The 108,679-nt window shown below is 43.3% G+C and overlaps 3 protein-coding genes across 5 annotated transcripts; 2 read left to right on the forward strand and 1 right to left on the reverse strand.

Moving 5' to 3' along the window:
• Positions 1 to 15,215: 15,215 nt before the first annotated feature.
• On the forward strand, positions 15,216 to 27,248 carry LOC106611090 (nuclear factor 7, brain). The gene is made up of 2 exons (XM_014210953.2): positions 15,216 to 15,578; positions 21,620 to 27,248. The coding sequence occupies exons 1-2, from the start codon at positions 15,448 to 15,450 to the stop codon at positions 23,091 to 23,093; spliced, it is 1,605 nt and encodes a 534-aa protein (XP_014066428.2). The 5' UTR covers positions 15,216 to 15,447; the 3' UTR covers positions 23,094 to 27,248.
• A 25,026-nt stretch (positions 27,249 to 52,274) lies between these two features.
• LOC106611011 (uncharacterized) lies at positions 52,275 to 84,091 on the forward strand. 3 transcript variants are annotated; one of them, XM_014210806.2, is made up of 10 exons: positions 52,275 to 54,935; positions 55,314 to 55,427; positions 55,721 to 55,751; positions 71,983 to 72,069; positions 73,795 to 73,921; positions 78,143 to 78,282; positions 80,010 to 80,185; positions 80,287 to 80,413; positions 81,619 to 81,645; positions 82,185 to 84,091. In XM_014210806.2, exons 1-10 carry the CDS (start codon positions 54,783 to 54,785, stop codon positions 82,388 to 82,390), a joined length of 1,188 nt encoding a protein of 395 aa, XP_014066281.1. In that variant the 5' UTR covers positions 52,275 to 54,782; the 3' UTR covers positions 82,391 to 84,091. The 3 variants fall into 3 exon arrangements, with proteins under 3 accessions (XP_014066281.1, XP_014066283.1, XP_014066282.1); XM_014210808.2 differs by lacking the exon at positions 55,314 to 55,427 and having other exon boundaries at positions 53,652 to 54,935; XM_014210807.2 differs by lacking the exon at positions 81,619 to 81,645 and having other exon boundaries at positions 53,674 to 54,935.
• Positions 84,092 to 84,399: 308 nt separating this feature from the next.
• LOC106611012 (transmembrane protein 179) lies at positions 84,400 to 87,587 on the reverse strand. Its single transcript, XM_014210810.2, has 4 exons — positions 87,162 to 87,587; positions 86,265 to 86,402; positions 86,105 to 86,183; positions 84,400 to 85,930 (listed from the first exon to the last, which is right to left on the reverse strand). Exons 1-4 carry the CDS (start codon positions 87,461 to 87,463, stop codon positions 85,748 to 85,750), a joined length of 702 nt encoding a protein of 233 aa, XP_014066285.1. The 5' UTR covers positions 87,464 to 87,587; the 3' UTR covers positions 84,400 to 85,747.
• Between the last annotated feature and the right edge of the window lie 21,092 nt (positions 87,588 to 108,679).

Below are 108,679 nucleotides of genomic sequence, written 5' to 3' on the forward strand. Positions count from 1 at the left end.
TATTGGATTCCATACATTTTTCTCCCAATAATTTTCTTTCTCACCATCTCCCACACGTGAGATATCCAGTATGGAACCACTGGTTGGAACAAAATGATGTACCTCTGTCTGCTTTCCTGTTAACTCTGACATGAATATTCCAGAGATGCAAATATTTAGTTGGACCAATACATACATGTAGTTGTGGTTATGGAAACAAATCTAATTTTATTGGTCACATGAGCCGAATACTTTACAGTGAAATGCTTACTTATGAGCCCATTCCCAGCAGCGCAGAGTTAAAAAGTAAGATAAATATTTTCTAAATTAAAAAAAGAAATACTAACACAATAAAAACAATAATGAGGCTATATACAAGGGGAACTACTACCGAGTCATTGAGGTAATACAGTATGTAAATGTGGGTAGGGTAAAAGGGACTAGCCAACCAGCATATATAATCAATAGAGTAGCAGCAGCATATGTGAAAGTGTGTGTATGTGTGTGTGTGTGTGTGTGTGTGTGTGTGTGTGTGTGTGTGTGTGTGTGTGTGTGTGTGTGTGTGTGTGTGTGTGTGTGTGTGTGTGTGTGTGTGTGTGTGTGTGTGTGTGTGTGTGTGTGTGTGTGTGTGTGTGTGTGTGTGTGTGGCGTCAATATGTGTGTGTGTTTCGTGTGTGAGAGCATGTGTGTTGGAGTGTCAGTGTAGTATGTGTGAGTATGTGGGTAGAGTCTAGTGAATGTGCATAGAGCCAGTGCAAGGGAGGCAGTGCAAAACAATTAAAATAAATAAATAAATAACAAATGGTCCGGGTAGCCATTTCATTAATTGTTCAGCAGTCTTATGGCTTAGGGTAGAAGCTGTTCAGGTGCCTTTTGGTCACAGACTTCGGTACCTCTTGCTGTGCAGTAGCGGAGAGAACAGTCTATGACTTGGGTGGCTGGAGTCCTTTACAGTTTTTGTGCCTTCCTCTGACACCACCTGGTATAGAGCTCCTGGATGGCAGGGAGTTCAGCCCCAGTGATCTACTGGGCCATATTGAGAGCCTCTTGCCAGTCAAGAGGCTCTAAATTGTGCAACTGTAGAACTTGAGGATCTGAGGGCCTATGCCATATCTTTTCAGCCTCCTGATGGGGAAGAGGCATTGTCGTGCCCTCTTTATGACTGTGTTGGTGTGTTTGGACCATGATGGGTCACCGAGGAACTTGAAGCTTTCGACCCACACCACTATAGCCCTGTCGGTGTGAAATGGCCACCCATTTCCCGTAGTCAACGATAAGCTCCTTTGTCTTGCCCACGTTGAGGGAGAGGTTGTTGTCCTGGCACCACACTGCCAAGTCTCTGACCTCCTCCCTATAGGCTGTCTCATCGTTGTCGGTGATCAGCCCTACCACCGCCGTGTCGTCTGAAAACTTAATGATGGTGTTGGAGTTGTGCGCAGCCATGCAGTCATAGGTGAACAGGTAGTTCAGGAGGGGACTGAGTACACACCCCTGAGGGGCTCCCGTGTTGTTGATCAGCATGGCAGATGTGTTGTTGCCTACCCTCATCACCTAGGGGCAGCCTATCAGGAAGTCCATAATCCATTTGCAGAGGGAGGTGTTCAGTCCCAGGGTCCTCAACTTAGTGCTGTGCTTGGAGGGTACTATCATGTTGAAGACTGAGCTGTAGTCAATGAACATCATTCTCACATAGCTGTTCCTTTTGTTCAGGTGGGAAAGGGCAGTGTGGAGTAGGGCTGTTACGGTGACCATATTACCACCACACCGGTGGTCATGAGTCATGATGGCAGTCAAATTCCAGGTGACCGTTTAGTCACGGTAATTAGGATTCTCCAAGCTCTGATGCTGCTGATGGTCATTAGTAGCCTACCAAACGTGTTAGCTGCCTGGTACTCATCACTCTATTGTCCCATTAATCACTCTGACATCAATGCAAATGTAATCAAAAATCTAATCAAACACTTCATGAGAGCCCATGAGCTCATGTTGGGCAACATTTCTATAGGCTATGCAATTGCGGGAGAAAACAGAGTGATGGCCTCTATTAACCTGTTAGGGCTAGGGGGCAGTATTGACACGGCCGGATAAAAAACGTACCCGATTTAATCTGGTTACTACTCCTGCCCAGTAACTAGAATATGCATATAATTATTGGCTTTGGATAGAAAACACCCTAAAGTTTCTAAAACTGTTTGAATGGTGTCTGTGAGTATAACAGAACTCATATGGCAGGCAAAAACCTGAGAGGATTCTATATGGGAAGTGGCCTGTCTGACAAGTTGTTGTTCATCTGGGCTCTTTTTATTGAAGACTGAGGATCTTTGCTCTCACGTGACACTTCCTACGGCTCCCATAGGCTCTCAGAGCCCGGGAAAAAGCTGAACGATATCGAGGCAGCCTCTGGCTGAAACACATTATCGCTTTTGGCAAGTGGCCGATCAGAGTACTATGGGCTTAGGCGTGTGCACGAGTCGACCCCGTGCTTTATTTTCTTTCGTCTGTTTACCTAAATGCAGATTCCCGGTCGTATATATTATCGCTTTTTTACGAGAAAAATGGCATAAAAATAGATTTTAAACAGCGGTTGGATTATTTTGAACCAAACCAACATTTGTTATTGAAGTAGAAGTCCTGGGAGTGCATTCTGACGAAGAACACCAAAGGTAATAACATTTTTCTTATAGTAAATCTGACTTTGGTGAGTGCTAAACTTGCTGGGTGTCTAAATAGCTAGCCCTGTGATGCTGGGCTATCTACTGAGAATATTGCAAAATGTGCTTTCACCGAAAAGCTATTTTAAAATCGGACATATCGAGTGCATAGAGGAGTTCTGTATCTATAATTCTTAAAATAATTGTTATGCTTTTTGTGAACGTTTATCGTGAGTAATTTAGTAAATTCACCGGACGTTTGCGGGGGGTATGCTAGTTCTGAACGTCACATGCTAATGTAAAAAGCTGGTTTTTGATATAAATATGAACTTGATTGAACAAAATACGCATGTATTGTATAACATAATGTCCTAGGTGTGTCATCTGATGAAGATCATCAAAGGTTAGTGCTGCATTTAGCTGTCTTCTGGGTTTTTGTGACATTATATGCTAGCTTGAAAAGTGGGTGTCTGATTATTTCTGGCTGGGTACTCTGCTGACATAATCTAATGTTTTGCTTTCGTTGTAAAGCCTTTTTGAAATCGGACAGTGTGGTTAGATTAACGAGAGTCTTGTCTTTAAAATGGTGTAAAATAGTCATATGTTTGAGAAATTGAAGTAATAGCATTTCTAAGGTATTTGAATAACGCGCCACAGGATTCCACTGGCTGTTACGTAGGTGGGACGATTTCGTCCCGCCGGCCCTAGAGAAGTTAAAAAGAGGAGGATCCCATCAGCTTTCTATAGGCTAGGCCGAATATATTTATTTCTCAACTTTCCTAATATTAACCTCTCTAGGGTCGGCGGGACGAAATCGTCCCACCTACGTAACAGTTTTTTTGATGCTAGTGGTTGTATTAATTTGGGATCTATCGCATCCCACAACTGTCCCGGACTATTTTTGGAAAATGTATTTCTTGCACAGAACAGAATAGGTCAACTTTTGTACTATGGGGGATATTAATTGACATAGGCTAGTGTGTTTGTTGTTCGTTAGGCCTACACATCTTGGGCACAGGGACTATGGTGGTTTGCTTGAAACATGTTGGTTTTACAGAACGGGTCAGAGTGAGGTTGAACATTTCAGTGAAGACACTTGCCAGCTGCTCAGCGCATGCTCTCAGTCCACGTCCTGGTAATCCGTCTGGCCCTGCGGCCTTGTGAATGTTAACCTGTTTAAAGGTCTTACTCATATCAGCTACTAGAGCGTGATCATACAGTTGTCTGGAACTCATCTGGTAGGCTCACGTCCCTGGGCATCTCTCGGCTGCGTTTCCCTTTGTAATCCTTGATAGTTTGCAAGCCCTGCCACATCCAACAAGCTTTAGAGCCGGTGTAGTAAGATTCAATCTTAGTCCTGTATTGACGCTTTGCCTATTTGATGGTTCGTTGGTGCGCAAAGCAGGATTTCTTATAAGCGTCTGGATTTGTGTCCTGCTCCTTGAAGGCAGCTCTAGCCTTTAGCTCAGTACGGATGTTGCCTGTAATCCATGGCTTCTGGTTGGGATATGTACCAGTTGAGGCTCCTCAAAGGAGGAAGGGGAGGGACCGTCCTCCTCAGTGAATTTCATACAAATAAAAATAGTGAAACATTAATAAAGTATAATTTTTAGATAAAACTATACTAAATATATTCACATCACCAAATAATTGATTAAAACACTGTTTTGTAATGAAGTTCTATAATAGCCTCAACAGCGTTCTGTAGGGTAGCACCATGGTGTACCCGGGGGACAGCTAGTGTCCGTTCTCCTCTGGGTCATTGACTTCAATCCAAAACCTAGAAGCCTCGTGGTTCTCACCCCCTTTCCATAGACTTACACAGTAATGATGATAACTTCTGGAGGACGTCCTCCCAACTATCAGAGCTCTTGCAGCATGAACTGACATGTTGTCCACACAATAAATGGATCAGAGAATGAATCTAGTACTGAAAGCATAAGCTACAGCTAACTAGTACTGCTTGCATACAATGTGGTGAGTAGTCTCTCTAAGAGAGAGAAATACAATAGTTCAAATTAGAACAAACAATAGAACAAATTAATTTCTTCAAAAATGAAGGAGAAGCAAGAGAGAGAGTGAGAGAGCTATATTTCATATATCTTTTCACTTTCACTTACTTAGCTAGCAAATGCAGCTAGCTAGTTTAGCCTACTCAAACACCCGGCTCAAACAGAGAGGGATGCTATGTTACCTAGCTTGCTATGGCTAGCTATCCAACACTAGAACTCTTCCAAGTCACTGTATTTTTGTTTTAGGAATGTATTGCCACGGGGCCCGCAGGTGTAGCTACTAAACTGCTTGCTAACTGCACACTGCACCTATGGTAGTAGTGGGTTTGCTAACGCTTTGACTTGACATTAGATAATATGGTGACAACGATCTAGGCTGTGTGTAGCGATTAGCATTTATAATATGATTTTTTTTTAGCTTAGTCACAGACAGCTGATGTGTTGTGCACTGAAGTCCACCAGCAAAGGGAAAAGGTAAGAGGAAGAGTGAGCGTATATGCGAAAAGGAATTATACAACAATCTGGCTGCTATGAAAGTGAACTGTGTTTGCATTCATTCCACCAATTCTGTTGAAAAATATTTCTTAAATGGAAGCAAACTGGACGATACTGGGGTAAACGTACCTGAACTGTTGGTATTGAACCTGTCAATGTCTGTCAACTTTATTACTTAAATTTCTCTCGACCTGTGCACCATCGCTGTAAACTTTCATTTATAGGCTAAATTGTAGCAACCTCATGATGGGTATGGGGAAAACAAGAGTATCATGTAATAGCCTAAACCTATGCTGTTACATTGAACCGGCTGAATGGAATATGAATGACAGTCATCCAATATGCTGTAATAGAAGTATTCCCAAATCATAAATGGCACACCCCAGCCCCTCTGCTGCACCCTACACCTGTATAACAACCCAGCCCCTCTGCTGCACTCTACACCTGTATAACAACCCAGCCCCTCTGTGTCTCTCTACACCTGTATAACAACCCAGCCCCTCTGCTGCACTCTACACCTGTATAACAACCCAGCCCCTCTGTGTCGCTCTACACCTGTATAACAACCCAGCCCCACTGTGTCTCTCTACACCTGTATAACAACCCAGCCCCTCTGTGTCTCTCTACACCTGTATAACAACCCAGACCCTCTGTGTCGCTCTACACCTATATAACAACCCATCCCCACTGTGTCTCTCTACACCTATATAACAACCCAGCCCCTCTGTTGCACTCTACACCTGTATAACAACCCAGACCCTCTGTGTCTCTCTACACCTATATAACAACCCAGCCCCTCTGTGTCTCTCTACACCTGTATAACAACCCAGCCCCTCTGCTGCACTCTAAACCTGTATAACAACCCAGCCCCTCTGTGTCTCTCTACACCTGTATAACAACCCAGCCCCTCTGTGTCTCTCTACACCTATATAACAACCCAGCCCCTCTGTGTCTCTCTACACCTATATAACAACCCAGACCCTCTGTGTCTCTCTACACCTATATAACAACCCAGCCCCTCTGTGTCTCTCTACACATGTATAACAACCCAGCCCCTCTGTGTCTCTCTATACCTATATAACAACCCAGCCCCTCTGCTGCACTCTAAACCTGTATAACAAACTAGCCCCTCTGTGACTCTCTACACCTATATAACAACCCAGCCCCTCTGTGTCTCTCTACACCTATATAACAACCCAGCCCCTCTGTTGCACTCTACACCTGTATAACAACCCAGCCCCTCTGTGTCTCTCTACACCTATATAACAACCCAGCCCCTCTGTGTCTCTCTACACCTGTATAACAACCCAGCCCCTCTGTGTCTCTCTACACCTATATAACAACCCAGCCCCTCTGTGTCTCTCTGCACCTGTATAACAACCCAGCCCCTCTGTGTCTCTCTACACCTATATAACAACCCAGCCCCTCTGTGTCTCTCTGCACCTGTATAACAACCCAGCCCCTCTGTGTCTCTCTACACCTATATAACAACCCAGCCCCTCTGTGTCTCTCTGCACCTGTATAACAACCCAGCCCCTCTGTGTCTCTCTACACCTATATAACAACCCAGCCCCTCTGTGTCTCTCTACACCTGTATAACAACCCAGACCCTCTGTGTCTCTCTACACCTATATAACAACCCAGCCCCTCTGTGTCTCTCTACACCTGTATAACAACCCAGCCCCTCTGTGTTTCTCTACACCTATATAACAACCCAGCCCCTCTGCTGCACTCTACACCTGTATAACAACCCAGCTCCTCTGCTGCACTCTACACCTGTATAACAACCCAGCCCCTCTGCTGCACTCTAAACCTGTATAACAACCCAGCCCCTCTGCTGCACTCTATACCTATATAACAACCCAGTCCCTCAGTGTCTCTCTACACCTATATAACAACCCAGCCCCTCTGTGTCTCTCTACACCTGTTTAACAACCCAGCCCCTCTGTGTCTCTCTATACCTATATAACAACCCATCCCCTCTGTGTCTCTCTAAACCTGTTTAACAACACAGCCCCTCTGTGTCTCTCTATACCCATATAACAACCCAGCCCCTCTGTGTCTCTCTACACCTATATAACAACCCAGCCCCTCTGTGTCTCTCTACACCTGTATAACAACCCAGCCCCTCTGTGTCTCTCTACACCTATATAACAACCCAGCCCCTCTGTGTCTCTCTACACCTATATAACAACCCAGCCCCTCTGTGTCTCTCTACACCTGTATAACAACCCAGCCCCTCTGTGTCTCTCTACACCTGTTTAACAACCCAGCCCCTCTGTGTCTCTCTACACCTATATAACAACCCAGCCCCTCTGTGTCGCTCTACACCTATATAACAAACCATCCCCTCTGTGTCTCTCTACACCTGTATAACAACCCAGCAGCTCTGTGTCTCTCTATACCTATATAACAACCCAGCCCCTCTGTGTCTCTCTAAACCTGTATAACAACCCAGCCCCTCTGTGTCTCTCTATACCCATATAACAACCCAGCCCCTCTGTGTCTCTCTATACCTATATAACAACCCAGCCCCTCTGTGTCTCTCTACACCTGTATAACAACCCAGCCCCTCTGTGTCTCTCTACACCTATATAACAACCCAGCCCCTCTGTGTCTCTCTACACCTATATAACAACCCAGCCCCTCTGTGTCTCTCTATACATATATAACAACCCAGCCCCTCTGTGTCTCTCTATACCTATATAACAACCCAGCCCCTCTGTGTCTCTCTACACCTATATAACAACCCAGTCCCTCTGACACTCTCTATACCTATATAACAACCCAGCCCCTCTGCTGCACTCTAAACCTGTATAACAACCGAGCTCCTCTGCTGCACTCTACACCTATATAACAACCCAGTCCCTCTGTGTCTCTCTATACCTATATAACAACCCAGCCCCTCTGCTGCACTCTAAACCTGTATAACAACCCAGCCCCTCTGCTGCACTCTAAACCTGTATAACAACCCAGCTCCTCTGCTGCACTCTAAACCTGTATAACAACCCAGCTCCTCTGTGTCTCTCTACACCTATATAACAACCCAGCCCCTCTGCTGCACTCTACCAGTGGCCTTAAGGTGCAGGAGATTAATATACTTTAACAATGACTTGTGGCTTGTTTGAAATGCTTTCAGTGTTGTGTCAAGATGAGCAGTTCTGTAGAATTAACAAAGAATGATAATATCCATTGGTACTTGTATGCTTGTGTTGGTTAATGAAGAAGAGAAGCACCAAAAAGAATAGCTAAACCACAGCCATGTGCAATTGAAATGGCACCGAATAGCAGTGTTCACACACACACGCAAACACACACGGTCTCAGAGTGTACAGGCTGTGTTCATCCTGGCGCAAATTCTGGTGATTGGGGAAGCATGTTACCATGAATTAAACAAAAATTGCATCAGACTAACAACCTGTTCCTCTCAACTGGTGGTGCCCCCTGGTTCAACTGATTAAGAGAGCTCAACTTCAAAAAGTCTAACAGTAACCAAGCTGTGAGTTTCCCAGATCCACTGTGTGTACTGTCGTTGCTACTCCCTTTATTCTTGTTTGGTTGACGTCTTAGAAACCAAATGTGCATGCAGTAGATTCAAAACATTTTGCTTTCCTGTTTAGATGACATATCACATGTAAATCAACTCTTTGGAAACTGTGAGGATTGCCATTGATCTAAACACAGTACCGTACCAGACTATTAAGATGAGTCTGGCCGTCTGACACATTTGTATGGATTTGAAACAGATGCTAAATTTGATCTGAGTACCTGTCATTTCCTATAACATAGCAAGTCTCTAACTTAATCCCTTTTTAAATCTTGAAACTTGAAGCATGGCAAGTTGATTAGATATGAGCTTTACCTAGATGTTTTGAAGGAGAAAAATCTACCCCTCAAATACCTAGCTCCTACGGTATGATAGGTTCTTTAAAGATCTATGAATACTAATGGGAGCTTAAGACAGATTGTCATGCAGTTCCGTACTGAAACTATATGCAGCAAATGCAGTATATCTTTATGTGGTTCTGTATTGCAAGGTTTATACAGCTACTGTTGATTTCATAACTCTTCAGTGTTCCAGTAACTACTGAAAGTGAAGTGATTGGCCAGAGACACCTCACTCATGAGGCAAGGCTTAAATCCCCTGCTGATTGAAATGTAACAATGAAAAGCAGTAGCAGAGACTACGGCTCTCAAGGACTGCAGCAGCTGAGCATCCCTGCAACATAACAATCTCTCAGGCGGATTTATAGAGCTGGTAGAATTAGCGGTATGTCTCTGCAGGTTTACAGTATTTCAATCTCCTTCCATGACATTTAGAGAGCAACAGAGATCCTGTGTGGCAAAGCATATATCCTGGCTCTCCTCAATGACTCCCCTGAAGAACCCCATAAAGTCCCTGCTCCAGGGAGGGGGAGTGAAATGCCACTGGACATTTGGGAAATTGAAGGGAATTTGATTGTTCATGGTCCATAGCAGATCTAGGGGGGTAATTGGTAATAGTGTAAGCTATGATATTCTTACCTCATCTGTTGGTGGTGTGTAAAGACAAGTCCATGCTACTTCCTCCATCCCCAGGACTGGATCAATACTGAATTAGCCTCGCTCAATTATTCAGAGTTGACTTATGATGGGCTCTCATTAGTGTTACACTGCTGACTAACAGCAGGTGGCCATTTGAGCCTGAGGAAGGTCCCGTTTCACTAAACAGGTTCTGTAATTCACACTGTGGAGTCCAACATCATGCCTAAAACTACCTCACTGACTGTCTGCATGAATCAATTTTATATTCTACTGTATGCTATATATTGCAGCAGGCCTTTGTATTTGTCCTTCTCACCCACCACAGTGTTACCAACCTGTCTTTCCCAAACCAGCAGCACTCTGGGCCAGGCATAGTGTGAGAGGACACCAGATGTGGTGGTGGTACTGGCGGCCGCTTGGAGGAAATTATGTCACTCACCCAGCAGACAACCTAGTTCTCCTCTTGATCACTGTGTTGAATATTTCAGAAGGTGTGTGCTGCGTTCCCCTGAGCTATCTGCCATCCCACTGATGATACCAGGTCATTATCATTAGTCTGAATTTGTGCAGGTTCAGTCAGAGATTATAAATAATATTTTAAGGAAACTGCTAAATGGAACGTCGGAGACATTGTTATCTGAAATTGAACTAGGAAGTCTGGATTCTAGGGTGGAATTCGGTCACGGAATGTGTATAATGTCATCAGGTGGAGATTGGGTTGGTTGCCAAGCGGAGATAATTATGTGTATAATTATGTGTCTTTTATCAGGCTGAGGCAGCCAGGCTCTGGTACACAACAGCACTGCTCTGTCACGGCTCCTGAATGGCAGCTTTGGCCAGGAAGTGCCATGCCAGCATGGAGGGACCAATGGCACAGAGAGAGACAAGGTGCCTTTCAGGGAACTTACACTCTTTATGCAGCACAAAACCAGCCAGACTAGCACGGCTATTGGAAAATACTGGAAGTTACTATTTTCTACTGTTACCTTTCCTCCTCATTTGTTGTTGTGAGATTTTCATGTAAGGCTGATATGAAAATGTTCCAGAGGCCTTTGCTGCAACCATCATATTTTTCTGTGACTGTGGTCATTCACTATTATGTTACGTGTGGCTTGGTAGACATGGGTAGGGTCATAAGCTATGTTTCTGTGCTACATGTATATTGTGATGTACACTGCCTCCTGTATTCCATATAAAAACATGCTGGAAGTGCTGGAAGGCTAAAGCAGGAAACTTTCATAGGACATCTTACTACCCTGCTCAGCATTCTTAATACAGCCTCCATCTGCCCTGACTGGGGATTTCAGATGGGTTTTAGCCCCCCTGCCCCACCTACTGTAGAGACACACACACATACATCACACCTGGTGCGTCTGATGTGAGTTGACACTGGAACACTTACTGTATGCTGGAATATTCAGGCCAATGAGCCATTACCAGTAGATCAGCAGAGCCTGGGCCAAGTGACAAAAGGAGGCTCCTTACACGCTGCGTTAGAGCACTGTCCCGGAAAGGGAAGACAAGACATGTGTCTGCTCCCAAGGTGACATTATTGAGTTCCTCACACACACACACACACACACACACACACACACACACACACACACACACACACACACACACACACACACACACACACACACACACACACACACACACACACACACACACACACAAGATGAGTAATAGATAGGAGAACAAGATGTACAGGAAGCTACCATGGCCCTATCACTAATCCAAAAAGTAACAACTATAGCAAATGAACAGTTATGGGATAGCCTTCTCTTATCCTCCTCTCTTATTTTGGTCGGTCTGTTTTGTCCATATCCCAATGTTGGACACAGGTCTCCCTCTCACTGTCGGCCATTTTGGCCTTATCTTCCACTGACTCAAGGAAACAGTTGATTTTTCTTTCAGCTGAGGCCATTTAGAAGATGAAATAGGAGTTCAGCTTCAATAATGTGCTCTGTTTTATGATGAGTAACATTATCAGGGAACAAAGAAAGTATTAGGATGAAAACAGACTCCCATTTACTTATTCATTTGGTTTCCTCAAGCCACACTTGATGTAATCTCCAGCCCAATAACACTCTTCAAATTACCAATATTTTGGTGAAACACTCCCATCTTCCCAGATGCATTACCACTGTAATAACCAAGCTTTATCCCCCAGTATCAATTCACAGAGAAGGCACCGGTGAGATCAGCATAAACCTGATTACAGTATGACCCGTCGGTGATAAAGTAATTTCCGTAAGCTGTTTGGAGGCCATATTACATGTCACACGTCTTTGAGATAATGCACTATTTAATTAGAAAAGGGATATCTCACATTGTTTTTTTACGAGGGACACTTTCAAAAAGCTAGAAGAGGCATCAGAGAATCAGACAGAGGATAGGAGGGATAATTGTTGCTCATTCAACAGGGATGTATTTCTACTCAAGAGCTCTATTCAAAAATCTTTTCCTTCTGATTCACTCCCAAATTGACAGAATTCATTCTGATGGATGTCATTTCATATGGAGGATGACGTTTTCTGATTTGCATGATCCTAGGAAGTTTCCGTTTTTCTTCGTCTTTTATTTATTTTCTTATAGTATGCTCATTTGAATACATTCTACCACGTAGTTAACACTTTACCTGACACCCAGCGTCATATGACACGGTCATAACCATGTTGTGATATGTCATAACAACTGACATAACTTGTCAGAACCTGTCATAATATGGTCATAACATTGTCATACCCATATAGTTACACCTGTTGTGACATATATTGCATGATTTTATGGATGGTTATGACACCTACATAAGAGTGTCAAACCCACATTTATTCAAAAGTGCTTTTTTCCCTGCCAAGAGGTTTCCTTTAGTTTGAAAGTTTGTTTCTTAAGTTATTTGTGTTTGTTTTAGTGAATTCTTTAAAGTCATTTTTTTCCTCCATCATATTTTGAATAACTTGTAGAAAATACACTTTATGACACTGTCATAAAGCATTATGACCATCCTATGTCACTTTACTTGGATTAAGAAAATACACTTTATGACACTGTCATGAAGCATTATGACCATCATAATCATGTAAGCCAGATAGGCCTATCACGTACATGCCCTGATGTCAGTCATCAGTAACAAAGAGAGTATCTTGTCCTGATCCTGAAATCTGCTCCTGCGTTCATCCCAGTCATCAGCAGCAGAGCACTGGGGTAGGTTTATGTCTGTCATCAATGTGTGCACTATTACAATGATCATTTAATAATGTCAATATCAGAAAATGCTAAAATAACATGAACATACTGTTGACAAGTAGTCTATGGTGTAATGGAATGGTTTGCCTTGTGTGGTAGTTTTTTAGGGTTTTGACACTCTTATGTAGGTGTCATAACCAGCCATAAAATAACACAATATATGTAACAACAGGTCTAAATATATGTGCCATGACAGAATATGACAAGTTATGTCAAGTTATGACATGGTTATGACCGTGTCACAATGTGTTATGATGCTGGGTGTTAAGTAAAGTGTTACACACTCTGTGTGTACAGCAGGTCCCATATGTGCAGTGTCAATTACATGCTAATGTATTTGTTTGCTTGGGCAGCGTGACGGACGTGTCGGAGCATGAAAGCTTGGTGGTTGGTGCAGTGGTTGGTGCAGTGTTTCAGCAAGGAGTTCATTCCTCAGCCAGCAGGACACGGCAGGAGGGACACCCAGGGGCTTTGACCTTGTACCATGTCACTATCCTGGGGTGAGAGGGTGCCAAAATACTGGCCCTACTCAGACTGTGGGCCACTGATAACGCTACTTAAAAATCCCCCAATATTTAATGCTTCTTATGTGTCCAGTCCCAATTGAGACTTTCTGAAAAATATATTTTAAGGAAGAAGAGACATTGCTAGGTAGAAAGGTTGAGGCAGAAATTAACTTATGGTGAATCCACCTCCAACCTCTAATGCATCTGATCTAACTTAACTAGCATACGTAATGACTTGTCAGCTGTGCAAAGGTTAATGTATGATGTGTCAGCTGTTCATGTATAATGTATACATCTTTTGGAGAAAAAAGATGCACATTTAGATGTTATATTCGATTAGCAGCAGCAGCCAACCGTAACCGGTGTGATTTGAATGTAAGCTCAGTATTCCCCTCACAGTGGAGATGTACTCTGGGTAATCACAATCCAACCTACAGAAGCACACCCACAGTAAGCTCTCCCTATAATATATTCTTCTCATGTTATATGAGGCTTTGGCACCTAATTTGTACTGGGAGGTGGAGAGTATTGATGGTATAGAAGGTCTGATAGGAACACTGTGAGGAGATCAACATGCTGCTAATAGGATGTGTGCTATCATGGTTTTAGCCTCCCACAGGCCCTGAATCCTGGGTGACAGCTTTGTGACACACCAAATGTCTATAACAAATGTCCTGTGAGGAGAGCAGAGTTTGAACCATCAAACTGTGATCACTTGTGGTCCACGGCAGAGAATAAACTAGGATGGCAGGACCTCCTGACAGGGCTGTGACATGCACCTCCTCTCCACTCCGCACTACACTGGGAGGCACCGCTCTGATTTGTGACCTCACGCCTCAGTGTCATGCGGACGTGAGGGAATAAATAAAAACTGGACACCTGTCACCTAGAAAAGTATAAACAATTTGTTTTAAATTAGATGCCCACTCAACACTCACCCACTTTCTCAACTAAGGCTCTATTTTCTCTCTTTCTCTCTCATTTAACTGTCATGAAAAGGAATCAGCTGTTCCCTATCAGTCAGTCAAAGCAGTCCCCAGCATGTTACAACCGCTGTCCTGACCGCTACTCGATCCGCCTGTAACATCCAGAGCGTTGTCCCCCATTGCCCCATCTCCCCAAAGCATGACGTCTCCTGCTACTGGCTGAGTCTGCCAGGTCTGTTAAAATGAGATTAGAATTTATGAAGATTGCCTCACCTGGCTCACTGGCGTAATATATGCTGTTGTAGTAATTCACGTTCGGCCGTTCATTTCCTAAGCAGCCAAGGGCCCCAATATTTCACCGTGACAATGTAATCACAGGTCCACATTAAAAATAACTTATTGTTTAGAATTGGGGCCGAAAAAAAACACTGACTATAAAACTATAGCCGTCTTGTCATTCACGTGGATGTTTACCTAAGAACCGAGGTCAAAGTGATTTAAACACACAGCTTACAACCTTATTGATTACGGGGGGGCTTTCACAGACACAGACATAGACAGACATGCAGAACAGAGGATTCACAAGGCCTTTGTGTACTGATTAGCAGGAAATCTCAGTAATGACTTGTGATCCAGGGGTTAAGTAAATGGATAAGTAAACTAAATGTTTTGATTAATGCCTTAAAGCAGGTCTAATCTGTCTTGGCTGTATTGCTATCTGGTCTTCGATGCTTGATATCTTTGCATGCATTGAGCAACACATAATGTCTTCTGTCACTACTCACTTCTGCTTGTCTACCTGATTTTAGTAGTTGCCCTTTGGGCATTTTGTCACTCATACCACTGTATAACATTACAGATTTCAATAGCCTGTGAATTAGGACAATTGTTTGGTATTAAAACAGTTTTCTGCAGTCAAATTACCAAATCGCCCTCTACATTTACCACTCTCACTCAATGTCGCCCTCGTTTCCTTCCTGACAATGTTTTTCTGCTGCAGAAAAAACATTGGCAGGGAACGAAGGAAATGAGTGAGCAACAGGGGGGCTCAGGGTAGCATAGAATCAGAGAGTATATAAAAGGTAACTTATTCAGTGGTTCTGAGATGATGACATATGGTCTGAAATTTTGTCTTTGGGCTGTCTATTGTCAGAAGGATTTAGCCTTGGCCAATGAGAGAGGAGTAGGAGTGTGGAAATCACAGAACCCTATAGAAGGCAGTGAAGACACATCAAGGTATGGTTTAAAAATCTCTTCTGTACTTTGTGTTACTGCTGATGGGTTTCCTTTAGTGCATTAATGTAACCTTTTCTCAGTGCTGTTTCTGTTCACGGGGGCCATTTCAGAGCCATTATCGAGCTTGTCTATTCCCCTTTCCCTCCCTGTTTTAATGAACATGTTTTCTAAGCAGCTCAATACTTTATTTTTCATGTCTCACGCTTTTCGCAAATATTCTTTCGCAAATCAATACAGTCCTTGATGCGCTGCATCACCTCCTCCCCCACATGCATTTCCTGCCCCACCTTCCAAACACACAAGGTCGTCACTGCATGGTAAGACGTGTAGTGGCGCTCAGCTTTTATTCCATTAATCTTATGGGCATTGCTGCAACCTTTTCTGCCTGATCAAGGCTTTCACTAAATATTGATATTTATTTAATATAAGCTTACAGTGAGTATGTTGTTGACCCAGGGCAAATGTAAGATGTACAATCAGGAATATATCACAGATTGTATGTAAAAACAGAGCAGTACAGCACAAAAGGTTTGCTGAAAAGGAGCAAGTATGATGTCATCGCTAGCCTCTCAGCTCTCTTCTAGCCGATGGAATCGATTTAAACATTAAACTGACTCAGGACATTAGAGATGTATTATTTCAACATGGGAGGTGGTTGTCATGAAACACATATCCATTCTCAGATCAGATAGTTGCAGGGTATGTGTTAGAGTGGGGACTTTGTTTTACTGGAGATGGGGGGTTGGGTTGGCAGGGGCTTGTGTGATTACCGCTTACACTGATTTATAACTCACTTTTAATTATCTGAGGGGGACTAGAGCCTGTGCCAACAGCTACATCCTCTGATATTAGGACAGGAAGGGGAGAGGGAGCCCTCTTTGGTTACCACCCCAGCCCCTGCCCCTATTGTCTGAGACTGAGACGGGGATTCGCTCTGCCTCCTGGAGTTTCAGCAAGCCTCAGTGGACCAGGCCAGACGGATGTGTCTGAAATATATACCCGGTATGGGATCTGAGGATTTCTAATGGAAATATGAAGCCATGTTCTACTGGACATGGAAGTCTATCTAACATTCCCTGGTGACCAATAAATTAGACTGTTGGTGAGGGCCACACAAATCACTGCCTCAGCCTATCTTCTCTAGGTTATCTCTCCTCTATTGTAGAAAGACACTGGCAGCTCCTGAGTTATAATGACTTTGTAACTGTCTATACATGGTACAATTTGACAAACATCCCCACAAAATCCTAGTTGAATATGAATTTTCCCTAATTGGATTCAGTTCGCAGTTCAATAAGTGGCCAGCTTTATCATATCTGTGACTTATAGTAATCATCATGTCATTTCCATTGAAGGGTTAGTTTATTTCTGCTGAGAACCTCGAAGGCCATTAAATCTTGGTAATGAGATTTTCATTATAAAAAGAGCAGGAGACGATTCATGGACCCTCAGAGGCTGCGACATTACTCCCACTTCCTTCACATCCTCTCGCCTTCACATAATCAATGGAGATAACCAAAGTCAAAGGATCAGGACTCTTCTGTAAATATTGTTGTTTTTAAACTCACATGGGAAAGAACTAACAGTGAGTCAGATGTGTGTGTGGTTGTATTTCTGATGTAGCCATTCCTTATCTCTCTGATTGGCTGTTTACATTCACAAACACTAAGTAAACAATATGCTCTGTCTGAAACCATCCCTGAGGAATCTTTCAGCATAGCCTGTCTGCATGGCATCTGTAACAATGCTCTCCCTCGCCTCTCTCTCTCTCTCTCATCTCTTTTTCGTGCAAGAATAGCATGGCGGCTTATGTAAGGACTAACCCCTGTAATTTCGAGGCAAATTGAGCCGTAGAAACTCATTGGTGTAATTTGGATAATGAATTCCAAAGATATCCCCACTGCTTTGGTAAGCCTGGTATGATCGATGCTCATGTTAATTCTACAGCCTTGTTCTTTAAATCAATATTAAGCCTTAATTCCTGATTCTGATTCATTTGTCAACCTGTGAGTTGAATTTAGTGAGGGTAGCCAGGAATGGGTTACATGACTTCCATGACGAATGAATTTGATAATGGAAATGAATAAAGGAATTATTCCATGGTATGAACATACGTCTCATGTGGAGTCTTGAAGTCTGAAGGGTGGTGTGTAACATCAACATATGTCAGGGACATAACAAGGGTTGTTGCTCACAGCAAACACACCAGAACGAAAAAACAAACATTGTGGCCCCACTGACAGTAATAGTGTTTGAAGTAACATGTTCATTACCATCATGATTATCATAAATTAGGAGTTTTGGGAGCCTGTAGAGCAGTGGTATTCAAACTTTTACAGCGGGGACCCCATTTCTTTTTGCCAGAATTTCTCGCGACCCCACCTCACCCCAAATATAATGAACAACTAAAACATTGTTGCATTTACATTTTGAACTCTTATCAAAATGAAAACATTGTTGCATTTATTCAATAAAATGTTATTTTCCAATTCTCTTTCTCAAAAACGTTTGTTGTCCCATTCAATAATCTGTACTCTTAAATAATGAATGATTCTATTTTTTTGTAAATAAATAAAATGGTGAAACACTGCAGTTCCTGGAGTTTGACTACCACAACTGTAGAGGGAGGGGAATAGGGGGAGAAGGGTTATTTTGGAGCAGGACTGTTTTTGTCTCTCATAATGATTTTTTATGCCAGTCATTAAACGGTCCCTTGGGGGAGTGTTGCAGCAGCAGTCATCTCTGTTTGGGCCTTAGATTATCATCAGTGCTGCTTTTCCATTAACCTTCCTCTGTTCCCTTATGCCTTATCCCTCAGGATGCAGTCACTGAGGCAGTTTCTGCTAATCCAAACAGTTATATAAAAATGTACCCTCCCCTACGTATCAATTCAGACAGTGAGGCTTAAATATGTCAACATTTGGCTCTATACTCCAGCATTTTGGATTTGAGATCAAATGTTTCATTTGAGGCGACAGTACAATGTCACCTTTTAGTTTGAAGTTTTTTATATGTTTTTGGACAAATCAACATAGTGTATTAAAGGTGTCATTAGTTTAGTATTTGGTGCCATATACCTAGCAAGCAATGACTACATCAAGCTTGTGGCTCTATGTATTTTCAGTTTGTTATGGTTGTGTTTCGGATTATGTTTTGCCCAATAGAAACTGAATGATTAATAATTCAGTGACATTTTGAAGTGACTTTTATTGTAAATAAGAAAATAAGATGTTTCTGAACACTTCTACATGAATGTGGATGCTACCATGATTATGGATAATCATGAATGAATTGTGGATAATGATGAGTGAGAAAGTTAGAGGAATAAAGATCATACCCCCCACCCCACCCCACCCCCAAAAAATGCTAACCTTGTTATGGGGGCATGATATTTGTGCATCATTTGTGCAATTCAAAACACAATCAAAACAAACTGCAAATGCAACCAACACATTTGTAGTAACAAGCTTGATGAACAGTAGTTATTGTATGCTAGGAATACTAAACTTAGATTAAATTGAATACGCTATTAATTAATTTGTCCAAATACTTATGACGGGTTCAAATGGGGGGACTAGATACATAAAGTGCATTCATTTCTAAACGGTAAAACAGATATGAAAATACCTGAAAATTCTGTACTTTTACCTCATATATTTCACCTCATTGGGGCAGCAGGTAGCCTAGTGGTTAGAGCGTTGAACTAGTAACTGAACGGTTGCAAGATCAAATCCCTGAGCTGACAAGGTCAAAATGTGTTGTTCTGCCCCTGAATAAGGCAGTTAACCCACTGTTCCTAGACTGTCATGGAAAATAAGAATGTGTTCTTAACTGACTTGCCTAGTTAAATAAAGGTAACAAAAAATACTTGATCTCAAATCCCAAATGCTGGCATATAGAGACAATTTAGAAGTTGTAGCTTCACTGTCCAAATAAATACATAGGAGAGTTTGTCAAAACTATACATACCACTTTTAATGCGTTCTAATATAATATACACTTTAGAAGACTCTTTCTCTACTTCTTTATTTCTCTTTTTCTTCTCTTTTTTTAATTTCAAAGCTATAATGCATGTGAGGGCGTAAAAATGGTCTGTCCTCGGTTGCAACACTCACTACCGAGTTCCAAACTACCTCTGGAAGCAATGTCAGCATAAGAACTGTTCGTCGGGAGCTTCATGAAATGGGTTTCCATGGCCAAGCAGCCGCACACAAGCCTAAGATCAGCATACACAATGCCAAGCGTCGGCTGAAGCGGTGTAAAACTCGCCGCCATTGGACTCTGGAGCAGTGGAAACGCATTCTCCGGAGTGATGAATCACGTTTCACCATCTGGCAGTCCAACGGACGAATCTGGGTTTAGAGAACGCTACCTGCCCCAATGCATAGTGCCAACTGTAAAGTTTGGCGGAGGAGGAATAATGGTCTGGGGCTGTTTTTCATGGTTCGGGCTAGGCCCCTTAGTTCCAGCGAAGGGAAATCTTAACGCTACAGTATACAATGACATTCTAAACAATTCTGTGCTTCCAACTTTGTGACAACAGTTTGGGAAAGGCCCTTTCCTGTTTCAGCATAACAATGCCCCCATGTACAAAGCGAGGTCCATACAAAAAAGGTTTGTTGAGATAGGTGTGGAAGAACTTGACTGGCCTGCACAGAGCCCTGACCTCAACGCCATTGAACAGCTTTGGAGATGAATTGGAACGCCGACTGTGAGCCAGGCCTAATCGCCCAACATCAGTGCCCAACCTCACTAATGCTCTTGTGTCTGAATGGAAGCAAGTCCCCGCAGTAATGCACCAATATCTAGTGGAAAGCCTTCCCAGAAGAGTGGAGGCTGTTATAGCAGCAAAGGTGGGGACCAACTCCATATTAATGCCCATGACATACCCCACAAGACATGCCACCAGAGGTCTCTTCACAATCCCCAAGTCCAGAACAGACTATGGGAGGTGCACAATACCACATAGAGCTATGACTACATGTAACTTTATTCCACATCAGGTAACTGATACAAGCAGTAGAATCAGATTTTAAAAAACAACTAAAAATACACCTCATGGAAGAGTGGGGACTGTGAATAGACACACACACACACACACAGGTACAGACACACGGATACGCACACGTACTTTGTAATATTGTTGTATGCTGGTATTATACATTTTGTATTGTACATATGTAGTGGCGTAAAAATGTTATATGATGTACTGTTTTATCTTTAGTTTTTTGTGTAATGTAAGTGCCTTAATGTGTTTGGACCCTAGGAAGAGTAGTTGCTGCCTTGGAAGCAGCAAATGGGGATCCTAATAAATACAAATACCAATGATTTTGGAATGAGATGTTCAATGAGCAGGTGTCCACATACCTTTAGTCATGTAGTGTACATTAAGGTAGTCATGGTTGACTGCTGAGCAGCGTTTTGAAATCACTGAAGTTTGGTAGTCGGTCTCCGCCTCCACTCTTGACTTCACATATCCCTTTTCCTGTTCCCGGAAACATTAAACTCTGCACCCAAGGTGTGGGTGTTGGCCATCCACATATTTTCTTTCTGACTGGTGAGAGAAACCAATAAACTTCTGCTTTGTCAACAATGTAAATTGATATATTAAAGTCCTTCTCTGAAAGCAGGTTGGTTTAAATTATAATTTTTTATGACTGGTCTAAAAAAGCCCACAGTAAATGCAATCAAATGGTAATATGTTACAGTATGTTATAAATTCATGTAGAAAAGTGTTTGGTCAAATTTTGAAGACCGAATAAATACTACAAAACTTCGCAATGTTGGGTTGTTGGGCAGATTTTGGGTAGTGTGCCAAAATGGGAAGTTTCATTTCTGAGAGCCTTAAGTTTAGTTTCTATCTCTCTCCCACATCTCCTATTCACTCACCCTTACTCTCCCTCTTACACACGCAGACACACACACGCAGGCACACACATGCAGGCACACACACGCAGGCACACACACGCAGGCACACACACGCAGGCACACACACACACATTCTCTCATTTTTAACTCATACTCTCTCACTTACTCTACAGCACTCCTGTGAGGATGGCAGCCAATTTCTCTCTCCTGGAAGAGGACCTGTCATGTAGAGTGTGCTATCAGATATTCAGGGAGCCAGTGATCCTGCTCTGCAGCCACAGCTTCTGCAAGGCCTGTCTGGAGGAAAGCTGGAGTAAACAGGAGACGCAGGACTGCCCAGTCTGCAGAAGGTCCTCCAGAGACCAGTCGCCTCCCAACCTGGCCCTGAGGCATGTCTGTGAGACTCTACTGAGGGAGAGGGAGATTAAGGACACTCCTGGGCCCACCGAGGAGGCGGCAGAGGGGCCCTCACAGGGTGAAAACACCAGCCACAGGGGGTTACAGGGTGCGTGTGGTTTACACTCCCAGAGGCTCCAGCTCTTCTGCCTTGAGGATGAATGTCTGGTGTGTGTGGAGTGTGTGTCGGAGCATGCAGACCACAGCTTCTGCTCTCTCGTGAAGGCAGCAGGCCAGAGGAGGGAGGGGCTCAGACCCACACTGAAGGCCTTGGAGGAGAAAATGTCTGCCTTCTGCAAAGCCAAGCTAAACTGTGACAAAATGGCTGCTCACATCAGGGCGCAGGCCCAGCTAGCAGAGAAGCAGATAATGAAAGAGTTTGAGAAGCTACACTGCTTCCTGAGAGAAGAGGAGGTGGAGAGGCTAGCTGTGCTGAAGGAGGAAGAGGAGGAGAAGAATAAAAGGATAAAGGAGAGAGTGAAGGAGATAAGTGAGATGATATCCTCTCTGTCGGACACAATCAGGGCTGTGGAGGAGAACCTGGCAGTGGATGATTTGTTGTTTCTGCAGAGCTACAAGACTATAATGGAGAGAGCACAGAGTGCGCCTCAGGACCCACAGCTGGACTCAGGAGCACTGATCAACTTGGCCAAACACCTGGGCAATCTCAAGTTCCAGGTCTGGGAGAAGATGCAGGGGGCAGTGAAATACATGCCTGTAGTTCTAGAACCAAACACTGCACATCCCTATCTCTATCCATCTGAAGATCTGACCAGCCTACGATCTGAAGATAAAGGACAGAGTCTCCCAGACAACCCAGAGAGGTTTGATTCATACCGTGACATCCTGGGTTCAGAGGGGTTCACTTCAGGGACACACTTCTGGGATGTGGAAGTCGGAGAAAATGATGACTGGAGGGTAGGGGTGGCCAGTGAGTCTGTTAGTAGGAAACATGGGTTAATTGAAGAAGAATGTGGCATATGGGCTGTTGGGGTAGCTAATGGTGAACCTTATAAAATGAAGAAGAAGACCCAGAGGATCAGAGTTTTGCTGAAGTGGGACAAACAGGAGGTGTCCTTCATTGATCTTAGTTCATATACACAAACCCTCAGAACATTTAATCACAAATTTACAGAGAAGATGTATCCATACTTTTATTTGTTAAATGGTCAACCACTACAGATCCTTCCAGGGAAAGTCTCTGTAAACGTGGGAAACCATGTGGAAAACCATGATATGGAATTGTTTTAAAGTGGCTATACCATGGATCATTTAGCTACTTGATTTAGAATTTTAGGATTATTTGATAAAATATTGAGTTTGGTCTTTACTGCTATAGCAGTCTAAGAAAACTCAGGAAATATGTATATATTTTTTACACATTTAAATCATTTTTTTGTTGGCAGAAAACTACTTCCACACTTCCATAATTCTTTACAACCGGTACTGGCTTACTTTCAGACGAGTCCAGTGACACTTGTAGGGGTTGTAGAACAAAACAGAGAACGCCATCGTGTCCGTGAGGGTCTCCCCTTTCCATATTAGTTTTTTGACAAAACCATTCGGGTGCTACAGACGTTTGGTAACCTAACAGTGCAGTTCAAAGGCCAAATCTTGACCAAGACAGCAGGGAAGATTACAGGAATGACACTTCCCTCCTCTCTCCAGGATATTTTAGATGAGACCAGAAGAGAGACCAAAGTACAACGTATATTTTCTCCTGTTCTCATCAATGTTACTTTCCTTTGGTTTTGTGGCTTTTGATGCTAAACAGAATCTATCCCATTGTTATTTAAAAAATATGTTTTGAGAATTTCTGTGATTGAACTAAAGTAGTGTCACAGCTGTCGTGGAAGAGAGAATGGGACCAAGGCGCAGCGGGTTACGTGCTCAACATATTTATTAAATAAAATGAGAACACCACGGAAAAACAATAAACAAACTAACGACAGGAACAGAGCCGCAGGCTCAACAAAAGCAGTGCTCTCAAACAACTACCCACAAGTGACAAACAAAAACACACACCTATTTATAGGACTCCCAATCAGAGGCAACTAGAAACACCTGCCTCCAATTGAGAGTCCAGCACCCAACCTACACATATAAAACTATCCTAGAACATACACATAGAAATACAAACATAGACCAGTGACCAAAAAACCCTGTAATACGTAAATAAACTACCCTCTGCCACGTCCTGACCAAACTACAATAACAAAATATCCTCTATACTGGTCAGGACGTGACAAGTAGATTCAGGCCTGTTGTTCATTTAGAATTGTCAGATTGACAAACTCCTTATCAATGTGCAAGACAGGACTTGTGTAAAAAGGTAAATATTGAAAAAAGGCTAGTAAATTGATTTCTCTCTTCTTCAATAAAAGAGACAATGGGAAAATATTTTCTGTTTTGGGTGGTTAACTTCCAGAAGATGGAATTCCAACCCTTCTAAATGACCATGCCTGGTGTTGTTGGAGCCATGGGGAATATAGAGATGAGGATGACCAGACACGGAGAATCTGCTTCGTCACGCAGTTCTGCCTCACCTTGTCTCAATCTCTCCATCCTGTCTCCTCTCCTTTCTTCACGGCCCAGTCGGCTTGATCGCATCAATAGAAATCCTATTCAAACCCATACCGGAGAAGAGCTGAAAATCAATGGTTTGCATATCACCTGATTAGATCTGTGTGTGTGTGTGCCGGCTTGTTGTGTGTGGGGCATGGGGCCAGGGCCCCGCGGGCGGCAGCCCCTCTACATGGGAAATAGTAATGAGATTACCCCGGCCTCCAGGACCCCACACAGCAGACACAGTGATCAGATTAGGGAAAAGGACACTGAAACTTTTAGAAAGCTATGACTTCATCTCTGTCTGTCTGTCTGTCTGTCTGTCTGTCTGTCTGTCTGTCTGTCTGTCTGTCTGTCTGTCTGTCTGTCTGTCTGTCTGTCTGTCTGTCTGTCTGTCTGTCTGTCTGTCTGTCTGTCTGTCTGTCTGTCTGGAATGAAGCTCTCTCTCAGTAGGCCTACTGTTTTTTCTTGAGCCTTTCGACCAGTTCTCTTTTTTCTCTCTGGCGACCGTGCCTCAGTGTTCCTGTCGCTAAGCAAGTGTGACCGCTTTGGGAATCGTGGCGAAGCAGCTGTTGGGTGTGTGTAGAGGCTCTTGGCTGTCTGTGGAAGCCTGCGCTAGCTGAAGGTGTTGGCCATGGGGGGATTGATCATGTCACTTTGATGGATTAGGGATCTCATTGCTAGCTCCAACGATTAGGTCACCAGCCCAGGAGACAGCAAACCACCTACCAGGAGATAGCAAACCACCTACTGCGAAATGCTGATGCTAGACTTGTCCACCGATTGTAAGTCACTGCATCAATGCCAAGCAGTGCTCCAGATAGTCAGATGGCCTCCGTGAATAATAGGCCAGAGTCCCCTTAGAGAGGAAGGAAGCAGATATCATGGAATCAGTGCAACACACCCACACACAGAAACACTTACTGTAAGCCCCCAGCCCAACTCTCTCACCACCAAGAAGTGCCCTCCCTCACCATAATGAGATTCCTCTCTTCCCATGAGCCCACCTTCATTTGCTCAGTGGTGCATTCTCTGGCTGTTAAACTGAAGGATGGACTGTACAGGTTGTCTGGCTTTTATCTTTTTCCATGATTCAACTTCATCTCTCCTTTGAAAGGGAGAGGTACAGCAGTGTTTTTAGTAATTATTCCATCTGAGACAAGCAGATCTAACCAGCACAGGAGAGGAGGTAAAATAGACTTATCATCTTATGAGGGTCTTCCCATACTTTCCTGGAGGCATGGAGACATTACTGTACCAAGAGAGATGATTGTATTAAGGTTTATGGGATATTACAGTAGAAGCTATGGCATCAGGTGGCCATGCTCTCTTCATACAGCCAAACGATGCCATGGTGACATCCATCTATCCCACACCACTTTACAGCTGGATTCACATTACATAAATGTGATTAAGTAGGGAAAACAGTTTGTTATATTACCGCTCCATAAATCACACAATATTGTTCTCCATAATAACCCAATTTTAATAAAGGGCCCATTTCATAAGTTGTAGCTTGTCTATTTCGATATAGAGCTCTCTATGTTAGAGAGGGACATTTGTGCTTTTGCCGGTTTCAGCATGTTCCTAATGACAGACCCGGTCAGATATCTGGAAATATTAACTTGCTATATTATATTGTGCAATGGCATCAAATTCAGACTGGACTGTATGCCTGGCAGCAGCTTTAAGAACATTATCTCCTTCCTTCTCCCTGTCTCTTGCGGGGTCATTTTCCTACAATTATTTGCACCAACAGCATGTACTTTCATGGAATGTTGATTTCTCTGTGATACTGTATGTAACCACACACTACAACCAGGTAACTAATTTCAAATGGTAACTCTAATAATGTAACTGTCTGTCACAATGTAACTCTTTGTACATTTTATCCAACCTGTATTCTGGAGAAAGTACAATATATAGTATGTAAGGACATTTCACATTGATATTCATATCTTAGTAGAGAATATTTTTTGTCAGCCTGTAGTTCCTGAGTTGGCATTTCCATATCGACGCCTCAATAAACAAAAACTATAGCAGACAAACAACGCTGGATAGGAAACAATGGGAGGGTATACGTTAGGTGTAAACTAAAAGAAGAGGACCTCCAGCTGTGGTAAAAGCCTGGGCCATGTGAAGCAGAGGCAGCAGCATCATAAAGATAAGATGGGTGTTCTCTCTGCTTTCCATTCTCTGGTGTCCTGCAGAGCCTTTTGTCTGCATACAAACACAACAGTGGATGGATGCGTTTTATAGCCTGTGTCATGGAGAAATACCCTCCTATTCTCACTGATTGCTGTCGCCGGCCGGGCATGCTTATCATGCCATTGTCATTGTTTTATTTGCGTAACGAATGGATCTGATAAGACTGCTTCTGCCAAGGACCTGCACATGCCATGTGCATATGTTCAATAGCATGCTTTAGTAGTTCTGAAGAACAGCGGCTCAGGTGTAGAAATGTACAGGGTTGGTGGTTAACACGACAAAGTCTCTTACATTTTCAAGATTGTGTGTTAGAAAACAATACCGTGTTGACATATGCATAGTAGTTGATGATAATTTCATAGGAATGTTTCAGTAAATGAAATTAGAACTGTAAATAAATTTCATACATCTCCGTTCCAGATCACTAGGCAAATTATTTAACTATGTTCTGTATACTGAGTGTCCGAAACATTAAGAACACCTTCCTAATATTGAGTTTCACCCCCTTTTCCCTCAGAACAGCCTCAATTCACCGAGCATGGACTCAACAAGGTGATGAAAGCATTCCACAGGGATGCTGGCCCATGTTGACTCCAATGCTTCCCACAGTTGTGTCAAGTTGGCTGGATGTCCTTTGGGTGGTGGACCATTCTTGATACACACAGGAAACTATTGAGCGTGAAAAACCCAGCAGTGTTGCAGTTCTTGACACTCTCAATCCGCTGCACCTAGTTTTTGTCTTGTCCATTCACCCTCTGAATGGCAATCATACATAATCAATGTCGCTTAAAAATCCTTCTTTAACCTGTCTCCTCCCCTTCATCTACACTGATTGATGTCACCTGTTAAATCCACTTCAATCAGGGATCATGGCTTTCACCTGGATTCACCTGGTCAGTCTATGTCATGGAACGAGCAGTTGTTTTGTACACTCAGTGTATATTACAGCCTGAGAAATAGATTTGTTGTGGAGAGCCCTCTAACTGTGACTATGTTCAAATGAAGTCTTGTCTGCCCTCTTCAGGTCTAGTCAATGAATGAGAACAGCTACAGTATATCTGTATGCAGATCCTCAAGGAGACTACAGTTCTGAACTCAAACCTTCTAGAGAGTCTAGGGAATATCTTATTTGCATTTAGATTCCTTTTGATTTGGCCCATTTCTCCTGACCAGCACTCTATCAACTACTGCAGGAGTCGATTAGTCCAACTACAGAAAGACAATTCCATAGATGGCCCCATAGAGAAGTCAAATTACAAAATTCCTAATAAGACAACACTTTTGTCATCACCTTTATGCACAAAACACCCATTGAATTATTCAAATAATTGTTGCTGAGGCTGCTTTCTTTTCCATCACTCACAGCTAAAGTTTTAAACGTTATGTTGGGTGGCCCGTGTGGCTCAGTTGGTAGAGCATGGTGTTTGCAACGCCAGGGTTGTGGGTTCGATTCCCATAGGGGACCAGTATGGAGAGAAATGTATGAAATGTATGCATTCACTACTGTAAGTCGCTCTGGATAAGAGCGTCTGCTAAATGACTAAAATGTATATTCAAATAAAATATCATTGTATTTGTCACATGGTTCGTAATAACATTTGTAGACAGTAAAATGCTTACTTATGGGTCCTTTTCCAACAATGCAGAGTTAAGATAATGGAAAAAATATATAAAATAAGAATAATCATGCCCAGCTGGCAAGGGGAAGTGCTGGTTGGTTTGTTTAGCTCTCCAGATAGGGCTGCACAATTAATACAATTCACGAAATTGCAATATTGACATGTGCCAATATCCTTATCGCAAGAGATCCATATCACATGCAATATTTTGAAACACCACCCAGACGGATGTAATGTTCATTTTTGTAGTTTACACCATTTGTTGTCTCTCTCCTCTTGCAGTTGTTTACCACACATACCAAGACCCGCCCCCTGTCACTCAAGCAGCACAGTTCCTCCTCCTTGCTGTTAGATTCGTGTATGGTTTGCATGCTGTTCTGTTAGGTCAAAAGCAGTCTGCAGATTGTTCCAAACAAGAACGATGCTGCTTTCCACTTTGCTTCTTAATATGAATCCAATGTAAATCATATTTATTTGATTCCAACAGTTCACCCAAGTGTTTTGATCTATACTGAGCAATAATATAAATGCAACATGCAACAATTTCAATGAGTTACAGTCCCATACGAGGAAATCAGTCAATTGAATTAAATTCATTAGGCCCTAATCTATGTATTTCACATGACTGGGGAAACAGATGTGCATCTGTTGGTCACAGATACTTTAAAAGAAATGGGCCTCACAAAGGGTCCTCAGGATCTCGTCATGGCTTTCAAATTGCCATAGATAAAATGCAATTGTATTTGTTGTTCATAGCTTATGCCTGCCCATATCATAACCCCACCCTCACCATGGGACACTCTGTTCACAATGTTGACATCAGCAAACTGCTCGCCAACAGGAGGCCATACATGTCTGCAGTTGTGAGGCCGGTTGGACGTACTGTCAAAATCTCTAAATCAACGTTTGAGGTGGCTTATGGTATAGAAATTAACATTAAATTATCTGTCAACAGCTCAGGTAGGCATTCATGCATTGCCAATTGCATGCACCCTCAAAACTTGAGACATCTGTGGCATTGTGTTGTGTGACAAAACTGCACATTTTAGAGTAGGATTTTATTGTCCCCAGCACAAGGTGCACCTGTGTAATGGTCATGGTGTTTAATCAGCTTCTTGATATGCCACACCTGTCAGGTGGATGGATTATCTTGGCAATGGAGAAATGCTCACTAACAGGGATGTAAAACATTTGTTCACCAAATTTTGAGAGAAATAAGTTTTTTGTGCATATGGTACATTTCTGGGATCTTTTATTTCAGGTCATGAAACATGGGACCAACACTTTACATGTTGCATTTATATTTTTGTTCAGTATATATCGCAACTGAAATTGCAATCGCAATATTTGCATATATCACGCACCCCTATGTCCACGTGCTTGGCACACTCTGGCAGAGTTCCCAGAGCATGTTCAAGCTATACTGCTGTCTGTCCAGTGGGTACTGAGTGCTCGTGCACAGTGCGCAGGTGTAGTAATCCCAGTAAAACTGGATATCGAAAGGTGGCAGCAACCACGAACCGGTGTACACGAACGTGAGTAGATTACGTTGAAAACGTCTTGGACGTTGTCTCTAGTTCATATTTACCTCAGTGGGTTTTTCCAGTAATACACATCCATCCTAATACTCAGTGGCCTCAGGTGACCTCAGAATGGATGCAATTATCGCAGACCTAATGTCCTACTGAAGAGCACTGTATTGTCGGCCTGCGTTCAGCCAGCTGGAGAGCAGCACTCAACACACACACACACCTTCATGATTGCATTTATAGGGTGACATCATCATACATCAGCGTACAATAAGAGACTGTAAATGGCTGTCAAGTCAGAAAGAGATCGTTTCATCTGTTAGAAACGGACACAAGCGCTGCTCCCCTCAAATGTTCCTTTCACAAGCACACAGTCAGAGACTCCCATTATACCATCATACCAAACACAAATGAATCCCTATTCCCCTTTGACTGCCTTCTGAATCAGATTGACTCTGGGGTTCAGTGAGAATATGAGAGGGTTAATATCAGAGCTACATCAATCTGATTCATGGTTACACATAGCCAGGGCCCCAATATGGAGTACTTATTATTCAGACAAGGGCCCAGAGTGACAGTGTCTGGTTCTATGAGTTATGACTTCATACAGTAATCTGTGTAGCTATATAGAGGACCTCCATACAGTAGAATGGACCAGGAGAATTAGAGCTAGACTCTTATATCATTCACCAGTAACAGGATGGAGGGTTTATCCCATCTGATGCATCAGTCCCTTCTGACAAGGAGTTAATCAAGCCAGATCCATCCAAACCCCACATGGTCGGTTTGGGGCAGCGGGTGTGAAGTGGATTGGGAAGATGGATGCTTGGGTTTAGTTAACTCCATGTTGCATTGGAGTGGAGAGTGGGTTTTCCTGTGATTGTGCAGGCTTTTCTGACAAAGGATCAATCAAGCTGGATAGCCTGAACATTGTGCACTGAGTCCTCTCATCCCATCCAATCCACTGTGAAAAGACACTGGAGCAGATCAATGTGTGGGTTTAGTGAGGTCCATGGTGCTATAAAGCATCTGTCATGGTCTATTCCCTCTTGACAAAGAATGTATCAAGCGAGATCTATCCAACCCATGTGTAGAGCTGTGTGGTAGTGGTACTGTAGTAGTAAATGGGAGGATGAATTCTTGGATTTAGTTAATAATGCCATTGAAAGAGTCCTTGGAAAATAATGAATCAAGCCGCATTCTCCAGAGAAACAGTCACTCCAATCCAATCTACCCTGAACGGAATCACTGTGTTCGGGAAGATGAATGGTTGTCCAAACCAGCTGCCTCTTAACATACAGGAAAATTATGTTTCTACAGACGTGCTGTAAATTCATACTGTAGTAGACATGGTTGTGAGGACCTGGCTGTGGACCCATATCACTGTAGAGTTGGGTACCATCAAGCAAAAGAAGGCCATTGACACTATTGAAGATTCCACTGAATTGACTTTGAAAGGTAAATACAAGACAAGACACTGACAGGAGTCAGATATGCTTGAGGTGGTGTGAGCTGAAAGTTTAGTGTTTATTTTGTGTATTTGCTTCTTGGTTGTATTTCCCCCCTTTTGGTACAGTACTGGAGCCATGATATTGGAACAGAAAGCAGCATGAGGTTTGGATTCATCAGTGATAAAACTACTATTGCTGGATAATGATCATGGATTTTTACCATATGCTGAGCACATTTATCCTAGAGGGGAAACTGTCAACCATTTGCAGATGAATTTGGGGTTTTATTAGCGCACAGTAAAATAAATGCTTAGGTCTGGGGAATTAAAGCAATAGCCCAGCTTTACAGTCAAAGGAATCTGTAATATAAAAACTGAACGCTTGAGTGGTGGCATACTAATGCACAATATGGTGGGAAATGGAGGTATGGATATCTTTTTTTTAATTTGATGCCACGCGTTTTAATGTACTTCTGCTTTGAAGCCATTATTTTAGGTTCTTTGTACATTTTCCCTTTAGGTTCATATCAGACTGAAAAAGCCATGAGACTAACTTTTTGTGAATATTTTCTGTAGATATTGTCAATTATTTTTTACAATAACAGAAATGTGTTTCATTATTCAGTATTGGAACAGTGAAGACCACAGCCACCCCATTGGATAGGACTCCCTTGTAATAGTCAATAGATCAATAACATAATACTTATCTAAATATTTACCTGCAATTTAAAATCTGTTAAAACTATGAGAATAGAAAAGTTCAGAACTTTTGTGAAACCTCACAGCACAGTTGAAGAATATATGGCAAATAGAAATCCAATATGGGTGGTGTTAATAAGGAAGCAATTCCACAAATTAACTTTTAACAAGGCACACCTGTTAATTGAAATGCATTCCAGGTGACTACTTCATGAAGCTGTTGGAGAGAATGCCAAGAGTGTGCAAAGCTGTCATCAATGCGAACAGTGGCTACTTTGAAGAGTCTCAAATATAAAATATATTTAAATTATTTTAACACTTTTTTGGTTACTATATTATTCCATATGTGTTATTTCATAGTTGTGATGTCTTCACGAGTATTGTACAATGTATAAAATAGTAAGAATAAAGAAAAACCCTGGAATGAGTCGGTGTGTCCAAACTTTTGACTGGTACCGTATATATGTACATATACAGTTGAAGTCGGAAGTTTACATACACCTTAGCCAAATACATTTAAACTCAGTTTTTCACCATTTCTGACATTTAATCTTAGTAAAAATTCCCTGTCTTAGGTCAGTTAGGATCACCACTTTATTTTAAGAATGTGAAATGTCAGAATAATAGTAGAGAGAAGGATTTATTTCAGCTATTTCTTTCATCACATTCCCAGTGGGTCAGAAGTTGACATACACTCAATTTGTATTTGGTAGCATTGCCTTTAAATTGTTTAACTTGGGCCAAACGTTTCGGGTAGCTTTCCACAAGCTTCCCACAATAAGTTGGGTGAATTTTGTCCCATTCCTCCTGACAGAGCTGGTGTAACTGAGTCAGGTTTGTAGGCGTCCTTGCTCGCACACGCTTTTTCAATTCTGCCCACACATTTTCTATATGATTGAGGTCAGGGCTTTGTGATGGCCACTCCAATACCTTGACTTTGTTGTCCTTAAGCCATTTTGCCATAACTTTGGAAGTATGCTTGGGGTCATTGTCCATTTGGAAGACCCATTTGCGACCAAGCTATAACTTCCTGACTGATGTCTTGAGATGTTGCTTCAATATATCCACATAATTTCCCTTCCTCATGAGGCCATCTATTTTGTGAAGTGCACCAGTCCCTCCTGCAGCAAAGCACCCCCATCACATAATGCTGCCACCCCTGTGCCTCACGGTTGGGATGGTGTTCTTCGGCTTGCAAGCCTCCCCCTTTCTCCTCCAAACATAACGATGGTCATTATGGCCAAACAGTTCTGTTTTTGTTTCATCAGATCAGAGGACATTTCTCGAAAAAGTATGATCTTTGTCCCCATGTGCAGTTGCAAGCCGTAGTCTGGCTTTTCTATGGCGGTTTTGGAGCAGTGGCTTCTTCCTTGCTGAGTGGCCTTTCAGGTTACATCGATATAGGACTCGTATTACTATGGATAGAGATACTTTTGTACCTGTTTCCTGCTGCATCTTCACAAAGTCCTTTGCTGTTTTTCTGGGATTGATTTGCACTTTTCACACCAAAGTACGTTCATCTCTAGGAGACAGAACGCGTCTCCTTCCTAAGCAGTATGATGGCTGTGTGGTCCCATTGTGTTTATACTTGCATACTATTGTTTGTACAGATGAACATGGTACCTTCAGGTGTTTGGAAATTGCTCCCAATGATGAACAAGACTTGTGGAGATCTACAATTTTTTTTCTGAGGTCTTCTGTTTTCTTTTGATTTTCCCATGATGTCAAGCAAAGAGACACTGAGTTTGAAGGTAGGCCTTGAAATACATCCACAGGTACACCTGTCAATTAGCCTATCAGAACCTTCTAAAGCCATAAGATCATTTTCTGACTTTTCCAAGCTGTTTAAAGGCACAGTCAACTTAGTGTATGTAAACTTCTGACCCACTGGAATTGTGATACAGTGAATTATAAGTGAAATAATCTGTCTGTAAACAATTGTTGGAAAAATGACTTGTGTCATGCACAAAGTAGATGTCCTAACCAACTTGCCAAAACTATAGTTTGTTAACAAGAAATTTGTGGAGTGGTTGAAAAACAGGTTTTAATGACTCCAACCAAAGCGTATGTAAACTTCTGACTTCAACTGTATATATTTACAAAAATATATATGGGGGATTGGAAATGATGCAGACAATTACGTTTATGGAAGCTTCAATCTGCAATTTTAAAGCTGATCTACCCCTAAAAAATAAATATAAAGGACTCCCTTGTTGGGTCTTTGGGGAGGGGACTGGCTGCCAAAGATGAACTATATCTCACATTGTGACATGATACCCAGAGTCCTGTGTGGTAGAGAGTCCACATCTCAGTAGATCCAGATGTATGATGTAAGAAATAAAAGTGTAGATCAAAAAATCTCTGTGTTTTTAAACCGCTTAGGGGGTGTAGGGGTCCTCCCTGAAGAGGACGAGGCATGTGGGAATGTAATCAAACAGCTCTCGTTCCCTAAACAACAACAGATGAGCCGACGGGTTGGGGGGTGGGGTGGTATGTTTGAACCACAGAGGGACTGTGCAATTCTTGCTTGTCTTTAGGCTTGGTATTGTACGATAGTGTAAAGACAATAGGTCACAAAAGTGAACAGTGTCTCATCTTTTTCTGAATAAACATCAGATATCATCAGCTGTCATGAAGCACTGTGGTGGACATAATCACGATATTGTGTAGGCTATCACGAAATAAATTCAGTTAGTGTAACCATATCGCATCTCCATTCTCCATGGTAGCAAATAGAGCAGTCCCAGCAGAGGTGGTGGTGATCCTCCAGGTTAGTCTCTCTGATTCCCATTGTGGTGTGCCCTGTCAGCATGAGCAATGGCTGAGATTGGGGGATTGTCTGACCAGAGAGATGTATGGATCAGGAAGCAGTAAATCCAGCCTGGGCTTCCATTTGTTTACGCCTCCTGTTTCCCGCCAATCAAACTGTTAGATTTCCCAGGAGAGCTCCTGGCCCTCACGCCACGTCCTCAGTGGAAATGCTTTACGGGCAGCTGTGCCAGATACAAACAATTAAATCACAATTGTTTTTAAATGTGTGTGTGTGTGTGCGAGGGGGGAGGGTGTTGGGTCTCAGACACAGCTAAATTATTAGCACAGAATGAGAGGACATCCCATAAATCGCCATGCCGATCATGCACTTCATTCTGTTGAATTACCTGGTGTGATTCATTTCACAGGAAAACTATTACGCTCAAATGTTACGTTAATCCATCTCCTGATTCATTCATCAAACCCTGCATCAGCAAGTATAGGGGAGAGGAATCTGTTTTTCAAAGCAGCATCTAAATTCTGTGAGCCTGTGATTGATTATGGAATAATCATGTGTGTGAATCTGATGTGACAGAGTAGAGTCCTATCCAGAAAGTAGCTGCTGAGAGTGAGTGTGGATATGATTAAACTCTAGTGCCTATGGATAAAAATGTACCATCTTGTCATTATTTAAATACAGCATTTATATCAAATTGACTTTTCTTTTGAATCTATGAACTGAATTAAATGGTTATCTTTGAGCTTATTTCAATAGTTGCTATTTTAAATCTGAACAAGGCCTCACCACTGTGTATTTTGTACCTCCCAAGAGCATAAAATTAATATTGGGCGGCAGGTAACCTACAATTGGGCCAGTAACCGAAAGGTCACTGGTTTGAATCCCTGAGTTGACTAGGTGAAGGATCTGTCTGTGCCCTTGAGCCAGGCACTTAACCCTAATTGCTCCCGTAAGTTGCTCTGAATAAGAGCATCTGCTAAATGACTTAAATAATTTGGCATTTAATAAATGTGGGATTTTATCTAGGAAGATAGATACAAATTTGGAAGGAAAACCTGCACAATTATTGGTCAGAAGATTAGCATCCAAGCACGAAGTTAAATTAAGTTGTTTACTCTGCATCTCCTTCTTGATTTGTAAGTATTTCTGTCTTACTAAGTGTGTTACTAACAGGGTGGCTCACAGACAACATGACATATTTCACCAGTGAAGGATGTGACCCAGGTTGTTTATTTCCCATGATGAAATTGTCCAGAGTTTGATGACTTCATAAATAACCCGTCCATGGAGCCACCAGCAGCAGTAGAACCCACCCAGCCTCTGGTGACCATCGTAATGATTACTGTGCAGTCAGTGGGTACTGTAGGAAAGGCCATTAACTGCCACATTTGCAGTCAGATGCTATAGCAATGGGATAGGACTTGCTGCATTGTCTATTTGCCAAGTGAAAATGCATTAACACTCAGATGTTTTCCTAATGGACTCCATCTTTGACATAGCCTAGTATATCCTGATTTGGTTGGAAGATCTACTGACTCTGTGGACAGAGTTAAGAGTTATCCTGTTCCTCTGGTGCTGGATGACTTTGTCCATGTTCTCTCTGGTCTAGAGACAGACTGATATTTATGGACCAGATCCTTGGCTGCTTGTGTTTCCTGGACATCTCTGTTCCGCCTGTGCTAATGCAACCAACTCCTTTTCTGTAGCTATTCCACTTGCTGCACTCCTGTCCCACAGATAGGAACCCTTTCACTAATCATATCCTAGGTCTCTGACACCTTTTTCACCATGGCTAACATGATTAGAGTTAATCAGCAGACCTGGTCATATACAATTTCACAATTTGATCTAATTCACCATCAATTAACAGATGTGACATTAGGCGGACTATGTATTTTTGTAAATAACAGCTGGTGCACGATGTCTAAAGAAGTCTCAAGCTATCGCTCGCCTGAGGTAGAGTATCTCATGATAAACTGTAGATCACACTACCTATCTAGAGAGTGTTCATCTGTATTTTTCATAGCTGTTTACATACCACCACAGTCAGAGGCTGGCACTAAGACAGCATTGAATGAGCTGTATTCCGCCAAGAAAATGCTCACCCAGAGGCAGTGCTCCTAGTAGCCGGGGACTTTAATGAAGGGAAACTTAAATCCGTTTTACCAAATTTCTATCAGCATGTTAAATGTGCAACCAGAGGGGGGAAAAAAACTCTGCAACACCTTTACTCCACACACAGAGACACATACAACCTCTCCCTCGCCCTCCATTTCGCAAATCTGACCATAATTCTATCCTCCTTATTCCTGCTTACAAGAAAAAATGTAAGCAGGATACTCCAGTGACTAGATCAATAAAAAAGTGGTCAGATGAAGCAGATGCTAAGCTACAGGACTGTTCTTCTCGCACACACTGGAATATGTTCCGGGATTCCTCCGAAGGCATTGAGGAGTACAACACATCAGCCGTTGGGTTCATCAATAAGTGCATCGATAACGTCGTCCCCACAGTGACCGTACGTACATACCCCAACCAAAAGCTATGGATTAAAGGCAACATCCACACTGAGCTAAAGACTAGAGCTGCCGCTTTCAAGGAGCGGGACTCTAACCCAGAAGCTTATAAAAAATCCCGCTATGCCCTCCGACGAACCAGCAACCAGGCAAAGCGTCAATACAGGACTAAGATTGAATTGTACTACACCAGCTCTGATGCTTGTCGGATGTGGCAGGGCTTGCAAACCATTACAGACTACAAAGGGAAGCACAGCCGAGAGCTGCCCAGTAACACGAGCCTACCAGACGAGATAAACTACTTCTATGCTCGCTTCAAGGCAAATAACACTGAAACATGCATGAGAGCACCAGCTGTTCTGGAAGACTGTGTGATCACACTCTCCGCAGCCGATGTGAGTAAGACCTTTAGACAGGTCAACAATCAAAAGGCTGCAGGGCTAGACGGATTACCAGGACATGTACTGCCAGCATGCGCTGACCAACTGGCAAGTGTCTTCACTGACATTTTAAACCTCTCCCTGTCCGAGTCTGTAAAACCAACATGTTTTAAGCAGACCACCATTGTGCCTGTGCCCAAGAACACTTAGGTAACCTGCCTAAACGACTACCGACCCGTGCACTCTGTAGCCATGAAGTGCTTCGAAAGGCTGGTAATGGCACACATCAACACCATTATCCCAGAAACCCTAGACCTACTCCAATTTGCGTACCGCCCCAACAGATCCACAGATGATGCAACCTCTGTTGCACTCCACACTGCCTTTTCCCACCTGAACATAAGGAGCACCTATGTGAGAATGCTATTCATTAACTACAGCTCAGCGTTCAACACCATAGTGCCCTCAAAGCTCATCAATAAGCTAAGGACCCTGGGACTAAACACCTCCCTCTGCAACTGGATCCTGGACTTCCTGACGGGCTGCCCCCAGGTGATAAGGGTAGGTAACAACACATCCACCACGCTGGTCCTCAACACAGGGGCCCCTCAGGGGTGTGTGCTCAGTCCCCTCCTGTACTCCCTGTTCACTCATGACTGCACGGCCAGGTACGACTCCAACACCATCATGAAGTTTGCCGATGACACAACAGTGGTCGGCTTGATCACCGACAACGACGAGACAGCCTATAGGGAGGAGGTCAGAGACCTGGCCGTGTGGTGCCAGGACAACAACCTCTCCCTCAACGTGATCAAGACAAAGGAGATGATTGTGGACTACAGGAAAAAGAGGACCAAGCATGCCCCCATTCTCATCGACGGGGCTGCAGTGGAGCAGGTTGAGAGCTTCAAGTTCCTTGGTGTCCACATCACCAACAAACTAACATGGTCCAAGTACACCAAGACAGTCGTGAAGATGGCATGACAAAATCTATTCCCCTCAGGAGACTGGAAAGATTTGGCATGGATCCTCAGATCCTCAAAAGGTTCTACAGCTGCACCATCGAGAGCATCCGGACTGGTTGCATCACTGCCTGGTATGGCAACTGCTCAGCCTCCAACCACAAGGCACTACAGAGGGTAGTGCGTACGGCCCAATACCAGGCAGTGTCAGAGGAAGTCCCTAAAAATTGTCAAAAACTCCAGCCACCCTAGTCATAGACTGTTATCTTTGCTACCGCATGGCAAGCGGTACCGGAGCGCCAAGTCTAGGTCCAAGAGGCTTCTAAACAGCTTCTACCCCCCAAGCCATAAGACTCCTGAACACCTAAACAAATGGCTACCCAAACTATTTGCATTGCCCCCCCCCCTCTTTTACACCGCTGTTACTCTCTGTTGTTATCATCTATGCATAGTCACTTTAATAACTCTACCTACATGTACTTATTACCTCAACTAACCGGTGCCCCCGCACATTGACTCTGTACAGGTATAGTCTCGCTATTGTTATTTTACTGCTGCTCTTTAATTACTTGTTACTTTTATTTCTTATTCTTATCAGTATTTTTTAAATTGCATTGTTGGTTAGGGGCTCATAAGTAAGCATTTCACTGTAAGGTCTACACCTGTTGAATTCAGCGCATGTGACTAATAAAATTTGATTTGAGTTGTCTATCTGTTAACACCAGACAAGCTGAATGTGCACAATCACAGAAAATATGGAAGCTGCTCTTGCATTGTTCTTGGATTCATTCATGTCTGAGTTCATGATGATAGATTGTGTATGACATTTAGTTGATGCAATGGACTCATTGCATGCAAGCTCTATGACCAGACAGGTACAACAGTGAACGTGTTTATATCCATGCATCCATCTACAACAGTCAGAGAACGTACAGCAGAGCAATAGGAGTATTAGCCTATGTTATAAAACCTCAATGATCGACTGTGTAGCCCTCTTCTTTATGATGATGCTGTACAACATACTGTATTATCGCAAAGTAATGACCCAAAGTATTGTCTTTGTAATTCACTGTGAAATGTTGTCATGTTGCTGTTCAGATCTGCCTCCATCCCATGCGTTGTCAGCGCAACTTACTGACCCAATGCATCCACAGTATAGGCAATCTATAAACACCTCCCCCCCAACGCCTCCATGCCTGTATGAACCCATGTGAGGAAGGGAGAAATTAAAGGCCCAAGCTAACGGGATCAATAAACATATTATGTGCGGTTGTTAATGGAAATGTCATCAGCAGAATCCTCACAGCTCTATCGAACGATGAGCCAATCTCGCTTACTCTCTAAACCACTCACATGTAGAATAGCAGCAAGTTTCAAGGAGTGTTAAGTAGGTTACAGTTGTAACCATTCAAAAAAACCTGACCAAATTTTCTAGCCGATTAAATTTAACTGCCCTTCATCCCAGGATTGAGAAAGAGGGAAAAAAAACTGTTATGATGGACTTAGAGAAACAGGGGTTTGGGGAAAGAGGAGAGCTTCGATGATGAGTAACCCATAAACATTTACTGCGTGGTGTCTCGTCTAGCCACTAGCCATCCGTATAGCCTTTGATAATCTCCTCGTTATTGAGTTACCATAAAGCCAGGCGGGTTCCTCTCCTGTATCAGTGGTTGTTTGACCGTGACGCTGACCATACAGTGCCTTCAGAATAGATTCATACCCACTGACTTATTCCACATTTTGTTGTGTTACAGCCTGAATTCTAACTTGATTAAATTGTTTTTATTCTCTCACCCATCTACACACAATACCCCATAATGACAAAGAGAAAACATGTTTTTAGACATTTTTGCACATTTATTGAAAATAAAATACAGAAATATCACACCCCTGAGTCAATACTTTGTAGAAGCACCTTTGAAAGAGATTACAGCTGATAGTCTTTCTTGATATGTCTCTAAGAGCTTTCCACACCTGGACTGTGCCACATTTGGCCATTATTCATTTCAAAATTCTTCAAGCGCTGTCAAATGAATTGTTGATCATCGCATTTTCAGGTCTTGCCTTAGATTTTCAAGCAGATTTAAGTCAAAATTGTAACTCGGCCACTCAGGAACATTCACAGTTTTTTTGGTAAGCAACTCCACTTTTGGTCTTGTGTTTTAGGTTATTGTCTTGCTGAAATTTTTATTAATCTCTCAGTGTCTGGTGGAAAGCAGACTGCACCAGAGAGCATACAGGTCGCAGTGGTGAGTAGTATATGTAGCTTTGGTGACAAAACGGATGGCACTGTGATAGACTGCATCCAATTTGCTGAGTAGAGTGTTGGAGGCTATTTTGTAAATGACATCGCCGAAGTCAAGGATCGGTAGGATAGTCAGTTTTACAAAGGTATGTTTGGCAGCATGAGTGAAGGATTCTTTGTTGCGAAATAGGAAGCCGATTCTAGATTTAATTTTGGATTGGAGATGCTTAATGTGAGTCTGGAAGGAGAATTTACAATCTAACCAGACACCTAGGCATTTGTAGTTGTCAACATATTCTAAGTCCGAACTGTCCAGAGTAGTGATGCTGGATGGGCGGGCAGGTGCGGGCAGCAATCGGTTGAAGAGCATGCATTTAGTTTTACTTGCATTTAAGAGCAGTTGGAGGCCACAGAAGGAGTGTTGTATGACATTGAAGCTCATCTGGAGGTTAGTTAATAACAGTGTCCAAAGAAGGGCCAGAAGTATACAGAATGGTGTCATCTGCATAGAGGTCGATCAGAGAATCACCAGCAGCAAGAGCGACATTATTGATCTATACAGAGAAAAGAGTCGTCTCGAGAATTGAACCCTGTGGCACCCCCATAGAGACTGCCAGAGGTCCAGACAACAGGCCCTCCGATTTGACACACTGAACTCTGTTTGAGAAGTAGTTGGTGAACCAGGCGAGGCAGTCATTTGAGAAACCAAGGCTGTTGAGTCTGCCGATAAGAATGTCGTGATTGACAGAGTCGAAAGCCTTGGCCAGGTCGATGAATACAGCTGCGCAGTATTGTTTCTTATTGATGGCGGTTATGATATCGTTGTTCTAGGCCCTCTCTATACACCAAGTCACTCAGATCCGTTATATCCTCACATGGTCCCTCCTGTCATTGCTAAGCGGATGACACGCAACTACTTTTCTCCTTCCCCTCTTTTGACACCCAGGTGGTGACACGCATCTCTGCATGACTGGCAGATATCTCAATTTGGATGTTGGCCCACCACCTCAAGATCAACATTAATAAGAGAGAGCTGCTCTTCCTTCAGTGAAAAGCCTGCCCGCTCAAAGACCTCTTCATCACGGTTGACAACTCCAGAGTATCGCCCTCCCAGAGTGCAAAGAACCATGGCGTGACCCTGGACAACACCCTGTCATTCTCTGAAAACATCAAAGCAGTGGCTCGTTCCTGCAGGTTCATTCTCTACAACATCCATAAAGTACAACACTACCTCACACTGGAAGCGGCGCAGATTCTAATCCAGGCACTTGTCATCTCCTGCCTGGATTACTACAACTCGCGGTTGGCTGGGCTCCCAGCTTGTGCTTTCAAACCCCTGCAACTTATCCAGAATTCTGCAGCTCGCCTGATTTTCAACCTTTCCAAGTTCTCCTGTCACCCTGCTCCTCCTACACACTCCACTGGCTTCCAGTTGAAGCTCGCATACCATACTTCCCAACCCAAGCACTCTGTTCTGCCACCTCTAGTCTCTTCGCCTTCCCACTCCTATGGGAGGGCAGCTCCCACTCAGCCCAGTCTAAGCTCTTCTCTGTCCTGGCACCACAATGGTGGAACCAGCTTCCCCCTGAAGCTAGGACATCAGAGTCCCTGCCCATCTTCTGAAAGAACCCTGAAACCCTCAAAGAGTATCTTAAATACTGATTAAATATTGATAATTGTATGTGTGGGGTACAGAGATGAGGTAGTCATTCAAAAATCATGTTAAAACCTATTATTGCACACAGAGTGATTACATGCAAGTTATTATTTGACTTGTTAAGGACATTTTTACTCCTGTTTGTATTTAGGCTTGCCATAACAAAGGGGTTGAATACTTATTGACTCAAGACATTTCAGCTTTTCATATTTTTTGGTTGTAATTTTTACCCCTTTTTGTGATATCCAATTGGTAGTTACAGTCTTGTCCCATCGCTGCAACTCCCATAAGGACTTGGGAGAGGAGATCGAGAGCCATGCGTCCTCCGAAACACGACCCTGCCAAGCCGCACTTTTTCTTGACACACTGCTCGCTTAACCCGGAAGCCAACCACAACGTGTTGGATGATAAACCGTACTGGCGACCAAAGTCAGCGTGCATGCGCCCGGCCCACCACAAGGAGTCGCTAGAGCGCAATGGGACGGCCAAACCCTCCCCTAACCCGGACGACGCTGGGCCAATTGTGCACCACCTCATGGGTCTCCCGGTCGTGCCCGTGCAACACAGCCTGGGATCGAACCCGGGTCTGTAGTGACGCCTAAAGCTGCAATGCAGTGCCATAGACCGCTGCGCCACTCGGGAGAGCTTTTCATGAATTTGAGAAGAAAAAAAATCGATAAACATAATTCCAGTTTGACATTATTGGGTATTTTGTGTAGGCCAGTGACACAACATCGCAATTTAATACATTTTAAATTCAAGCTGTAACACAACAAAGTGTGGAAAAAGTAAAGTGAATACTTTCTGAAGGAAATATAGTTCCTGAGGCAACAGCAATACATGGTCATGGTCATGTCTATGTTATCTGAGCTGGAGGTGAGGCAATACCTTTTTACCACGTGTCTTCTTCTCTGTATCTGGCAGGATGGCTGTGCCTGTTTGGGCTCAGGCTACAGTAGCTCTTATGAAAAGTTGATGTTTGACCCAACGGAGAGGAGGTATACTTTCCTCAATGTCGTAGCCAGGATATTAGGCCTCTTATGAATATAGTGATGTGACTAATGTAATATCTGCAACAGTACTGCCCTATCAGCAGCGCACCAAGCATTTTCTGACGTCTGTGTCAAATAGAGTCTCAGTGACTGGCTGACCAACTGTATGAGTGTTATTGTTACCATGGTGATTTTAACTCACAGTGTCAGGAACTCAAAGCAGCAGGAGGGGTGAAGTCAGGTGCAGGAGACCAAGGTCCGTGAACACATGTTTTAATGGGCAACAGTCCAAAACTGCCAACAACATGTAAGGCAGGGCAAAAATACAATAACAGTAAGAGCCCGAAAACAGAGTAGAGGCGCAGCCCAGAAAAACACGTATGCCTTAACACACAAAAATGCAGAGGGAATGCCTAAACCCCAACCTAACCAAACCAGACAAAAACAATCCCGCACAATCCCCAAACCTAAACAGAGAGACTAAATAACCCCCCCACTAACGATCTAACACAATACAGGTGCACACATAAACCAGACCTCACCAAAAGAAAATGAAAAGAGGATCGGATGGCAACTAGTAGGCCGGCGACGACGACCGCCGAGCGCCGCCCGAACGAGGAGAGGCGCCACCTTCAGTCGACGTTGTGACACACAGCTGAAGTGGAGAGAAGAGGACAAGTGGGAAATAAACATTATCACCCTTTAGTTCAATTAAAGTCCACTATCAATATCTCACAACAAACACTAAAGAGATTTTAAGTATATGAAAACATATTTAAGTAAATTAGAAGCCATAAAGTGAAATGGATCATATGCTCTGTGTATTCATAAAATGAACGGATTCATTGCACTGTGGAAAATAATAATAATGAAAAACATATTTTGGTTGATTTAACAAACGAGAATTTGACAGCGTACTGTACGTCTAAAATTAAAGATAGATTGAATTAGCACATCCCTGTGCTGGAGTGCAGGGACTTTCTCGTTAAACAGACCCATTTATTTGAGAGCGATTGCTACGAGGCCTAATTCCCACTGCAATCGAAATCCACTAACATGCATGAAAGGTGTAGAAGCAGATTCATCATAACCACATTTTTTTATTTGACAACTCCTATCTAAGAGTCATTTAAGAAACAGTGAAAAAGAGGGTTTGATATAATCAGTTTGACTAATTAAAATACAACACTTCTGGTTAGGAGAATGGTTGTCGTCAAGAGAGCATGAATAAATTCAACAGTAATGTGACTACAGTCTGTTCTGATGAGCAAAAAACAGAAACTGTGGATTACATCGAACATCATACCCCTGGCACAGGATGTTAACATTGGACTAACTGCTTGCGGTTCAAGGTATCACACAGGCTTGTGTGCCACAGTTTAAACTAATTGAGGGGAGATGAATTGGAGTTGATGAGTATACAGTGTTGTGATTCCATTACTGTTTGATTTGAGTTGTGATTGAGATTCTCCTTTCAGTCTTGGCAGGCTCTGCTGACTGAATCCATTATATTCAGCCCTGATCAGCTCATATTGCACAAACCAGGGGCCTTCGCTTTCCTAATGAAAGACTCCCAGATCCCATCATTATTTTTCCACTCGGTCACACTAACTGGGGGAAATCGACCAAATCCAGCAGCTTGGATGGGGTGGCCGTGTGGCCCAGACCTGAACCATGACGCAGGAAGAGGGGGAACGAAGGAGGGAGGAGGACCATGAAAGGATTAAGACATCCATAACCTGCAGGCGTGTCTTGTTAGTGTTTGGCTGTGATTGTCTGGTGGTGTGTGGTCATCTCCCAGAGGGCAAAGCAGTAACCTGTCACACCACACATGCCATCAGGCGACGGCTCCTGCTCCCCTTCTTTAGATACAAAGAGGACCATCAGCCAGCATATCTAACGTGAACATGGGCCCACAGATATGGGTAGCCTATGGGTGGACACTTTTAAGAGAGAGCCATTGACACATTCTCAGGTAACAGCTGATACATGAGACTAAGAGGTACAGCACAGACATGTCAACAGTCAAAGATGAGAATAATGTGACTGACAGATAAAATGGCCATGTTTGTTTCGCCTTACGTGGATTATGGTTTCCCCTTCTGTATTTCCTTATTCTGAAGGTAGAACTGGTTGGTTGTCATGGGACTATAGTGAGTAGTGTTGTAAATGCAGGTTAGCTGGCACTGGAATGTCGTGATTCTACATAATAGAATTACCTTTCCCCCTGGTTCTCACATCATTTTCTCCACTTGAGTCAAGGAGCTCACATAATCATGGCCATGAATTAGTGTGTGTGAAGCACTGCAGCACAAATGGCAAACAAAAGGCACAGGTGCTTGCTGTTAATGATGCTGCTTGCAATACAATCAATGAGATCTCTAACCCTGTGAGGATGACAATGATGCTGGCGTGCTCCACCCTCGGTCCCAACAGGCTGAAGAACACCTGTGGCGGACTTTGTCCACAGTTCCCTATCAGGCTTTCATAGCAGGGCAATACGAGCTGCTGTGACAACATAGCTGAGGGTAGAAGACTAGAGAGAGCAGAGTATGATTGGCAGAGAGAGGAGAGGCGAATAGATGCAGTACTACTGAGGGGAGGCATCTGAGATCTAGAGTGGGAGAGAGGAGAAGTACAGTTAATTGCCCTGAGCTTGACGCTGTCAGAAGCACCCAGCAAGCAGATCAGATAGGCTTTCACCAGTTGTATTATGTCATTGTGTGAGACTGATTACTTTCACCGTGGGAGGTAAATGGCATCCCAGAACACTTCATATTGTCTCCCAATTAGCTCTCCACACAGCAACAGTAATCCCACGCAGTACGCTCTTCTAATGCCAATCTGCACTCTTCTCCTGGCTCTGTACGTGGCTTGTCGTTAGAAATAAAGAGCTGAGAGTAGCAGATATTATTATTGTACAGCACGGAAATATCCATTGTGAAATCTCCAAAAGTAGAACACATTTGCAGTTGCCATAAGCACTGCCTCTGTGTGTAGTTACTAGATGGTCGGTTATCTGTAGTGCTGCGGTAGACAGGCGAATCCCATTGAAGCTGGTAGATGTTTCTCCATTATCCACTGGGGGGCACTAGAATGGAGCAAAATATACAATTCTCACTTCAGCGCAAGCACAGGCCACAGTTAATCAATTCCGAGCAAAATAATGGGAACGGTATTTACAGTGTAATAATAACGACCAACATTATAAACACAATAATTTTGTTGTACTCAATGTGAACATTCACTGAGACATTGGGGAGGACCTCTGGTGTGTACAAGCCATTATAACGTGACAAGTGTAATGAGTGTGAAAGGAACAATTAGCCTGAAGCCAGAACTGTACCTGATCTATGATGAACAACAGTAAATGGCCTCCTGCACTGTGCTCAAGGACAGTGTTTACTAGAAAAGTTGACTGGCTCTGAGAATTGACCAAAAAGTGAATGCTGGATGATTTATGAACGTGTCATAGACATAGACATAGCTGGGGTTTGCCATACAGTACTTACTGGGCCAGTGTTTGTCAGTAAAAGTCATTGGATCAGATAATTGAGTAAAAAGAGACAGATGGTGGCAGCATTTACTGCTGATTACATGGAGGTCATAAAAGTATCTTCACTAGGAGGGGGATGACCAGACCAAGTACATAAAAACACCCAGAGCTTGAATCCTGAAGGGAATTCTTCTGCAGCCCAGCCCAGGACTCACCAGGCTGCTGTACAGAGGAGACAGTCTACCTCTGCATATCTAGATTGATTAAGAATAAATGTTCTTTTTAATGATTTCATAGGGTCCTCCTTCACTGTACCTCCTCAGGTCTTTGATCACTGGAGAAAGTAAACTTCTATAGGGAAAACAACTTCTATAGAATATCCATGGAAGATTGAGGTGTATCTTATATGTCCTCCTCAAGTCAGTTAACTTGACATTATTGTAACTAGGGACATATTCACTGACATTTCGCTGAATGTAACATTTTCCACAGCACAAGACCATTGGTTGAGAGAGGACTGCATACTGTAGTGTAGTGTATATCTGTATGGTGCAGTAAATATAAATAGTATGTGCTGATGTAGGGCCATGCGCAGTGATGTCCAACAACACAAGGACACAAGAGAAGCAAATTCCTTTTCTGAACTTGCTGGACTATGCAAAATTGACTTCTCCACCAAATGTTGTACTGTATGAATCATCTCTGGTCAGGTTGGTTCAGACACTGGGTCCTTTGGGGATAAAATGGCACATCCACAGATGGCAAATGTTCACTTGGGATTACTAGTGTTTAAGTCAGTACTTATCATATCACGTAGCTAACACTAGACACACTATTCACTGAGGACTGAGTTCATCAAGGCTCAACACCTTACTGTGCAAAAACCTTTGTAAGGTTACATCTGAACGATATATCTGTTACAGATCCTTGATGTTTCCTTGTTACCATACATATAAATGTATGGTGTATGGGCCTGTCTGAAGACAGGGGCCTTAGACAGTGTCTACTGATCACACTGATGTACAGTATTTGTCCAGGAACCTTGCAGGTCAGGCAATCAATATTCCAATTACAGGTAGATTCTAGGGTCGTTGAACAGTTGAACATCAATCAATATGGTTGTCAAAACAAGTTGCACCACAGGTACAAGGTAGGGTCTGGAACACTGCAAGACTTACACATCTAAAGCATGGTATTTAAAATAACCATTATACTGCATAAGAAACATTAACAAAAGTATATTTGAGTCAACGCATATGTGTGAATGTAGACTTTCTTTTTTTTCAGAATAGGCCCATGCAGTCAGCAAGGAGTCAGCAAGGCATCTTGGGTTAATTATATTTTTTATTACATAAGTGAAGGAATGTGTTCAGAACAACTACTTTGTTCTTTACTGTAAAGTGGAGCTGTAACGGCCGTCGAAGGGAGTAGACCAAGGTGCAGCGGGTTGGGTGCTCATAATTAACTTTATTTAGAACACTAAACAAAACAAGAAAAAACACAACAGCCAAACAGTACTGTCAGGTACACGAAACACTGAACAGAAAATAACCACCCACAAACACAATGAGAAAAAACCCTACTTAAATATAGTCTCTAATCAGAGGCAACGAGATACAGCTACCTCCAATTAGAGACCAATCCCAAACACTTCCAACCTAGACATAGACAACCTAGAATAAACATAGAAATAGACTAACATAACCCAAAACACACAAAACAAACAGCCCCCTGCCACACCCTGACCAAACTACAATAACAAATAACCCCTTTTACTGGTCAGGACGTGACAGGAGCTGTAGCTATTTCATTCAAGAGTGATATTGCCAACTCAACCTCTCAAAACGTGACTAGAATTACAGTATAAATGAGGTTGCAATAATACGATATATTCGCTACGGTTGCATCCTGCTGTAACCTTATCAGAAGACAATGGCATGTAGTCACCTAGTATAATTTTGAACCTTTTCTGTGGGATAATTACAGAAGGGTGTTGATAGTCCTGATGCATGGTATGCTGTGGTAGGTGAAAGCATGTAATGCTGGTTGGGTTTACCATGGCATGGAGGCTTGGAGCCTGATAACATGGACAGAGGAACATCCAAGGCCTTATCAGATCAGGCAGGTGTATTTTCAGCTTGGTTGGACTCTAATGAGCAGATAGATCCTGTTCTGTTTCAATTTGTACAAAATGGCCTGAACAATGAGAGTCGGAGAGCTGCTCCATCACATCAGAGGCTCCTGCTCTGCCAGCAGACTGAATCGTACCATGTAGTGAAACTGAAGAGAAGTGAAGGAGAATGAATAGTGCGGACATCATTAGCATATTCCCATCAGTCCTCTTGGTGCTATTAGCTGAGACGTAGTACTCCATGGCATGGCGCTCCCTCCCCCAGCCTGACCTGCCCATGCAGCTTTAATGCTCTCTGATCCTCCTGCGACTTGGCATTCACAGCCATTAAAATCCTATCCTGTGACGCAAGGTGGATCAGACGTAAATGGAGACTGACTCTGGCCATTTGGTTTTGTGTTTCCCCTTTCATTTGGTTCGAGAGCCACCATGGCTCTGCAGGGCCCTGCCGTCATAGAAGAGGACAGGTCAGGTCTGTATGTCAGGACCCATTCATATTCACCTAGATCATGTCAAGTGTTGTGGGCATATCACACCCTCTCCCTGGACAGATTGTCCCTGGTTTAATGTTGATTAGCAGAGTGTGAAAGAAGTGCAAACATCTGAGGCAGCCCGGCCGGTGGATAAATATTAGTCATCCTTCTTTGGACAGTGGAGTGCTCTCTATCTACACATACAGCGAGTGTTACTAATGGCTCAGTGTTTACTCTCACTGTCTGTCACGCATTACTAAACACATGAGTGTAACGTATGGAAAGACTTTTTTACATATTTTCATTGAATTTGTTATATCAATATATATATTATTTTATATCAATACTACAATTAACACCCCATCGTACACCGCCCTCCCCACCCACACAAAAGGTCCATACAGTGCCTTCAGAAAGTACTAATACCCCTTGACTTACAATATTCCACATTTTGTTCTGTTACAGTCTGAATTCACACTTGATGTTTTTTCTCACACATCTACAGTACACAGAACAGCCCATAATGACAAAGTGAAAACATGTTTTTAGATAATTTTTTTATTTACTAAAAATGAAATACAGAAATATCTCATTTATCTGATTCACACCCCTGAGTCAATACTTTGTAGAAGCCCTTTTGGCAGGGATTACAGCTGTGAGTCCACACCTGCATTGTGCAACATTTGCCCATTATTCTTTAAAAAATTCTTCAAGCTCTGTCAAATTGGTTGTTGATCATCGCTAGACATCAATTTTCAGGTCTTGCCATAGATTTTAAAGTAGATTTAAGTCAACACCTTGTATTCAGCATAAAAAGTGAATTGGTTTGGCAATTTTTTTGCAGTATTACTTTTGTGCCTTGTTGCAAACATAATTTATTTAGGAATGCCATAACAAAGGGGTTGAATACTCAAGACATTTCAGCTTTTCATTTTGTGTTAATATGTATTAATTTCTAATAATTTAGAAAAACATCATTCCACTTTGACATTATGTGGTATTGTGAGTAGGCCAGTGACAAAAACTAAATGTAATCTATTTTAAATTAAGGCGGTAACAGAACAAAATGTGGATTAAGTCAAGGGGTGTGAACACTTTCTGAAGGCACTATAAGTTCTCCGTCTCCCCTGCTGTTAAGCAGTTTTCTTGACAGGGGTACAAACAAAAGTGTTGATATCTGTTCAGCCTGCATATACATGGCCTTTGGAAAGTATTCAGACCCCTTGACTTTTTCCACATTTTGTTACATTGCAGCCTTATTCTAAAACGTATTAAATACTGTAATTTCCGGACTATTGAGCACACCTGAATATAAGCCGCACCCACTGAATTTAAAAATATATATTATTTTGAACATAAATAAGCCGCACATGTCTATAAGCCGCAGCTGCCTACCGGTACATTGAAACAAATTAACTTTACACAGGCTTTAATGAAACACGGCTTGTAACAAAAATAAATAGGCTTTAACGAAACACGGCTTGTAACAAAAATAAATAGGCTTTAAAGAAACACGAATTGTAACAATTTTTTTTAATTTGCAGTAAACAGTAGCCTACCAAGAAAGTCATTGGTCACTATCTTCCTCCTCCTGTGCACTGAAACCACTGAAGTCATCTCCTTCGGTGTCGGAGTTGAATAGCCTCAGAATTGCATTCATCCGATATTGGATCGTTTTCATTGTCGCTCTCGTCACTGTTTGACCTTAACCCGTTCGGCAATTTCATTGGTCTAATGCCGCCAAAAAACTGAGCACGTCACAGAATGTGTTTTTTGCTGAAAAAAATGTGAAAGCGGGAAAAATCCATATATTAGCCGCGCCATTGTTTAAGCCGCGAGGTTCAAAGCGTGGGAAAAAAGTTGCGGCTTATAGTCCGGAATTTACGGTAGTTATTTTTTCCCATCACACAATACCCCATAATGACAAAGCAAAAACAGGTTTTACATTTTTTTTTTGCAAATGTATTAAAAAAAAAAAAGCTGTATTCAGAGCCTTTACTCAGTACTTTGTTGAAGCACCATTGGCAGAGACTACAGCCTCGAGTCTTTTTGGGTATGACACTACAAGCTTGGCCCACCTGTATTTGGGGAGTTTCTCCCATTCTTCTCTGCAGATCCTCTCAAGCTCTGTCAAGTTGGATGGGGAGCGTAGCTGCACAGCTATTTTCAGGTCTCTCCAGAGATGTTCGATGGGGTTCAAGTCCGGGTTCTGGCTGGGCCGCTCAAGGACATTCAGAGACTTAGCCTGAAGCCACTCCTGCATTGTCTTGGCTGTGTGCTTAGGGTCCTTGTCTTGTTGGAAGGTGAACCTTCGCCCCAGTCTGAGGTCCTTAGAGCTCTGGAGCAGGTTTTCATCAAGGATCTCTCCATACTTTGCTCCGTTCATCTTTCCTTCGATCCTGACTAGTCTCCCAGTCCCTGCCGCTGAAAAACATTGCCACAGCATGATGCTGCCACCACTATGCTTCATTGTAGGGATGGTGCCAGGTTTCCTCCAGACGTAACGCTTGGCATTCAGGCCAAATACTTAAATTTTGGTTCCATCAGACCAGAGAATCTTGTTTCTCATGGTGCACCGATCTTTTATATAGACAGGTGTGTGTGCCTTTCCAAATCATGTCAAATCCATTGAATTTACCACAGGTGGACTCACAATAAAGTTTTAGAAACATCTCAAGGATGATCAATTGAAACCGGATGGACCTGAGTTCAATTTCGAGTCTCATAGCAAAGGGTCTGAATACTTATGTAAATAAGTTATTTCTGTTTTTTAATAAACATGCATCCTGGGGTATTGTCTGTGGATTAATGTAGATTAATGTAGATTAATGAGGAAAAATAGTATTTCAATCCATTTTAGAATAAGGCTGTGATGTAACAAAATGTGGAAAAAGTCAAGGGGTCTGAATACTTTCCGAATGCACTGTAGACACCCAGGTAGAACTCTGTGTTCAGTGCATGTGTGGGGTCCGATATGACCTTGAGGCTATTGGCTGCTGATGGTCTCCTCGAAAATGTCCTGGAGAGAGGATGGAAGTTTCATGCCTATAATCTTCCCTGCTGTCTTGGCCAGTCTCAAGATTTTGGCTTTGAGCTGCACTGTCAGGTTACCAAACCATGTAACAATGCCGTAGTGTAGGATTGACTCATTGGTGGATATATAAAAGAGGAGCATGGTCTGATTAACTCCATAGACCCTAAGGCAACACAGGAAGTGCAAGCGCTGTTGGATGCGTGAGCACTCGCTCTCCACATCGGTGCACCAGCACCACCCACTGTCAATGTGGACCCCCATGTACTTGTATGAATTCACCTGCTCAATGTTCTCTCTGTGTACCACAATGGGGCTGTGGTCCCCAATGGACTTAGGGTCAATGATCATCTCCTCAGTTTCTTTCATATGCAGTTGTAGGTGATGTTCATTAAACCATCTGGTGAATCCTTCAAACTCTGCCTTGTACCCGTTGGTGTCAAAGCCTTTGTGTAAGAGCCCTAGGACATCGGTGTCGTCCGAGAACTTAATCACGTAGTCGTTTGTATACTGCGTGAAGAGGAAAGGGGAATAGAGGATAGGGGAACACCATTACAAGTGTGAATCATTTTGAATAAGATGAGTTTTGTGGTGGCAGCATCATGTTAGGGGTATACTTGTTACCGGCAGGGGCTGGGGAGTATGTTAGGATCAAAAGAAAAATGAAAGGAGCAAAGGATAGGTAAAAAGTTAGAGGAAAACAAGCCATAGTCTACTGAAAAGCTAACCCTGGATAGTTATATTTTTCAGTGGAACAATTACACAAATTATAATGCCAAAGACACACCAGAATGGCTTTCCAAGAGTTGTTGAGTGTTCATGAAAGGGTCTTGTAGTCCCAGTCCTGACCTAAATCTGCTTGTAAATCAGTGACAAGAATTGAATATTGTTGTCCATCAATGATTCCCAATCAAATTTACTGAGCTTGAGTATTTTTGAGAAAAGCAATGGATATTTTGCCATTAAAGTTGTGCAAGGCTAGAAGAATCTTATTCAAAATGATTCACAACTGGAATGGCTGCCAAAGGTGCTTCCACCATATATTAACTCTGGGGTGTGAAGACACGTCATTAACACATTTTCATTTCTTATTTTTGTATTCATTTGTAAAATGTTTTATCATTTTTATTTTACTTTGAAAAAAAGGAGCAAATTGTGTAGATCTATAGGAAATAAAGCCTAGCCTTACTAGTCTCTTTTTAGATGACATTTTAAGGCAGCAAAATGTGAAGATTGTGCAAGGGGTGTGTAGACTATCGACTGTATGTAGAAGCATGCGCATGCAATCCCGCCCTCATGAAGTGCATTATCATCCCCAAAAATTGTTGATATAAAAATTGTTTCATTATTGATATCAAATATGTAATTTTATTGCTATAAAAAAAGATATATATCAATATAAAAAATGTATGAATATATGTTAAAACATCCATGTGCTTATGCTATTCAGGGAAACATGTAGACATAGTGCTTGAGAAAGAAATGCAGTATCTCAAGTCTGTGTATGGACATTGCACATTTTCACAGTAAAGCATTAAGATTTCTTGATTTAATTCCTTCCCCCCAAGACATGTTTTCACACTTGCACAAAATTGCTGTACGAGTGCACTAGACAAATTAGGTCAGTGTATCCTGAAATGATATCAAATGAACAAATCTAATACATTAAACATGCACAGTAGTGAATCCTTGCAGAAGCTTAAAGCCCTGCAGTTTGGTTTCATAAGGAGTGAGGGAAAGCCAGCCACAGTGCTCAGTCGACAGCTCCGTTTCCTACTTGCTGAGACTGCTCACACACGCTGGCTGGGCTACTGTACGTGAGTAAAACAGTGATTGGTCGTGGGCTCTGCCAGTCAGTGAACAAATCCCCTCTGACTTCCTCTCCTCCTTTCCTGATGCAGCGTGGGAGGAGAGGGAGGGGCGTGGATCTGTCTTCTCTCAGCCACTGAGCCTCTCTCAGCCTGCCTCCGCTTGCTCTTTAGCTTAGCTCGTCACCTGCCCTTGAGTTCCTGTGGATAGATGAGACTGAGAGGAAGCCGTTCTGTAGTCTGGCTCTTCTAAACCCTATCTCTGCTGTATTTTTTATCTCTGGGCTGTTTTCATTCTTTTTTATCCTCTCTGCTCTGGGGCTGTAGTGGAGTTGGGTGGAGTGGAGCATTTGTCCCTGGCTGGCGGAGCTCAGATGGGAGGCAGCTCTGCCTCTGGCTGGGACTGGGGATGCTGAACGGGGGGAGGGAGGGCCTGTTTCAGCTGGGACAGCAGCTCCAGCAGCAGGGGGAGTACCAGGCCGCCCTACACTGCTTCCTCAGCTCTCTGCTGGGGTTGAGGCACGTGCAGAGCTTCACCTCGCTGCCCAACTGCCTGCATCAGGTGAGCCAACGACCTTGATGGCTGGATGATCACTCACTCTCACACACACATGTATACATGCACATACACGCACAAAAATACAGACACGCATACTGTAGATGCATGTTTGCACACACAAACGTCCAGGGTCAACAGACAAATGCACACACTTGTGGTGTACATACATATGAGCACACAGACACAAAACACACTCACCACAATACTGATACCATAAATACTGTAACATATAGTACTGACACTTTTACTGATTTGCAAATGCAGTGTGTGTATATGCCTGTTACTCATACTGTACATTACCATATACTATACAGACACAAGTCACACTATATATACCAATACAACCTTCACCAATGTGAAACGTCATGTTGCCACTCACAGCACAGGATCAGCATGTTTCCTGTTGACAGTGCACGGTACAAGGTGAAGAGAAGGAGTCTGTCTGTCTCTCTAGCACAAGAACAGACAGAAAAATGTCAAATGGCTCTTTTGAATGTAAGTAATATGCCATAATGCCAAACTGGTAAATATGTCATCTACTCTGCGCGAATAAGAGTGTTTGAACTGGTCCATGTATAGTGTATAATACAGTATGTCAGTAGGGTATTACCTACAGTTCTGACAGAGAGGAGTTGTCCATTCCTCACCACAATATAGTAGCTGATATGAGAATAGTGGACATGGGAAGGCTCATACATGGTGATCTGAGTAGAATGCAGGTAGTAAATTCATTGTGTAGCGTATTCATATCATACAATCCTGATATGTGTTTTCCTCTATGATTACAGATTGCTGAACTCTTCATCTCCGAAAATAATTGTATCCTTTACACACCAACGGAGGCCTTGTGAAACCAAACCCCTAGCCCTTATCTGACCCCCACTTCCAGAGAACTATTAGTACTATCTTTGCATGAAAAGCCTACACCTGCGAGTATAATGGGGAACAAAAGATTGTTTCCATTTTTGGTGGCAGCGGGCATGGTGAGTTCCAGCACAAAATGTGATTTGACTGTACAGAGAATGCACTGTAGAAAGAGTGTCTTGTGCCAGAATATAATCACGGCTTTGTACCAGAATGCTCAAGGTTTTGAATAGGGCTCAAGCCCTGTGTCTTTCTCCTAAGAGGTTCGTAAGTGCTTATCTCCCCACAACACAGAGTATGAGAAAATGAATTAACCTGTATTCTGCAGTGGCTGTGTGACACCACCACCGCCATTATCCACGATAGGACAGTGCAGTATAGTGCTCAGATAAGATGGGTGTAGTGTTGCAGGATCTATAACCTCTTCCCATGGCACTCCTTTCTGTTACTGAGACACTGAAACACTTTACACGCCAGCTCAACTTATCTGCCTCAGCAAGACCTAGCTCTTCACAACCCATCTCCCAAAATAGGTTGATTTACTGGGCTGACTTCATCAATAGAGCTATTCATAGTCTGCTCATGACCTCAGATCTCATTTAGTTAAGAGGCTCATCGGTCATGGCAGGGTTGTCTTTGGACATGAACCAGACACATAGGATCATGAATAATTCTGGCAGAATTGTTAACAGTAACATTATATAAACGTTATAGGCAGAGGTCATGGGTTGTGTCTCCATGTGAGCTACTCTGACTACAGCAAGTATATCATTAACACTGTAATGATTTAAAGTAGATAGTTTTATTCATTCACAAAGTAATTTGAGTTGTTATTATGGAACTTTATGTGAAACTCAGTATGATCCAGACATGTATTTTTGTCGACACAGAGAATAGGCCAGAACAGTTGGATACATGACAGAGTTAGAGTCCCTGGTCCCTGAAGACGAATTAAAACAGGATAGTCATGTGGCTGGTTCAGAGCCAGAGTTGAACAATGCTCTCTGGGTTGTACAGTTGAAGTCGGAAGTTGACATACACTAGGTTGGAGTATTTAAAACACATTTTTCAACCACTCCACAACTTTCCTGTTAACAAACTATAGCTTTGGCAAGGTCATCTACTTTGTGCATGACACAAGAAACTTTTCCAACAATTGTTTACAGACAGATTATTTCACTTATAATTCACTGTATCACAATTCCAGTGGGTCAGAAGTTTACATACACTTTTAAACAGCTTGGAAATGTCCAGAAAATGATGTCATGGCTTTAGAAGCTTCTGATAGGCTAATTGACATCATTTGAGTCAATTAGAGGTGTACCTGTGGATGTATTTCAAGGCCTACCTTCAAACTCAGTTCCTCTTTGCTTGACATCATGGGAAAATCAAAATAAATCAGCCAAGATCTCCGAAAGACAATTGTGGACCTCCACAAGTCTGGTTCGTCCTTGGGAGCAATTTCCAAACGCCTGAAGGTACCACGTTCATCAGTACAAACAATAGTACGCAAGTACAAACACCATAGGACCACGCAGCCGTCATACCGCTAAGGAAGGAGACGCCTTCTGTCTCCTAGAGATGAACGTACTTTGGTGCGAAAAGTGCAAATCAATCCCAGAACAACAGCAAAGGATCTTGCTGGAGGAAACAGGTACAAAAGTATCTATATCCATAGTAAAACGAGTCCTATATCGACGTAACCTGAAAGGCCGCTCAGCAAGGAAGAACCCACTGCTCCAAAACCGGCATAAAAAATCCAGACTACGTTTTGCAACTGCACATGGGGACAAAGATCATACTTTTTGGAGAAATGTCCTCTGGTCTGATGAAACAAAAATATAACTATTTGGCCATAATGACCATCGTTATCTTTGGAGGAAAAAGGGGGAGGCTTGCAAGCTGAAGAACACCATCCCAACCATGAAGCATGGGGGTAGCAGCATCATGTTGTGGGGGTGCTTTGCTGCAGGAGGGACTGGTGCACTTCACAAAATAGATGGCATCATGAGGAAGGGAAATTATGTGGATATATTGAAGCAACATCTAAAGACATCAGTCAGGAAGTTAAAGCTTGTTCGCAAATGGGTCTTCCAAATGGACAATGACCCCAAGCATACTTCCAAAGTTGAGGCAAAATGGCTTAAGGACAACAAAGTCAAGGTATTGGAGTGGCCATCACAAAGCCCTGACCTCAACCTATAGAAAATTAGTGGGCAGAACTGAAAAAGCGTGTGCGAGCAAGGAGACCTACAAACCTGACTCAGTTACACCAGCTCTGTCAGGAGGAATGGGCCAAAATCCACCCAATTTATTGTGGGAAGCTTGTGGAAGGCTACCCGAAACATTTGGCCCAAGTTAAACAATTTAAAGGCAATGCTACCAAATACTAATTGAGTGTATGTAAACTTCTGTCCCACTGGGAATGTGATGAAAGAAATAAAAGCTGAAATAAATCATTCTCTCTACTATTATTCTGACATTTCACATTCTTAAAATTAAAGTGGTGATCCTAACTGACCTAAAACAGGGAATTTTTACTAGGATTAAATGTCAGGAATTGTGAAAAACTGAGTTTAAATGTATTTGGCTAATGTGTATGTAAACTTCTGACTTCAACTGTATTTGGGGAGGTTCTCAGGGGAGTGAGGGAGGTGAAGAGTCAGCCTAATCTAGCTGACTGATGGAAACGAATAGATTCACAAGCACAGACTCCATTGCATCAACTCAGCATCAAATGCCAGAATAATAACTCCCTGTTGCTGAAATTCTTCTCAGAGCTGCCAGAATTCAGAAGTGACCTCTGTCCCTCTGGCCAAAAGCCATCTTGGCTCCACTTTTGTTTATTGACATTTCTTCCATGGAAAGTGTACTCATCCGTCAATTCCATTTCACTCGCAAATGAATTTGAAAGATTAGTGGAATCTGTGTGGGTACAGGTGGTCACGGGTCAGGTGACAGAGGAATGGATGAGACTGAGGCAGGAACGAGATCGGGTGATGGCGATTTCCTCCTTTTAATGAGTGGAGATCTGTCGGACATTTCCACCTGACCTAATTAAAGCGCCCCTGGCCCAGATGAGCAAGAGGCCATGAATTAAAGGATTCTTCCACCAACACCATGGTCCTTTTCTACTGCCACCCCGAAAATGTGTTAAATTCCACACTCCTCAAAAAGGCTCATTGCTCCCCATGTTCTGTCATCTCAGGGAGAGGAATTAGTCAGGCAACTGGCCGGATATACAGTGAGGGGAAAAAGTATTTGATCCCCTACTGATTTTGTACATTTGCCCAGTGACAAAGAAATTATCAGTCTATAATTTTAATGGTAGGTTTATTTGAACAGTGAGAGACAGAATAACAACAAAAAAATCCTGAAAAACGCATGTCAAAAATGTCATAAATTGATTTGCATTTTATTGAGGGAAATAAGTATTTGACCCCTCTGCAAAACATGACTTAGTACTTGGTGGCAAAACCCTTGTTGGCAATCACAGAGGTCAGACATTTCTTGTAGTTGTCCACCAGATTTGCACACATCTCAGGAGGGATTTTTGTCCCACTCCTCTTTGCAGATCTTCTCCAAGTCATTAAGGTTTCGAGGCTGACGTTTGGCAACTCGAACCTTCAGCTCCCTCCACAGGTTTTCTATGGGATTAAGGTCTGGAGACTGGCAAGGCCACTCCAGGACATTAATGTGCTTCTTCTTGAGCCACTCATTTGTTGCCTTGGCCGTGTGTTTTGGGTCATTGTCATGCTGGAATACCCATCCACGACCCATTTTCAATGCCCTGGCTGAGGGAAGGAGGTTCTCACCCAAGATTTGACAGTACATGGCCCCGTCCATCGTCCCTTTGATGCGGTGAAGTTGTCCTGTCCCCTTAGCAGAAAAACACCCCCAAAGCATAATGTTTCCACCTCCATGTTTGACGGTGGGGATGGTGTTCTTGGGGTCATAGGCAGCATTCCTCCTCCTCCAAACACGGCGAGTTGAGTTGATGCCAAAGAGCTCCATTTTGGTCTCATCTGACCACAACACTTTCACCCAGTTGTCCTCTGAATCATTCAGATGTTCATTGGCAAACTTCAGACCGGCATGTATATGTGCTTTCTTGAGCAGGGGGACCTTGAGGGCGCTGCAGGATTTCAGTCCTTCACGGCGTAGTGTGTTACCAATTGTTTTCTTGGTGACTATGGTCCCAGCTGCCTTGAAATCATTGACAAGATCTTCCTGTGTAGTTCTGGGCTGATTCCTCACCGTTCTCGTGATCATTGCAACTCCACGAGGTGAGATCTTGTATGGAGCCCCAGGCCGAGGGAGATTGACAGTTCTTTTGTGTTTCTTCCATTTGCGAATAATCGCATCAACAGTTGTCACCTTCTCACCAAGCTGCTTGGCGATGGTCTTGTAGCCCATTCCAGCCTTGTGTAGGTCTACAATCTTGTCCCTGACATCCTTGGAGAGCTCTTTGGTCTTGGCCATGGTGGAGAGTTTGGAATCTGATTGATTGATTGTTTCTGTGGACAGGTGTTTTTTATACAGGTAACAAACTGAGATTAGGAGCACTCCCTTTAAGAGTGTCCTCCTAATCTCAGCTCATTACCTGTATAAAAGACACCTGGGAGCCAGAAATCTTTTTGATTGAGAGGGGGTCAAATACTTATTTCCCTCATTAAAATGCAAATCAATTTAGAACATTTTTGACATGCGTTTTTCTGGATTTTTTGTTGTTGTTGTTATTCGGTATCTCGCTGTTCAAATAAACCTTCCATTAAAATTATAGACTGATCATTTCTTTGTCAATGGGCAATCGTACAAAATCAGCAGGGGATCAAATACTTTTTCCCTCACTGTATGTCCGGTTCTTTACCTGGATCTCCACTGATCTAACGCGACCATCGGTCCCAAGCATGGTCTTAGTGATATGGCCCACTGGCCAGGAGGCTTGAGGCATCTGAGGGTCATTACTACTATGCCAGTACTATCATTACTACTTGGCTAGTTTCCAGGCTGGCCATTTCTCGTTGCCATTTCCCTCTGTGCTGTAGGCTTGGTAGGTAATCCCAAATTAATCGGGCCCAGAAATTGTCAGCCAAGATCTGGCTGTGTCGCCACCGGCATCTGCCAATGAGGTTGGTATCAGCATACATGGCTTGAGGAAGTGACGCTTCTCAGCATCCCATTAAGAGCATATTCGGTGTAACCGGATCGGGGTCAGCGATGTCTGCAGAGAGATAGCCCAAGGGTTTGGAGTTCAGTATCCCTTCCACCTCTATCAGGATGGTCCACAAGACAGTTTCAGTGACAGTTTGGTCCCCCAGGATGACTCGTAAAGCCGTCTTTACTGATTTGATCTCTCGCTCCCATGTTCCTCCAAAATGAGGAGCTCCTGGAGGGTTAAATTTGAATGAGATTTGTTGGTCTATCAGCTGATCCTGGAGGCTGGGTTCCATGGCTTGGAAGGCTTCCTCCAACCTGGCTTCTCCTGTCTTGAAACGTGTGTCCCTGTCAGCCAGGATCTCGTAGGGTTTCCCCCTGTCGGGAGATAAACCGCCGTAGGGCCATGAGTAAGGCTTCAGTATCCAAACTCTCCAGTAGGTCCAGGTGGACACATCTAGTTATCAAACACTTGAATAGAATTCCTCCAGCGCTTTTCCACTCGACAACTAGCTTGATCATCAAGGGGCCAAAGCAATCTACTCCTGTTGACCAGAAGAGTAGTTTGAGGAGGCGCAAGCGAGCAGGGGGTAAATCTGCCATTTTGGGCACAGTGGCTCCAGCCTGCCATCTCTGACATTCCACGCAGGCATATTGGTGCTTACTAATGGTTCCTCGTCCTCCAAGTATCCAGTACTTCCACCTCATCTCCACATAGACTCTCTCTGGCCCTGGGTGGAGAAGCCTCTCATCATAACTCTTGATGAGGAGGCTGGTAATAGGGTGTCTGGAGTCAAGGATAATTGGGTGGATAGCATCGGGATCCAAGACTTCTGCTTGGTGCCGCCTCCCTCCGACTCTGATCTCTCTGAGGATTTGGTCATATTCTGGGGCAAGAGAGAGAAGACGGCTGTCCTTAGCTACCTCCCTACCGGCTTTCAGAGCTTTTAGCTAATCAGGGAAGATAACTGCTTGTGCATGGTGGAGGAGTAGTGTCTCTGCTGCAAGGGAGGTGGGTATGGAAGCCACCCCATCTGAGGTCTGGTTCGTGGCGGTGATCAGATCCGGCAGTGTTGGGATTGTGCTAGGTCAGGGAGAGCTGTTGTTGGCTCCGTAGAGATGCTGTAGCATTGGGCGGACTTCCTTATCTCACGAGCTTCAGTTGGTTGTGGAGGGGCCGCACGACTGGGGGCTGTCGGCCACTCGTTCTCTGGTTGGGACAAGAATGGTGGTCCCAAGCTCCAGCAATGGGGTTGAGCCAGTTCCTTATTAAGGGTTTTACCACGAGTTACGTCATCAGCAGGATTGTTTACGCTGTCAACATACCTCCAGTCCTGGACTTCTGTTAGGTCTTGGATTTCCGCAATGCGAGTTTCGACGAACACCTTATACCTGCAGGACTCTGACTTGAGCAAGTTCAGTACAGTGGTCGAATCACTCCAGTAGATGACCCTTTGGATTGGCAAGGTGAGCTTGGCTCGCAAGGTAGAAGCCAACTGGGCTCAGGAAAGGGCAGCGCTGAGTTCCAGCCGAGACATTGGCACCTGCTTCTTGGGTGCGACCCTGGACCTGTCCATGACAAAGGAGACATGGGTGTGGCCTGCCTTATCCTCCCCTCTTAGATAGGAAACCGCCCCATAAGCTCACTCCGAAGCATCACAGAACACATGCAGTTCCGGGCATGATCTCAGTTGGTCAGCACAGGGTGGTACATAACATCTTGGCATTTGGACTTCAGAGAGCTCCGATAACTCTGTTTCCCAACAGATCCATTGTTCCACTAGGTCAGCCGGGTGGATCGGTTCATCCAGTCCCTCGTGGTCTGCCACAGGTCCTGGACTAAGACTTTGGCCTGGGTTGTGTATGGCAGGATATATCCAAGGGGATCATATTGACTGGCCAGATGGTAGATGGTGCGCAGAGTGGGGGTTTCGGTACTCATGGCTGAGCAGTGCTTGTACCCCAGGGTATCCGGTATGCAGCTCCATCTCAGTCCTAGAGTGGGCTCTTGCGGGTTAGCGCCAGACTGCGATAGCCATAGTTCACTGCTACTGGACCTGGCTTGTGGCGGGAGGTGCTGGATAACCTCCGCTCTGTTACTCGCCCACTGTCGGACCTCGAATCCCCCTTTGGACAGGAGATTCCGTACTTTATCAAGGAGTGCTTTCGCTTCAGCCGTGGATGGGACGCTCTGTAAGCAGTTATCCTCATAGAAGGCATTCTCCACTGAATCCCATACTTCTGGGTCACTGTCTGGGTGCTCCCAGGCATGTCTCTGCAGAGCGTATATGGCACAGCAAGGACTGCAGGTGGTGCCAAATGGGAGTACTTGCCATTCATAGATTGTGGGCTCTACGTCTCGTTCTATATAGACAGTCATTCAGGCTTTGACCAGCAGCTTGGAATGAACAGTTGATAGACAAGTCTGTACTTCCCACCGTGTTGCTGGATAACATGGTGAGGGAGATACCAGGATTCGCTGAGTGGGTTTCCCTCTTCATGAGCTGTCACTTTGGTGACATAGCCTGCCTTCACAAGGTTATGAATCTCTCCGTTATGAACTTCAGCAAGCTCAGGATTCTTCACCAGGCGTCGCTCCGTTCCACGCAGTAGTGGGAGTACAGCCCGTGTCGTGGTTACCAGAGGAGGATGGTTGGGCACCCGTAGCAGTGTGGTCGCGTACCTCTGAACGCCATCCATTTCAGTGGTGGTAGTGCGCTTCTCCAGGAGATCTAATGCATAGGAGTCATGTTTCGAGCGGGTGACCTCCTGTAGCTTCCGGTTGGAGAAGGTGTCCATCTTCCAGAGCATCTCCACATTCTGAAGGAGGTCAGTGGCTGGACAGGGGGATGGAGCTGGATTGCATCCAGCTCAAAGGACCATTGAAAGATTAGTGGAATCTGGGTGGGTAGCTGGACAGGTAGGATGACTGACAGTGAAGGTGAACAGGTGGTCACGGGTCAGGTGACAGAGGAATGGATGAGACTGAGGCAGGAATTCCTTTAACCATAAAGTGGTATATTTACTGGGTAGTGTGGATTCATGAACGCACAGAACGTCTGGATTAGACGGAGTTAAGGAAGAGAAAGCAACGAGATCGGGCGATGGCGATTTCCTCCTTTTAACTCTTACATCTAGACGTTCCGCTAGCGGAACACCTGCTCCAATAGCCAATGATGGGCGTGGCGCGAATTACAAATTCCTCAAAAATACAAAAACTTCAATTTTTCAAACATATGACTATTTTACACCATTTTAAAGACAAGACTCCCCTTTATCTAACCACACTGTCCGATTTCAAAAAGGATTTACAACGAAAACAAAACATTAGATTATGTCAGCAGAGTACCCAGCAAGAAATAATCAGACACCCATTTTTCAAGCTAGCATATAATGTCACATAAATCCAAACCACAGCTAAATGCAGCACTAACCTTTGATGATCTTCATCAGATGACACCCCTAGGACATTATGTTATACAATACATGCATGTTTTGTTCAATCAAGTTCATATTTATATCAAAAACCAGCTTTTTACATTAGCATGTGACATTCAGAACTAGCATACCCCCCGCAAACTTCCGGTGAACTTACTAAATTACTCACGATAAACGTTCACAAAAAACATAACAATTATTTTAAGAATTATAGATACAGAACTCCTCTATGCACTCGCTATGTCCGATTTTAAAATAGCTTTTCGGTGAAAGCACATTTTGCAATATGCTCAGTAGATAGCCCGCCATCACAGGGCTAGCTATTTAGACACCCAGCAAGTTTAGCACTCACCAAAGTCAGATTTACTATAAGAAAAATGTTATTACCTTTGCTGTTCTTCGTCAGAATGCACTCCCAGGACTTCTACTTCAATAACAAATGTTGGTTTGGTCCCAAATAATCCATAGTTATATCCAAATAGCGGCGTTTTGTTCGTGCGTTCAAGACACTATCCGAATGGTAAAGAAGGGTGACGAGCACGACGCATTTCGTGACAAAAAAATTCTAAATATTCCATTACCGTACTTCGAAGCATGTCAACCGCTGTTTAAAATCAATTTTTATGTCATTTTTCTCGTAAAAAAGCGATAATATTCCGACCGGGAATCTGCGTTTAGGTAAAAAGACGAAAGAAAATAAAGCATGGGGTCGACTCGTGCACGCGCCTAAGCCCATTGTCCTCTGATCGGCCACTTACCAAAGGCGATAATGTGTTTCAGCCAGAGGCTGCCTCGATATCATTCAGCTTTTTCCCGGGTTCTGAGAGCCTATGGGAGCCGTAGGAAGTGTCACGTTACAGCAAAGATCCTCAGTTTTCAATAAAAAGAGCCAAGATGAACAAGAACTTGTCAGACAGGTCACTTCCTGTATGGAATCTTCTCAGGTTTTTGCCTGCCATATGAGTTATGTTATACTCACATACACCATTCAAACAGTTTTAGAAACTTTAAGGTGTTTTCTATCCAAAGCCAATAATTATATGCATATTCTAGTTTCTGGGCAGGAGTAATAATCAGATTAAATCGGGTACGTTTTTTATCCGGCCGTGAAAATACTGCCCCCTAGCCATAACAGGTTAATGAGTGGAGATCTGTCGGACATTTCCACCTGACCTAATTAAAGTTCCCCTGGCCCAGCTGAGCAAGTGGCCATGAATTAAAGGATTCTTCCACCAACTCCATGGGCCTTTTCTACATAATTAGCCAATAAAACTGCAGCATGTTTTCTGTTACACTATTGTATAGTCTATTTTAACTGAGAGTGCTGACTCTATGAGAATGGTGGCACAAGGCACATTATGCTTCAGACCACCCTTTAGAAGGAAATCTAAACCTTGACCCTGTCCACATCACATGGGTGCTACATAATGGACCTCGGATCATAGTGAAATTTCAAAGCACTTTCATTTCAGATTGCACATTTCACTTTGGGCTGATTTCTGTAACTTGCTTGAGGCATCACGTTGTATTGAATGCTTTTTCATGAAAAACTAAAGAGATGGATTGAGTGGGTACAGTTAATATGCCAGGAAATACAATGCAGTTATATCTGTTTGGTAATCCATACTGAATGTATTAGTTGTGAACGCATCTCCAGACATCTGATTTATTGGCCTGTGAAAAGTGCTGTGTCTGTAATGACCATCAACAGTCATTACATCAGTGGCCCAGAAAACCCTGGAGTTAACCCACAACTGTCTGTCATCAGCCCAATATGTCTACCTCAGCCGGGCTTTTATATACGAGCTATAGGGCTTCATTTTTGGCTGCCATTAAGCGAGCGCAGTTTTTTTCAAATCCTAGAGCCAGGATTGGTAATTTACCTGTCTAATATGACCTTGCATGCACTGAGATGGGAAGGGTGGCAATATCAGAGGTGTGTCCTTGTGCACCAAAGTGCCAATTTCAGTATGCGCTGGTGAGGATATTTAAGACCAACCCAAAGCTGGTTGTAGTGGTAACTTGGTTGGTTATGGCACTGATTTTGTCAACGGAAGGGCAGCCTATCCAACCAGGACGCACAGTGGCCATATGCACATGGAACAAGAGGGATGTGCTTTTCATGCCCGTAAACCTTGTATTGAGGTACATAAAAAAACAAATGTTTTTGCCCATTTAGTTTAATTTCATTAGAAACCAAGCACAGCAATGAAGGCTGTTTTTTTTGTCATGCCCAATGCATTCGCCAAGTAGTTAAGACTATCGATAAAGTGTTTGGCTTACGAGACATTTAGAAATAAATCTTAATCACCAAAGTTTTATTGAAAGATCAAGCTTGGCAGCTAAATGCCCATCATGGAATGAGAGATTAGATAATCTGGTGACACCCGTATTTAGATTTTTTTATTTATTTTCCTGTAACAACTGCTTGTTTTACATTTCATTTCATTAAAAAACTTTGCCTACATGCTTTTGCATTATTCACAATTCACATACAGTACCAGTCAAAAGTTTGGGCACACCTGCTCATTCAAGGGTTTTTCTTTATTTTACTATTTTATACATTGTAGAATAATAGTAAAGACATCAAAACTATGAAATAACACATATGGAATCATGTAGTAACCAAAAAAGTGCTAAACAAATCAAAATAGATTTTAGATTTTAGATTCTTCAAAGTAGCCACCCTTTGCCTTGATGACAGCTTTGCACACTCTTGGCATTTGTGAGTAGGTGTGTCCAAACTTTTGACTGGTACTGTAGGACTACCTGCAGTGCATACTCCATTCGTATGGTGCCCATGCCTCTTGTCCAGTTACCAAAGATACGGTCCTCCAAACATAGGCTATTCAAAAATGTCAGTCCAATAATGCCATGTCAATGGTAGGCCTATGCTATATCTTGCTTATTGAGAACGTGCCTCACACAAAACAATTTGTGGGAGCCTAGTATTTTTTGTTTGAGGAAAAGTGTGATGCGTAAAGATATTTCGGCCTATACTCCTTGAAACCAATTTCATCAATGTTGACTGTCAAAACACTGGAGCTGTGTTCGAATACCCATACTAACATATTGTATACTACATACTTAATGAGTATATACTACATACTTTATACTATTAGTTAATTTTTGTATACTGTAAATGAACAGTATCCTTTCAGTTGAGCATACTAGCGCTTCGCCTGTCTACCGGCAGTTGATGCTGTCGCTATGCAACCTCTTGCTAGCTTGTTAGCGTAACAAATTACTATCTAGACATCATACGACTTCGGGTGTGTTCGTAAATTCAATCTGGAGTGCCAGAGCACACTCTGGGCATTCGCCGCTCTCGGAGTGTTCAGAGTGCACACTGGATGCTTTGGCGGAGGAGTAGGGTTGATCCAAGCATTCTGACCTCACAAAGGCAGTCAAGCACCCAAGCTAACTGGCTAACGTTGGCTAGCTTGCTAGCTACTTCCAAACACAATTGAGAGAACACCTCACTTTGACCATTTTACTCGCCCTAACAGAGCTGGTTAGGCTGTTTTCATGTTATCCAGAGCATTGGTGAGCCGGTTATATTCAATGGTGTTGAGCATTCATAAATTCATCAGTTATTCTGTGCTCTGGCACACTCAGACGAGAGTGTTCTGAAATCGGAGTAGATAGCCAGAGCGAATGAACAATGTCCATTGAGAACGCACAACGACTATACCACTTAGCTAAGTTAAGAATGACGTGAATAATCAAGTCAATAAACATTGGGTAGATAGTTAGATAGCATATAGATAATATACTGGCACGTTCGATGTATTAGTAACCAACTAACGTTACTTTAGGTAGCTAGCTAACATACCGGTACATACTGCTATAATGCTATGTTATGCCGTTCATAAGGATAGCGTAGCTAACAAATTGTCGGCCAACGTAACTTATTTGAAAAGTCATTACATTATTACATTGCTCAACATTTTCTTAACATTTGTCATAATAAGTTAAAGCAATGAATTTGTATCTGCTCTCGTCGGACTTCGGCTGCATATTTCCGCCATTTACTTCAAATCTGAAAATGTTGGGAAGCCACGCTCATTTTCAGAAGAATTGCATTATGGGCCCTAAAAGCACGGAAATAGTGTCCACTGCTTGTATACACCATACACTACCGTTCAAAAGTTTGGGGTCACTTAGAAATGTCCTTGTATTTGAAAGAAAAGCAAATTTTTTTGTCCATTAAAATAACATAAAATGTATCAGAAATATAGTGTGGACATTGTTAATGTTGTAAATCACTATTGTACCTGGAAACGGCAGATTTTTTATGGAATATCTACATAGGCATACAGAGGCCCATTATCAGCAACCATCTCTCCTGTGTTCCAATGGCACGTTGTGTTAGTTAATCCAAGGCAAATTGATCATTAGAAAACCCTTTTGCAATTATGTTAGCACAGCTGAAAACTGTTGTTCTGATTAAAGAAGCAATAAAACTGGCCTTCTTTAGACTAGTTGAGTATCTGGAGCATAAGCATTTGTGGGTTCGATTACAGGCTCAAAATGGCAAGAAACAAAGACCTTTCATCTGAAACTCGTCAGTCTGTTCTTGTTCGGAGAAATTAAGGCTATTCCATGCAAGAAATTGCCAAGAAACTGAAGATCTCGTACAACGCTGTGTACTACTCCCTTCACAGAACAGAGCAAACTGGCTCTAACCAGAATGGAAAGAGGAGTGGGAGGCCCCGGTGCACAACTGAGCAAGAGGACAAGTACATTAGAGTGTCTAGTTTGAGAAACAGACGCCTCACAATTCCTCAACTGACAGCTTCATTAAATAGTACCCGCAAAACACCAGTCTCAACATCAACAGTGAAGAGGTGACTCCGGGATGCTGGCCTTCTAGGCAGAGTTACAAAGAAAATGCCATATCTCAGACTGGCCAATAATAAAGAAAATATTAAGATGGGCAATAGAACATAGACACTGGACAGAGGAAGATTGGAAAAAAAGTGTTATGGACAGACGAATCTAAGTTTGAGTTGTTCGGATCACAAAGAAGAACAATTGTGAGACGAAGAAAAAATGAAAAGATGCTGGAGGAGTGCTTGACACCATCTGTCAAGCATGGTGGAGGCAATGTGATGGTCTGGGTGTGCTTTGGTGGTGGTAAAGTGGGAGATTTGTACAGGGTAAAAGGGATCTTGAAGAAGGAAGGCTATCACTCCATTTTGTAACGCCATGTCATACCCTGTGGACGGCACTTATTTGGAGCCAATTTCCTCCTACAACAGGACAATGACCCAAAGCACAGCACAGCTATGCAATAAATATTTAGGGAAGAAGCAGTCAGATGGTATTCTGTCTATAATGGAGTGGCCAAAACAGATCTCAACCCTCTTGAGCTGTTGTGGGAGCAGCTTGACCGTATGGTACACAAGAAGTGCCCATCAAGCCAATCCAACTTTTGGGTGGTGCTTCAGGAAGCATGGGGTGAAATCTCTTCAGATTACCTCAACAAATTGACAACTAAAATGCCAAAGGTCTGCAAGGTTGTAATTGCTGCAAATGGAGGATTCTTTGACGAAAGCAAAGCTTGAAGGACACAATTATTATTTCAATGAAAAATCATTATTTATAACCTTGTCAACGTCTTGACTCTATTTCCTATTCATTTTCAACTCATTTCATGTATGTTTTCATGGAAAACAAGGACATTTCTAAGTGACCCCAAACTTTTGAACGGTAGTGTATTTTGGAGAATTTAGTACAACATCCGGGAACTTTTGGCATACTAACAATATCTATACTATGACCAATAAACATCCTACATACTCAATTTATGTCATAAATAGTACCGTTAGTGCAGTTAGTATGAGTATTCGAAAACAGCTTTGATGTTTTTTTACTGTTGTATTACTCATTACTGTAGCCTATGACATTTCATAAACTGTAGTATCAATCCACAATGGACTAGGATGAGTATATTCTGTGCCCCCAGCCGAATTGGAGTTGATGACAATGCAAAGACAGAACTTGAAACAACGGCATGCAGTATTAAGCCATGAAACGCGTTGCAAAATGCATCATTCGAACTGTATTTCTATATTTTGAAAGTTATATATCTTAAACTTGATTACTGACATAATGTAAAAAATACCAAAATATATATTTTTTGCGTGGAGTTTTTAAACTACTTAAATTCAAACATTATGGGTTAAAATACACATATACACTGAGTGTACAAAACATTAGGAACTTTCCATGACAGACTGACCAGCTGAATCCAGGGGAAAACTATGATCCCTTATTGATGTCACTTGTTAAATCCACTTCAATCAGTCTAGAGATGAAGGTGAGGAAATCACGTTGCAAAGCACCATATGGTGACAAATTTTTTAAATATTCAAATAAGTTTTTAGACAATTATAACTCAAAGGAAGTAAATTGAAAGAGAAATGTACTCTTCTGGAGTTTATTGTTTATTCAAAACAACACGAAAAGTCTGAAATGGCAATTGGAGTTACATTTAAGCAACTCTCTGTGGGTTGGATATTTACTCCATTTAGTGAAGTTTTAAAACCCAAAAATATCAACACCATGACCAGAGTAGTTTTAACACAAAATGGGGGTGGGACCATATAAACTCCATTACATTTGACTCCATACGAGTTGAATTAACTCTTGAGATTTTACTGTGGAGTCATAAAAGTTAGCCTCTTTCCTTTCACATGGACAGTTATGATTGGGATTTATAGGCTACTGTCTTCATAGGCTACCATTTTGTTATGTTGTTGAAAGAGGAGGCTTACATGTGCCCTTAAAACTGGGCTCAAGGGAGTGGTGCAGGCAGAGGACTTTCTTAGTGACACCATGAGTGAGACCAGCTGCTGTGTTTTTCAGATCCAGGTCAAATCATTGGTTTGTTTTTCAGCTCTGACAGAGGTAGAAAGCTGTAAACCACATTCTGGTGGCCTGTATTCCCTGTATACGAGACATACTTTAAAAAAATGCTTTAATTTGTATCTGTGCTACTTTAACAGAAGTCAATAGGTCACACACAACAATTCAGAAATAGAACCAAGCAAAGGCTGGTCTCACGTGCAACAGAGAGCTCCTGCTTTTAAGTAGGCCGTTTATGCAGGGCTGTATGTCTGTGTTTATTTTAAGCACATTTTCCTTGCCAAGTGTAAATGGTGTTGACTTACAAAGGGATGCATTTATTTCAGCATGCAGAATGCCTTTGACAAAGTGAACAAACTCGGCTCCTGAGTCTATATTTAGGGAAAACACATATTTAGTGTGTTATTATGGAATCAGATACAAGAGACTCTGGCACATCAACAAACAAGAGACTGTCCAGATTATTATAGTTCAGGCCTTCACAGAGAATCTTGGAATCTATGATTACAGTTGCTTGTCTGTTTAGAATGTTGGAATCTATGATTACAGTTGCTTGTCTGTTTAGAATGTTGGTGATGAGCTTGTTACTTGCTGAGGTCACGTTCAGGAGCCATTAAAAACAACAACACATTGCAGTTGAGCCTGGCGACAGCACTGTTTCTGACTGCAACAACTGACTTAATCCCTGAGACAACTGATCCTTCACCTATATAAACAGACGGCAAGGCCCTGCAGTTCATTCAGGCTGAGAAGCTGTTCTATGAGGTTGCTCTGATCGAGCTCACTGCTGTTCAGGGGAGCACAGGCAAGTACATTTAGATCTATACCATGGGGGCATTAAGGGAGTATTATCACTATAACTTGGGGATTAGGGATTGTCGTAATGGTACCCAAGGAAATGCAATTGCTAGAAGCCAACTTTGCGGTATACAGTATGATATACAGTGGGGGGGGTTTACCTGCTTTTTGTTATATGCAAATCTGAATTGATACGAGTGAGCAATGTGTGATTCTGTACAATAGAGAAACAAACCTCCACCAGAGAGCCTGGCGTATTCCTTACAGCCCAACAGGCACCATGTGATTTATTTAACCTTGGTCCATCTTTATTTGCTGTAAACATAACATAGCTCTGAGACAGTGTTCAACTCAAGTGTCCAGTCATCGGTCACCTGCTGCCTCTCTGCAGATGTCTGCATTCATCTCTGTCTTTCTGTCGGTCTCTCTGTCTGTCTGCCGGGAGGCTGCTCTCTGTCTCTCTTTCTCTGCCTGTCTGACAGGAGGCTGCTCTAAGTTACTCTGCCAGGAGGCTGTTCTCTGTCTGTCTGCCGGGAGGCTGCTCTCTGTCTGTCTGCCGGGAAGCTGCTCTCTGTCTGTCTGCCGGGAGGCTGCTCTCTGTCTGTCTGCCGGGAGGCTGCTCTCTGTCTGTCTGCCGGGAGGCTGCTATCTGTCTGTCTGCCGGGAGGCTGCTGTCTGTCTGTCTGCCGGGAGGCTGTTCTCTGTCTGTCTGCCGGGAAGCTGCTCTCTGTCTGTCTGCCGGGAGGCTGTTCTCTGTCTGTCTGCCGGGAGGCTGCTCTCTGTCTGTCTGCCGGGAGGCTGCTCTCTGTCTGTCTGCCGGGAGGCTGCTATCTGTCTGTCTGCCGGGAGGCTGCTGTCTGTCTGTCTGCCCGGGAGGCTGCTGTCTGTCTGCTGGGAGGCAGATCTCTATCTGTCTGCCAGGAGGCTGCTGATGCTGCAGCAGCTCAGTGTTGCGTGGGCCGGAGATAGCAGGAGTTATGAGACAGACAGGGAAGACTAATGGCCATGCTAGGCATTATCTCATAAAGAGTTGTGTGGCGCCATGGAATACTGAGGCCCCTGATTCAGCACTGTGCCTGCTTCTCTGCTTCTGGCATCACAATCACTCCACCAACCTTCTGTCTCTCTCTCTTTTCAATCTCCTGTTCAAACCTTTGCCCATTTCCACATTCTCTCATTCTCCGTCAAATATATTGGACCTACCCTATTTCCAATTCTTTCTTTTACCTCATCCTGTTCAAAGTTTCCGTCTGCTTATTGCCATTTCTGAACCACTTTACTCTTCTGTTTACCTACCTGTTACATTAGGCTGTAAACGTTTCTATGTAGGCTAATCTCCACTCCCAACAGGGTCAGGTCAGTTGTGTATTTGCCTGTGTAAGCTGGTAGCTGTGTCACTGCTCTTGGGGGCGTGGTGAGTGTTCTGTTTTGACTCACAGTATCTTCTCCCTGCCCTCTTACCTCTGCTCCCCTGCTCACTATCCTGTTGGCTCCACTTTACCCTGCTGTTCAAACTCCACTCTCATCTCCACACTGCCAGCCCTGCCAGAGACCACATCGCCAGCCTTTTGGAATCTGTTTATTTGCCGTGGAGAGAGACAGAGACAGAGCGAGAGGGAGTTAGAGGGATAGAAAGAGAGAGAGGGATAGAGCGTGAGAAAGAGAAGGATACAGACAGACATTAGCGGGCAGCTGACTGCGTCTGATTACATGACCTGTGTGTGTGTAACAGGCCCCCAGGAGGAGGCTTTGCTGGGCTCGGCGGGGACAGGATGGGCGTCCTCAGAGGAGCTATCGGATCAGGCCTCCCAGGCACAGCACCTGGAGCAGCTAGCCCAGCTCTGCATCGTCAGTAAAAGGTACGTAGAGATGAATAACGTGAAAGGCTGTTTCCGCTGTGTGTAACAGTACTGTATGTAATTAAAAAGAGGCTAATTTATTATGTGTTCTGTGTGTCTAAAGGTTCTCTGGGCCCAGTGAACAAGTAGAACACAAAATGTCCTCACTTGCAATAAGGACAGTGTTGCTTAGTACTGTTGGTTTTCCTCTCATTAAAAAAGATGTCTAGCTGTTTCTGTTCTGCTGACCTTTCTGTACTTTTGTTGGTCTATACTGGGTTTCAAGTAAGGACGGGATGAACAAGTAGAGAATTATCTTGTTAAAATGCAGAAAACATTAGGAACTGCATTTTTTATATCGATAATGCAATCTTTAATATAATTGTTTTTATTTTTTATATCGCTAATTACATTTGTAATATCAATAATATAATTGCGTATATTAATAATTTTCCAATTCTGCATATATTAGTATACACCAGTGGTGGAAAAGTACCCAATTGTCATACTTGAGTAAAAGTAAAGATACCTTAATAGAAAATGACTTAAGTAAAAGTCACCCAATAAAATAATACTTGAGTAAAAGTCTAAAAGTATTTGGTTTTAAATATACTTAAGTATCAAAAGTAAGAGTAAATGTATGAATAATAAAAAAAATCCTTATGTTAAGCGAACTAGACGGTACAATTTCCTTGTTTTTTTACATTTACGGATAGCCAGGGGCACACGCCAACACTCAGATATCATTTAAAAACTAAGCATTTGTGTTTAGTGAGTCCGCCAGACCATAGGCAATACGGATGACCAGGGATGTTCTCTTGATAAGTGTGTGAATTGGACCCTTTTTATCCTGCTATGCATTCAAAACGTAACGAGTACTTTTGGGTTTCAGGGAAAACAAATGGAGTAAAAAGTACATTATTTTCTTTAGGAATGTAGTGAAGTCAAAGTAAAAGTTGTCAAAAATACAAACAGTAAAGTGAAGTACAGATACCCCAAAAAACTACTTAAGTAGTACTTTAAAGTATTTATGCTTAAGAACTTTATACCACTGGTATAAACTGAGTGTACAAAACATTAACAACACCTGCTCTTTCCATCACATACACTGACCAGGTGAATCCAGGTGAAAGCTATAATCCCTTATTGATGTCATCTATTAAATCCCCTTCAATCAAAGTAGATGAAGGGGATGAGACAGGTTCAAGAAGGATTTTTAAGCCCTGAAACAACTGAGACATGGATTGTATGTGTGTGCCATTCAGAGGGTGATTTAAGATTTAAGTGCCTTTCAACAGGGTATGGTAATAGGTGCCAGGCGCACCGGTTTGAGTCTGTCAAGAATGGTTGCTGCTGGGATTTTCACACTCAACCGTTTCCCGTGTGTCCACCATCCAAAGGACATTAAGCCAACTTGACACAACTGTGGGAAGCACTGGAGTCAATATGGGCCAGTATCCTTGTGGAGCACTTTGGACAACTTGCAGTGTCAATGCCCCGACGAATTGAGGCTGTTCTGAGGGCAAAAGAGGGTGCAACTCAATATTAGGAAGGTGCTTCTAATGTTTTGTCCACTCAGTATAGATGGTATAATATACAGTATTGACCAGGGGTATTCAACTATTACCCTACTAGGGCAGGAAACTGCTGGTTTTCTGTTATACCTGATAATTGCACCCACCTGGTGTCCCAGGCCTAAATCAGTCCCTAATTAGAGGGGAACAATAAATAAATGCAGTGGAACTGGCTTCGAGGTCCAGAGTTGAGTTTGAGGGGTATAGAGGCATAAAAAGGCTGTAGTTATATTTATGCTGTGTATTTTGATACTCAGTCTAGCTCTTTATACTTTTCAAAGGCTGTATATGAGAGTATAATTTCTTTAAAAGGTGATTAACAGTGATATTATTGTGCCAGAGGCTATCTCACAGAGACATTGTTTGCATTGTTTAAATAGAACATTTCTGAACTGTCTATGTGGTGGAACTGTCTCCAAAATTGTTAGCTTTTCTTTTCTTATTTCTAACAGAAATGTACTGTATTTAAACCATAGACTGTCTCACATCTTCAGTTGATTGAACTCAGTAACACATTGCCCCTCCCCCTGATTGTTAGTGAAAGACGGATTATATCTTTATAGTGCTTTGAACATATGTCATTAGGATGGACATTTCCTCATCCAATAAACAAGTGCAGGAATAAGTGTTTGCATCTGTGGCCCCCATGCAAAAACCACCGGGTTGATTTCACTTGTGGAGTTGGAGAAAAGGGCCACCATCTCTAACGTTACCGGAACACATGGATCTGGTCCTTGATGCAGGGGTACTCTGTTAGGCCACAAAGACAGAAACATCAACATTTATTTGCCCATGTTGTCATTGGTTGGAAGATTAAAGCATTAAGCCTGATTGTCTTGAGAGGGTGGAAGGGGGGGACAGGTGCATAGGGAGAGGGGTGTGATGGTTGGATAAGGTGAGGAAGCTGGTTAATCTTGAATGAGATTGTAGAGATTGTCTATGGCTGTACCCAGGGTCTTGGGTTTCTGGGCAAACAAGGACAAGAAGATTGTAGAGATTGTTTATGGCTGTACCCAGGGTCTTGGGTTTCTGGGCAAACAAGGACAAGCACTAGTTGGTTTCTGCTGTTTGACCTCATTCTTGTACTATACTTTTGGTTTTGGGTCTCCAGCACAATGGTCTCATAGACTAGACGTAAGATAGTAAATGTAAATGTAATATATTGTTATGATTGGTATGGTTACATAAGACAGATGATTACTTAAGGCAAAAACTAAAGTGGGTGGATTGGTCGGCGTATAACCCAAAGGTTGCGAGTTCGAATCTCATCAGGGACAACTTTAGCATTTTAGCCAATTAGCAACTTTTTTACAACTTACTACTTTTTAGCTATGTTGCAAGTACTTGTTACTTAACACTTAACCCTATTAGCTTACCCTACCCGTAAACCTAACCTTAACCCTTTAACCTAACTCCTAAACTTAACCCTAACTTTAACCCTAACCCCTAACCTTAACCCTATTAGCTAACCCTACCCGTAAACCTAAACTTAACCCTTTAACCTAACTCCTAAACTTAACCCTAACTTTAACCCTAACCCCTAACCTTAACCCTAATTAGCTAACCCTACCCATAAACCTAAACTTAACCCTTTAACCTAACTCCTAAACTTAACCCTAACTTTAACCCTAACCCCTAGACTAGCTAACGTCAGCCACCTAGCTAACGTCAGCCACCTAGCTAGAATTTGTGATCTAATAAGAGATAACTGGAAGAGATGGACAGGAACTTCTTTTGGACTAATATAACGGGCTGTTGTAGTTGCCAGCCCCCATCTTCTCTTGTGGTGCTTCCTGAATCTTTCAACGCTGTGGCAGGAAGTCCTTCGGCCGTTGAAGGGCTTCTCTGTACTTTGGCGATAGGATGTCCTCAAAGGACATTCTAAACAGTGCAAAAGGACACCTGGCCATGACTAATTGAAGGGAATAATGGTTTTGGAACAGCGATCCTGAAATCTGCCACACTAAACGGGGCTTGCTCTCATCTATGGCCACACATGAGGGTGATGAATGACCTTGTGGGGTGTTACCCGCGGGCAGATACAGATACAGATACAGAGAGCGTAGCAGAGTTGGAATCAAGAGCCATTCTATGCTCACCTAACTAAGTTCCAAAGGGGGATAGCCATGGAAGGGTGCAGAGTAAACCAACCTGTGGGGGCCATGGCATTTGTAATTCACCCTGGAGCCAGGATGAGGGCAGCCGCTTGGCGGTTGGCAGGTCCTAGACTATTCCACTGGCTTCATAAGGTTGGGTCTCTGGCCCTGAGCCCACAGCCCAGCCTCGTTGCTCCAAATCTAATCACAGCTCAGCCCACGTGTGTTTGGATTTGTCATGCTGCTCTGCTTCAAACACTGACATCGATCCTCACACCTGACAATGCAGCACATCCCACTAAGCTTGATTAAGGTCAACCATTGTTGTGCTCCCTGAAAGGACTTATTTATGGGATTAAATTAACCAAGGGTGTCAGACAATATATATTTCAGCCCGAAACCAAGCCCAGGTTGATTCTTTGGAATGACATGAACTGCTTTTTCTAGTTCAAGTATTATGAGCATACTGATACAAAAATAATCTACTGATACTACTGATACAAACTACTACTGATACAAAAAGAATCCATAAAATGTTACTTATCTATGTGTTCCTGTCCTTTGTCTTTCAGACCTCATCTTGCTTTAGAGTACAGTGGGAAAGCCACTAAGATCCATCAGAGGGCCTTTGGCAACGACCACCCCATCACAGACAGGAGTCTGGAGCTGCTGGCCACCGTCTACGCAGAGATCGGCAAGACAGAATACTCAGGTAAAAGCCATAGCCATGCTGAGTAAAGACAGAAAAGCCATAGACATTTTGAAATGGTCATGAGTGTGGCTGAGTGTGACAGCATGTACTGTACTGTCAGTATGACAGACAAGCCTTCCTTCCAGCACATATTTGATAGTTTGTGGTTAAAAATGGACACTATACACTGAGAGGTGATGTAGTGTAGACCTTGTCACCACGTTAACACAAAGCACTCTCCAGTGGCATGACAAGCCCAAGAACAACCACCTTGCTTCAGCTCACACACCGCACTGTAAGTGGCATACAGAATTCCAATTAACCTTCGTACTGTACGATGTCAGCTCAAGGAAATGTTAAATTAAATAACACACTCACAGAGCTGTTGGACATCAAAGTGGTTTTATATAGAGCTGAACATAAAATACTTTGACAGTTTGAGGCCACTGTAATGTTGCGCACATGCTTCGCTTGCATGAAGAGGAAGATGCATTTTCTATTATTTTCCAAAGTTGACATTTTTAGGGAAGAGAGGTCTGCATTGGGTAAAATGTGCCCTAGATGTTAAGATCAACTGCTGAGTCAGCTTTCACAGACTAGGGTGCTCAGTAAAGCAGGTTATGTAGAACCTGGGTTGCTAAGACAACAGTTCACATTGTACGTTGTTATTCATTCCGGTTGACCTTCTTGGCCATATCCTTGGTAAAATAGATTTGTAAATAAATACAGAGAACAGCTGAAGCAAGAACACAGCTTGTCTTTGCAATGTAATCCAGGTCACTGTCAGGGTACACATTTCATTCAAATGACTCTTTCTTTTCTCTCTGTGTAACCTTAACTTTAACCTTAACAAAGCGTGATTTCTCTGTGTAACCTTAACGTTAACCTTAACAAAGCGTGATTTCTCTGTGTAACCTTAACGTTAACCTTAACAAAGCGTGATTTCTCTGTGTAACCTTAACGTTAACCTTAACAAAGCGTGATTTCTTTGTGTAACCTTAACTTTAACCTTAACAAAGCGTGATTTCTCTGTGTAACCTTAACTTTAACCTTAACAAAGCGTGATTTCTCTGTGTAACCTTAACGTTAACCTTAACAAAGCGTGATTTCTCTGTGTAACCTTAACGTTAACCTTAACAAAGCGTGATTTCTCTGTGTAACCTTAACGTTAACCTTAACAAAGCGTGATTTCTCTGTATAACCTTAACGTTAACCTTAACAAAGCGTGATTTCTCTGTGTAACCTTAACAAAGCGTGATTTCTCTGTGTAAACATAACTTTAACCTTAACAAAGCGTGATTTCTCTGTGTAACCTTAACGTTAACCTTAACAAAGCGTGATTTCTCTGTGTAACCTTAACGTTAACCTTAACAAAGCATGATTTCTCTGTGTAACCTTAACGTTAACCTTAACAAAGCATGATTTCTCTGTGACTTAAAATCGCTGTCATGGAGTTGTCATTATGGGTGTGTGCTGCACGCCTCCTATAAATTCCTTTATTGATAGTTGGGCCGTCTACATGTTGCTTATTCATTCTATTGCACAGCTATCATAACACAAAGCTAGTGTATTGCTTTGTAGCTGTGTACATGGCCATGATGAAGTCAACACAGAAATGTTTGTTTTGTATTTTGAACTTTCATCTTCAGCTCCATCTACCCAGTATTTGTCTGCATGTTTACTTGTACCTTGACTACAGGTTCCATTGACAGTTAGAGACTAATGTTTACTCATGGTTAACTCCTTAGACTCCCTGGGCCAGTGTGTGTCAGTGCTGTCCAAGAGGTTTGCTGCTGCCGAGTCCTTCGGAGACAAACTCAACAATGGTCTTCCCCATTCCCACTCCCATTCCCATCGGGAGAAACACTCCGAGGTCTGGCACAGGAAAGACCCCAGTCCACAGGATGACACACCAAAACCGAAGGTGACACTCTTTTGTTAAGAATACCTTTTTTTCCAGTCAATGTACTTAAAACAGGTGTCCATTGTGTCCTCACTTCTAATGATATCTCATCCACTCCTCAGGTCACCAACGGTAAAATCCCTACGTCCATACTGAAGAGGTCTGGCTCAGGATCAGACTCGGAGCCCAGCCACAGACGGAAAGGCAAGCGACAGGTCCGCTTCCGGGAGCCTGAGACCACTGTGCATGGTGAGAGAGACAGCAGGATAAGAGATCAAATACCAAACATAGGGAGGCCATGAGGACAAGACCTGTCCTAACTTTAAAAGTCTGGGCCCATTCAGTGCATGTAACGAGCCGAGGAGAGATAAAGCGTGTGTGTCAGACTATAGCTGATGGAGAGGGTTACCCTCCGGTGCATTCTCACCTCTACCCAATCACTCTGACTTCTTTACTGCACTCGGAGGCCCTGGTCTGCAGAAACAAGAAACACATTTATCATTGGACTGACTCAGCTCTATTCCACTGGGTTTGGGGAGTTAAACACTCACTATAACAAAATGTATTGTCAGGCGTGTGCGTACTTGTGCTGAAGTCAGGTGCAGGAGAGCAGAGAATAGTGAACAGGCGCACACTTTATTTCGGCAGGAGAGAGATACAGACGAACGCAGCTGTGTCCAAAAACCTCCAGCCAACAAGGCAAAGTGTAAAAACGCGCAAAACAGTCACAATTTATCAACTGTATACAAACCGGCTTCGTGAAATAACACGGGAAAAATGCACGCAAGCCTAGTGCGTACAAAAACACGTAACACACAAACAATCTTACACAAAGACCTGAGGGGGAACAGAGGAATAAATACATGTAGTGTGATTGGGGAATGAAAACCAGGTGTGCAGGGAACAAGACAAAACAAATGGATAAATGAAAAATGGAGCGGCGATGGCTAGAAAGCCGGTGACGTCAAACGCCAAACGCCGCCCGAACAAGAAGAGGAGCCGACTTCGGCAGAAGTCGTGACATGTATAAAACAATGCTTAGTAATACATTGGTGAGATATACTGCTAAATCTACTGTTCTCCTCATTCTCTATGGGGCAATGTACCTCACAAAGGGGTCTGCATTGTTATGGCGTAGCTGTAAAAGAAAATGAACAAGATACAGTAAAATCCTGTGATTAGATCGTAAAACACTGTCCCTTGAGGATACTGTAGTATTTAATGCAATGCTGAATTTAGAAAATGAACAAACATGATCAAGTGATTTACACTTCATGATGAATTATGTATGCAAATGAGTCAGCATACAATCTGTGACACAGAGATAGCTAATTACGTGCAGCCATCCATTGTAGCTGTATGCCACCAGGCATGTGTGTACTGTGGCTGCAGCTAGATGTCTAGGTGCAATGTGAAGCTGTTATTTACTTGTTTATTATCTATCGGTTTCGCAGACGTTCCATACTATGACTGTTTAGTTGGTAAGTCTGTCTGAGAGTGGTCCCAATTATTAACTTACTAAGAGCATGAAGCAAGTGTCACCCTCACTGACTGGTCATTACTGACTTGTAACCCATTTATGGAATACTGTTGTGTGGTGATTCATGTGAAAATATGCCATCATAGACATTTTAATATTGTACTGTGATGCATGGGTTTTCCTCCCTCCAGTGAGTTCGTTTTGCATGGCCCGTTGCCCCAGGTGGGAGGAGTTTGCACATTAAGTGAAATCTTCACCCACCGGGGCACCGGACCATGCAAAATGAACTGGCCCATTTGTATCCACTGTTGATATTGCATATTCCAGTCCAGTATCTGGTGTGTGGAACTTTTTATCCAGTTAACAAAGAGCCATAACCAAAAACACAAAAAAGCAGGCCTCTAGCTACAATGGGTGGAAAAAATTAATTTTGGCATCAGGAAGATGCCAGGCCCCTCACACCTGAACGGGCAGACTGGATGAACCATTGAAATTCATAAATCATTCAACAGTTTGTTGTTGATCTCTTTTGGTTCACAGCCTATGACACGTCACCGCCACGCCCCCACCTGGCCCTGTTCACCTGCTTGTTCCTGCTGATGTCACTGCTGGGCGTGGTCATGTACAGCACGGACCGCCGGCGCCCACAGCGTGTGTGTGAGGAGCTGGAGGCCTCACTGGCTGTCTACCTGATACACATGAAACAGCTGCTGTGGGGCTGCTGGATCTGGCTAACCATGCAGTGACTGGGAGCCACCAAAGGGGGAGACGTGGAACACTGAATTCAATCTCTTCCTCACTACATGTCCCTTAAGGTGTCCTTACCCAGCTTGGTCCACGAGCACACCTCAGTCATACACACTGACTATCTATCTATGGTGTTGAGATGTGCACCCCTACTGCTATGCTCACACCCATATATGGAGAAATGGGTAATCTCAGAGATACAGTACGTATCCTCCATGCCTGTACACTGGTGGTGGGTATGCAGCCATGCTTGTTTTGTCGATAAGACGTTTTGCACATCAGCAATGTTGACGCTCACTGATTATGCTCACTTAATTGCTACAATCATTTACATTTTCCATTCTTGACGCAATCTATTGTATGTGAGTAAATGTTTAATGGAATGCAAAATCAATTGTATTTATTTTATTACAATACTACAGTATGTAATTTTGTGTACTTAAAAGATTACTACAGATATGAATGTGTATATACCGTATAGTAAGGACTATCACAATATTACGCCTTGTTATTGCACATAATTGAATGTAGAAAATGTGAAAACTGCTTTAAATTGGCAAAAAACACCCTTACTGTCTAAAATAAGGATTATGGATTGAGTCAAGCACAATGTGACCATTTCTGAAACAGACACAGGACTGCTTCAATTCACAATGCCAGGTTGATCTAGCAAATTGATTGACAAAGCCATCTTTCTTTTACAGCATAAATACTGTAGTCTGACCATTTTTAGGTCAGATAAATGTTGTGATCCCAGTTGGACAAAGATGACAACTTTAGCACAATAATATGAATGCTCTCTTTCCTGGGAATGTACTCAAATTCAATGAGTGATTATGATTTTGACAGTGTACCTCTTGGTAAATGCTAAAATGCCACAAGCAATATCCTCTATCCTCTAAATGTGATTTATTTCTTATATACTGCATATCTGCATCTACTCAAATATCCAATACTTTTGTTTTCTTTACAGTACATTTTGAAAGGGCTTTTGTTGCATTTCTATTTTTTGATTGATCCGATATTCAGGTATTAATCTTAATGTCAAATGCTTTTAAAGTTGTGGATTATTTGGGGATTGAAACATACTTTAAATTAGTGCAAATGTTTATGATGCAAAGTAAATAAAAGGAATGTACATTAACTGTACGGTCCAATGATCTAGGGTAAGATGCAGCAACATTATGCCACTAATTGAAGCATCACTGTGGGACCTTCATTAACTGGCACCATTCAAATATAGAGCATTTAGAAATTGAGTCTCTTCTTTAACTGTGTTGAGCTTTAAAGGGCAATGTGATGCTTATCAAATACATGTCAATCTGAGCAATAAAACACAAGACATTGTTTCCAATAATACATACTCTTTATACAGCTTTCAGGGAACACAACTATAGGAAAGAGTCAGTGTTGGAAAAAATCTGAGCAATACGATGCAACCAATGTCTGAATGGAAGAGATACTGAGACTGAAAGTTTTCTCTGCACTCTCAAGCGGAACTACTGTCATTAGCAACACAAATACCTAGCAAGTAAACATGGCCTGTATCTGCACATTTTGGTTAGTAGCTGCATTTCACTGCTGACAATCTGTATGTGGTCACTTTGAAAAAAGTGCCTTTTAGAAGGATTTCTTAGTTTCTATATTTTTTTATTTAATTGAATTATTTTAAATAAAACTGTCATTGCATACCAAAGTCAGTGAGGGTGGTGACTAGCTTTTTATAGTCTGACATGCTTTTTGTGTGTGTGTGTGTGTGTGTGTGTGTGTGTGTGTGTGTGTGTGTGTGTGTGTGTGTGTGCGCGCGCGCATGCATGCGTTGGTGTGAGAGAGAGAGCATGCATGTGTGCAATAAAATGATGATCCATCTTTCCACGCCGCAGTCTACATTTCCTTACGCACAACAACACAGAACTAGCCTTGGATAATGTGTCATCCCGTCTATGTTAGACTTCTCACTCACTGTCCAAAGAAAAATGTTGTGTCAAGATTGTGTCAAATAACAAAGGAGGGGCCAGCCTGAGCTTTTATTATTATCAGGATGAACAGATTGACTGATTTAGCTACTTATGTGATTTTCAGGCATTTCATCCTGAGATCTGTTCCAGTCAGTTTAAGTTCATTGACAAAGTTCTTACAAAGTACACTTTTCATTTTTTTTAAAATACTGTTTGGTAATTGTAGATACTGCATAATAGACTGAAAATCACACATCATACTGTTGCTGCATGCATGCAAAGAATTCACACATTACTGAAAGCCTATCATGAATGTATTCGACTGTTACAAAATAATATATTGCCCAACACAAAACAATGTCAGCCTGCTCACACTGTCTATATTCACACAGTACATGCAAAAAATGAAAACAAATAAAATATGATCCATTTGAACCGTTCTTTAACCACCTTGTGTGAGTCATCATCTATGTGCAGCTAAATGGGAAATCACGGTAAAAACGAGTCTCAACGCACCATTTCTATCCTCATTAAATGGCCTTGATTTTCTGAGCTCATTGACGCTCCAGTGTGTGCCTTGAAGGGCAAGACATGTCAGCAGTAACTCATTATCAAATATAAATATAGCAAGTGGACAAATGGAATGAATCAGCTCCACAATACAGCCAGAATCTCTTTACCCTACAGTGCTTTACAGTCAACAGCAGCGTTTTCAATGGGAAAATCAGGAACCATATCTGAGGAGGAGTATGTCCAAGCAAGATATAACAATGCACTCTAATAACAGTTCATGGATTTCATTTGATTGTATATGCACTGAGTGTACAAAGCATTAACAACACCTGCTCTTACCAGGTGAATCCATCTGAAAGCTATGCTCCCTTATTGATTGATGTCACCTGTTAAATCCACTTCAATCAGTGTAGATGAAGGGGGGATATAGGTTAAAGAAGGATGTTTAAGCCTCGAGACATGGATTGTGTTTTGTGTGCCATTCAGAGGGTGAATGGGCAAGACAAAAGTTTTAAGTGCAGTATGGTAGTAGGTCTCAGGCGCCCCGGTTTGTATCAAGAACTGCAACGCTGCTGGGTTTTTCACACTCAACAGTTTCTTGTGTGTATCAAGAATGGTCCCCCATCAAATGGACATCCAGCCAACTTGACACAACTGTGGGAAGCATTGGAGTTAACATGGGCCAGCATCCATGTGGAATGCTTTTGACACCTTGTAGAGTCCATGCCCCAACGAATTGAGGCTGTCTGAGGGCAAAAAGGGGTGAAACTCAATATTAGGAAGGTGTTCCTAATGTTTTGTACACTCAGTGTAGATTGACAGGGACTGGCAGTTGGGGTAGGATAGGAGGATATGTGTCAGTAATGTGCACGTGCCCTCTTGGTGTTAGATCATGCCACTCTTAAACTGGTTGGCATCGGAGCCCCGGTGGGATGAGTGTCCCAGCAGCAGCTCCTTCTCGTGGATCAGACTGTCCAGAAGGTCCTCCTGGCGGTAGTTGTGGTAGACCTTGAGGAAGGCCATGACCGTGATGCCCAACCACGTCAGCCACGCTGCCCACAGACCAAACTGCACAGCAGAGACGGGGGGCAGGGGGGGGACGTTTAACAGACATTACATAGCCTCGCAGACTTAAACAAGCGCTGGGAGTTTCCAAGTTCATTGCAAATGTTTTAATAAGTCCCCGGTACAGTCTAAGATATCAACCCAGTGTATGACAATATACATCCGTCTGACCCTTACCTGGGCAATGGCAAACTGGTCATAAAACGAGGAGTTGTCCAATCCTAACTCCAGATCAGTGTCCTGCATGTCCTCACAGCTGAGATACAAGACAAAGTTAGTTTAGGAAAATAACTCTTCGGACTGTCCAAGAGCCATATGATGAGGTCATGAGCCTCACCTGCTGGGCATGCCCCCCCCCTCTGTGATGGCGTCACACCACAGGTTGAAGCCCACACTGATGATGGTGCTGGAGAGGAACACTGTGAACACCACCAGGGAGCTGATCAACAGATTCAGGAAGGCATTGAACAGGGAACTGCACTCAGAGACAGAGTGAAAGAGCAAGAGAGAAAGTGAGAGAGAGAATGTAAGACAGTTTCAATAATGTAATTGTTCTATCATTACCATCCCTGGCACATTTGCCTAATGTTGTATGTATTGGACTTGATTAGATGATAATTAATTTAACTGTGACTATGTTGCATTCTAATGGACGATATGACCAATAGAAAGAGATTGGTGGTGTACCTGTATGCCAATAATTAATGAATTCTTAGTTTTAGATAGATGTTTTTTAAGTGGATGGATAGATTAACCTATCCACCCTATGTCAGAATGAAACAACGACAGACTAATGAAAACCTCTGCATTGCACAGTGGCAAAACGGTTTTTATAAAGATTGCAAGCGTCTAATCATTATATAAGGCCTATCCATCAATGCAGTTTTTGTGATTGCACCTCTGTTGAAAGGCAGAAAATGGCATGTCTTCCCTCGGGCTGATTGAACATATTGATTAGGGAGCAAAACAGCGAGATGGGCAGATTTTGCCATAGCAAAAACATACGTTTACATTTTTTTAGGTCTAGATCTGTAGACCTCAGAAAAAGCAATTGAACGAACGGCTGTAATTAATGAAGAAGGATCACTGATCTTTCGTGTGTGGGAGTGGATGGGCATGGGCTACTTGAAACACATCCCATCTATTTTTCCCCATTTAAATAATTCAGATAGAATAAACACAAAGAAAACCTGCAAATCAAAACACAACAACCACAAGTGATTAGGACACTCACTCGTCGTGGCCTTTGAAAAGAAACAACAGCAGTCTCCATGACTGCACTGCGGACAGGATGAGAGATGCTATCCCGACAAAAGTGATGAAACTGCAGGAAGACTCCGGTCCCCACTCCTCAACGATAAAGCGCTGCTTTGAGACTGTGATGTTCTCATTCTGCCACATACCACGCGTGAAAAGCAAGCATTTTCCATGAAAGTCCTCCGTGTTTTCGGAGAGAGGCACTACGGCAATAAAACCAAACACAAACGCCAAAAAATAGAGGATGCATTGGGCGAAAATTAAATTATCAAGGGCCATTATTGCGTCTCCTTTCTCTTACTGCGTTCGTTGCATTGGCGATTGCGCAGTAGAGACATTTGAGCGTGGGCGCAGCGTCAGCATCATTCGTGCTGGAGCAGCAGGCTCAATGGGACCGATTCAGACAAAGCCTCGTTTACATTAACCATAAGCACTCCTCCTTTACATTGCACCGGTTGTCATTCATTTCAATGTGGACGCCGACAATGGAGTGGAATCGCAACGCCCCCTTGCGGTTGAAGGCTCTGTTGCGAGACATATACTTTATATTTTTCCAAACTTTGTGTTGTCTTCAGTCCAGCCAGAGGCTGCATTCCAAACACTTAAAAAACACACCCTCTCACCTCAGCCCTCAAATTAAGTGTACACTTCTGATGACGTATCATGACGTCTGACGAGTTGACACTTGCAAGGCAAGGGGTGAGGGAAGAATTAATTAATTTTAAATGGACCACTCTTGCCCGGAAATGTATCACTACTCGTTCATCCCACTGTTGTGTTTTCAGTCATCATGGAACTGTTGTGTGTGCCTTATATTCACTACAGTTAATTATGATTGCATTTCATGTTTTGGCTAGAAGACAACGCATCCACAGACATCGTATGTTAGCCATCCTACTAACGTTATATCGAAAATTACAATGTATAAGTGTGATGTCAGGGAAAGTAATGTGCACAAGCTAAAGTTTCCAAAAGATAACCAAACAAAAACATTACTTTTGATACGTGTTTGAGCCGTCCTGTGCATTACTAGCACAATTTCTAACTTATTTACATTCATTTTTACTTACACGTGTATGTTAACTTCTCCATATTAATGTAGGTTTTAAGTTTTGGCTGACTTTTCTTAGCGGATGTACAATCATCGCAAATTAAATTATGGGGTGTTTCAGGCCCCGGAGTGAACATAATTGTACACTCACAAACTCAATCAAAAATGAGGGCTGATGGGCTTACGTTGTCAACTTCCCTTGCATGGCTAATAATTTGGACCAACGACAAAGATGCCTGCGGGGATTCTCCCAAGGGCATAAGGTGGACGCAGCCAGAGTCTGGCAAAAAAACAGGAAGTTACCAAAATCACAGAAGAAGATGGCCTTATGGGATAGCTAGCAAGTTCTAAGCAAGTATCCATTCCTATAAGTGAGTACAAGTAATGTTAAATAACGTTAATACACATTGGCTGTTAAGCCAATTATATTAAATGACTGTTGCCTCCAGTATATGTTAATTGTGATGGTAATGACATTTGTTTTTGATGGTAACTATTAGGTGGAGGTCGCTAGCTACAATGTGGTATCTTCAACCTAGCCTAGCTGTCATAATAGTTGAAGCCGTGTTGAATGGACCAAACTGCAGGCGGAATGTGGATACTCATCTTTTAATGTAAAGAATAACAAATGAAAGCAAAGTATACACAGGAAAACAATAAACACGACACTCACGACAGTCTAACAGGCTTACTACAAACAAAAGGACTAGCAGTGTTAGCACAACCACCCACAAACCCAAGTGACAAACATACTCCTAAATATATGACTCCCAATCAGGAACAACGATCTCCAGCTGTTCCTGATCAGGAGTCACAAGACTAACACAGAAACAGACATACTAGCCACGTCCTGACCAAAATACTACACCACTACTCCCTCTGCTGGTCAGGACGTGACACTAGCTTTTAGCTAGCTGGCTGCTCTGCAAGCTAGCTTGACTTGCTATAAAGTTAGAGAAACAAGTTGAGGAACAAGTAACTTAAAACCTGATTTATTATCATCTGAAACAATATGTTTCTCCTGTCTTGAATTGAAAAGGTAATATTTTGCAATCTCCCAAAATAAATGTGATCTCTGATGAGAGGCTCTAGTGATGCTACATTTGATGCTCGGAGGCATGCATAGAAATTGCTAAAGGCATCTACAGGGAATATGTAGACTGGGCCGACGGAGCGTAGTGCAGTGTTGCAATATCGTTTCTCATCATAAAAGAGGTGGCTCCTTGTAGTGGTCCAGTTGGAGTGAACCGTGCGCCAGGCTCCAGATTTAAACTGCTACTGTTACAATGCCTCCTAGTAGGAGGGAGGTGCAGGAATCAGGAGCAGGAGAGCAAGGAAGTTCAAGTGGCACAAACATTTATTATTGTAGTCCCGACTCAAATACAACATGAGGAAAAAACACGCAGAAAACGAAGTCGCCACACACAGGGAAACTAACTACACACGGAGGAGAAACCTCAACTCCTAAACAAAATCTCGAAAACGGTAAACACTACTGAATAAAACGAAAACCCTGTGGTGCGAACACACACCCCTAACGTAGAACACATACAAACAATCCCGCACAAAGACTAGCAGGCAGTGGGATGTAAATAAACCCACCGAAATCAACTAAATGAACACAGGTGTGAAAAAACAGACAGACACAAATGAAAATGAAAAATGGATTGGTGGCAGCTAGTAGGCCGGCGACGACGACCGCCGAGCACAGCCCGAACAGGGAGAGGAGCCACCTTCGGTGGAAGTCGTGACAGCTACTATATGGTCTGCATTCCATAATGATTCAAATAGGCTATATGTGACTTGTATCAGGAAACTAGGCATATGTCGTGCGTCACTACTTCATAGGAGAGCAATTTGAAAGTAAACTTACATTTTTTATCAAAATGCGTTTTTTGGCAGAAATGCCTTCTGGAACATGTGAAATTTTATGTGCCTTAATACTAAACTTCTATCCCATCTGTAAATGCGAATAAAATTGTTAAATTACAAGCCTAGTTGGTTTAGCCATGGAAAAAGGTAGGAACCTTCCCGCTAGCCATGATTGGCTGAGATAATGGATGGGCTGGACATGCCGAGAGATGAGTTCGGATTGGTCTGCCATGTAGCACGCTTTTGTCTATAATATGAACTGCTCAGTATGTGCAGGTAATCCTTTCTAACGCTGCATTTTTGAAAGATTTCACGTAGTAGAACTGCAAAAGTGTTGGTCTCCACTTTCTGGAGGACCGAGTTTTGAAATTTGAGTATGATAGCTAAGGAGATGGAGAAAATGCAGGTGTTTGATTGCAAATGTGTAGAGGGAATCGAAAAGAGAACACACAGAAGGTGATAGTATAAAACACCTGTCTCAGGATTACATTAATTAAGGGCAACCATGGCATTCGTGACAGAGAGGGAGAAGCATCCATCCATGTAAGATAGTCTAGCTAGCTACATTTTCAGATATTACACGTTTCTAATTTTGTCAGAAAGTCATTTTTATTTCAAGTTAAAGCATACTGTTAGCTGTCTAGGTAACGTTAGCTGGCTGGCTCACTAGCTATCATTACGTGTATGATCTATGTAGTAATATTATTCATATCTCAGAGCCATTTGCATTGCTAGTTATAGCCTAATGTTAGCTAGCTAGCTAACATTGAACCTGGTTGGTTAGCTGCCTGCAGATTCATGCAGGGTAGTAACGTTATGAGTTGGGATTATGGTTCATTGTTTAGCTAGCTAGCTATGTCTAAACAAAAGACTCAACTATCTATGGAAGTAACCATTTCAATAGAATGTTCTTGATGTCAACTGCGACAACTGTCGATAGACATAGCTGGTAAATTCGCTCTGGCTATCTACTTCTATTTCAGAGCACTCTCGTCTAAGTGTGCCAGAGCGTAGAATAACTGATGTATTTATGAACACTCAACACCCGTTGAATATGGCCGGTGTCAGTAAACGTTGGCAAAAAAGTTAAATTGTTGCCAGCAGCACAGTTGCAGTCACCAACACTCTGGATAACATAAAAACGACCTCAGATCTGCTAGGGTGAGTAAAATGGTCAGAGTGAGCTGTTCTCTCATTTGTGTCTGGAAGTAGATAGCAAGCTACAAACACACACAACCCTAGTATAAACCAGCTTCTAGTATTGAAATCTTTCCCATTGTTCCTTGAATGTAATGTATGATATACCATTTTGTACCTCTGAGTCTCTACTTTTATCCAATTTATAAAACACAATTTAAATGTTTTACATAAGATCGAATCGAGCCGGTCAACAATGGTGGCCATCAATGGTGGCCAAAGGAACAATGGTGGCCATCTTGAAGCATGTGGGGACAACAGACAAGGATAGGGATTGGTTGAATATGTCCGTAAACACACCAGCCAGCTGGTCTGCGCATACTCTGAAGACGCGGCTGGGGATGCCGTCTGGGCCGGTAGCCTTGCCAGGGTTAACACGTTTAAATGTTGTACTCACGTTGGCCACAGAGAAGGAGAGCCCACAGGCTTTGGTAGAGGGCCGTGTCAGTGGCTCTGTATTGTTCTCAAACCGAGCAAAGAAGTTGTTTAATTTGTCTGGGAGCAAGACGTCGATGTCCGCGACGGGGCTGGTTTTCTTTTTGTAATCCATGATTGACTGTAGACACTGCCACATACATCTCGTGTTTGAGCCGTTGAATTGCGACTCTACTTTGTCTCTATACCGACGCCTTGCTTGTTTGGTTGCCTTGCGGAGGGAATAGCTGCACTGTTTGTATTCGGTCATATTTCCGGTCGCCTTGCCATGATTAAAAGCGGTGGTTCGCGCTTTCAGTTTTGCGTGAATGCTGCCATCAATCCACGGTTTCTGGTTAGGGAAGGTTTTAATAGTCACAGAGGGTACGACATCTCCGATGCACTTGCTAATGAACTCGCTCACCGAGTCGGCGTATACATCAATGTTGTTGTCTGAGGCTATCCGGAACATATCCCAGTCCACGTGATTGAAGCAATCTTGAAGCGTGGAATCCGATTGGTCAGACCAGTGTTATATTGACCTGAGCATGGGCATTTCCTGTTTTAGTTTCTGTCTATAGGCTGGGAGCAACAAAATGGAGTCATGGTCAGACTTGCCAAAGGCAGGGCGGGGGAGGGCTTTGTATACATCACGGAAGTTCTAGTAGCAATGATCCAGAATACTACCAGCTTGTGTCGCTCATTTGATATGCTGATAGAATTTAGGAAGTATTGATCTTAGGTTAGCTTTGTTAAAATCCCCAGCTACAATAAATGCAGCCTCAGGATGTATGGTTTCCAGGTTACATAGAGTCCAGTGAAGTTCTTTCAGGGCCGACGAGGGATCTGCTTGTGGGGGTATACACGGCTGTGACTATAATTGAAGAGAATTCTCTTGGAAGATAATGCGGTCAGCATTTGATTGTAAGGAATTCTAGATCAGGTGAACAAAAGGACTTGAGTTCCTGTATGTTGTTGTGATTACACCATGAGTCGTTAATCATCAGGCATACACCCCCGCCCTTCTTCTTACCAGAGAGATGTTTGTTTCTGTCGGCGCGATGCGTGAAGAAACCGGGTGGCTGTACCGACTTTGACAACATATCCTGAGTGAGCCATGTTTCCGTGAAACAGAGAATGTTACAATCACTGATGTCTCTCTGGAAGGCAACTCGTGCCCTAATTTCGTCCACCTTGTTATCTAGAGATTAGACATTGGCGAGTAATTTGCTCGGAAGCAGTGGATTGTGTGCTCGCCTTCCGAGTCTAACCAGTAAGCCGCTCCGTCTGCCTCTCCTGCGGCAACCGCGTTGTTTTGGGTTGGCATCTGGGATAAGATCGCATGTCCAGGGTGGAGATCCGAACAAAGGATCCGCTTCAGGAAAGACATATTCCTGGTCGTAATGATGGTAAGTTAACATCGCTTTTATGTCCAATAATTCTTCCCGGCTGTATGTAATAACACTTGAGATTTTCTGGGCTAACAATGTAAGAAATAATACATAAATAAACAAATAACTGTATAGTTTTCTAAGGACCTGAAATGAGGTGACCATCTCTGTCGGCGCCATTTTCATCCTCAAGGCACACCTGTTAATTGAAATGCATTCCAGGTGACTACCTCATGAAGCTGGTTGAGAGAATGCCAAGAGTGTGCAAAGCTATGAAGAATCTCAAATATAAAATATATTTAGATTTTTGTAACACTATTTTGGTTACCCAATGATTCCATATTTGTTATTTCATAGTTTTGATGTCTTCACTATTATTCTACAAGGTAGAAAATAGTACAAATAAAAAATAAAACTTGAATGAGTAGGTGTGTAGGGGGGAGATCAGCTTTAATATTGTAGATAGAAGCCACAATCTATCTGCATCATTTGCAATCCCTAATATATATTTTTTTGTAAATATTTACTGTATATTATTATTATTTTTTACATATTTTCCTCCTTTATTATTTTCCCCTAAATTTATAGCGATCCTCAGGAACAACCACACTAACATGACAGAGGAAAGAAAGGTCATTAGAATGATAACTAACACTAAAGTGACAGTTATAAATGTATGTGGGTATAACTGACGGTGGCTACCAATATTGCCTAATATTTAACACAATACAAATTGTAAAAAATACAGCGAAAATAATTAAAACAACTGTTGATGCAATATGAAAAACAAATGGTCTAGTAATCATAAACCCAAATTGAGAACCTTTTGTTTGATTAAGGGTGAATTCGTGTGTGAGAGATATATTATGCATAACCTACCTAAAATCATGAGATTGCTATGTGCACTGGTAAGACCAGGGATATTGCCTCTGCGTATTTAAACAGGTTGGAAGAGGAAAGACTAAGTAACTATTGTGACTTCGTAGAAAGTAGAGAATGAAACTCATTCTATCCTCTATTTCCCTTTCTACCAAGATATACACTTGCTCTTATTCAAGAAAGCACACCAGATATACCCTGGCATTATGTGGCTGAGTGATGAGGAGAAATGTAAATGTTTTTTTGTCCATTGTGTATTTCCGTTTGCAGAATATTTAGATAAAGCCTGAAATAAAAAAGGGCTAACTACAGTTAAATAGTAAAAATATTTAGCTTCTATGTGGTAAATTGCACTTGTGTATATAGATTGTGTATAGGATTGTCTCCCATATGAATCCTCTCTTTGCGCCAGACTGGGTTCTGACTTCTGTTTATTTTTTTTCTGTATATATTTGTCAGTATATGGAATGTACAGTTGAAGTCGGAAGTTTACATACACTTAGGTTGGAGTCATTAAAACTCATTTTTCAACAACTCCACAAATTTCTTGTTAACAAACTATAGTTTTGGCAAGTCAGTTAGGACATCTACTTTGTGCATGACACAAGTCATTTTTCCAACAATTCTTTACAGACAGATTATTTCCCTTATATTTCACTGTATCACAATTCCAGTGGGTCAGAAGTTTACATACACTAAGTTGACTGTGCCTTTAAACAGCTTGGAAAATTCCAGAAAATGATGTCATGGCTTTAGAAGGTTCTGATAGGCTAACTGACATCATTTGAGTTAATTGGAGGTGTACCTGTGGATGTATTTCAAGGCCTACCTTCAAAGTCAGTTCCTCTTTGCTTGACATAATGGGAAAATCAAAAGAAATCAGCCAAGACCTCAGAAAAAAATTGTAGACATCCACAAGTCTGGTTCATCCTTGGGAGAAATTTCCAAATGCCTGAAGGTACCACGTTCATCTGTACAAACAATAGTACGCAAGTATAAACACAATGGGACCACGCAGCTGTTATACCGCTCAGGAAGGAGACGCGTTCTGTCTCCTAGAGATGAAAGTATACTGCTCAAAAAAATAAAGGGAACACTTAAACAGCACATCCTAGATCTGAATGAAAGAAATAATCTTATTAAATACTTTTTTCTTTACATAGTTGAATGTGCTGACAACAAAATCACACAAAAATAATCAATGGAAATCCAATTTATCAACCCATGGAGGTCTGGATTTGGAGTCACACTCAGGCTGATCCAACTTTGATGTAATGTCCTTAAAACAAGTCAAAATGAGGCTCAGTAGTGTGTGTGGCCTCCACGTGCCTGTATGACCTCCCTACAACACCTGGGCATGCTCCTGATGAGGTGGCGGATGGTCTCCTGAGGGATCTCCTCCCAGACCTGGACTAAAGCATCCGCCAACTCCTGGACAGTCTGTGGTGCAACGTGGCGTTGGTGGATGGAGCGAGACATGATGTCCCAGATGTGCTCAATTGGATTCAGGTCTGGGGAACGGGCGGGCCAGTCCATAGCATCAATGCCTTCCTCTTGCAGGAACTGCTGACACACTCCAGCCACATGAGGTCTGGCATTGTCTTGCATTAGGAGGAACCATGGGCCGACCACACCAGCATATGGTCTCACAAGGGGTCTGAGGATCTCATCTCGGTACCTAATGGCAGTCAGGCTACCTCTGGCGAGCACATGGAGGGCTGTGCGGCCCCCCAAAGAAATGCCACCCCACACCATGACTGACCCACCGCCAAACCGGTCATGCTGGAGGATGTTGCAGACAGCAGAACGTTCTCCACGGCGTCTCCAGACTCTGTCACATCTGTCACGTGCTCAGTGTGAACCTGCTTTCATCTGTGAAGAGCACAGGGCGCCAGTGGCGAATTTGCCAATCTTGGTGTTCTCTGGCAAATGCCAAACATCCTGCACGGTGTTGGGCTGTAAGCACAACCCCCACCTGTGGATGTCGGGCCCTCATACCACCCTCATGGAGTCTGTTTCTGACCGTTTGAGCAGACACATGCACATTTGTGGCCTGCTGGAGGTCATTTTGCAGGGCTCTGGCAGTGCTTCTCCTGCTCCTCCTTGCACAAAGACGGAGGTAGCGGTCTTGCTGCTGGGTTGTTGCCCTCCTATGGCCTCCTCCACATCTCCTGATGTACTGGCCTGTCTCCTGGTAGCGCCTCTATGCTCTGGACACTACGCTGACAGACACAGCAAACCTTCTTACCACAGCTCGCATTGATGTGCCATCCTGGATGAGCTGCACTACCTGAGCCACTTGTGTGGGTTGTAGACTCCGTCTCATGCTACCACTAGAGTGAAAGCACCGCCAGCATTCAAAAATGACCAAAACATCAGCCAGGAAGCATAGGAACTGAGAAGTGGTCTGTGGTCCCCACCTGCAGAACCACTCCTTTATTGGGGGTGTCTTGCTAATTGCCTATAATTTCCACCTGTTGTCTATTCCATTTGCACAACAGCATGTGAAATGTATTGTCAATCAGTGTTGCTTCCTAAGTGGACAGTTTGATTTCACAGAAGTGTGATTGACTTGGAGTTACATTGTGTTGTTTAAGTGTTCCCTTTATTTTTTTGAGCAGTGTACTTTGTTGCGAAAAGTGCAAATCAATCCCAGAACAATAGCAAAGGACCCTGTGAAGTTGCTGGAGGAAACAGGTACAAAAGTATCTATATCCACAATAAAACGAGTCCTATATCGACATAACCTGAAAGGCCGCTCAGCAAGGAAGAAGCCACTGCTCCAAAACCGCCATAAAAAAGCCAGACTATGGTTTGCAACTGCACTTGGGGACAAAGATCGTCCTTTTTGGAGAAATGTCCTCTGGTCTGATGAAACAAAAATAGAACTGTTTGGCCATAATGACCATCATTATGTTTGGAGGAAAAAGGGGGAGGCTTGCAAGCCGAAGAACACCCTCCCAACCGTGAAGCACGGGGTTGGCAGCATCATGTTGTGGGGGTGCTTTGCTGGAGGAGGGACTGGTGCACTTCACAAAATAGATGGCTTCATGAGGAAGGGAAATTATGTGGATATATTGAAGCAACATCAATCAGGAAGTTAAAGCTTGGTCGCAAATGGCTCTTCCAAATGAACAATGACCCCAAGCATACTTCCAAAGTTGTGGCAAAATGTCTCAAGGACAACAAAGTCAAGGTATTGGAGTGGCCATCACAAAGCCCTGACCTCAATCCTATAAAAAAAATTGTGGGCAGAACTGAAAAAGTGTGTGCGAGCAAGGAGGCCTAAAAACCTGACTCAGTTACACCAGCTCTGTCTGGAGGAATGGGCCAAAATTCACCCAACTTATTGTGGGAAGCTTGTGGAAGGCTGCAGGAAACATTTGACCCAAGTTAAACAGTTTAAAGGCAATGCTACCAAACACTAATTGAGTGTATGCAAACTTCTGACCCACTGGGAATGTGATGAAAGAAATAAAAGCATTCTCTACTATTATTCTGGCATTTCATTCTTAAAATAAGGTGGTGATCCTAACTGACCTAAGACACTAGGATAAAATGTCAGGAATTGTGAAAAACTGAGTTTAAATGTATTTGGCTAATGTGTATGTAAACGTCTGACTTCAACTGTATGTATGTATGTACATATACACAGTGTGTATGTGTATATATATTATTGTACTGCTCTAGGGATGTAATTGTTTGGATAACCTTATTTATTTATTTATATTTATTTTTATGCGATGCGCAATACAGAGAACACCGGAAGAAGAATGATAATTTAATTACCATAGTGAATTATTGTAATGTTTGTTTATGTGTTGTGGCAGACCAGGGGGTTAGGTCAAAACGTTTACACAGATCAGACACAGACAGAGTAGGATTAGCTCAGTTTCAAAGGTGTTTATTAAAATAATAGTCCAAAAGAAAAGAATAGGTCTCCCCCAAGAGACCCTCTCCGGGATACCATCTTCTGGACTCCGGGTCTTGCTGTATCCTGTGGGGATCAAAAACTGAACTCCCTCCTGTTACCTCTGGTACCGTCCCCAACTAAACGGGAGTCCTTTCCTCCCTCAGTCTCTTCCCTGTGTGCTGCCCTTCTGGCAGCTTTATGGGACTTGTACATCTGGTGAGCAATCAGCCCTTGATTACTCACCAATCCCCAATCAGCCCCAATTAGTCCTGGCCGGAGAGCCCATCGAGACCTGGCACGTCCAGCAGATGGAGCCATCGCCTCGTGATGTATACTCCGTCTGTCACCAGGTCTCGATGAGTCTCCCCCTGGTGGCTGACCTGCTGTACGTTGAAGGGACAAGAACCATCTGGTGACCCGATCGTTTGTGTCCCTGGCCATCCAGACCAGAGGAGCATGGGTGAAGTGGGTACATAACAGGTAATACTTGAGTGTGTCTAGTGCCCACTTCACCGCTAGACACTCTTTCTCAACAATAGAGTATTTTTTCTCTGGGTATCAGCTTTCGGCTGATGTACATGGGGTGCTCCTCCCCATCGTGTATCTGGGACAGAACGGCCCCTAGTCCCGTGTCACATGCATCCGTCTGGACCAACATCGGCACCTGGAAATCAGGCGTTACGAGAATCGGATGGGAGCAAAGCGCTTCCTCCAGGCGACTGAACGCCACTTCTGTCTCATCCGTCCATTTCACTGTTTTCTGGAGGCAGGCCCTGGTTAGATCGGTGAGGGGGAAAGCTATAGCCGCAAAGTTGGGGATAAACCGGCTATAGTATCCTGCCAGTCCCAGGAAGGACTTGACCTGTGTCTTGGTGCGTGGAACGGGCCAGTCAAGTACCACGTGAACCTTCCTCTCCTGGGGCTTGACGTTCCCTCGTCCGATCAAATACCCCAGGTACTCCACCTCCTCAAACGCTAGTTTGCATTTCTTGGGGTTCGCGGTCAACCGGGCTTGTCTGAGCGCATCCAGCACCGCCTGGAGGCGCAACAGGTGCTCTTCCCAACCTTGGCTGTGGATGATGTTATTATCCAAATATGCCACTGCGTACTGCTGGTGTGGTTGAAGTACTTTGTTCATCAGTCGCTGGAATGTGGGCGGGGCTCCGTGGAGACCGAATGGGACCACCCGGTACTGATACAATCAGTCTGGTGTCGAAAACGCTGTCTTGTTCCGGGAGGAGGCTGCCAACGGTACTTGCCAATATCCTTTGATCAGGTCAAGAGTGTGCTGATGTACCGGGCCTTTCCCAAATCGGTCAATGAGCTCATCCACCCTCGGCATGGGGTAGGCGTCAAACAAGCTTATGTCGTTCATACCCCGGAAATCATTACAGAAGCATAGGCTACCGTCCGGTTTGGGCACCAACACGATGGGGCTCATCAACGACCCCCATCCTCAGCATGGCCTCCACTTCCTGTTTCACGACCTTCCTTCAGGCCTCCGGAATCCGATAAGGCCTCTTTCGTACCGTTTCCCCGGGCCGGGTACGGATGTGGTGTTCAATGAGGGTCGTGTGGCCCGGCTTCTCGGAGAACACCACCGTGTTCCGATCGACGAGCTCCCTGAGCTCTTGCTTCTGGGCCGGGTCGAGGTCCTCATTGCTCGGGACCACCACTGGTACCATTGGCGTCCTGGGTCCCGACCATAACACGGCCAAGGCTGTCCTCTCATGCCATTTTTTCAACAGGTTCACGTGGTAAATCTGTTGGGGTTTCCGTCTTCTGGGCTGCCGTATGCGGTAATTGACAGGTCCCAGCTTCTCGATCACCTCGTAGGGCCCGTGCCATGTTGCCAGGAACTTTCGGCCATGGGGATCAAGACCAACACCCTGTCTCCCACCTGGAATTCTCGGGGCTGGGCTCCCCGATTGTAGACCTGGGCTTGGGCGCGTTGGGCCTTCTCCATATGTTCCCTCACGACTGGCCATATGGCTGTCATCCGCTTCCTCATCGTCTCCACGTGCTCTACCACGCTGCGTAAGGGGGTCGGTTGGGCTTCCCACACCTCCTTGGCGAGGTCCAGTAGGCCGCGTGGCCTCCTCCCGTAGAGGAGTTTGAAAGAGGAAAACCCCGTGGAGGACTGGGGCACTTCTCGGATTGAGAACATTAGGTGGGGTAGTAGCTGGTCCCAGTTCTTCCCGTCCTGCTCGATGATCTTCCGCAGCATTTGTTTGAGCATTTTATTGAACCGCTCGACAAGCCCATCCGTCTGCAGGTTAATGACGGAGGTCCGGATCTGCTTGATCTGCAGGAGAGCACACAAATCTTTCATTAGGTGGGACATAAACTCACTACCTTGGTCTGTCAGGATCTCGTTCGGGATGCCCAGCCGGCTAAAGAGGTGGAACAGCTCCCGGGCGATTCCCTTGGACACCGTTGCCCGTAGGGGAAAGGCCTCGGGATACCGGGTTTTATAGTCTAAGATTACCAGGATGTACCGGTGTCCTCGTGCTGTTCTGGCACCGACTCCAGACCCATAGATACAGGTTGGTCAACCGTTTGCTTCCGGGCCGCTCAGGTGATGGGTCGTCCTCAGTCTCGTCTTCGGACGGCTCGTACCTTCTTCCTCAGCTTGTGCCCCACAGGGCCGCGAACAGTGGACAATCTCATCCCACTAGGAGAGGTACCAGCAACTCTGGTACTGCACCCACCATCATCTGGCAGTTCCCTTGTGGTGTCACGATATTGGCCCATACGGTTGGATACCGCTTTGTGTCCCCGTGAATACAGGAAATGGACATCTCCCTACCACGTTTGGTCTCCTGGTTCAGCAGGCTCATGGTTACGAGGGTAACCATACTTCCGGAGTCCAATAGAGCTTCCATGTCATGTCCGTCAACCTTCACCGGGACCATGGGTGCAGTTGATTTGTGGTGTGCCCAACAGGAGGTGATGTAGTTCACTGCGTGACCCACCTCGCTTCCGGGGATGGCTGATGGCATCGACTCCTCTCAAGCCGGGCATTTCCAGGCCATGTGCCCCCGGGCACCACACTCAAAACACCTCCTTTGGTCTCCATCTACCTGGGGTCATTGGTGGCGGGTCAGCCCTACCCCAGCCGTCTCTCCACGGGTTTGCGGTCCTTTGGCCCTGCCGACTGTTGTTTCAGGGTACCCCGCATTGGGGCTGTCCTTCCGACTCCTCGAATGGGTCGCAGACTCGGACCAGCTCCCACTCAGCAGGGCCTGTGTGTTCTGATGTGTCTCCACTGCTTCCAGGAGGCCCTCCAAGATCTGGGGAGTGCATAGACTCGCTGCCCTCTTCATGTCATGGGGTAGTGCCCGTAGGAAGCGATCCATGGCCACTTTGTCTAGGATGAGAGGTGACGCGTAGTAGGTCGCTCATCTGGGCTTGGGGGGATGCGTCGGCTACGAACCTCCAGTTGTGGAACAGTTGAGCCCTATGGGCCAGGCTGTACTCAGAGGCTGAGTATCTCCCATTTGAGTCCATCGTAGTTAGCCGCCTGTTCATCGTTCAGGTCCCAATATGCCTTTTGGGCATTCCCAGAGAGGAACGGGGCCATCAGACTGGCCCACTTCTGCCTTGGCCATCCTTCCTGTAGTGCTGTTCGTTCAAACGTACAGAGGTAGGTTTTGATGTCATCATCTTCTGTTAGCTTGATTAAAAACTGGTTTGGATGTGATTCAGTAGACGCTCCTCCTTGTAGCTTCCTGATTTCCGCAATGAGGCGGACGTTTTGTAGACGCTGCTCCTCCAGCGTTCGTTCCTGAACCGCCTGTTGGGCTTGTTGAGCCCGGATGAACTGAGCTATCAACTCGTCCATGCTGATGCTGCGTAAATGTCAACCTTGATCTGACCACGTTGTCAGAGTGCCCGCATTCTCCACCTCTTGTGGCAGACCAGGGGGCTGGGTCAAAACGTTTACACAGATCAGACACGGACAGAGTAGGATTAACTCAGTTTCAAAGGTGTTTATTAAAATAATAGTCCAAAAGAAAAAATAGGTCTCCCCCAAGAGACCCTCTCCGGGATACCGTCTTCTGGGCTCCGGGTCTTGCTGTATCCTGTGGGGATCAAAAACTGGACGGGAGTCCTTTCCTCCCCTCAGTCTCTTCCCTGTGTGCTGCCCTTCTGGCAGCTTTATGGGACTTGTACAGCTGGTGAGCAATCAGCTTTTGATTACTCACCAATCCCCAATCAGCCCCAATTAGTCCTGGCCGGAGAGCCCATCGAGACCTGGCACGTCCAGCAGATGGAGCCATCGCCTCGTGATGTATACTCCGTCTGTCACCAGGCCTCGATGAGTCTCCCCCTGGTGGCTGATCTGCAGTACGCCACAGTGTCAATTAATCCCATAAGGGATTGCCAATTGCCGATTTGACACGAAAATAACATTTCATTCATTCATTCAAAATATTATAGAAATCATAAATGAACTCGGTAGGTTTGGTGCTATACTATAATTTGCACATTGCTACAGATGCCTTTTGCTTGGTCAGCATTTCATAAACTTCACTGTGAAAAAGGTGATATGTTGATATGCTTCAGTTTGCTGCCATATGAGTGGTTTCACGTTTGTCTCCAGTGATCATAAGGTAAAATTGATATAAAACTATCGTCATTTATATTTACAATCCCCTTGTCCAAACAGCTTACTCATGTACCTAACTCTTATCAATAGCTCTTATCAATTTGTAAATAACCTTGTGTAAAAGTGGTGGAATTATGAGGGAAATAAGTCAAGGTCAGAATACGGAGTGTCTGTAGAAACACCTTCATTTAATAGATCTCCACCCCAAACAAATAGCGGGTGAATAGCATGTTATTCTCATGCTTAAATTAAAGGTCAGAATGCGCATAGAGAGAAAAGTGCATACAAAAGGAATTACTTTCCATTTACGCGCGCTTAACTTGGGTCAGAATTCCCCCCAAATAGCCTACTCATCATCAATGTTAATTCACTTGCTAATTATCGCTTTAATAATAATACTGTTTTCCATTGAAAGTAAGCCTACAAAAATGCCATATAAGGCCCTGTACAAGTCAATTTGCATTCATTTGGCATGCATGGTTTCCTAGATGACTGGACCTCTAATAACATATTCAACCTAAGACAGTGCCATTTGTCATGTGGTTTGGTTTCATCAAAGTAGCTTTGCAGTCAAGGGAACAGTGCACGCTGCACATGTACATTCACACTCATGTGTACCCCCACATGCATGCACGGACACACACACACACACACACACACACGAGTGATGGTTTCCTGATACGTGGTGACAGCCTTCAAGGAGACGTAGGTAACTGTCAGACTCATTGGTCATGCTACAGTGAAGCCATCTGGTGTACAGTAAACCCAGGTACTTCTCCCTCCCCTTCACTCCATCCCTCTCCTTCTCAGCCACCCACCCAGCTCCATGTCCCTGCCCGAGACACTGCCCTCCAGTGGGCATGGTACCTGATGATCTGCCTGCTCTCTGGTCTTAACCACTGTCTTGCCTTTCCCCCACTCCATTCAACATCAGGTAGGATGCCCATGAAACGACATTGTTTAGTCTCCCCTCGACCTAGGCTACTGTTGAGGATGATTTCAAGCCCTTATTACAGATGACAATATTAGGGGGTGCAACAGTGTATATTTCCATACAGCCGTTATCTGTATGAGGTAATTTTATATTATTGTGCTAACTCAGTGGAATATTCTTTAGCAGCCACCTAATGTATATTAATCTAAACTGGAGGAAGGTTAAGGACGCTCGTTTTGAAGATGATGAGGGCAGAGATGAAGTAGCAATGAAAAGTACATAATAAGGGTCAGAAAGAGGACTCACATGGAGAAATGTTCCCTTAGTAAGTATTAATCGTCCTGTATTTTCCAGAGCATGCCTCCAGTCGCACACAAACAAGTCTTTATAAGAACGGTTTACAAACATCAGGCAGACATTTGTATCCATCATGTTTGGTTGGACTTTTTAGTCTCGTCTGCGATGCACATGATTTATGTGTCATTTTGTTGCTGTGCAGAGCCCAGGTTTCCACGATTGTTATCAGTTTTCAGATTAGTGTGAGTTATTGGATGTGTGTGGTCAGAAAATGGATTTCATTCCCAGACTGCATGCCCTGATATCTTTTTGAGCATCATTATTTCCAGACAGGTTTTTGTTCCTTGAATATTTCCACTTTATTTGTGCTCATATCGTGAATTACTATACAATGCTTTTTTTATTTGCACTGTAAGATGTGGATTAAGATATTCTAATATATGAAAGGTTTTTGGTATTTTCAAAAACATTCAACAGAGCAGACAAGCCTAGTCATGATTGCTGAGGTGTAAACTAAAGCATCCAAAACACCAGCTGGCCTTGTCCCTCCGGCCCATCCCCCAACTCGGTATCAGAGTTGTCACACCTGGTGAGGTCATGCTGGGAGGCCCAACAACTCCAGAAGGTAAACACACACACACACACACACACACACACACACACACACACACACACACACACACACACCTCTGAATAATGCAGTGTGTGTGTGGGCCCTGCTTGTGGACGGGAGACCCAAGGGAGACCCCAAGCAGAAGTGTGTCAAGTTGAAATGTGTGTTAAGTTATTCAACCCCCTCCACCTCCCAAATCGAGAGATGGGGGAGGGATGCTAACCTAAATGCAATCCCAGGGTACTGTGCAAATGTGAGGAGAGAAAGCAGCAGCAGCTAGCATTGGGAGGTCATCCATTTTTCATGAGTTGGAATAGCAGCATGGCAAACATCCTTTTTAAAAAAGGGGGAAAACTGACAACAGTTAACTGATGTCCAAGGACACCATTTGGTGCTTTTAGAAATAGTTATAACAGAGTTTATCTTTATTCTTAGTCAGTCCAAACGACCTTGCATCTAGTCAGATCATTGAGACAATACATACAGTGCATGACACAGAATCCACTGGGTTCAAGAAGTAGGCTTTTCAATCATTGAACCCTTATAAATAATTACTAAGAGATTGACTATTGATGAGCTGTTTCTGGTGTATGTAGTATAACTGTATAAAGAGGAGGGGGTCAAGAGATTCGACCAGCAGCCAATAGAAGGGAAGAGGTCTCCAAATGAATCAGGACCTGTCACAACAAAACTGACAAGTCAGATGGAGAGGTGATGATGAGAGGTGACAGTAGAGGTTATGTGGTATAGCAGGGTCACTGGACCAGAGGCCATCCATGACAGCCATGGTGACGATCACCACCGTGCTCAGATTGTAATCTTTTTAGAGCTAAAAACACGTCATGTGTGTAGATGCAACCACACCGTTTGATTTACTTGTCCATGCATAATGTGAAGCCATTACTGTGACAAATCAACAAAAGCATTTCTGTGAAAAAAGAAGAAGAAAACAATGTTAATAACAGTCTGCAGTCTGTAGATTTACTGTGGTTTGAAGTTTAGAACAACAGTAGCATTATACAGTCTTTGGACAATTTAGATTTTACAGAGACACTGATTGTTTGTCACTCTACAGTATAGATGTTTTCACCCTGGCTCCCCGTTGGCCCGCCACACCCTGCTCCGCCCGCTGGTGGGGAAACTTCCCAGAACCCCTCTGACCCACAGGCTCCACTTTCTCTGCTAACAACAGAACCACAACAAATAGACACAATCAGGCCCTCATATCAGCTGTCAGAGCAGCTTACCGATCACTGTACCTGCACACAGCCAATCTGTAAATAGCATAACCAACTACCTCATCCCCATATTGTTTTTTATCTTCTTGCTCTTTTGCACCCCAGTATCTCTACTTGCACATCATCATCTGCACATCGATCACTCCAGTGTTAATGCTAAATTGTAATTATTTCGCCTCTATGGCCTATTTATTGCCTTACCTGCCTTACACTTCTACATTTGCACACACTGTACATAGATTTTTCTATTGTTATTGATGGTACATTTGTTTATGTGTAACTCTGTGTTGTTGTATGTGTCGCACTGCTTTGCTTTATCTTGGCCAGGTCGCAGTTGTAAATGAGAGCTTGTTCTCAACTGGCCTACCTGGTTAAATAAAGGTGAAATAAAAATAAATATCCTGAGTTGGGGAATGGAGGGGGGATGAAATATCCTGTGGCCATTAATCTTTCCTCGGGCGTTGAGGGTGACTGAAACCACAAGGCCAGGCACTGATTAAATGTTTCTAATAGAGGCCATTCATCTCCCTGTAAAACTCCTCCATGTGTCACCACCACACAGACAACTATCTTTGTTCAGCCTGCCTCTCTCCATAGAGACATCGAGGTTTTCATAATGATGCACACAAGTTGATCAACAAGCTAAAATCTTACAGTGATGTCTTTGGATCTGTACAATAAATTACAAACTTACTTTTAGATTACTCATTTGTTGATGAGCATCCCCTTCATGAACATCCCAACCTTGTTTCAGCATAACCAATCTGATCATGACGTTATAAAGGATATGAATATTTCCGAATGTATGTTTTACATTAACGACCACATGTTTATGGTCATCGTGCACTCTGACTATCCATAGCTGCTGTTGTTTTAATGGAAGATGGTTCGATAATATGCTACTTAGTATGACTTGTGTAGACACGTTTATTTTTACACATTTGTCATCAATATCTCCCAATCTGCTAATTTATCAAACCCCAAACACTTTTGTTCTCTCTGTCTACCACAAGTGGAGCCAGGGCCTAGATAGATGATCAAATCACCACACCAGACTGGAATACAGATTTGTGGCCATACAAAGAGGTAACATTGAATACAACATGGAATAAAACCTCCAGGTGATAGTAATCTTTATAATATCAATCTAAGAAGACGGCCTACTGGGGAACAGTGGGTTCCTTGCCTTGTTCAGGGGCAGAACAACAGATTTTTACCTTGTCAGCTCGGGGATTCGATGTAGCAACCTTTCGGTTACTGGGCCAACGTGCTAACCACTAGGCTACCTGCCGCCCTAATGGGGCGTGGCTGGAGTGGAATTGGTGGAATGGTATCAAATACATCAAACACATGTTTTCCATGTGTTTATGCCATTTCCTTCGCTCCGTTTCGGCCATTATTATGAGCCGTCCTCCCCTCAGCAGCCTTCACTGCCCCAGGCCCAGCGGTGATCAGCGAGGCCCAGCAGAGCTCCATCTGCTCTGGGTAACACCAGTGGCCCCTACCAGGGAGAGCAAGGGGTGGTGGTCACGGATGAGTAACTATGACAAGGTTGAGAGAGTCCTGGTCTGACATTACATTACACCACCTTCTCTCTGCACTTCATCCTTCATCCCCCCCTCTCCCAGCAGTGGAGACTCCCTGCCCACCAGTACATGCACTTGAGTCCCACTCCGGGCACAGACTCCCCACTGAGTGACAGCAACAGGCCAGAAATGGCCACACACACAGACACACACTTACAAACACACAAACAAGCACTCATTACATGCACTCACATGCACACACACACACATTTACTCTGAAGAGAGGCATTCACTGTACAGTCTCCAGCCAGACGTGAAAAACAACACTAGTTTCCTTCCTGGGCTGCTGCTGCTGCTGTTTCTAACGCTCCATCAATCTAATGTTCCAAAGGGCAACTCTCTTAATGTTCCCCGTCACAATGACAAAGGAAGATGTTACTAGAGGCATTTATTCTTCAATACAAACTCATACACAAAAACACACCATCTGCATGTATATCAATAAATAATTACCATTTTTATAAAATCGGCAAATCTGTGCAAAATGACAAACTATTAATTATTTGACCTTTGGTAGCTGTGACACTAAATAGGTTTTCTAAATGTAAGATGGATATAAATAACAAGCTAGTTTATTTTAATATAATCATAAGATAAACGTAAGATAAAATAGTGCATATGTGGAGTCTGCAGAATGTGGCACTATGAAGCACACAAAATGATTGATTTGCATATAAACATACAGTAAAAAAGCACTACCTTTTGAGATGGTGGATACCTGCTCTATGGTGGATACCTGCTCTATGGTGGATACCCGCTCTATGGCAGGTAATAGGCCAGTGGATGCCCTTTAGGTCTCCAGGGCTTGTTTCCACCAGTTGTCCAGCTTACAGTGACCCAGCCTATCCTCTGGGGTGCATCTGAAGCATGCTGCCGCCTCCTTGTGCAAGGCCTTCTCCCCTCCAGGTAACCTGTCTCTGGATGTCTCTGGGGCTGAGGAGGGGCTGAGCTGGGGGATTGCGTCTGGAGTTGATCATGTGGGACAGAGGGACTCCAGGGATCTGTAGCTGTCTGGAGCGTACGGACCTCCGACGGGGGATGAGCAGGGAGGAGTCCTGGAGAGAGAAGGACCGGATATACCTCCTAGAGCCCCCACTGTCCAGTTCCCCCTCCAGGGTAGACCCTTTCTCTGTATCTGGGCCACTGGGCCCTGCACTTCCCAGCTCCTCCAGAGAACAAAAGGTCTGGTGGAGCTCAGAGAAAAGGTCCTGGGTGGTCTCAGTGAGGGCACAGGATGTCAGGATCTCTGGTTGGTCCACTGCATCCTGGGAGTCCCGGCGGAAACATTCCATTGCTTTCTCAAGCTGTGGAGGGTCAGACGCCCTCTGAACAAACACAGAAACCCAGTTGGCCAATACTGTAGGTGGTCTGCATAGTATGTACAGTATTTATGTAATTGGACAGTAGAGGTCTGTCACCTGTATTGGCTCCAGCTCCAGGAAGCAGAGAGATGAAGCAACAGCAGCCCCAGAGAAGGGGGAGGTCTGGGGGAGGAGGT

Source organism: Salmo salar, chromosome ssa09, assembly GCF_905237065.1.
Source record: "Salmo salar chromosome ssa09, Ssal_v3.1, whole genome shotgun sequence".
Taxonomy (NCBI): domain Eukaryota; kingdom Metazoa; phylum Chordata; class Actinopteri; order Salmoniformes; family Salmonidae; genus Salmo; species Salmo salar.

What these genes read in the sequence shown, in the direction of transcription:
- LOC106611012 (XM_014210810.2), bottom strand. Translation starts at nt 87,463, where the DNA reads ATGGCCCTTGATAATTTAATTTTCGCCCAATGCATCCTCTATTTTTTG. An exon ending in CTTTTCAAAGGCCACGACGA is followed by an intron (nt 86,403 to 87,161) that starts GTGAGTGTCCTA and finishes CTCTGAGTGCAG; the next exon opens with TTCCCTGTTCAATGCCTTCC. An exon ending in GGGGGGGGCATGCCCAGCAG is followed by an intron (nt 86,184 to 86,264) that starts GTGAGGCTCATG and finishes CTTGTATCTCAG; the next exon opens with CTGTGAGGACATGCAGGACA.
- LOC106611011 (XM_014210806.2), top strand. Translation starts at nt 54,783, where the DNA reads ATGCTGAACGGGGGGAGGGAGGGCCTGTTTCAGCTGGGACAGCAGCTC. An exon ending in CTCTGCATCGTCAGTAAAAG is followed by an intron (nt 73,922 to 78,142) that starts GTACGTAGAGAT and finishes TTTGTCTTTCAG; the next exon opens with ACCTCATCTTGCTTTAGAGT. An exon ending in GCCTGAGACCACTGTGCATG is followed by an intron (nt 80,414 to 81,618) that starts GTGAGAGAGACA and finishes TCGGTTTCGCAG; the next exon opens with ACGTTCCATACTATGACTGT.
- LOC106611090 (XM_014210953.2), top strand. Translation starts at nt 15,448, where the DNA reads ATGATGACATATGGTCTGAAATTTTGTCTTTGGGCTGTCTATTGTCAG. An exon ending in GGCAGTGAAGACACATCAAG is followed by an intron (nt 15,579 to 21,619) that starts GTATGGTTTAAA and finishes CTTACTCTACAG; the next exon opens with CACTCCTGTGAGGATGGCAG.